At 42.6% G+C, this 129,385-nt stretch overlaps 5 protein-coding genes across 10 annotated transcripts; 3 read left to right on the top strand and 2 right to left on the bottom strand.

Annotated features, from left to right (window-relative positions):
* The first annotated feature begins 8,934 nt into the window (after nt 1-8,934).
* LOC135552267 (solute carrier family 2, facilitated glucose transporter member 1-like) lies at nt 8,935-30,461 on the top strand. 3 transcript variants are annotated; one of them, XM_064983788.1, is made up of 11 exons: nt 8,935-9,325; nt 9,806-9,993; nt 19,042-19,143; nt 19,425-19,585; nt 20,320-20,560; nt 21,204-21,366; nt 24,976-25,163; nt 26,517-26,621; nt 26,711-26,809; nt 27,033-27,236; nt 27,380-30,461. In XM_064983788.1, the coding sequence occupies exons 2-11, from the start codon at nt 9,979-9,981 to the stop codon at nt 27,656-27,658; spliced, it is 1,557 nt and encodes a 518-aa protein (XP_064839860.1). In that variant the 5' UTR covers nt 8,935-9,325; nt 9,806-9,978; the 3' UTR covers nt 27,659-30,461. The 3 variants fall into 3 exon arrangements, with proteins under 3 accessions (XP_064839860.1, XP_064839859.1, XP_064839861.1); XM_064983787.1 differs by having other exon boundaries at nt 8,935-9,358; XM_064983789.1 differs by lacking the exon at nt 9,806-9,993 and having other exon boundaries at nt 8,935-9,358.
* A 90-nt stretch (nt 30,462-30,551) lies between these two features.
* Nucleotides 30,552-42,171, top strand: LOC135552265 (polyhomeotic-like protein 1). 4 transcript variants are annotated; one of them, XM_064983782.1, is made up of 15 exons: nt 30,552-30,621; nt 31,665-31,783; nt 32,026-32,136; nt 32,394-32,471; nt 32,713-32,850; nt 35,372-35,536; nt 35,831-35,912; nt 36,005-37,029; nt 37,125-37,248; nt 37,534-37,709; nt 37,954-38,044; nt 38,143-38,230; nt 38,853-39,006; nt 39,298-39,508; nt 39,880-42,171. In XM_064983782.1, coding segments are annotated over exons 1-15 (2,715 nt in total). In that variant the 5' UTR covers nt 30,552-30,620; the 3' UTR covers nt 40,032-42,171. The 4 variants fall into 4 exon arrangements, with proteins under 4 accessions (XP_064839854.1, XP_064839856.1, XP_064839855.1 ...); XM_064983783.1 differs by lacking the exon at nt 30,552-30,621 and adding an exon at nt 30,844-31,152; XM_064983784.1 differs by lacking the exon at nt 32,394-32,471.
* Nucleotides 42,172-42,175: 4 nt separating this feature from the next.
* LOC135552266 (tyrosine-protein kinase STYK1-like) lies at nt 42,176-58,943 on the bottom strand. Its single transcript, XM_064983786.1, has 10 exons — nt 58,702-58,943; nt 54,559-54,614; nt 51,666-51,881; nt 47,172-47,402; nt 46,571-46,752; nt 45,934-46,011; nt 45,374-45,588; nt 45,240-45,280; nt 45,005-45,101; nt 42,176-44,847 (listed from the first exon to the last, which is right to left on the bottom strand). The coding sequence occupies exons 2-10, from the start codon at nt 54,611-54,613 to the stop codon at nt 44,652-44,654; spliced, it is 1,311 nt and encodes a 436-aa protein (XP_064839858.1). The 5' UTR covers nt 54,614; nt 58,702-58,943; the 3' UTR covers nt 42,176-44,651.
* Nucleotides 58,944-61,686: 2,743 nt separating this feature from the next.
* On the top strand, nt 61,687-92,803 carry LOC135553324 (chloride channel protein 1-like). The gene is made up of 23 exons (XM_064985482.1): nt 61,687-61,761; nt 71,565-71,871; nt 72,547-72,678; nt 74,911-75,039; nt 75,891-76,024; nt 76,136-76,213; nt 76,411-76,489; nt 76,777-76,902; nt 77,178-77,262; nt 78,097-78,198; nt 83,861-83,945; nt 85,142-85,297; nt 85,796-85,865; nt 86,277-86,387; nt 87,036-87,249; nt 87,448-87,581; nt 87,679-87,863; nt 88,249-88,330; nt 88,526-88,608; nt 91,380-91,427; nt 91,708-91,812; nt 91,997-92,083; nt 92,306-92,803. Exons 1-23 carry the CDS (start codon nt 61,711-61,713, stop codon nt 92,801-92,803), a joined length of 3,081 nt encoding a protein of 1,026 aa, XP_064841554.1. The 5' UTR covers nt 61,687-61,710.
* Nucleotides 92,804-97,842: 5,039 nt separating this feature from the next.
* Nucleotides 97,843-126,958, bottom strand: LOC135551423 (protein FAM131B-like). The gene is made up of 8 exons (XM_064982638.1): nt 126,745-126,958; nt 115,714-115,751; nt 112,718-112,820; nt 111,341-111,565; nt 111,086-111,226; nt 108,108-108,430; nt 102,050-102,298; nt 97,843-99,760 (listed from the first exon to the last, which is right to left on the bottom strand). Exons 1-8 carry the CDS (start codon nt 126,770-126,772, stop codon nt 99,545-99,547), a joined length of 1,323 nt encoding a protein of 440 aa, XP_064838710.1. The 5' UTR covers nt 126,773-126,958; the 3' UTR covers nt 97,843-99,544.
* Nucleotides 126,959-129,385: the final 2,427 nt, after the last annotated feature.

The raw sequence follows: 129,385 nt of genomic DNA, 5'->3' as shown, positions 1-129,385 counted from the left end.
AGAGGCACCAACGTGTCTAGCTTAAGAGAACTCTGAAGATCGTTCCATACATGGGGTGCATAGAAACTAAAGGCTGTTTTTCCATGAGCTGTAGCAACACACCAAATTTCCAGAATCAGTATCCCTATGATTCCAGTGGGTCAGAACTTTACATACACGAAGTTGACTGTGCCCTTAAACAGCTTGGAAAATTCCAAGCTTCTGATAGGCTAATTAACATCATTTGAGTCAATTGGAGGTGTAGCTGTGGATGTATTTCAAGGTCTACCTTCAAACTCTGTGGTTCTTTGCTTGACATCAGGGGAAAATCAAAAGAAATCAGCCAAGACCTCAGAATTTTTTTTTTGACCTCCGCAAGTCTGGTTCGTCCTTGGGAGGAATTCCCAAACACCTGAAGGTACCATGTTCATCTTTACAATCAATAACACACAAGTATAAACACCATGGGACCACGCAGCCGTCATACCGCTCAGGAAGGAGACGCACTCTGTCTCCTAGAGATGAACGTACTTTGGTGCGAAAAGTGCAACTCAATACCAGAACAACAGCAAAGTGACCTTCTGAAGATGTTGGAGGAAACAGGTACAAAATTATCTATATCCACAGTTAAACGAGTACGATATCGACATAACCTGAAAGTCCACTCAGCAAGGAAGAAGCCACTGCTCCAAAACCACTATAAAAAAAGCCAGACTGTGGTTTGCAACTGCACATGGGGACAAAGATCGTACTTTTTGGAGAAATGTCCTCTGGTCTGATGAAACAAAAATAGAACTGTTTGGCCATAATAACCATCGTTATGTTTGGAGGAAAAAGGGTGAGGCTTGCAAGGCGCCATCCCAACCGTGAAGCACGGGCATGGCAGCATCATGTTGTAGGGGTGCATTGCTGCAGGAGGGACTGGTACACTTCACAAAATAGATGGCATCATGGGGAGTAAAATTATGTGGATATATTGAAGCAACATCTCACTACATCAGTCAGGAGGTTAAAGCTTGGTCGCAAATGGGTCTTCAAAATGGACAATGACCCCAAGCATACTTCCAAAGTTGTGGCAAAATGGCTTAAGGACAACAAAGTCAAAGTATTGTAGTGGCCATCACAAAGCCCTGACCTCAATCCTATAGACAATGTGTGGACAGAACTGAAAAAGCATGTGCGAGTAAGGAGGCCTACAAACCTGACTCAGTTACACCAGCTCTGTCAAGAGGAATGGGACAAAATTCACCCAACTTATTGTGGGAAGCTTTTGAAGGGTACCCAAAACCTTTGACCCAAGTTAAACAATGTAAAGGCAATGCTACCAAATACTAATTGAGTGTATGTAAATTTCTGACCCACTGGGAATGTGACGAAAGAAACAAAACCTGAAATAAATCATTCTCTCCACTATTACTCTGACATTTCACATTCTCAAAATAAAGTGGGTATCCCAACTGTCACGAATATTACCGAAGGTGACTCCCCTTGGTTGGTTGTCATGGCACTTGCTGAATTCAACTTGAGCTTTAACCAAAGCATGTAAAGCTAGAGGTAGGTTCATGTCAATAGGTGACAGCTCAGTTGTTTCGGTTGTTTCACTTGCTCCTATGGTTTTGCTGGGTTGCTACGGGTAACTGTAGGAATGCTTTGTTCGGATTAGCCTAACTCTAGGCCTAACCCAAATGCATAATGGGCTCCTGCTTTTCAGTATTTTTTTAATTCTTTGTGATTCGCATTTTGGATTTATTTGGGTCATTAGTAATACACAACATAATTTCCAGTGTGCACGGTTTAAGGCCTCACCTTCCCTCTGTATTATGTAGCCAAGGACAATGTGAACACCTTAATTGTCAACTGACATTTAATTGTCAACAGACATTTTCAACTGTCACTGACCATAATGAACACTCATCTACTCAAAATGCTATTGACTACTACTGTTCCCCTACTAACTTGAATACTTGAAGTATCCTTGCGTATTAACTGCAAAATACTGGCACTGTAAAGGCTAAACTAATGAAAATATCCCCTTTGTCCGTTCATATGTTAGTCAGCACTATGTCCCTTCCTCCGTCCAGACTTCCACAGATCTAACGAGGCTCTGTCAGACAAAAGGCCGGGATGTTGCACCCTGTGAGTGGTAACAGAGAGTCTACAAGAGCCTGTGCCCGTTGAGCTGGGTCCGTGTCCCTCGTTCAGTCGTTCTCTCTGCACCATACTGCCTTACAGTTAGCTTTGAACACTCTAGTGTATATTCGCTTTCAATCATGTACCCGCTGAAGAGACTTCTATTCAAATCAGTGGTGCCAGTCATCAGTGAAAAACAAAAACTTGCTTGTTAATGCAGGGTTAAAGGTGATGTTGCTGGTCACTAATGTCAAGATTAACTCCCCCCTCTTCCTTTCTCAATTGTCATATTTTATCTGTCATTGTGTTGTCTACCACGGGACATTTACTGAGTTTCTCTCTCTCCATTTGGCAAAATGGGACGATCAGATTGAAGCTGGAAGATTCCCCGGAAAAATCTAAATGGACACATTCCATGACCTCTTCCACTGATCTTGCGCCCGTTCCCCCGACTTCCCTTATGCACATCTTATTGTCTCTATCAAGCATTTTGATGTTTCTGTAAAAATGACTACTAAATATTTAATGTTATGATGATGTTTGGTCATGTTGACTTTGGTGGTTTAGTGTTGGACAGTCCCATTAAATCAATCCACAAGACAGGATAGGTCGGTATATTTAAAAGGTACAAGGGAATAAAAGAATTGCTGACATTCACAAAAGAGCTAAGACTGGTAACAGAAGATAGTTCTCATTGAAAAATGTCAAGAATATAGATATACAGTGCCTTGCGAAAGTATTCGGCCCCCTTGAACTTTGCGACCTTTTGCCACATTTCAGGCTTCAAACATAAAGATATAAAACTGTATTTTTTTGTGAAGAATAAACAACAAGTGGGACACAATAATGAAGTAGAACGACATTTATTGGATATTTCAAACTTTTTTAACAAATCAAAAACTGAAAAATTGGGCGTGCAAAATTATTCAGCCCCTTTACTTTCAGTGCAGCAAACTCTCTCCAGAAGTTCAGTGAGGATCTCTGAATGATACAATGTTGACCTAAATGACTAATGATGATAAATACAATCCACCTGTGTGTAATCAAGTCTCCGTATAAATGCACCTGCACTGTGATAGTCTCAGAGGTCCGTTAAAAGCGCAGAGAGCATCATGAAGAACAAGGAACACACCAGGCAGGTCCAAGATACTGTGAAGAAGTTTAAAGCCGGATTTGGATACAAAACGATTTCCCAAGCTTTAAACATCCCAAGGAGCACTGTGCAAGCGATAATATTGAAATGGAAGGAGTATCAGACCACTGCAAATCTACCAAGACCTGGCCGTCCCTCTAAACTTTCAGCTCATACAAGGAGAAGACTGATCAGAGATGCAGCCAAGAGGCCCATGATCACTCTGGATGAACTGCAGAGATCTACAGCTGAGGTGGGAGACTCTGTCCATAGGACAACAACAGTCGTATATTGCACAAATCTGGCCTTTATGGAAGAGTGGCAAGAAGAAAGCCATTTCTTAAAGATATCCATAAAAAGTGTTGTTTAAAGTTTGCCACAAGCCACCTGGGAGACACACCAAACATGTGGAAGAAGGTGCTCTGGTCAGATGAAACCAAAATTGAACTTTTTGGCAACAATGCAAAACGTTATGTTTGGCGTAAAAGCAACACAGCTCATAACCCTGAACACACCATCCCCACTGTCAAACATGGTGGTGGCAGCATCATGGTTTGGGCCTGCTTTTCTTCAGCAGGGACAGGAAGATGGTTAAAATTGATGGGAAGATGAATGGAGCCAAATACAGGACCATTCTGGAAGAAAACCTGATGGAGTCTGCAAAAGACCTGAGACTGGGACGGAGATTTGTCTTCCAACAAGACAATGATCCAAAACATAAAGCAAAATCTACAATGGAATGGTTCAAAAATAAACATATCCAGGTGTTAGAATGGCCAAGTCAAAGTCCAGACCTGAATTCAATCGAGAATTTGTGGAAAGAACTGAAAACTGCTGTTCACAAATGCTCTCCATGCAACCTCACTGAGCTCGAGCTGTTTTGCAAGGAGGAATGGGAAAAAATTACAGTCTCTCGATGTGCAAAACTGATAGAGACATACCACAAGCGACTTACAGCTGTAATCGCAGCAAAAGGTGGCGCTACAAAGTATTAACTTAAGGGGGCTGAATAATTTTGCACGCCCAATTATTCGGTTTTTGATTTGTTAAAAAGGTTTGAAATATCCAATAAATGTCGTTCCACTTCATGATTGTGTCCCACTTGTTGTTGATTCTTCACAAAAAAATACAGTTTTATATCTTTATGTTTGAAGCCTGAAATGTGGCAAAAGGTCGCAAAGTTCAAGGGGGCCGAATACTTTCGCAAGGCACTGTACATACTCTACTTCTGGGACCAACATCTATGGCAGCCTTTTTGCCATTTGATTTGATTGCTAGACTACGTACTCTCACATGGTTGGTCACCAGGTGTCATTGTACTATGTGGGTTGTTCACATTCTCTCTTCATCCCTGAGTAGTCCTGGATGTAGTATATTACGTAAGAAGAATGATTAAGCCTCAGCCACTCCCTCCCAGCTTCTGTCTCCTCAAAAGTGTGTGGTTCGTTTACATTTTATGTCAAAAATATTAGCAGCAACAGTTATGGTGTTTTGATAATAATGACTGAAAAGAACTATACTCTTGGCAACTTTTTTATTTATTGCTCTATCCATCAGTGACGGTCAGTTCCATGTTTTATTCATGAGCATGGCCTTATTTCTATTACAGCATATTGGATCATTTTCCATTCACCCAGTTCATTGTAACAGCGATAGGTTTAGGCTACTACATGATAATCTAATTTTCCCTATACCCATCATGAGGTTGCTACAACTTAGCCTACGAATGAAATTGTTGTTGAAATTCTTACACAGGGACACTCGAAGTCAATCTTAAATGAATCATTGTTTATTTGTCAACGCTCTGGGGAGATTCCAACCAACTCAATGCACCACGTACACATGTCGATCAGGAGCTCAACCGAGGCAGTCCTGTTAGATCCCTTATATACTGGTTACAGACACGCTACATAGACATAGTTCATAAGGTTGGTTCCTACATATGTCTGGCACCGTCTCCTATCTTAACTTAAAGAAGATTTTCTGGGCATTCTGCCAGATGGTCCTTAGGAGGAGGTCATGACGCCCCCCCCCCCCCCCTCATATCTTCACCAGGCAAAGGCAGGAACCAAGGACTGTTTATGGAATCAAAGACAAGATGAACATTTACATTACATTTAAGTCATTTAGCAGACGCTCTTATCCAGAGCGACTTACAAATTGGTGAATTCACCTTCTGACATCCAGTGGAACAGCCACTTTACAATAGTCCTATCCTAGGTATTCCTTGAAGAGGTGGGGTTTCAGGTGTCTCCGGAAGGAGACATTGGTGATTGACTCCGCTGTCCTGGCGTCGTGAGGGAGTTTGTTCCACCATTGGGGGGCCAGAGCAGCGAACAGTTTTGACTGGGCTGAGCGGGAACTGTACTTCCTCAGTGGTAGGGAGGCGAGCAGGCCAGAGGTGGATGAACGCAGTGCCCTTGCTTGGGTGTAGGGCCTGATCAGAGCCTGGAGGTACTGCGGTGCCGTTCCCCTCACAGCTCCGTAGGCAAGCACCATGGTCTTGTAGCGGATGCGAGCTTCAACTGGAAGCCAGTGGAGAGAGCGGAGGAGCGGGGTGACGTGAGAGAACTTGGGAAGGTTGAACACCAGACGGGCTGCGGCGTTCTGGATGAGTTGTAGGGGTTTAATGGCACAGGCAGGGAGCCCAGCCAACAGCGAGTTGCAGTAATCCAGACGGGAGATGACAAGTGCCTGGATTAGGACCTGCGCCGCTTCCTGTGTGAGGCAGGGTCGTACTCTGCGGATGTTGTAGAGCATGAACCTACAGGAACGGGCCACCGCCATGATGTTGGTTGAGAACGACAGGGTGTTGTCCAGGATCACGCCAAGGTTCTTAGCGCTCTGGGAGGAGGACACAATGGAGTTGTCAACCGTGATGGCGAGATCATGGAACGGGCAGTCCTTCCCCGGGAGGAAGAGCAGCTCCGTCTTGCCGAGGTTCAGCTTGAGGTGGTGATCCGTCATCCACACTGATATGTCTGCCAGACATGCAGAGATGCGATTCGCCACCTGGTCATCAGAAGGGGGAAAGGAGAAGATTAATTGTGTGTCGTCTGCATAGCAATGATAGGAGAGACCATGTGAGGTTATGACAGAGCCAAGTGACTTGGTGTATAGCGAGAATAGGAGAGGGCCTAGAACAGAGCCCTGGGGGACACCAGTGGTGAGAGCGCGTGGAGAGGAGACAGATTCTCGCCACGCCACCTGGTAGGAGCGACCTGTCAGGTAGGACGCAATCCAAGCGTGGGCCGCGCCGGAGATGCCCAACTCGGAGAGGGTGGAGAGGAGGATCTGATGGTTCACAGTATCGAAGGCAGCCGATAGGTCTAGAAGGATGAGAGCAGAGGAGAGAGAGTTAGCTTTAGCAGTGCGGAGCGCCTCCGTGATACAGAGAAGAGCAGTCTCAGTTGAATGACTAGTCTTGAAACCTTTTCAAGACTGTTTCTTCACACTGCCAAATAGTATGTTTTAATCAGTTATTTGGTGATGTGATTATATTTAGTATACTTTTATCTAGAATTGATAACTTTAATGTTTTACAATTTTCATATTTCTGAAAATCACTGAGGAGGATGGTCCTCCCCTTCCTCCTCCGAGGAGCCTCCACTGCTATCCACAACCCGGTGGCCATTGGTGGGAGGAGCTGTAGGAGGATGGGCTCATTGTAACGGTTAGAATGGAATAAATGGAACAGCATTGAACACATCAAACATATGGAAACCACACTTTTGACTATTTTCCATTCATTCCATTCTAGACAGTATAATCAGCCCGTAATCCTATAGCTCCTCCCACCAGCATCTGTCCCAACCTCTTGAAGACATTCGAAAGGATACCACTATTTTCTTCCACTAACCCATCATAGCATGGGTTGAAAACAGTGTATACAGGCCTATGTGTGCTTATGGTTGAACATTGATTGGCATGTGCATTGCTAAAAAAATATGAGTTATTATTTAAACAGAAACTACAAAATTAAGTTGTTAGAACAATAAAATTAAATAAAATCCCCAAATGATGGAACTGACCATGAGGGTTGTAGGAAAGGAATTGCAATGAGGAAAGGGTCAATTACAAAAGAAAAATGCCCAGAGACTAAATACAGGCACAACCAGCGGTGGTTTTAGGTATAGGCGACATGGGCAGCCGCCCAGGGCGACATCTTGCCGGGGGCTGCACGGGGCGCCCGCACAAAAAATAATTGGAATTGACATTTGCGCGATCTATAGTCTATTGCTCATTTGCACGTCACGTCAATGATATCATGTCACCGTGTAGGACTGTGGGTCAATTAACCTTATCGGAGTGGGCGCCCTGATTCTAGTTTGTGAGTTAGGCAGGCTACTTACTGCCTGGGAAGGTCTCCCACCCATAAATACGAGATGGGGAGGGGGGCGGGGGTAGGTTGACTTCAGGACTCCCCACTGGAAGCCCAAGGTAGGGGGAGCGGGGGAATCTATCAAATAGCGCACCTCTACATTTGTACAATACTAATGCAATCAGTAAAATCCATCACACTGTCAAATGCTACCAAATAAACCACAATTCATTCATAATACTGTGAATATATAGTTTCACAGACATATTGTTGCATTTTTTTTTTGGTTTGTGCTAAATCATTACGAATAATGTTAAACCAGTCTGCACACCACCAAGGTGAATTGGTTTAGTCTTGACTCTTGGTTGACAGTGTTGGGGGACGGGTAATGTATTGATGCTCGAGTGCCAAATCAACACAAATGTGTTTCTATTTGTCTTTGTTACTTCTATTTGATATCAATGAGTCTTATTTTTAAAATATATTTTAATATTTATATAGTTCTAATTGTTCTAATTATTTACGTGTGTTGTTCAAAATGTTTGAATAAAAATGACAGTTAGTGCAGAATGGTGCTTTTCTTTTGTTTGCTGAGGGGCGCTGAAGGAGGGGGGGTTCACCCAGGGAGCCATAGAATGTAGAACCGCCACTGGGCTCAACCTTTAACATATGATCAGGATGATGAAAGGACACAACCTGCGCCAATACCATCAAATTCAACGGACATTGATGCTGCAACATCAACTGTTTGTGCCATGTTGCTCCAACACACATGTCAAAAGTATTTTTGGCCTGTATTGGCCAAAATATTGTAGGCCTTCTTTTATATTGAGAATAATGGGGCACTGTGTAAGGGAGCATTTACTTTGATCTCAAAGAATGGACAACGAATGCTTTACTAGGCCTATGTTCTGAATAATTACTAAGAGCTTTGCTCTTTATTTGGGAACAATGCCTACAAGTAAACAACGTAAATATTTCTGAACACTATTTGTTTCATTCAGCTTGTACATGTTGACTGAATAACCCTGAGGCATGGGCTACTCTTGTTATTATTCTCACACTGGGTCACGAGATTTCTGACAGCCATGTGATGTGATACCCAACACAGTTATTTCGTTTCAATCCCACTGGCTCTTACAAATTCTGCTTGAGAACAAGATACGGGAGTCAATTTATTCAGCATATCTCTATAAACCTTATTGTCGAACTGGCCTATGTTACAACTTCATCCATTTAAACAAATATTAGATTGGAGAAATAGGTCGCACGAAAGCGCATCCAAATGGAAGGATCCGTATCGCGTTCGGTGACTGGCGCCTGATGCGTTGCTTTGGTACACGGGTAGCCGCAGCAGCATACATCAGCTGATCACTCTCAAGGTCGACTTCGCAGAGCATCATGGGGAGGGCACTGAATCCACTGGTTCTACCCGGGGACCGCTACATCCCCAACAACTAAAACAACGCTGGTTCACCATCACCACCATAATAGCAGAATCACGCCTTTGCCCATGACGGCATAGCTGTCACGAGATGCGGATGCAAAATAGCGAGTCACGGATAAATCAGAAAGGAGGTTGGTTACGCAGAGAGCATCTCGTTTTTCATAGGTTGATGGAAGCTGGGCTATTGTCGAAAGGGGGACGTGCGGATTGTCGCGCATCCACTCCACGAACCTGAGCTATCGGAAACGAAAAACGTAGACATTTTTCAAGAGGCTGTTTTTACAGTACCGCATTGGTGCCAGTGGAATCGTTAAGGGTGAGAGAGGAATAGCACGTCTGGTCACGACAGGTGGATTGCGCAAATTGCTTGATTTGTGCTATTATATAACATATGTAGGGAATTGCTGACAAATTGTCCGTATGAAGGATTGATAGTTGGTCTAGTGTAGTGCTTGTTTGCCTGTTAAGAAGGCACCCGGCTTCGTGTGGTAATGGTTCCATTTGACGTCTCTTTTTTTTGCATTTCATTAGAGTAGTGATTTTTTAAGCGAAGTATATTGTTTTCTGCTATCGGATTCATTATTGTATTTTATGCATTGTAACAATGTAGCCTAACAACTGGACCTAAAATAAACTAATTGAATGGAATCGTAAACGATTGAATACATTGCTATCTATGAATATGTTATAAAGTAAGCTAGTCTGATATGAAAGGATAAAACAATGTTATTTTAGGGCTACTTGAGATGAATTTGTAAAGGCAGCAAGGCAACGTTGTTTTTCTACTTGTGATCAGTTTCAGCACCAAGGACAGCGACGAATCAGTTCATTATTTTTTGAGGCTGCAGCTTTGAAGACTGGGCGGTTCCGCAAGCCTTTTCCACCTGAATATATTTTCTCTTGTCCTCCTGTCCTGTTTGTCAACTTCTTATCAATTGCTGCTTTTTGTTATTGAATATCGCACTGAAGATGGTGGAGGAGGAGGTAGGTGCTGCTCCCTAATATAATACTGTGGACATAGTAGTATCCTATGCTGCTGTTATTATAGGCTGACCATGCACTACTCAGCTATACTATACTTTGACCATACAATGTGTGACCCCTCAAAAGGTCCCTTAAACTTTTTATGAGTACAATCCACCAAATTATTTCCAATTCTGTTGCATGCAGTCGGAATGTCATGTGACTGTTCAAAACCCACTTCATAGTGGTGGGTGTTGTACTGTCTGATGCTGTATATCAGTGAGTCATCCTCATGTTCTATGCTGAGTTTCCATGAGCAACCAGTGATATAATTGGACAGTTTACTGTTCTATGAATTATAGGGTCCAGAAATAGCCTTTTTTTGTTTTGTTATGCCTTTCCTAAAATGCAAATATGATGTGATTTAATTTAGAGAGAGGGAGAGAGAGAGAGAGAGAGAGAGAGTGGTATTTCCGCTCCAACAATGCATTGGTGCAAGGAGCAGCAATGCCATGTTTTATCGCTCTGTGTTTTTGGTCTATTTTAGCAAGTGCCAATTCAACACCTCCAGGCAGTTGTTATGACAATGAGGAAGAGACAGATTCTCTTGGATGAAGGGGGCTATGGAGGAAGCCATGTGTGCATCCTTAGAAACAGGGAGGGTGAAAGAGATGCAGTCTGGGAGGGGCTGTGGAAGAAGTAGTGTATTATATCATTAGACAAAAAGGGAGGGGAATAAAAAGAGGCACAGAGAGATGAAGCCCTGAGACAGAATCAGAGTGTTCAGCTCACTCAGATCAGATGGACAAGTTCCACTTCTGTGACTCTGAAAAGGACTACAACCCTGTAGCATGCTTATTTTTATCTGAGCGTTTGCTCACTTTGCAAACAACCCTATTTCTAGGCTACGAGCACAGAGTTGCATTGTAAACATAACTGAGGTATGACGGTGTGTAATCGTGGAATGAACACCCAGCATTCGAAGAGCTCTTTTACCACAGTCTTATTTTAAAAGTCTCTCAACTCTAATCTTATTTCATGACTTGGGTGTTCTTTTCAAATGACGCATTCAATATTGATCAAATTATTATACTAACCAAGAGAATTTTACAGATTAGTTCACTGTTTTGAATGCATCTCATGGCTGCTTGTTTCTACTGTGTGATTGTGACTTGACAGGCAGCGAGGGGGGTTTAGGGTAAGAGAAGAAGAGAGATGGGGAGTGGTGGAAGGTGCACTTCAGTATATAAACAGAGTGATGGGGGAGGGAAGAGAGGGAGGGCGGGTGGGTATGGTGGGGGCTATGGTGTATTGCTCCTGTTTGTTTAGAGTGTGTTAAAATACCACAGACTGTCCTAGTGTACGTTTTGTGGACACACGCTTTGTCTTGTGATACATCTCAGCCTACTTCAGTTCCTGTTTTTCATTGGGATGTTCGTTATAGATTTGTATGGCTTTTGTGAAAACAGTTCTACTATTTAATGGAGCCACCGTCACCTTGGGAGACCTTCCCATCAAAACAGAGAGATACAAACACAGCAAATATATACCATTCAAATATGTTTGGAAATCTGACAAATGGTGATTAGGAGAAGAGATGGAAAGGCAGTGTTTAGTGGACCAGAATCGTATCATTCAACTATAGTTAGATCAGGCAAGGGTGATGGGTGTGTATTCCACCCACACAAGCGTCTGGCTCCAGGTGTTGGGGTTGGCAGAGATCAGGCAGCGTAGAAGTTGTCTCAAGGTTCTAGTTGGCTCGCTCCGACTGCTCATTGAACCCAGAGGACAGCCTGGCCGACGACCCAATGAGGGTGCAGAACGCCTTCCAGAACCGGGACGAGAACTGAGGGCCATGTCCATGTGCAGTCCATTGAACCGGAATACGTGCTGCACCATGAGAAGGGCCGTCCCCTTTGGCCTACGGTAGTTTGGGGAGAGAAATGAAGTGGGCGGCCTTGGAAAACCGGTCGCCCACTGTCAGGATGGCAGTGTTGCCCTCAGACGGGGGGAGACCCGTGACGAAATCCAGGGATTTGTGGGACCAGGGACGGTGAGGGACAGGCAGAGGTTGGAGTAGGCCAGTCATAGCTTGCCAAGGAGTCTTGTTTTGAGCACACACAGTGTAAGTGGCGACGAATGCGCAGACGTCAGGAACAATGGTGGGCCACCAAAAGCGTCATCGCACAAACACCAGGGTTCACCGGGAGCCTGGGTGGCAGGCAAGCCTGGAGGAATGGGCCCACTCCAGGACCGCGAAGCGGACAATCTCAGGCACAGACAATCTGTGGCAATCCTGACAGTGGGCGACCGGTTTTCCAAGGCCGCCCACTTCATTTCTCTCCCCAAACTACCGTAGGCCAAAGGGGTCGGCCCTTCTCATGGTGCAGCACGTATTCCGGTTCAATGGACTGCACATGGACATGGCCCTCAGGAGTCTTGTTTTGAGCACACACAGTGTAAGTGGCGACGAATGCGCAGACGTTAGGAACAATGGTGGGCCACCAAAAGCGTCATCGCACAAACACCAGGGTTCCCCGGGAGCCTGGGTGGCAGGCAAGCCTGGAGGAATGGGCCCACTCCAGGACCGCGAAGCGGACAATCTCAGGCACAAACATCCGGTTATCTGCCCCCCCCCCCCCCCTAGGGTTCGGCTGGGACCGCTGCGCCTCCAAGCTGAGTGCCGTCGCCAGACACTAGGTGGGAAGAATGGTCTCGGGCTCCAGGGTGGTAGCCGTAGGGTTATAGCGGCAAGACAGGGCATCTGGCCTGACGTTCTTGGACCCCGGCCGGTAGGGGAGGGGAAGGTTGAACCGGGTAAACAGCGGGGCCCATCTCACCTGCCTGGAGTCGAGGCGCTTGGAGGTACGGAGATACTCCAGGTTTTTGTGGTCGATCCACACAATGAACGGATGCTCCACCCCTTGAAGCCAGTGCCTCCATTCCACCAATGCCATCTTCACCGCGAGATGCTTCTGATTCCCCACATTGTAATTCCTCTCCGTGGCAGTGAGACGGTGGGGGAAGAAGGTGCAGAAATACATCTTAAGGTCCATGGCACAACGTTGGGACAGAACCGCCCCCACTCCAAAATCCGAAGCATCTGCCTCCACCACAAACTGACAGGAAGGGTCCGGATGAACCAGGATCGGAGCCTTGGTGACGTGATGTTTATGGTCCCGGAACGCCAGGTCAGAGGCCGTGGTCCACGTGAACGGAACCTCGGTAGAGGTGTGGTTAGACAGGGGGAGGCCAGGCTGCTGTAACCTCGGATAAAGTGGAGATAGAAGATGGCAAATCCCAGGAAGCATTGCAGCTGCACGCTGGACGTAGGCTGGGGCCAATCCACCACTGCTTTCATCTTCTCGGGATCCATCTTGACGCTCCCTGTAGCTCCCAGCAGAGATGATGTAGCCCAGAAAGGGAATGGTGGAGCGATATAACTCGCACTTTTCCGCCTTAACGAACAACTAGTGCTCCAGAAAGCGCTGGAGAACATGCCAGACATGGAGCACGTGTTCTTGGGGGGAGCGGGAGAAGACGAGGATGTCATCAATTTAGATGAAGACGAACCGGTTCAGCATGTGGTGGAGAACGTCATTCACCAGAGCCTGGAACATGGCAGGGTCGTTGGTGAGGCCAAAGGCCATGACCAGATATTTGTAGTGGCCGCTGGCCGTGTTGAGTGGTAGGTGTGTGGTGGTAGGCATTACGTAGATCCAGCTTGGAGAACACAGTGGCCCCCTGGAGCGGCTCAAATGCTGAGGAAATGAGTGGTAGCAGATAACGGTTCTTAACAGTGATGTTATTGAGTCCCCGGTAGTCATTGCAAGGGCGCAGGGTCTTGTCCTTCTTCACCGCGAAGAACAACCCTGCGCCAGCGGGGAAGAGATGGGATGAATAAATCCAGTAGCTATTGAGTCCCCAATGTGGGTCCCGACAGTGAGTACCGGTGCCCCCAGGGCGTTGTGGTGCTAGGGAGAAGGTCAATCCCGCAGTCATCGGGGTGGTGCGGTGGATTGGGACTTGCTGAACACCTCCCTGAGATCCTGGTACTCCGCGGGAATGGTGGAGAGATCCGGAACCACCTCCAAGGACCCAGGAAGACGTCCCTGGGCAAGTTGTGCCAACTTCAGAAAATTGGCGTGACAGAACAGACTGCAGCCCATGATGGCACCTATAGACCAGTTGATGAGTGGGTTGTGTCGCTGGAGCCAGGAGGCTCCCAGGAAGGAGGAGTGGCCGGTGGGGCGGCCCTGCTAACCGCCGAGTTACTGAGGGGCGGTGGAGTTAACACCGTGGCAGGCTGCCCCCCAGCCAACCTGCGGAATTGCTCCCACAGTATGTCCAACGCCTGGTCATGGCACTCAGCCAATGTTTGGACCCCCTCCATCAGCCCTCGAAGCAACTCCTCGTGCCTACCAATGGAGGCTCCTTGGGAGTAGATGGCGTTGCACAGCCGGCCCGGGTCTGCTGGTTCAGTCATGGCCAGTTCGTACTATCAGGTATGACACGAAGACCTAGATGCAGACCATGTCGAATAAACAATAATTGAATGTTCCAACAGGGGCAGGCAGTAGACAGGTCAAGACAGGCAGGGGTCAGAAAACCAGAGGTCGGGCAACGGTACCGGACGGCAGGCAGGCTCGGTGTAAGGCAGAGGTCGATAATCCAGAGGGGGGCAGCGGTACAGGTCGGCAGGCAGGCTCAGGGTCAGGGATAGGCTGAGTGGTCAGGCAGGCGGGCTCAGAGTCAGGACAGGCAAGTGTCGAAACCGGAAGGGCAATGAAAGAGAGACTAGAAAAAGCAGGAGGTGAGACACAAAACGCTGGTTGACTCGAACAAACAAGACGAACTGGCAACAGTCCAACAGAGAACACAAGTATAAATAAACAGGGGATAATGGGGAAGATGGGTGACACCTGGAGATGGTGGAGTGGAGACAATCACAAAGACAGGCGAATCAGATCAGGGTGTGACACATTTGCTATCTTATTATTTCATTGTATTCACAAGGCAATTTACAACCAACATTTGGGGCCTTAACATTTCCTACACTGGTCCCTCACATTTCTTCTCTCAACACCTCTTCAACAACAAGCTCTATAGGTGGACCAAAGGGCACCTAATCCGTGAGGCATGGCCAGTCCAGTATCACATAATCTCTAACAACATGTCTTCTCAGCAGTGTCTCTGCATAGTGTTCTATGTTACTGGATTCAGGAGAAAAGACCCAGTGACCTGATTTATGTATGTGGCCTTCAAGGAGTTTCATTCGAGAACTGGCTACAGGGTCATTTAAGAACACAGTCAAATGTAAATGGCCTGCATTTTGGTATCCAGCATGTACCCTTATGTACAGTGCCTTGCGAAAGTATTCGGCCCCCTTGAACTTTGCGACCTTTTGCCACATTTCCGGCTTCAAACATAAAGATATAAAACTGTATTTTTTTGTGAAGAATCAACAACAAGTGGGACACAATCATGAAGTGGAACGACATTTATTGGATATTTCAAACTTTTTTAACAAATCAAAAACTGAAAAATTGGGCGTGCAAAATTATTCAGCCCCCTTAAGTTAATACTTTGTAGCGCCACCTTTTGCTGCGATTACAGCTGTAAGTCGCTTGGGGTATGTCTCTATCAGTTTTGCACATCGAGAGACTGAAATTTTTTCCCATTCCTCCTTGCAAAACAGCTCGAGCTCAGTGAGGTTGGATGGAGAGCATTTGTGAACAGCAGTTTTCAGTTGTTTCCACAGATTCTCGATTGGATTCAGGTCTGGACTTTGACTTGGCCATTCTAACACCTGGATATGTTTATTTTTGAACCATTCCATTGTAGATTTTGCTTTATGTTTTGGATCAATGTCTTGTTGGAAGACAAATCTCCGTCCCAGTCTCAGGTCTTTTGCAGACTCCATCAGGTTTTCTTCCAGAATGGTCCTGTATTTGGCTCCATCCATCTTCCCATCAATTTTAACCATCTTCCCTGTCCCTGCTGAAGAAAAGCAGGCCCAAACCATGATGCTGCCACCACCATGTTTGACAGTGGGTATGGTGTGTTCAGGGTGATGAGCTGTGTTGCTTTTACGCCAAACATAACGTTTTGCATTGTTGCCAAAAAGTTCAATTTTGGTTTCATCTGACCAGAGCACCTTCTTCCACATGTTTGGTGTGTCTCCCAGGTGGTTTGTGGCAAACTTTAAACAACACTTTTTATGGATATCTTTAGGAAATGGCTTTCTTCTTGCCACTCTTCCATAAAGGTCAGATTTGTGCAATATACGACTGTTGTTGTCCTATGGACAGAGTCTCCCACCTCAGCTGTAGATCTCTGCAGTTCATCCAGAGTGATCATGGGCCTCTTGGCTGCATCTCTGATCAGTCTTCTCCTTGTATGAGCTGAAAGTTTAGAGGGACGGCCAGGTCTTGGTAGATTTGCAGTGGTCTGATACTCCTTCCATTTCAATTTTATCGCTTGCACAGTGCTCCTTGGGATGTTTAAAGCTTGGGAAATCTTTTTGTATCCAAATCCGGCTTTAAACTTCTTCACAACAGTATCTCGGACCTGCCTGGTGTGTTCCTTGTTCTTCATGATGCTCTCTGCGCTTTTAACGGACCTCTGAGACTATCACAGTGCAGGTGCATTTATACGGAGACTTGATTACACACAGGTGGATTGTATTTATCATCATTAGTCATTTAGGTCAACATTGGATCATTCAGAGATCCTCACTGAACTTCTGGAGAGAGTTTGCTGCACTGAAAGTAAAGGGGCTGAATAATTTTGCACGTCCAATTTTTCAGTTTTTGCTTTGTTAAAAAAGTTTGAAATATCCAATAAATGTCGTTCCACTTCATGATTGTGTCCCACTTGTTGTTGATTCTTCACAAAAAAATACAGTTTTATATCTTTATGTTTGAAGCCTGAAATGTGGCAAAAGGTCGCAAAGTTCAAGGGGGCCGAATACTTTCGCAAGGCACTGTATATGCATAAGGCTATAAAGTAGTCTGCTAATGTTATAATGTATACTCTAACAGGGGTGGGCAACTCCAGTCCTCCAGGGCCTGGTTGGTGTCACAGTTTTGACCCAGCCCCAGTGAACACACCTGACTCCAATAATCACCTAATCAAGATCTTCAGTTTAGAATGCAATTTGATTAATCAGCTGTGTTTGCTAGGGATGGAGAAAAAGTATGGTGAAAGACTGGTGAAATACCTTTGGTATAGAAATGTCCCCGGTTGAGCCCTCTTCATAAAGGTGGAAACTCCTTTGACCCAAATAACTATAGACCAATATTAGCAATATCTGTTCAATAGCAAAAATCTTTGAGACTTTAATATATTCCCAATTTCACCCTTCCAATCTGGCTTTAGACCCAACCATTCTACTATGACAGAAGTAGTGAAACTTTACAATGATATTAATTCTTCATCTGACCAAGGCAAACGAACTGTTGCCATCCTTATTGATTTTACAAAAGCATTTGATTTAGGCAATCATTCTATTTCACCAGGAAAACTTTTAAACATTGGTTACACTAACAGATCGCTAAACTGGTTCCATGTGTATCTTAGCAATATAAAATATAGCAACATAAAATAATGTGTTTTCATAGGACACAAATCACAACTTCTTGTACTCAGTATAGGTGTACCTCAAGGCTCAGTATTGACCCCCCCCCACACACACACTTATTTTCTCTATATTCAAACAAGCAACTCTCCAAAATGATTTTACCACTTTACAAAAATGGTTTCTTGCAAATAATGTGGTTTTAAATCAAACAAAGTCCTATATCACGCTGTTTGGTACACAGCAAAGAATAAACTCCACAGCTGACAATTTCAAAAACCACGGAACAATGCTTGAAAGTGTTGAAATATATGAATTATCTTTTTGAAAGCATATTGATTACATTGGAAAAACAATGAACTATAAGCGTGATTTACTGTATCCATTAGAAAGACCTTAGTTAACCCAACTGCTGCTTCCTATCCTAGACTCTGGTGACATTATCTATCAAAACACAACCAAGACCTTACTTTGTGAATTAGATGTCATTTATAACCGTCTTTGCAGATTCATTCTTGGATGCCATTTTAAGACATCATTGCAATAAATGGTCTGCCACTCGCAAACAGAAGACAACTGCACTGTTGTCATTTTTTTTGTTACATGTATCAACTTAAATGTCCCTGTATGGGAACACCTAACTTTACAAGACTCGCACTACTCCTTTCGACAACAGCAGCAATTACAAATTCCAAGGGTACATCCTGAGGTTGGAGTAAGATCTTTCAGATACAAAGGGGCCCAACTGACTGAAATAATTTACCTATAGATATCAGGGCATTAAAATCCCACAGGGAATTTAAGAAAGTTATTTTTCAAACGTTAAGATCCAATCTGTTTGCGTTTTTAACTAATAAAAACATCACCATGTGAAGATATTTGTAAATATTGTATATACCTGTCTGTATGTATGTATTATGTACTTAGTTGTATTCGTAGTTTTTGCAGTAGTTTGTATTAGTTGTAAGCCTATTAGTAGTTGTGCAACAACTTTTTGATGTTGTCAATATACATTTGTATTGCTGTTATTTCATGGTTATTATTATTAGACAATAGTTGACATATTAGTCTTGCTACTAAGTATAATTTTCTTTCTCATTTTTTTTCATTTGGACACAAGAGATTTCATCCTGCAAAATATTGAATAAATAATTAAATATTCCGTGATGGTACAGGTCGAGAGTAGAATAAAGGTGGTTCAGGAAACATGTGTAAACTTGTCTGAGACTTCGGGAGGTTTAGGCTTTACCTCAGTGAGCTAATGCTGTATGAGGTCATGTAGGCTGCAGATGACTTGGGTTTGACACCCGGCCAGAGACATTATAATAGCTTAACCTTTAACTGTACGATGTCATTTCCAGATAGTGCATTTACAGCAGTATTAATGCCTCTGACAGAGTTTTAGTTTTACACTGTAGGGGCTCCTTGATCCGAATGTAATGTGCATAAACCCCTGATAACATACACTATCCCCATTCTGTCTCTAACAGAAAAAGCAGGTGACAGGATATCTCCTTTTCTCCCTGGCCACTGCAGTCATTGGCTCGCTGCAGTTTGGCTACAACACAGGGGTCATTAATGCACCGGAACAGGTTTGTAGGTTTATTTTGTGTTTTCTTATAGCTTTTAGCAGTGAAAGCATGTGTGGGCTTTGGTTTTGTTAAACTGTACGTTATGTTTATGTTATGTTTAATCACTTTCCATCGTGCCTGTGGATATTGTTCTATTACACTGCGCTTCATCAAGTGTTAAATCAAGAGATAGTGTCTTGATAACGCTTTATCTCTAATCATTCTCTCTCTCTCTCTCTCTCTCCCTCCCTCTGCTTTTCGCTCCCTCTCTCCCTCTCTCTTCCTCCCCCTCGCCTGTTTAGAAACTGCGGGCTTTCTTCAACAACACGTGGATGGAGAGGTATGGCGAGCCCATCCAACCAGGAACGTGTACCATTGTGTGGAGCTTTTCGGTGGCCGTCTTTAGCGTGGGCGGCATGGTGGGCTCCTTCAGCGTCGGAGTGATGGCAGACAGATTTGGGAGGTGAGGGATCACCCAGTATTCACCTATTTCACCCGGTGCCATTTTTCACTGACTATCGTTTGTTTTCTAATGTTAACATTTCCGAACAGGGTAGCAAGTGCAGTTCTCAAACCAAAAAGCAAAAACGTTGACATGTAGATTAAAGACCACTGCACCTTCACACAATGTAATGTTATTTGAGTCGGGATACTTAGAATAACATTGCTAGTGGATTGTCAGTCATCTGCACTGGTTTTAAAAGACACAATTATGTATCAGCTACCCACACAATGTCGATGGTACAACAATCAGCTGTGAATAAGGTTTATTAAAAGTATTGGGAATGTTGTCCTTAGGAGTGAATTTCGTCACTCTCCAGTTCTGGTCTTTCCTTGGTCTATTTCTGTTTCTACCTCTGCTAAGCTGTCAGAGCACATGGGTCTCCAAGGAGTCACTGGAGTGTGATTGGAATCGCTGCAAAAAAAATGTCCTTAAACTATTCCTCTGTTTCCTTCTCCCACTACTATCCTCTACATCTCACTCTCCCTCCCTCTTAACCTCTCTCTCTGTCTATCTCTTACTCTACATGCTGTCTCTTAACCCTCCAATCTGTGTGTGTGTGTGTGTGTGTGTGTGTGTGTGTGTGTGTGTGTGTGTGTGTGTGTGTGTGTGTGTGTGTGTGCGTGTGCGTGTGCGTGTGCGTGTGCGTGCGTGCGTGCATGCGTGTGTGTGTTTCTCGGGGTATTGGGATTAAGGAAATTGTCCATGTTCCTGGTCAACATCCTGGCTGTGATTGGAGGCCTCCTCATGGGTTTCTCCACCCTCTGCTCCTCGTACGAGATGGTCATCGCCGGACGCCTCGTCATCGGCCTCTTCTGCGGCCTCTTCACCGGCCTTACGCCAATGTACGTGGGGGAGCTGTCCCCCACCCCTCTACGGGGCGCTTTCGGCACCTTGCACCAGCTGGGGGTGGTGGTTGGCATCCTCGTGGCTCAGGTCAGTCCTTGATGGCAGCCATCTTGATTTCTGACCATTAACTTAGGAATAGTCTTAACATGTACATTACCATACCATCTGTTTACTTGTGATGCTGGGAATAAAGTCCCCATATATAGAATATTATGTTTTATGTGCGTATTGGGAGTATTCTTATATGCAGTGATGTAGTGGTAAAACATGTAGTGGTAAAACTACACCATTGCTTATATGATTAAGTTGTAACCGGCAGACATTCCGATTTCTGATCACGCCCTTGCCTCTTAACATTGGAGTAATGTCTTTGTCGAATTATATGCAAATTATTGTCATTATTTAATGAGTGCTAAATTATTTTTTAATAGGTGACTACTTCTTGCTCTAAGAATACAATTAGTAATATTCCTCCCCTTCATTTTCTCCAGCACACTGTCATGAAACCTTTTCCATTTGAATCCCTTTATAGAACTGCCTCATCCATTCCATACCACCAATGGATTATTGTATTGTTTAATACTGTCAACTGTGGTGTATAACCCATCAGTGCTTCCCATCCCATCAACGTACAGTATATCCCATTGATGTTTGCATGTAAGCTGTGGTGCTGTGAATTACACATTCCTGGTAGTAAAGTTAATCCTATCTAAACCTCTCTGTGTTGTAGATCTTTGGCTTGGAGTCTCTGCTGGGGTCGGACAAGTTGTGGCCTCTGCTGCTGGCTCTGACGGTTGTCCCGGCCATGCTGCAGTGTATCCTGCTGCCCTTCTGTCCCGAGAGCCCTCGCTTCCTCCTCATCAACCAGAACAAGGAGGAGCAGGCCCGCAAAGGTGGGTGCTCCAAACCATAGAAACCATTAAATTGTTGAGGTTTGAGGGGCTTTGCACATTCTAGTAATTCTATAGCTACGCTCCAAATGCAATCATTTACTCTGGATGGTCAGGAAGATAAATGGAAGCGCTTCATTTAACACTCCTATTTTAGCTGGATACCTGGTATTGTGTCTATTTGAGGTGAAATAATGTAGTAAAATGTAGTAATTTGGCAAGTGGTACAAAGACACTAATACCAACATGTCACAATAAAACATACACTCAATGGTCAGTCTATTAGATACACCACCCTGTTCATGAACATTGTTTGCTCCTACAGACAGTGAGTCACGTGTCAGTGGCTTGCTATATAAAGCAGGCAAACAGGCATGGAGGCATTCAGTTACTGTTCCACTGAACGTTAGAATGGGAAAAACGAGTGACCTAAGGAGCTATGAGTGTGCAAAAACGCGCATGACAGTGTCCAGGGTTTACCAAGAATTGATGCGACAAACAAAAAACATCCAGCCTGTGGGCAAAAACAGCTTGTTGTTGAAAGGTCTAAGGAGAATGGCAAGAATCGTGCAAGCTAACAGACAGGCAAATAACGGCACAGTACAACTGTGTTCAGAACAGCATCTCAGAATGCACAACTCGCCGGTCCTTGTCACGGATGGGGTATTGCAGCAGACATCCACACCGGGTTCCACTCCTATCAGCTAAAAACAGTGGGTGCGCGATCACCAATTTAGGACAATTGAGGAATGGAAAAACATTTTCTGGTCTGACGAATCCCAGTTCCTGTTGAGTCAGGATTTTGAGTAAGCAGCATGAGTCCATGGCCACATCCTGCCTGGTGTGAAAGGTACAGGCTAGTGGAGGTGGTATAATGATGTGGGGAATGTTTTCCTGGCACACTTTATTTTCCTTGATAACAATTGATCAATGATTCAATGTCCTGAAGAATTCAGGCTGTTTTGGAAATAAAGGGGGGTCAAGCACACAGCCATGCAATCTCCATAGACAGACATTTGACAGTAGAATTGCCTTACTGAAGAGCTCAGTGACTTTCAACATGGCACCATCATACGATGCCACCTTTCCAACAAGCTAGTTTGTCAATTTTCTTCTCTGCTAGAGCTGCCCTGTTCAACTGTAAGTGGTGTTATTGTGAAGTAGAAATGTCTAGGAGCAACAACGGCTCAGATGTGAAGTGGTAGGCCAAACAAGCTCACAGATTGGAACTGCCAATGGCTGAAGCGCGTAGTGCATAGAAATCGTCTGTACTCCATTGCAACATTCACTACCGAGTACCAAACTTACTCTGGAAGCAACATCAACAGAGCTTCGTCGGGAGCTTCATGATATGGGTTTCCATGGCCGAGGATCCACACACAAGCCTAAGATCACCATGCGCAATGCCAAGCGTCGGCTGGAGTAGTGTAAAGCTCGCTGCCATTGGAAACACATTCTCTAGAGTGATGAATCACACTTCACCATCTGGTAGTCCGACGGACAAATCCGGGTTTGGCGGATGCCAGAAGAATGCTACCTGCCCGACTGCATAGTGCCAACTGTAAAGTTTGGGGGAGGAATAATGGTAAGTGGTTCTTTTTCATGGTTCGGGATAGGCCCCTTAGTTCCAGTGAAGGGAAATCTTAATGCAACAGCATATAATGACATTCTAGACGATTCTGCGCGGCAACAGTTTGGGGATGGCCCTTTCCTGTTTCAGCATGACAATGCCCCTGTGCACAAAGCGAGGTCCATATAGAAATGGTTTGTCGGGATCGGTGTGGAAGAACGTGGCTGGCCTGTACAGAGACATGACGTCAACCATATCGAACACCTTTGGGGTGAATTAGAACGTCACCTGCGAGCCAGGCCTTATCTCCCAACATGAGTGCCCGTTCTCACTAATGCTCTTGAGGCTGAATGGAAGCAAGTCCCCACAGCAATGGTCCAAAATCTAGTGAAAAGCCTTCCCAGAAGAAAGGAGGCTGTAATAGCTGCAAAGTGGGCACCAACTCCCTATTAATGCCCATGATTTTGGAATAAGATGTTTGACAAGCAGGTGTCCACATACTTTTGGTCATACAGTGTCTGTTAAATACGATTGAATGTGAATTGTGCATGCCAAACATAGGCCTGTGGCATTAATGCCCTTCCTCTGACTGGGCATGAATTTAACGCATACAGTGACAGGCTTAGACAGGCCAGGAGAGACGGAAGCTTGTTGAGCCAAGAAAAGAGTCCTTGACTGACGCACAGCATAGGCCAACAGCAGGGGGTCACCTGAGTGCATCTCCAAAGCTCCTTTACATTGTTTTGTTTCAAACACACTGCTTTGGTGAATAAGATAATAAAAATGGGAACATATGTTTTGGTCAGTCTTTTATGTGATGGGTACCGTAATGAAAGAACTGGCAGGACCATGGACAGCTACTGAACAAACAACTACAACGCAGGCCAGTTTTAGTGTTGGTGCTACTGGCTAGTCTGCTAGAAAATGTACTCAACTAGTGTTTTTAAAGGTCCAATGCAGTTCTTATCTCGTTATCAAATAATTTTTGTCTGACAATTAAGTGTCTTACTGTGATTGTTTTAAATTAAACTGGTCAAAAAGAAACTAATTAGCCTCTTGGCAAAGAGCAATTCTTTCAAGCAATAATTTTGCAAGGACTGTCTTGGAGTGGACTGAGTATGGAAGAAAAAACTGAAAACGAGCTGTTATTGTCATCGAGGTTTGAAACTCTCTTATTGGTCTATTAACTAATTTACCGCCTGGTGATGTCACCAGGCAGGCCAAAACTCTATCCCACCAATACAGGCTGAAATTTCAGGAGTTCTTTTCAAACAGCTCTTATGCTAAAAGGGCATTATCATAATTTCACAATTTAGGGGCCTCCTGAGTGGTGCTGTAGCCTAAGGCACCGCGTTGCAGTCCTGAGGCGACACTACAGCCTCGGGTTCGATTCCTGGCTGTGTCACAGCCTTCCGTGAATGAGAGCCCCATAGAGCGGGGCAAAATTAGAGGGTTTGACGGGGGGATATCCTTGGCTCATTACGCTCTAGTGACTCCTTGTGGTGGACTGAGTGCCTGCAGGCTGACCTCAGTCGTCAGTTGAACATTGTTTCCTCCAACACATTGGTGCGACTTGTTTCCGGGTTAAGCGTGCAGTGTGTTAAGAACACATGACTCGACTTGACCTTCACCTCTCCCAAGCCCGTTGGCGAGTTGCAGTGATAAGACAAGAACTTAACTACCAATTGGGAGGAACAAGGGGGTTAGAAACATAAATATGAATAATTTGCATAATGTCACAGTATTATTCCAGCCTCATAGTGTGGAAATATAAATAAAACACAGGAAAAACACAGGATAATCACGCCGGGCCTTTAAAGATGCTTTGTGCTACATTTCTTACTTCATTCCTCAGAGAAAAGGATATCTGTAGGATATCTTGTACAAAACAAAGAAAGTTTTATGCACCTAAAGTATTTCAATATTTTCCTTAACATATTGTCATTACCTAACGATTTTACAAGTACATCCTCTCCTTTTATGTCCTTCACATTAAAGTATAACTTATCTGCCTCTCTCACTCCGCCATTTTCTCCACCCAGCACTGGTGCGTCTGCGTGGCTCCGACGACGTGAGTAAAGACATGCAGGAGATGAAGGAGGAGAGTTCCAAGATGGCCATGGAGAAGAAGGTGACCATCCCTGAGCTGTTCCGCACCGCAGCCTATCGGCAGCCGCTCCTCATCGCCGTCATGCTCCACCTCTCCCAGCAGCTCTCCGGAATCAATGCTGTGAGTGAACTATGACTCCCAGGAGGCCACAGTGCAAACACATTCTAAATAGTTGAAAAGTCTCCAAGGATATCTCAGAGGACAACTTAACAATACAGGGTCGCATTCACTAGGCATGAAACTGAAGAAAAAAGGCAGCGACTAGAAGGTACTATCTGAATTTATCCAATAATAAAAGATATGCTACGGTCTGCCCTTATGAAGGCGACCCAGGCCTATGCAAAGTTGAATAGTTGAATAATAGCTGCATTCAACATGCCTTATACTCTCAATCATTGCATGTTTGGGAGATTTGTTTGGATTATTCGATGGATTAAACATGATTTAGTGGACGTACGTTTTTACAGTATGATAAAATACCACTTTGATGTGGCTTCCTATTCATAGATTGTAGCCTTGTTGCAGATCTAGAGTCAGCTTTCTATTCCGCAACAAAGCCTCCTTCACTCACGCCGCCAAACTTACCCTAGTAAAACTGACTATCCTACCGATCCTCGACTTTGGCGATGTCATCTACAAAATAGCTTCCAATACTCTACTCAGCAAACTGGATGCAGTTTATCACAGTGCCATCTGTTTTGTTACTAAAGCACCGTATACCACCCACCACTGCGACCTGTATGCTCTAGTCGGCTGGCCCTCGCTACATATTCGCCGCCAGACCCACTGGCTCCAGGTCATCTACAAGTCCATGCTAGGTAAAGCTCCGCCTTATCTCAGTTCATTGATCACGATGGCAACACCCACCCGTAGCACGCGCTCCAGCAAGTGTATCTCACTGATCATCCCTAAAGCCAACACCTCATTTGGCCGCCTTTCCTTCCAGTTCTCTGCTGCCTGTGACTGGAACGAATTGCAAAAATCGCTGAAATTGGAGACTTTTATCTCCCTCACCAACTTCAAACATCTGCTATCTGAGCAGCTAACCGATCGCTGCAGCTGTACATAGTTTATCGGTAAATAGCCCACCCAATTTACCTACCTCATCCCCATACTGTTTTTATTTATTTACTTTTCTGCTCTTTTGCACACCAGTATCTCTACCTGCACATGACCATCTGATCATTTATCACTCCAGTGTTAATATGCAAAATTTTAATTATTTGCCTACCTCCTCATGCCTTTTGCACACAATGTATATAGACTCTTTTTTTATTTTTTTATACTGTGTTATTGACATGTTTATTGTTTACTCCATGTGTAACTCTGTGTTGTTGTCTGTTCACACTGCTATGTTTTATCTTGGCCAGGTTGCAGTTGTAAATGAGAACTTGTTCTCAACTAGCCTACCTGGTTAAATAAAGATGAAAAAAATAATTAAGAACCTAATCTTATTCCACCAACCCTGTTCAGGTGTTCTACTATTCAACTGGTATCTTTGAGTCAGCCGGTGTCACCCAACCCATTTACGCCACTATTGGAGCAGGAGCTGTTAACACTGTCTTCACTGTGGTATCTGTAAGTATAACATGCTGCATTTATTCGGGTTTTTGTGTTTCTGTGATGTATGTTTACGGTACGGTAATTCCATTCTCTGTCTTTGTCAGCTCTTCCTGGTCGAGAGGGCGGGACGAAGGACTTTGCATCTCGTCGGATTGGCCGGAATGGCCGTCAGTGCCCTGCTCATGACTATTGCCCTCCTGTTGGTGGGTGTCAGATTCTATTGGTTGTCACTCAACATAACAGATATGTCATTAATTACATTAATTCATTTTCATTGCTATTATTGATGAATATCTCCATCTCCCTCCCTCCTTCCTTCCCTCCCTCTCTCCTTCCCTCCTTCCCTCTCTTCCCTCCATCTTTCTTTCTTTATTCCTTCCCTCTCTCTCTCTCTCTCTCTCTCTGTGTCTCTCTCTGTCTGAGTAGAAGGGCTACTCGTCTCTGAGCTACCTGAGCATTGGGGCAGTGTTTCTGTTCGTGGCCATGTTTGAGATGGGGCCTGGTCCTATCCCATGGTTCATAGTGGCGGAGCTCTTCTCCCAGGGTCCGCGGCCTGCCGCCATAGCAGTGGCCGGCTGCTGCAACTGGACCGCCAACTTCCTGGTGGGAATCAGCTTCCCCAAACTGGAGGTGCGAGAGGTTTCTCTTGGTTTCCCATTAGGGACGAATCCTAACTTCCACTTAGGTCAAAATTTTAATTAATCATACGCTGACTAATTAGGTTAATTACTGACTTCCACTGTTTTTCTATCTCTTTGTTTGTAATTCTGTAGGAGCTGTGTGGGCCTTACGTCTTTATCATCTTCATGATCTTACTGATCTTCTTCTTCATCTTCACCTTCATCAAAGTCCCAGAGACCAAGGGCAAGACCTTTGACGAGATCGCCCGTGAGTTTGGCGGGGCCACCCTGCCCCCTGCCACCTCTGTGGGAGCTCCTCCCACTAGTATCAGCGTAACACTTCCTGCCTCGCCCATCAAGGAGAAGGTTCCATTGGTGGAGGCGGCAGCAGCAGAGGATAGGTCCAACTCAACTGTACAGGAGAGCTTGTAGAATCCTGTGTTGGGTCAATGGTTAAAGGTCAAGGGTTGGGGGTCAGCTGGTTCAAAAACAGATCAAAGCTTAATTCTTTTGCAGTTCAGGTTCATGGGGACGAGTGTTTGACGTGAAGGGAAATATACCGTTCGTGTACATGGAAAGCCACAACACACATTTTTGGGTGGATACAGTAGCTAGAATGAATTAGTGTTATTTTTTCACATTTCTTTCTGTCATGTGTAATATATTTCTCAACCTATAGGTCAAAATGTGTATTTTAATTGTGTTGCCTTCTTTTCCTGAGTGCATCATCATTTAAACAGCTTTTAGAAAAGCCAAAGTGGGTCTAGTCAAAGCAAACAACCTCAATAGTGTTTCTGGTAAACAGTAGTTTTAACAGTGAAACAGTAGATTAGGGTCAATTGCATTGGTTGGCTTTCATGGTTTTAGAAATAGCTTTTTTAAATAACCCAATAATCCCAGAATGATCGTACTTGACATTTAATTTCAACAGTTGTTGTATTTGAGAACCAAATAATATGCTTATACTCTACTCAACATAAGAATCCATTGTTAAAAATCACATTCAGATGGTTGCATAATAAAGAGAGAGAGAGAAAGAAAGAGACAGAGAGAGAGAGAGAGATAGAGAGAGAGAGAGGGAGAGAGGGAGGGAGAGAGAGAGAGAGAGAGAGAGAGAGAGGGAGAGAGGGAGAGATAGAGAGATATGGTACTTGTTTCACTTTAACTTGCTTTAGGTGCACCTTATTAACCAAATAGAAATCAATTAAAATTCCAAGATTGCTAATATACTCTTCAAAAAGTGATTTATAGCAAATTAATCAACAAAAATAATAATTAGAGAAATATTTACCTGAGGGAGTAGAATTGCATTAACTATATTGTCTAAGGGGACAGATAGTTATTTTGGATATTAGATTATAATAGATTGTGATATGAGTCGCGATGTTATGAACTTGGATTCGATAAGAATCAACCATAGAGAGCAAAGGACTCCATCGGTTTTCTCTGTGGAATTGAGTGTAATTTTGAATTGTTCTGCTGTGAGCGCATTCAGTCAAAAATGTTGAATATGATTATGACGGTGATCTATTCAGTCTGTATTTGGAATAACACAATGGGACTTTAGTTGTGACCAAATGTGAGGATTTGTGCACAATGCTTTTTAATGACTCCCCTTTAAGTCTATACTCTACTTTGTGACACTTTGTCTGAAGATTAACCTTGTGGAACATTGTTAAAAATCGAAATTTATTTAAAGATTTTATTGTATAGATACAGTATAATGTAGTATATATATATGTGTGTGTGTGTGTTACAAAAAAATATATTTATTTTTTATTTGTGGTTGTGTAAATTAGACATAGTTATTTTTCTCCAAGCACTTTCACAATTTATTTTGCCTAGAAAGATGACAGGGTCATGGCTTTGTTCTTTATTTATATAATATATTGTGGATATGTGTATGTGTTGCACTGGGAAAATACATTCCTTTGATGGTAGTATTCAGTATTTGACCTCTCCTCCAAGGAAAAAACGTTCTTCAATGGCAGCCCTCCCTCACTACTGTTAACAAGACTGTGGTACTTTACTAACTGAACCATACTCAGTTACCTTATGCACATTCACTTATTGTAAAAAGTTAGGAGAGAATTTATTTGTAAATATGTATTTTCAAAATGATATTTATATGTTGACTGCAGTGGTTGAATGTGGGCTTGTTCTGGCTTATGGGATGCCCATCGTCCAATGAGTGAAAAAGAGAAGGAAAGAGAGAACAAGTATTGGATTGGTTTCCTATTAATACACTGAAGCATTGACATACATTACTCTATTAACTTTGTGTTAAAGTATTATTTATGTCAAAATGGACACTGGATAATAACAAAAAAACAGTTCCCTTACCACTGCTCCACAACACTGCTTCCCTCACTCTCCCTCTCTCTTCCACTTCCCACATGCCTTCCACTTGTTCAGTATCCACCTTATGCTGTCCCCAGTGTGTGCCTAAAAAAAAGTGTATTTATTTTCAGTTGATGATCATTGTATCCTATATTGTCACAGAGATCTATTCCATTTTACATCAGAAAACTATGTTGTTTTGAAATTGATTTTTACCAATGCGGTTGGTATTGCTTTGATGTTTATTTTTGGTCCTGGCCTGTGTTTCATGGCCTTCCGTTTACTTTGGGGGATTGTGTTTGTGAGTTCCTTGTTTCTGCTGCTTATTTGTGCCTCTTCTTCAGCTAATGTGTACTGTATGTGTGTGTGTGTGTGAACACGTTCTTCCTGCTTCCAAAGTGTTGTACTCTTATTCTCCACGAGGCACCAAACAAAGGGGAATTTAAGCAAGGTCTATAGCCCAGCCATAAACAATTAAAATTATTAAATAATCAACATTGATATTGAATTGAAAAATATGGTCTAATTCATAAATATCGAGATCACGTGAAGTGCAGAAAAGCACACTATTGTCATTTTCCTGTATTGAATTTTTTTATCACACAAACAGTATAAATCTGGCTTTGAAATGCCCTATGAGACATAATGAAAAATTACAACAAACTAACAACAACCATACAGCCCTATATGTCACGCGTGTTTGTTTCACTTGTGTTTGTATATATGAATATACTGTCGTTAAATAAAACATCACACATCTAACAAACACACAACCTTTGATATATTCTGTACAGAAACTATCCTTGGCAAATACAAAGTCAGCATCTTGCTTGGTTTAATCAATCAATGTACTGTGTCTGTGTGTGAAAGTGTAATAAATGTTTTGTTAACCTCCTTTTTGACATCCACCAGCAGGCATTACACCAAAATACCTGTTTGTTTGTGTGTTTCATTTTGAAATAGTACTTCAACATGACTTGGGCTCGGTTGATGCTGGGAGAGACCATTTTGAGTGACAGGTTTAGAGCTTGAAGCTTGGGAGGAAAGCGGCCAAAGTAAGTACATTTTTAAACATTGTTTTGAAATAAAAACGCAACGGTAGCTTTACTTACAAACGCATCTTAGTACATGGGAAGGTAAAACGGTTTCTTTCATTTTTACACACATGAAACAATGATTTCTGGGAAATGTGTTTATGATAGCAAAACTGAGGTAATCAAGTTCATAGTAGCGGATGCACACGGCTGCAGGAGTATTTTCAAGATGCAGCTACAGTGTAACAGGGAGCATCACATACACTGTTGCAATTACTGGCATAATAACCGTGTTGCTATAGCAGCTAGAGATGACATTGTAACTATGTTGTTGTGAAAACGTTTTGGCACGCGACCTATGTGTGCCGTCATTCCTTTGCGCCGGAAAGGGACATACATCAAAAGGAGGCGTAGTCCTCCGCACAATTTTATGCAAAATATCAACAACCTAATTGAATGTACTGCAATATCGTCGTGCAAAAGGAATTGTTGCATACTGCGACGCATTGAAGTCGAGAGAGAAACAAAAGTGGCAATACACCGACGTCCACGGTGAGCAATGGATTTGCAGCAAACGATGGGCACGGGTAGCTAACTAGTCACAGTAGCTAGCTTGTGTGCTAGCACTGGCTGCAACTAGGTACTGTAGCTAGCTAGCAAACTACTGTAATGGCAAGCAGCACTCAACTTGCTTCTAATTATAGTGCAACAAGTGAGCTGTATAGCATGTTCATAGCTAGCCAGCTAATAATGATTTACCTTGCAAGCGACTAATAATGCATTTATTACTAGCCATTGAATTTATGTTGCATGACAATCAAATGTTTGCAAGCACAGCCAGGAGAAGGAGTGAAAGGAGGCATGACATTCTTGATTGATGGCTACAATATCGTGTCAACATGTAAATCTAGATGTTAGTTATCCAGGCATGACAGATATATTCCACCTCTCCACAGAGCTGCAGTGTGAATAATCCTTTACCTTCCACCAGTGACGGATAGCCATGTCTTTTCACATGGTTTTCTAGTCAGCATTTGATTGAACGCTCCTCTTCTCTTCCTCAGTGATGGAGACAGATGGGGATCAAAACCAGGGCTCAACCAATGGAACCACTCCATCAGGGGTGAATTCCCGCCCCTCTCAAATGAACTCCATGTCCCTGTACGAGAGACAGGCTGTGCAGGTCAGTAATTGTGGGTGGGTGTGCATGCATATGAATGGGGATATTATGTTTAGCCTGATGCCTTTTTCTGACATGACAATCCCAAATTGTACTCTGTGTCACTCAGTGTCATCTGTAATCCTGCCTGTAGTGTAGTTATCGCATTATCACTCTGTAAGCGCTCGTATATATCAACCTGCAGGCTATTGACAGTGCAATGTCAATGACTCCCTCTCCCTGTTTTCTATCTTGTGCAACTGAAGGCCCTTCAGGCGCTGCAGAGGCAGCCCAACGCAGCGCAGTACTTCCAGCAGCTGATGCTGCAGCAACAGATCAACAGTGCCCAGCTACAAAACCTGGCTGCAGTACAACAGGTACAGAAGCATCCTTATGAACCACCCCTACTAATAATGCATGCTCAGAATAGAACGGCATGGGTGCTTTTTTTGTTGTCCTGGTCAGGTTGCGAATGTTTAGGCTATAGGATGACAGTACACTATGTTGAAACATCATCACGAGGTTTGCTACATGGTCCGTTTTTTTACCGCTCTAAACTCGACTAGGATAGAGCTTCTGTCGATTGCGGTATGGCAATGGCTTTTGACATTAGTCCCTTTCGTCCCTGTTCTAGGCCACCCTTGCTGCCAGTCGACAGTCCAGCCCTCCCGCCAACAGCACCTCTCAGAACACAAGCACCACAGTCACATCTGTACGTTTACACATCTATGACAACTAGTAGGCGTGCTACCCAAAATCACTGATAAGAATCCAGCTTCAAAGAGGCCACTCCAGTAATATTTACTTAAAACCACAATTTGCTTTTTGAGAATGATAATGACATTCTATATATTTGAAATCACGGGCACCTGTATTGTTTGATCGTCTCCAAAATAGTCAATACAGTTAGCTTTGATTGTTCTCAAATCCACTTTTTTCCCTTTCCCCTTCAGGTGAATGTAACCACTTCTGGGGGTGGTGCCATAACCAGCACCCGCGCTATAGGCCCAGGCTCCTCCGCGACATCCACTATAAGCCAATCAGTGCTGCTGGGCGGAAACGCGGCAGGACAGGGACAGATGTATCTGAGAGTGAGAACCCATGCACTATTGCCTGATTCACACTATAAGGCCGACCCGAACAAAACTTTGCTGGCTTAGTTCCAATTCCATTATGGTGGATGCATAACCAGGTCAGCACAGTACTACTTAGGGCTGTGACGGTCCCGAAATCTAGTCAGCCGATGATTGTCAAGCAGATAACTGTCGATCTCACGGTAATTAAAGCCAGCATCTCCTGACTTCCACACATAACCTACAAGCCACTGAGGCAGACCTTTGGAACATCTACATTTTAAAAAGTCTAATAAATCAATGTAATATAGCCTACACCTTCACAATAAATCCAGTATTTATTTTAGACAGATCTAAAGAAGCATGATATGAAGAAAACGTAGTCTATTTCAGAAGAACAGAATAGCAAACTCTAGGGCCCCCCCTAGTGGCGCAGCGGTCAAAGGTACTGCAGAGCTTGAGGTGTCACTACAGATCCGGGTTGAATCACGCGACGCATTGCTCTCGACTTTCGCCCCTCCCGAGTCCGTACGGGAGAGCAGGGATGGAACAAGACTGTAAATACCAATTGGATATCACGAAATTGGGGATATTATTTTTTGAGAATAGCATACTCTGAGTTGTCCTTATGTTAGGCCCTGATCTGGCTATGTCATATGGCTGTGGGCTACACTAGTTAATTTAGCAGACAAGATTTGCATAGAATTCCATGGCATTATTTTATAGTATGAAGTATACAATTGAACAAAGCTGAATAAAATAGAAAGCATATTTTTGCCGAAGGATTTGAGGGAGTGGGCACATGCGACTATTCTTTGTTGAGCGGTTAACATAGAAATAGGTACTCCTATATGCTTAATTTAGAGTTATTAATGTATCTCTAATTGGTCTACCAACTAAATGTTTTGATGCGACAAATAATGATTTGAAAAAAGTCACTTGAAAGGCATGAGCTCTGCTTTGTTTTTTTGCGCAGACTGTACACACTTCGTCAGTCTCTCGTTCACAATTTTAGAAACACTTGATAATGCCCCGAATTTCCGGCAGAATCCCCGTTGTGTGGCCATAATTCACCCTAAACAATCCATGCCTTTTGCACCCCTTCTCCCTGAGTACTGCCTGTTCCAAAGCACTTCTCACTCACACCACTCTCCATCATGTGATCTGGTCTTTCTCACAGGCTACAAGTGAAGACAGACACATCGGGGTGCGTATTGAAGATATTGGAAAAACTGTCCACATTTACTTTTCGTCAGCCAACAAGATGAGTAGGCCTAACGAACAGAAAAAGCACTAGTTTATATCAATCTACTATCCCTATAGTACAAAAGTTGACCTATTCTGTGTGAGAAATAAATATTCCAAACATAGTCTGGGACAGTTGTGGGATGTGATAGATGCCAAATGAATTAACCTCTAGCATCAAAACAAGTTTTATGCAATGTGGCTGAAGCAACAGATCAGAACATTTAACTTAAAATGTTGATAAACTATTTGGCTATTTCTTTACATTATAAGCGCACACAGCAGTAAGCTATAAGTGTGAATGTTCCATTAGTGGGAAAACACGATTATTAAAAGTGCTTTTATTATAAAGGTGCATTTTTATGGTTATCTTCCCCAAACTCGAAACTCACGCGCTGCTTATGTATGCCAGTTAAGCTCTATTTGACCACGTTAGTTGTGATACAAACCTTATCAAAACATATAGGCCTTTGGGCTATATGAGGTGTGGACTATGATTCGAAGAGAAAAAAGGACATTGTTTCTTGCCTTAAGATGGGCATCAAGTGATAATATATAATTCACAAGTGATAAGCTAATATTGTCACCCATCAGACTATTCTTTAATCTTGTCTTTACATATACTAAATAATATATGTGTGAAATCCGTTTTGATTTAGAATGGACCATTATCATGCACATGTCTCGAAACAGGGGCAGGGGAAAAAATACATGTCATCTCTGCACTTAAATAGCGAATGGAGGACACTCATCCCAGCCAGGTAGGCTATACTCCTGTTGTAAAGATAAGCAATGTGCTTAATATTTGCTTAATATTAGGAAAGTTGAGAAATAAATATAGTAGGCCTAGCCTATGGAAAGCTGATGGGGTCCTCCTCTTTTTAATAGAGGCCATCACTCTGTTTTCTCGCGCAATTGCATAGCCTATAGAAATGTTGCGCAACATGAGCTCATGGGCTCTCATTAAGTGTTTCATTAGATTTTTGATGACATTTGCATTGTCAGAGTGATTAGAGGGACAATAGAGTGCTGAGTACCAGGCAGTTAGCAAGTTTGGTGGGCTACTAATGACCAGCAGCAGTGTCAGAGAAGCCAAATTACTGTGACTAAACGGTCACGTGGAATTTGACTGCCTTCATGACTGGTAACCGCCGGTGTGGCGGTAATACGGTCACCACAACAGCCCTAGTACAGCTTAGCTTGGTTTGGTTTGGGCTTGGCTCAAGAGTATCAGCTTTTGTCATTTGCCTCCATGAAAGGACTATTTGATTGACACTCTTTTGTTATACTGTAGGTGAACCGGTCTCTGAGGTCTCCCCTCTCCTCCCAGCTCATCTTTATGCCTGGTAGCACGGCAACCACTGCCATGGCAACAGTCACCCAGCAGCCGCAGACTCAGCAGCAGCAACAACGGGAAGATACACCTACTTCCTCCAGCAACCAATCAGACAATGACCAGGTATGGATCAACTTCGTATTCGTGACTGAGAACATTGGAGTGAGTCCTGCTTTTGTGATGTAATCTAGAATAGCTCGTTCCCAGTCCTGTTGGTGCTGTCTTGCCTGTTCCTGTGGCCATTACAGCACAAACAGATCTGGGACCAGGCAAAATCTTGAATATTTGTGCAGTCGAACTACAGTATTGGGCTCTGAAATTGGTGAAACTAGATTTTTCTTCTCTTGCATCCTTCTCTCTGGCCTCTTCTTTCCATCAATCGTCATACACTCATCTCCCCCTTTCTTTCTGGGCCAGGTACAGAACCTGGCTCTGCGATGTGTCAGCAGTCCCAAGGGGGTCGGGGTCAAGACTGAAACCCCAGAGAGGGGTGAACCAGGTGGGGAGTGAAATCGCAGCTTACCTAGCCTTACATACTTATCATACTTTCTTACCTGTTAGTTATTCATTTCCTTCCTCATTCTTTCCCAGCGACCTACTCCCTTGTCCAGTCATCTCACCAGCAGTTCAACCAGTCCACTCCACAGTCTACCACTAAACCAACCCAACAGCAACAGTCCCACATTAAGATCCCCACCTACATCCAGAGCTCCAACGCCAACCTGTCCTCTCTCAACCTCAAGACGGGCAACCACCACTCCAACACCCCCTCCTCACCCTCCACCTCTGTCCCACTCTCACAGCTCCTCCTCTCTGGACCCAACTTTGGCCGGGGCGGGGCTATCACCACAGTTACCTCCGCCGCCACGGCGACGCACATTCTGGTGCCCACCTCCAATGCACCCGCCCAGTCCCACAGTTACCAGGTGGCTGCTGCCACCATCAAGCCCAATGTTAGTACTCAAACACTGGTGGTTCAGCCTCTGCAGAAAAGCACTGTTAACGACAAGGGAGGCCACGGGAACGGTCCCGTTCCAATCCAGCCCAAAACTCAACAGGGTCTCCGTATGCCCCTGCAACTGCCATCCCGCAACCCGCCTCCCATCCTCCCCGCACCCCCCGCCAACAATCAGACTAGTGCTGCCCAGCCTCCGCCGCACATCCCAGTCCAGATAGTAGGAGCCAGGCAGAGCTCCATAGGAAGCCCCCAGGCTTTGGCCTTGGTCCAGGCCCGGAACACCTGTTCCCAGGATGGAGCTACTCTTCTGAGTAGTTCCAGCAGAGCCAGCATTCTCACCATGGTGGCCTCCATCACTTCCAGAGAGGGAGGGGTGATAAACCGACGGACGGATTTAAAGAGCCTTCAATCAGCCCAGGAAACCCTCCCATTGGCCCACATCTCTCACGTGCATGCGCAAGCCAATCAGAATCAGAGACCTGGGCTGAAGCCAAGTCCAAATTGCACCTTGGCCAGCAGCAACTCCTCTCAGTCCCATGCAGCCATCTCTCCTCCCACCCTCTCCCATTCCTCCCATACTTTACCCCTGCCTTTGGTTGAGGCGAGCAGCACCGTAGTGGCAGCCAATGGAGAGTCTGTGTGTTCTCAGCCTACCCAGGTGAGTTGTTCATTACTAACACAACAATTTACTGACGTTTCTAAACAACGTAGTGGTTGTCGATTCCATTTGTGAATGAATGACATTCCTCTCAGGGTAAGTCGATGAAGAGGAAATCCGAGTCAGTCGCAGCCAATGACGATGATGGTGCCCCTCCTCCCCACCTTGTTCCAACGAGTGAACACTCCCCTGCCCTCTCCTCCTCCGCCACGGAAGCAGGTAAGGAATCCACTAATAAATGGGCCCACTTGTCTTCAATACTTTGCCTTTCTCATTCCTCTCATTTACGACCACTGAAAGGAGGATAGGATAAGAGTGCAAGGAGACAATTTTCCACCTTGGCCCAGCCACCAAGTTGACAAATCCCCTTGGATCAATACCTATGCATGATTCCAAAAACCTCACGTTTGCACAGATTTAGCCACTGTGGCCAGGCAGACTTGGTTAAAATTGTTCAAAAATAAATTATAAAATCCTTTCTCCCCCCACCCTTCTTTTCTTAAGGCTCTGGTCCACTTTCTCCCTCCCCCTCTCCCTCTCGTTCCCCTGCTCTCTCGATGTCCCGTATGGGGGGTGGCCAGGTGGAGAGAGCCCCCCCTCAACAGGCTGTGGTCAAACCCCACGTCCTCACCCACCTCATAGAGGGCTTCGTCATCCAGGAGGGAGCTGAACCTTTCCCTGTACATGCAGTATTCACCTTGGGATTTGTAGTTTTTGGAGAAGTTGTAGCTCTCATATACAATACAACATTCATTCGTACCCTTTTCGGATATAAACCACCTGATATAAATAATGACATGTACTGTAGATGTAGTGACATGTACTGTATAATAACGACATGCACTGTAGACACTATTCTCAATAATTCCCTGTAATCAGTAATGTTGAACACCACACATTTTGTTCCTGTATTTTGATTGACAGGTGAGTGGCACAGTGAAGGAGCCAGCTGGAGAAGATTTGGCCATGGACAATATAGACTCTAGTCAGCCTGAGACTGTGACTACAGCTACAGGTTCGGCTCAGACCACAGTCCCGGGTCACGTTTCCATCGAAGCCTCTGCAAACTGCAATTGGTATCGTTCTTTAAACCTTTTCCTGTTCTCTTCCCAGTGCTGAAGTGTGAGTACTGCAAAAGCTTCGCCCCAGCCAGACAGTTTAGAGGGACGAAGCGCTTCTGCTCCTTGACCTGTTCCAAGAGGTACAAATTCCCTGCTGTATGTCTACTATATGTCATTATAAGTATACTATATGTCAGTATACACTGAGTGTGCAAAACATTAGGAACACCTTCCTAGTATTGAGTTGCTCCCCCTTTTGCCCTCCGAACAGTCTCAATTCGCTGGGGCATGGACTCCACAAGGTGTCGAAGGTTTTCCACTGGGATGCTGACCCATGTTGACTCTAATGCGTCCCACAGTTGTGTCAAGTTGGCTGGATATCCTTTGGGTGGAGGACCATTCTTGAGACACACCGGAAACTGTTGAGCGTGAAAAACCCGGCAGCGTTGCAGTTCAAACCGGTGCGCCTGGCACCTACTACCATACTCTGTTCAAAGGCACTTAAATATTTTGTCTTGCCCATTCACCCTCTGAATGGCACACGTACACAATCCATGTCTCAATTGTCTAAAGGGTTGAAAATCCTTGACCTTGTCTCCTCCCCTTTATCTGCACTGTTTGGAGAGAATTTACGTGACATCAATCAGGGATCATAGCTTTCATCTGCATTCACCTCGTCAGTCTATGTCATGGAAAGAGCAGGTGTCTTTAATGTTTTGTACACTCAGTGTATGCCTACTATATTCCTCCGTGTTGCTCCAGGTATAATGTGAGCTGCAGCCAGCATTTCCGCCTGCGACAGGGGGGTCACCTCTCCCACTCTGACGAGGACGGGGTCCTGAGGAGGAGGGTCCCCCACAGGACCAGCTCTGAGATCGCCAGTGCCAAAATAGCCGGGAGACCCTTACCAGTTAAGGTAATGGTCAGTTGATCATTGATAGTTGTACACTTGTTTATGAGCTGGCATGGATGACTGAAGAGACCTGTATTGCTGTCTGTCCAAACTAGAAAAGGTGGAAAGTAGGGTGGTTTCTAGATGGGTTTAAATCACTAACCCTAATTTAAACGTTTACCTTTCTGTCCTCAAATAGCTTCAAAATCTGCTTGTCAAACGGTAATGCCATATTTGTCGTGTTCAAGCGTGGCCATGTTGTGACTACCCTGTTGCACACGCACCTCTCACAAAATCCTGGTTCACTGTCTACAGTGCCGCTCCGAGTCCAGCCGATCGGAGGACGTCTCCAGCTGCGGGGAGGACGAGGACGATCCCATGTCCCTCTCCCCGGCCTCCTCTTCTTCCTGCCACCAGCCTCCGCCCACACTCCGATTGGAGGGCTCGGAGGCGCCCCACTTCTTGCCCGGCAGCCCCGCCCAGTGGAGTGTGGAGGAAGTGTCTCAGTTCATATCATCTCTGCAAGGTTGGTACCATAGAGATGAGCTCTATGTTGTACTTCACTTACTATAGACATCATTGGTTGATACCGTCAGCTTAGAAGGACATGCGTTGTCATGCAACAACACCCAAATGCTACTCTGTGTTTCTGTTGCTTTTGAAATCTCGAATTACAGTTATCTTGCATGTTTTTTTGTGTGCTTTTTTAAATCCCTCTATTATTCTATGATGTTGAGGTAGCAGGCCATTGCTATTAGATTTTCACCATTGTAAATGCTGTTCATGTTATTGTCTTGCTTACCGTCTCCCCTTCCCTCTCTCTCTTTCCCGCCCTCTCTTACTCCCAACCTCCCTCTTTCTATCCCTCTCTCCTCTCCTCCTTTTCTCCTCACCCAGGCTGTGAGGAGCTGGCGGACCATTTCCTGTCGCAGGAGATTGACGGACAGGCCCTGCTGCTACTCCGAGAGGAGCATCTCATGTCCACCATGAACATCAAGCTCGGTCCCGCCCTCAAGATCTGTGCCCATATCAACAACCTGAGAGACTGAGAGGAAGAATGAACGGAGGAAAGGAGAGGTACTCCCAAGAGAAAAATGAGAGAAAGAAGAGAAAGGAGGTGACAATATGGCTGTTGAAATACTTTTGAACCGTATTAAGTGGGGTCCCTGTTGGTTTTACTATGTTTTGTCAAAACAAACAGAATGAAAAGCGGAGAAAATGAGCCTTCTATCCACAAAATGTGGACCTTAAATGTGGAGTATTATGTTATATTATGTGAGTGAGTGAGCAAACCCTTTATGTGTGTAATATTTGCCTATATATTTAAATATACCTTTGTTGGCTGGACTGCCTTTGTTTACGCTGTAGAAAATCATTGTGGAAATTGTGGCCTTTAAGTAGTTTCGATGATCAAAAAAATAGTACTAGAACGGAGTCGTCCGTTAAAAAAAAAACGTGTTTCATATCATTCCTTATTTTTACGAGTAGTTATGAATGGTAAGGTCATGTAAAGCAATGGACACATTGCCTTTGCCAACCATTACTGGGAAGTAGCAAATATATTGGCCTAAGAAACTTGACAAATAGAGGGAGACATGTTCTGTCTGCTGAAATGAGCAAGCAACTTACAATTGGTGCATAGGATTTATATTAACAAAACGTCCTCTTTAAAGTGGCAACAATAATCTATGCGGATCTGAAGTACAGGGATACCCGATCCAAGTGATACCATCCCATAGGCTACTTCAGTTTTCTCAACATGTTTTAGATTATATGCCCTCCTGCTTATTTTAAATGTTAGTTTTTTTTAACCTAAATGGGATCGGTGTCCCTTAACCGGGATGGTTGTTGCTCAATATGCGATAATGTGACTAGAAAACATTGTATACAACAGCAAACTTTCAGGGACATAGACATGTCTTATATGGGCAAAAAGCATAAATTCTTGTTAATCTAACTGCAGTGTCCAATTTACCGTAGCTATTAAAGGAAAAAAATACCATGCTATTGTTTGAGGATAATGCACAACAACAAAACACTTTTATCACGGCAACTGGTTTGATACATTCACCTCTGAAGGTAAATAATGTACTTATATTCAGTAATCTTGCTCTGATTTGTCATCCTGAGGGTCCCAGAGATAAAATGTAGTGTAGTTTTGTTTGAAGAAATCCATTTTATATTCAAATGTAGTAACTGGTTTCTACAGTTTGACCCCACTGCTGTCTCTAGCACCATACCCACCCCAACCCCGGCCATCTAGATGTGTGAAGGTTAGGGTGATCCGTGATCCATCGTGTATGGCATTCCTGGGAGTGTGTAAACTTAAATGTTTCATTACCATAGCATTTTTGTATGTCCTCTATAGTTATGTACTTGAACACATATAAATTGACAAATTCGGCACATTTGGGAAAACTCCTGGCAGACTTGATGCAAAATATTGTGTAGCCAGGTAATTCTTGACTGGACCAGTCTGAAACTTTGCATACACACTGTTGTCATTTTGTGGACAAAATTTAAATTATACCTACAATCCAATCTTAATGAATGGCCTCTTGCATTTCAGAGATGAGGGGGGGGGGCACAATGAAAACGCATGTTTTTTGGTTTGTATTATCTTTTACCAGATGTGATGTGTTATATTCTCCTACATTAATTACACATTTCCACAAACTTCAGTGTTTCCTTTCAAATGGTTTCAAGAATATGCACATCCTTACTTCCGGTCCTGAGCTACAGGCAGTTAGATTTGGGTATGTCAGTTTAGGTGAAAAAAAAAAAATGTCCAATCCTTAATCTTAAGTAAGGTCTTTGCACTTTTACACACAGGAAGAGCTATTTACAGTAGGGATAGAAAATGTCACCAAGGTCGTGCTCATTAGGCATCAAACGGAAGGAAACTGACTGAAACAGAGAGGGACTACCTGGACTTTTCCAATAAGAATCAGTCATTTTCATGCTGCGTGCCCTAATGAACATGACCCTGGGTTGTGGTCTTCCTCATAGCTTTCCTTATAACTTGCACCTATCCAAGGCTCTTGTGACAGTAGCAATGACTGTGGCTATTATGAATAATCAGTAATCTTATGATTAGGTGCTCTGCTAATTGTGTTTTAAATTTAAAGCTTGGCGAAGGCTAGGTCAATATCATGCAAAACAAATAATAAACCAACTACTAGGACAACACGCAGAAGTGGAAGTGCTTTTATTTTACAACTGAAGTGATGAGTGTTGTGTAGACTGAACTTATATGTAATAGCTAGTAGTGCTCTATACGTGACAGTCCTGGTTAAGACTTCTGAATTTGTTAAGGCACGTTTGTTAGGCAGGGATCCCGGCTCAACTAAGAACATAAAGAAAGGATCACTTTGCTTTGTGGTATGACAGATACCTCAAAGGGTCAATCAAGTGATATGATATACATGTACGATGCATCATTATGATGATGTGGCTGGTGACACTTCTTGAATATCTTCAAAACTGCTGACATGCAAAACATCTTGGGACTGTATTAAAAGTGGACTAGGGGGGGTGGGGGGGGGGGAATACCAAAAGATTGTTTGAGTGGATTTTCCCTTAAACTTACCTTCCCTGCTGGGCTAGATTTTATGATGATGAGAAACTCAGCCATTTCTATTTGACTAAATTGCAGACTGATGGTTGTTTAAAGGGTTAAAGTGTGAGTGGCCACAGTTTACATGTAGAATTATATATCTGCTAGTGTGGGAGAGAGACCCAAGTAGGGCCTTGGAGGACACTGGCATTGTAGGCTGCAGGGAAGGTTCATTTGGTTTTCCGTTGGAGCCACATAGATATTCAGTATATTCAGTATATAGACAGTGGATAAATATATAAATATATATACATACATACACTGATTATACCAAACATTAGGAACACCTTCGTAATATTGAGTTGCACCCACACCTTTTTCCCTCAGCACAGCCTCAATTCGTAGGGTCATGAACTCTACAAAGTGCCGAAAGCGTTCCACAAGGATGTTGACCCCAATGCTTCCCACAGTTGTCAAGTTGACTGGATGTCCTTTGGGTGGTTGACCATTCTTGATACACATGGTGGAAACTGTTGAGCAAGGAAAACCCAGCAGCATTGTCGTTCTTTTATTTTTTTGTAATCTTAAATTATTTATTTTTTACCCTTTTTCGTGGTATCCAGTCTTATCTCATCACGGCAACTCGGTAGAGGCGAAGGTCGAGAGCCGTGCGTCCCCCAAAACACAACCCAACCAAGCTGCACTGCTTCTTGACACAATGCCCACTTAACCCGGAAGCCAACCGCACCAATGTGTCAGAGGAAACACCATGCACCTGGCATCTGTGTCAGCATGCACTGCACCACAGGAGTCGCTAGGGACAAGGACATCCCTGCTGGCCAAACCCTCCCAAACCCGGATGGCTCTGGGCCAATTGTGCCCTGCCCCTCCCGGTCGCGGCCGGCTACGACAGAGCCTGGACTTGAACCAGGATCTCAAGTGGCAGAGGTAGCACTGCAGTGCCTTAGACCACTGCGCCACTCGGGAGGCCCAGCATTGCCAGTCTTGACACAAACCAGTGCACCTACTACGATACCCCATTCAAAGGCATTTACATTTTGCGTCTTGCCTATTCACCCTCTGAATGACACTCATACACAATCTATATCTAAATTTTCTCAAGGCTTAAAAATCCTTCTTTAACCTGTCTCCCCTTCATCTACACTGATTGAAGTGGATTTAACAATTGACATCAAAGAGGATCATAGCGTTCACCTAGGTCAGTCTGTCATGGAAAAAGCAGATTGCTTTGTGTATACATACATACTGAACAAAAATATACATTTGTTTACATCCCTGTTAGTGAGCATTTCTCCTTTTCCAAGATAATCCATCCACCTGACAGATGTGGCTGATTAAACATTATGATCATTACACAGGTGCAGCTTGTGCTGGGGACAATAAAATGCCACTCTAAAATGTGCATTTTTGTCACAACACAGATGTCTCAAGTTCTAAGGGCAGGTGCAATTGGCCTGCTGACTGCAGGAATGTCCACCAGTGCTGTTGTCAGATCATTTAATGTTCATTTCTCTACCATAAACCACCTCCAATATAGTTTTAGAGAATTTGGCAGTAAGTCCAAACGGGCTCACAATTGCAGGCCACGTGTACCCACGCCAACCCAGGACCTCCACAGTCGGCTTCTTCACCTGTGGGATCATCTGAGACCAGCCACCCAGACAGCTGATGAAACTGAGGATTATTTCTGTCTGTAATAAAGCCCTTCTATGGGGAAAAACTCCTTATGATTGACTGGGCCTGGCTCTCTAGTGGGTGGTCCTATGCCCATCCATGGCTGTGCCCCTTGCCAAGTGATGTGAAATCCATAGATTAGGGCCTAATTCATTCATTTCAATAGACTGATTTCCTTATATGAACTGTAACTCAGTAAAATCGTTAATTGTAGCATGTTGCATTTATATTTTTGTTCAGTATAGTTATGTCCTGATACCTGAGTGTTTCTTCAATCTCTCACATTGTATTGGCACCTAAAGAAAAACAAGATTTGGTGTTTTGACATTTGAAACGCTCTTCCAGCAGTCTTCACGGTAATGTGAAAAAGCGACACTGAATTTATGACCTAGATTTAAACAAGAAGCCCAGGAGCCAATCAGAGAACAGTGTAATTGTAGGCCTCTCCATATCCCGCCTCGTGCAGGTACTTCTCAATGTCCAGTGGCCCAGGCACTCGAAGAACTGGCCTATCGTTGGCACTCTTCTCGCCTGATTGAAGCTTCCGGACCACTTCAGCCAATGCAGGGCGCTCGTGTGGAGCGAACTGGCCACAGGACTTGATTATGGAATACCTGAAAAAGGTACAGTAGATTTTGGAACCAATTTTAACTGGTTTTGTGGGGATCATTGTGGCCACTTCTATCACTGTCTAAGAACTAGTACTGTTATAGGTTTTCTGTGGTATACTAGGTCATTATTAACGGATTATTACTTAATGTGGTCGCTTACAGTGAGTTTGAACAATTAGCGGGTCTCTTCTGAGTCTTTCCTCTCTGGAGGTATTGGAGAAGATCATTGGCCATGACTTTAGGGAATGGTGGGTCACCTACAAAGTGGAGGATTAAATGAGATTATTAGGGTGCGTGTACATGATAAACATTATATCCGTGGGATAACATTTGTGATGGTTGTAACAGTTTAACAGACCGGTAATGATAGATTATTTATTTAGAAAAGCATTTACCTAGTGTCACCATTTCATGGAGCAGGATACCAAAAGACCAGCTGTAAAAAAAAGGATGGTTGGAGAGATCACTGTCAACGTTAAAAGTCTCATGACTTTTTCATATTATATGTCCAATCAGATTGGCGACCTACACGTCACTGCTTTGACTGACAGGTCTCCTTGCCAATACTTCTGGAGCCTGCCACTTCCTTGTCTCGGTGTTCTCCAGCTCTCCTGGAGTTCCTGCTTGGGTTTTCCTGCGGTATGCTGGACCCAATCCCCACAGTTTAGCTGTCAGGTCTCTGCCAACCAACACGCTCCGAGCTCCAACGTTGCCATGGATACAGCTCTGACCATGCAGGTATTCCTGAATGCACAAATAATGAGGATGCTGTTTTACAATGGCTATGGGACATTCAAGCATGTAAAAGCCATTCATACAGACAAATCAAGTAGGTCAAGGCCAGGAGTTTTTCCTAAACACGACTTGATGAGGTAAAACTATTGGCTCTACTTATAAATTAAAATGATATGCATGCATTAACCCTTTTACATCAGCAGTTGTCCCAAAGTGCTTACACAGTTCTGAATAAGAATGATGCAATCGTTAGATCGACATTTTCATAGCATATGCACTCAACTTGAACTATCATTTTCAATTGTAGACATATGGACAGAGATGGATGGAAAGGAGAGAGAGAGAAAGACCAACCAGAGCAGAAGCCACTTGTCCACCCATGGTGAAGATGCGCTTCTCTGTTATGTCGCATGGGGACTCCCCGCCTGTGCCCTGCCAAGAAACAGCACTGTGAGTCTCCATTCTCACTATCACTAATGGTCATGTCCATATTCACTGTAGTCTAAATGATTACAGAGTGTTTGCGCAGCCTCTTGAGATCCACGTACAACTCGAATGTTCAGGCAAACCAGGCAACAATTCACGATTTAAGTAAAGGTCGTGCAAGGCAGATCTCTGGCTAAGACCCGTCCCTAACACATCAGCATCATGGTCAGTCTGGAGCAAAACGTTTTGGTGAAACAATCTTTCTTCGGGACAAGTTCAAGTAGGCTACCTCTTCGTTTCACTCTGTTTAAAACAGTGTTCTCCCTATTGAACATCCCCAGCTATTTGGCAATGTAGGAATACCCATAGAGTTATATAGAGGACTCATCATGGATATAAGCCATTTTAGCATGGGCATTGCCATTGTGGGCTTCCACTGTGCTTCACCCATTTTAAAGTAGTCAACTGGGTGGGGATTTCTATGGGCGGTAGCCTCAATGGCGCTGCCCATGGGGTCATAGATATAAAGTTGAGTCCTCTATCCATCTCTATGGGAGTACCATACCTGTCGACACCTCCATAGGAACCCCAGCAGGTCCCTGTGCTCCAGTTCCTCCATCACGGTGATGAGGGGGGTACGTAGGGAGAGCACGCCTATCAGACCAGGCAGAAAGGGGTGGGGCCCCAGCTCAGACAGAAAGGAGGCAAAGCCCAGGAAGGACTGGCGCTCGCTGGCATCAGCTGTCTCTGGGGGAGAACAGGTGCATGTTGAGATTTACTACATTGCAGTTGGACTGCGTAGAATCACTGATCTACAAATGACCTAACATCCCTCATAACTACTCAATATGTTATCAAGACTAGTGATTCTGTGTCTCGCTTTGCTCAAACGGATCCCCTCAAACACACTGAATGTGTTGTATTTTTTCCCCTTCTATGTCTGCCAGTAGGCTACTGAAGGGAAATGTAGTCATTTTTGTTCTGGGTTGACCTAGGTCTGTTGATTTGAATATCGATCAGATGTCATAGTGACACCAAGACCAGATAACATCCCCAACATTTCAGGTTTTATACTCATAAGCCTGAAGGTCTGACAATACACTGACTGTCAGTCTCTGGATGGGAGCGTCTATTTTATAACTCCAATGTATATCAAAGAATGTTACCTTTAAGTGTCCGTAGAATCACATCTCTGTTGTCCATCCTTGCCCGGCAGAGGGTGACAGAGTCGTTCAGTTTGACAAAGGACAGGGGCAGCGGAGTGACGAGGTTGAAAGAGCCATGCTGCCTCTCTCTGGGCGTCTCCGGTACTGCAGAAAAGGTGTCTGGGGCGTCACGCCAGGTCGGAGTGCCCATAGGTAACTCCTCATGCTCCAGTGGGTTCAGCTCAGGAGGAGCTGCAGGTGAACAGATGGGTATTACACATATCAAATTATATATATGAAATTCCTCAGACGTAGAGATGCAACTCATGCATTATAAAACAAAAATCAGTCTCTGCCTATGTAAACTTTTTAAAGTAGATAAATACACCATAATTCAGTAGATAAATATATGCCAGGAGTTAGTCTAGTTTTGGCAAACATTTACATTAAAACAGTGGTGGAAAAAGTACCTAATGGTCATACTTGAGTAAAAGTATAGATACCCTAATAGAAAGCTACTCAAGTAAAAGTGAAAGTCACCCAGTAAAATACTACTTGAGTAAAAGTCTAAAAGTATTTGGTTTTAAATATACTTAAGTATCAAAAGTAAATGTAGTTACTAAAATATAAGTACTAATAATAAAAATTCCTTATATTAAGCAAATGTCACATTCGTTTGTAGAGACGGACCAAGGCGCAGCAGCGTATGTTGAGTTCCACATAATATTTTAATAGTGAAACTTTGCTACAACAAAACAATAAACTAACAACGAACTGTGACTAAAGAGGTGCACTAACTCAAAACACAGTAACAACACCCTGTCGTTCTCAACTAACATCAAGGCGGTGGCCCGTTCCTGTAGGTTCATGCTCTACAACATCCGCAGAGTACGCCCCTGCCTCACACAGGAAGCGGCGCAGGTCCTAATCCAGGCACTTGTCATCTCCCATCTGGATTACTGCAACTCGCTGTTGGCTGGGCTCCCTGCCTGTGCCATTAAACCCCTACAACTCATCCAGAACGCCGCAGCCCGTCTGGTGTTCAACCTTCCCAAGTTCTCTCACGTCACCCCGCTCCTCCGCTCTCTCCACTGGCTTCCAGTTGAAGCTCGCATCCGCTACAAGACCATGGTGCTTGCCTACGGAGCTGTGAGGGGAACGGCACCGCAGTACCTCCAGGCTCTGATCAGGCCCTACACCCAAACAAGGGCACTGCGTTCATCCACCTCTGGCCTGCTCGCCTCCCTACCACTGAGGAAGTACAGTTCCCGCTCAGCCCAGTCAAAACTGTTCGCTGCTCTGGCCCCCCAATGGTGGAACAAACTCCCTCACGACGCCAGGACAGCGGAGTCAATCACCACCTTCCGGAGACACCTGAAACCCCACCTCTTCAAGGAATACCTAGGATAGGATAAAGCAATCCTTCTCACCCCCCCTTAAATGATTTAGATGCACTATTGTAAAGTGGCTGTTCCACTGATGTCAGAAGGTGAATTCACCAATTTGTAAGTCGCTCTGGATAAGAGCGTCTGCTAAATGACTTAAATGTAATGTAAATGTAAACACAAACAATATCCCATAACCCACAGGTGGAAAAATGCAACTTAAATATGATCCCCAATTAGAGACAACGATTACCAGCTGCCTCCAATTGAGAATCATACACAAACCCCAACATAGAAAATTAAACCTAGAGCCCCACATTGAAATAATTAACTAGACTAATACCCCTAGTCACGCCCTGACCTTCTCTACCATAGAAAATACAGGCTTTCTATGGTCAGGACGAGACAGCAAACCAGATGGCACATAATTATTTTTATTTTTATGGATAGACAGGGTCACACTCCAACACAATTTACAAACAAACATGTGTTTAGTAAGTCCACCAGATCAGCGGCAGTAGGGATGACCAGGGATGTTCTCTTGATAAGTGTGCAAATTGGACTATCTTCTGTCCTGCTAAGCATTCAAAATGTAACGAGCACTTTTTGGTGTCAGGGAAAAATGTATGGAGTAAATAGTGCATATACTTTTCTGTAGGAATATAGTAAAGTAAAAGTTGTCAAAAATATAAATAGTAAAGTACCGATACCCCAAAAAACTTAAGTAGTACTTTAAAGTATTTTTCCTTAAGTACTTTACACCACGGCATTAAGTCTAAAATAAACAATATGGCAATCATTGTGCTTTAGCAATTTACTAAGTATGTGCTTTACAAAGTTTGTAAATGCTTACTACTGTATTTCTAGTACAGAGTTAGTCTCAGATATCCCAGACCTAAGAGCATCACAACCCACTGGGCACAAACTGGTTGAATCAATTGTGACGTGGAATCTACTTGGACAATACATAGAATTTGAAAAAGTAATCAACGTGAACTGTTGTTTTGAGGGTGAAATTTCAACCAGAGGATTATGTCATCATTGTGGCCAATTTTCAACACAGACAAACCTAAAATATATTGAATTTGTACCTTTGAAACAACGTCAGCTGTTCAACTATATTCATTATCATTTTAAAAAATCAATAGGCTGGGCAGCACCTCCTACTGGAGAGTTGATCTCCTGTTCATTTGGTCTCCCGTCCAGGGTTTGATCCAAGCCCAGCTTTTATTTTTTGTCAATGACTACTTCCAATGTGCTATAGTGAGAATGATTATTGAGAGATGCCTTAATAACTAAATGTATTCACTGTTGCTATTTGTCATTCCAAAGAGTAGGTTTAACAGAGCAAATGAAATGTAGCCATACTTCATAAGTTAAATAGAGTGTCATCAATTACACCATATAGGCTTACATAGCATTTGCAAAATCATCAACAGCTATTGTTTCAATTCAACCCAGTGTTCAACGACAAATAGACAACACATATAGGTCTAGGGTTTCAAGCTTTGAATTCAAATGTAATCTTCAAGTTAATCATGAATACGTTGGATTCACTTCTTCCATCTCAACCCAAAATCAAAGTTGAAGAATAGTGCATTTAAAGTTGAATTAGAGTTTAGTCCTGTTCTTTAACTTGGTTTGGTTGAGATGGAGATGTGGATCCAACGTATCAATGATTAATTTGTAGACAAACTGGATAGTTCCATCTGTTCCACTGACTTAGTCTGCCTTTTTAATTCCCGGTTTGTCTACAAATGAACAATCGATACTTTGGATTCACGTCTCCATCTCAACCAAAGTTACAAGTTAATAGACTGACTAAATTGAATTGAACTTTAAATGCATTTTAAATCAAGTCTGATTTGATTTAGTCCTATTCTTTAACTTTGATTCTTGGTTGAGACGGAGAGGTGAAGCCAACACATATCCATTTTTAATTAGAGCCAGACTAAATCGGTAGTACAAAAGACACAGTACATATCCTTCAAATGTTGATATTTGATACACAATTCAATGACATTTTTGCGCAATACAGTAAATAGCCTATTAAATAGTCGACAAGTTAACAAATAATATGTTACGACCTCTTAATGCTCGGCTATGAAAAGCCAAATGACATTTACTCCTGAGGTGCTGACCTTTTGCACCCTCTACGACCCCTGTGATTATTTGACCCATCTGGTCATCTATGAACGTTTGAACATCTTGAAGAACAATCTGGCCTTAATGGCCATGTCCTCTTATAATCTCCACCCGGCACAGCCAGAAGAGGACTGGCCACCCCTCAGAGCCTGCTTCCTCTCTAGGTTTCTTTCTAGGTTCCGGCCTTTCTAGGGAGTTTTTCCTAGCCACCGTGATTCTACATCTGCATTGATTGCTGTTCGTGGTTTTAGGCTGGGTTTCTGTACAGCACTTTGTGACATCTGCTGATGTAAAAAGGGCTTTATAAATACATTTGATTGATATGTTGGATTCACATCTCTAACTAAAGCAACAATTTAAAAAAGTTAAGGAATAGGGATTAAACCTGTGGATCAGATGAAACTATGCAAGCTTTAGAAATCCTTCAAAATGTTGATATTTGGCTGCGTTGTCAACTGAAACACAACTCAATATTACTTTTGCAATACACTAAATAGCCTATCTTACAAAGTAATGTAGCAGTATTTATTCAACCTTTTAAATTGAGTAACACATCCATGGCCCCATTTTGAAGTTAGCCTGCTGTAACTATAAATGTCTTCTTATGAAATGATAGAAAGTGTGCATGTTCAAGATAGCAGAAGTTCTTGGGAGGAAAGTGTTCAGGGGAGGGTCCACTTCAGACAAAAAAAAAACTCCCAACAAATCATGAGTTTGGTTGGGAGGGGCTTAAAATGCAGGCGGGAATTGTGCTCATGTTTAAAATAGGGCAGTAACGTGACCGGTGACACACATCCTGTTTCTGACTCATCCTCTCTGTCCCAACTGACAACACAACGTGTAAAGACGCATTGAGCTGGAGAGTCAATACATTGCCGGAAACAACCCATCTGTCTAGAAAGACTTGTACAGAGTGGGAAGATACAAGTATGCTGACTCATCAGTCAAGCTCATTGGCATGACATCAATGTGCACACCAACTTACCCTCAATGCCCTGTACGTTCTGTCTGGCACTTTGCCTCAGTGTGTGTGCGCTCAACCTTCTGTTGCTGCGTGGTCGGGCTAGGATTACACTGGGTCGTCCGCGGATTCCCTTTCCAGGGCAGCACCTCATCAGGAGAACGATTAGCAGAGTGACCAGGAAGCTTGCAAGGAGCAGGATGGGCACGATGATGACTTCCTGTTTGTACACTGTGATCTCTGCGAGACGGAGAGCGAGAGAGACCAATGTCAGAGTTGGAGTATTACTACCATTGGGCACTTTAACAAGGCACTTAACGTCTAACCTGCTACAGCTGACCCTGTGCTGGGAAAGGACAGCATTTCTGAATCACATTGGGCAACAATAGAATGAAAAAGAACCAAAGAAGTATAGAATGGAAATGGTTGAGGATGACTTTTCAATGCTATTCTTTATGTCTGTCTCCCTGAAATTGTGATCTTTGTGTTCTGTAATGCCTATGTCAACACCATAGTACAAAGCAAGCAGGTGTGGTCTGGCATTTTGTTTTGATAGTCAGAAACCTGAGTATGATACACTTGAAGTAGCAGCAACAGTACATGCCAATAGGAATGCACAGTATTAGTCAAAAGTTTGGACACACCTACTCATTCAAGCGTTTCGAAGAGTCTCAAATATAAAATAGATTTGGATTTCTTTAACACTTTTTTGGTTACTACATGATTCCATATGTGTTGTTTCATAGTGTTGATGTCTTCACTATTATTCTACAGTGTAGAAAATAGTAAAAAATAAAGAAAACCCCCTGGAATGAGTAAGTTTGTCCTACCTTTTGACTGGTACTGTATTTCAGACACATAATTACTGTTTGTCATGGGTGATTTTGTGCTCCTCATTCATATCATCTTATTTCGTAAGCGACTTACAATGTCTACACTGCCTTCATTTAAAGGTCCAATGCAGTGGGTTTTTTTTATCAAATCATTTCTGGGTAACAATTAAGTAACTTATTATGATTGTTTTCAATTTAAAAAATTGTCAAAAAGCAACAAAAATAGCTTCTTAGTAAAGAGCAATTTCTCAAGCAAGAATTTTGCTTGGACTGTCTAGGAATGGTCTGAGTGGCGAGGGGAGAGAGGTTTGGCAGAGAGATTTGGAACTCTCTTATTGGTCAATTTAATTATTTACCAACCTGGCGAAGTGACCAGGCAGGCCAAAACTCCATCCCACCAAAACAGGCTGAAATTTCAGTCAGTCTTTTCAAACACTGAAAGGGCATTATCATCATTTTGACACTATCATTCTAACCTCGTAGTGTGCAGATATATTGTTAAAGCACAGGAAAATCTAGTTTGACTGCACTGGGCCTTTTAAGTGCAACAGGAAATAGCATGCTGAAAAAGGTATAGATTGTGGTACAACGTGTTTGCTCCACACCGTGATTGATTGGCTAAGTTTACCTACAGTGTGCCGTCCCAAAGCAACTGGAATGCTTAAAGCCAACTGTTAAGAAATGAACAGTCTGTCTTTTTTATTCATTCTTCTTGTTCCTTAAAATCTTCCGGAGAGCCTGAACTATCTTTCCCCTAAGCTGTGCTGCTCTGTAGACTGACAATGTAGCGGCTAATGCGGCAGACCCTGTGCTGTTCCCAGCCGTTCTTGTGTGCATGTTGGATACGAGTACTGTGACAGCAAATGCAACACATTTCTGTTATCGCTGTATAACGGATCAACTGGAAAAATATGGCACAGTGTTTTAATAGGGCACTCAAGTGGAAAATTAGTGTTTCTTTTATTGGACAAATCTAGGTTGTGTCCTTTATTTGTTTGGTACCTAAAAACCAGTGCCTCTAATCTATATTTCACAGGTCTGATGCCATCTATATAGGGTTTTATGTATCTAAAAAAGCTTTCTAGACTGTTGAAGTGGCTCCACCATGTTGGTTGCAGCTCCTTTGATTACAGCTCTGTTTTGGTTAAAACACAAAGATCTTGTGTAAAAATTGACTGTGATGTTGATCATATGTCGGCACCAATAGAATCTCAGTAAATGGACAACCAGTTTGTGACAGAATGTTAAAGCCCACTTTTTACACTGGTGGGAAGATTAGCAAAACGCCCCAGAAATGTATCAGTGGACAGCTAAATGTAACCTGGTTAAACATTTCCTTATTATTTCCAGAACATTGTCTATTGCAGTGTTTCCCGACCCTGGTCCTCGAGTATCCCCATCATTACTGGAGGGCCAGTAGGAGGGACTCTTTCCTCTGGTCTAAAAAATATCCCAATGCCCCAGGGCAGGGATTGGGGACACTGCCCTGTGTAGGGTGCCGTCTTTCGGATGGGACGTTAAACGGGTGTCCTGACTCTCTGAGGTAATTAAAGATCCCATGGCACTTATCGTAAGAGTAGGGGTGTTAACCCCTGTGTCCTGGCTAAATTCCCAATCTGGCCCTCAAACCATCACGGTCACCTAATAATCCCCAGTTTACAATTGGCTCATTAATCCCCCTCCTCTCCCCTGTAACGATTCCCCAGGTCGTTGCTGTAAATGAGAACGTGTTCTCAGTCAACTTACCTGGTAAAATAACGGATAAATAAATTAATAAAAATTACACATTTTTGTTGTAACCCTGGACAAACACCTTATTGAGGGCTTGATGATTAGTTGACAAGTTGAAACAGGTGTGCTTGTCCAGGGTTACAATACAAATGTGTGCTGTTGAGGATACTGGAGGACCAGGGTGGGGGTAACACTGGTCTATCGGATCTAAAGAGTCCAAGTTCATGGAGTGTTTTTATGTCAATACCTTTGGCTTGGAGACCCAACAGCTAGTGGGTATACGTTGTAGAAGGTGCAAGACAAGGCGACACAGGAGAAGTAGAGAAAAAGGATCATGAGAGAGGAGCACTTACCACAGATGGTGTCCCCCGGTTGACACTGATTATCAGCATCAGAGTAGGACGACATCCTGATTAGTGGGAGCGAGCAAACGCACAGATATCATCATTAGATCATCATTAGATTACCACCGGTCAGCAGCCTCATAAAGCCCTCGGCTGTAACGACACAGCAAGGAGTAGTCAACACCTTCTACTGTCACACATAAAGACATCTGGAGTCCATTTTCTCCATCTCAAAGTTGATTCCACTGCCTTTTCTTCATTGTCTCACTCTGATCAGAGACTGATTTAGACCTGGGACACCAGGGGTGTGCAATTAATGATCAGGTAGAACAGAAAACCAGCAGGCTCCTGACCTCGTAGGGTAAGAGTTTAGTACCCCTGATCAATCAATGCCTACTTTAGGAAAAGGAAAAAGACTGTACAGTTGTACACTTGTCATACAATTTCCATGTCTTGCACTTTTCCCCCCATCGATAGCGATGACAATGTGAGCATTTTGAACGCTGGTACATGTTTTTGTTATTCTGTGTACATGTGTTTTGACTGCACTAGTGTTATTGATGTAATCTCAGCGAGATTGCTTTCTGAGTGAATAACCTAGATTAACTCTAGATATTGGAATCCCAAGTAACTATGGTATCTGGGTAGATCTGATGCTGAGGCAATTTAAGATACAGTTATGTGACTATGGCTACAGTATAATCACACTGACTGCAGGAGGCGTACAATATGGCAAGGTTAGTGTTATACCACGCTTGGCATTTGGGATATGTCCTAATCACGTAAAACCCTGGATGGGTTGGGCATGCCGGATGATGTAAAAAAAATCTTCCCAGAGTGAAATAGTTCTGATTGTGATGTCAAGTTGTAAAACATTTCACAACCTCAAAATGTTCCCGGTCAATAATTGCACTTGCGTCTGTGTGGGTGGCTGAGCTTGTGCAGATGTTTCTCACACGCCCTCGCCCTTGATTTAGCTAGCTAGCATAATTAGATGAAAACTGGTCGAGATGGGTTGTTCTAAGAAGTGTGCAGTTAACTTTTTTTGTTTCGCTACCAAACAGATATATATGCACTGTCAAACGAAAACATAGCGCCCAAGTCTTTACAATCGCAAAAAAATATATATTTGACGCACGAGTCCGGGACCTCACGCCTCAACAAGCTTCTGATTGGTCAGAGTCAATAATCCTGGTCACCGTTGATTGGCAGATGTGTGAAGAAAATGTGTGAAGGTCACAGAAGTTTGTTTTTTTTAGGTCTAGGGAGGGTGTGAGAGAACATCCGCACGAGCTCAGTCACATAAAGAGATGCGCGTGCAAATATTGAAGCGGGAACATTTTCACGCCGGGAGAAATTTTACAGCATCATGTCACAATCAGAACACGATCCGATCGTTCTGATGGTGAATCTATTTCACGCTGGGAAGATTTTTTTTACATGACACTGGGGCATTGGTGCCGCATCATTGGTGGTATTTAGGCCTGGGTACAGTATGTTACATTCAAATACACACTTTATAAGTGTCATCACACAGTCTGACTTTAATTGGTCACTATTCATTCTCTGATGACACCGCTGTTTGATCTCCATACGATTTGGGCATGACATTTGAAAAAGGCTAAGACAGACTGGCTGGCTGACTGACTCGTATTCTCCAATGGAATCGTTGATAACCTTTTCCTGCCAACAGTGGAAGTGGACAGAATATTGTTGTTCAAATTTAGTAGGCGGGTTCAGTGCAGGTCAATGGGACAAGTCATTATTAGGGGCTATAGTAGGAAGAGACTGTGTGTATCTGAAATGGCACCCTATGCCCTATATAGTGCACTACTTTTAACCAGAGCCCTATGGGCAAAACTACATAGTGAATAGGGTGACATTTCAGACGCATCCCCTGTTTTTCGTTTGTCACCACAGAGATAAAACAACAACCGGTTGTATGGAACAGGTAGAGGTCCCGTTGACAGTTCCCTGGACATTTGCTTCTTAGATGGAACTACAGTTGGAGTCAACTTGAGACGACAGAGATTGGGACAATTCTCTTTCGTCTTACTTGAGGATAGATTGGCTGCTGTGCAATTGTAAAATGTAAATGTTAAAAGTGGCAAAATTGGTCACACCGTCACCATAAAGAACCAGTTGCGTTGTCTATGCAGTCATATTTAGTATTATAATACTATAATAACATCCTTTACTTACAACATGGCCGCCTAGCTTGGGGGACCTGTATTTACTCAACAATGTTATGTCATTGTCTTGCCAACTTTCTCATACAAGGCAACAAGTTGACTGTGGTAGAAACAAATTGGTTAGCCATGCTATGACCTTCTCACCTTACTTTATTTCAGGTCACAACCTGTCTTGATGAAGGATAAATCAAAGGAAAAGTGATCAACTCAACACTTGAAAGTCACCCGACTCTACTACTGTCTACCTGGATGTGGTTCAACCAGATTATATATAGGCTTAGGGTGTGTTTTTGTTTTGTCACCTATTTCTGTCACTGTCCTCGGGTAACAATAATGAGTCGCGGTCAGAGTACACTCCTCCACATAGTGTTGTTAGGAAGCACATTCTGACAGCATTTCTGCGTTTTCCCTCCCTCACCCCTTTACAAGTATGTGTGTCACTCAACCGGCTTGACTGCATTTCTCTTTGACATGCATTTCTCACACACAACCCATAAACAGCACATAATACAAAACATTACACTTTTACGTTTCTATATATTGGACCTTGTATTTTAGCCGACAATGTATTTGACCCTTTATTTGAACCGCAACTGCACATTTCTTCACCAATTGTATCGTGTCAACCTACGTGGCATGCTCCCTGTGTAAGGCTGAATCTCATTTATTGTGTAATGGTATTATGTCCTCAGCATCCAAAGCTCCTCATAAGAAGCAGTAGAATACTCACGTTTTATATTAACTCCTCATAAGATTCAGTAGTATAATCACGTTTGATATTAACTCCTCATAAGAAGCAGTAGTATACTCACGTTTGATATTAACTCCTCATAAGATTCAGTAGTATAATCACATTTGATATTAACTCCTCATAAGAAGCAGTAGAATACTCACGTTTGATATTAACTCCTCATAAGATTCAGTAGTATAATCACGTTTGATATTAACTCCTCATAAGATTCAGTAGTATAAACACGTTTGATATTAGCTCCTCATAAGAAGCAGTAGTATACTCACATTTGATATTAACTCCTCATAAGATTCAGTAGTATAAACACGTTTGATATTAGCTCCTCATAAGAAGCAGTAGTATAATCACGTTTGATATTAACTCCTCATAAGATTCAGTAGTATAATCACGTTTGATATTAACTCCTCATAAGAAGCAGTAGTATAATCACGTTTGATATTAACTCCTCATAAGAAGCAGTAGTATAATCACGTTTGATGTTAGCTCCTCATAAGATTCAGTAGTATAATCACGTTTGATATTAACTCCTCATAAGAAGCAGTAGTATAATCACGTTTGATATTAACTCCTCATAAGAAGCAGTAGTATAATCACGTTTTATATTAACTCCTCATAAGATTCAGTAGTATAATCACGTTTGATATTAACTCCTCATAAGAAGCAGTAGTATACTCACGTTTGATATTAACTCCTCATAAGATTCAGTAGTATAATCACGTTTGATATTAACTCCTCATAAGAAGCAGTAGAATACTCACGTTTGATATTAACTCCTCATAAGATTCAGTAGTATAATCACGTTTGATATTAACTCCTCATAAGATTCAGTAGTATAAACACGTTTGATATTAGCTCCTCATAAGAAGCAGTAGTATACTCATGTTTGATATTAACTCCTCATAAGATTCAGTAGTATAATCACGTTTGATATTAACTCCTCATAAGAAGCAGTAGTATAATCACGTTTGATATTAACTCCTCATAAGAAGCAGTAGTATAATCACGTTTAATGTTAGCTCCTCATAAGAAGCAGTAGTATAATCACGTTTGATATTAACTCCTCATAAGAAGCAGTAGTATAATCACGTTTAATGTTAGCTCCTCATAAGATTCAGTAGTATACTCACGTTTGATATTAACTCCTCATAAGAAGCAGTAGTATAATCACGTTTGATATTAACTCCTCATAAGAAGCAGTAGTATACTCACGTTTGATGTTAACAATGGTCTATTATTATCCCCATGTGATAAATCCAGTTTGTGATATTTGCCATCTCCCACTTTCCCAGCCTCTCTGTCACTCTCGCTCTTCTGTTGTTGTGTGTTTCTTTCCTCAAGTCTCTTTGTTTTGTAATTCTCACAGGTTAGCCCTGCCCTTTGCTGCACCTTTTCCTCCTCAACCTCATCACCTCTTCACAGTGAGTTCTGTTTTTAGACTTTTGGTGTGTGTGTGTGTGTGTGTCCTTTAATTGTGTAAAGTGCTACGGTGTGTGGGTTTGCAATGCCCTCGCAACTATTTTAGTCTCCTCCTAATCACCAGTGTCCGTCAAAGGTGTTGTCGATTCACGGTGCCTCCCAAGTGGCCACTCAACACCTGCAATTTCCATTACTTTTCTACAAAGTGAAACTGCTCAATCCACCCCTATCAACAATCACAGGCACTGAGAGCGTTGGGGAAGCAACTTAGGTAGTATTAGGCTTTTGGTGCACTGTCACTGTAGCTCATGAATGGGGCAATAGAAGTTTGCCCTGCCTTACAGTGGTATGGTACTGTATACTGGGTCCTGTGTGGCTCAGTTGGTAGAGCATGGCGCTTGCAACGCCAAGCGTCGTGGGTTCGATTCCCGCTGGGGCCACCCATATGTAAAAGTAGTGGCCCCAGCCGACTTGTAAGTCGCTTTGGACAAAAGCGTCTGCTAAATGGGATATATTATTATTATTATTATACAGGGTGAGTGGCTTTGCAATGGCATGTTGGGGTTTCTTTTGTGTTTTGTAATCACTCATCAGTTTTCCAACACCATCAGAAAAACACACATGGGGACTGCTTGCTGTCCATCTGTTAACTGTTAAAGTAACTGTCCAGTGTTTGCAGATTTCTATGTAATATGACTACTAATTGTTTAAAATATCAGTGAAATAGTTTTCTTTCCAAAACATGTTAATTACGGATGTTAAAAAAAGCAGCTTTTCTGTGTTAATTGTGTCGGCGTATTCGTCATAAAAAAATATAGTAATGCAATGTTGACCGCTGGTTAGCCAACTGAGGCATATGACATCATACTCTGAGGAAATAGCAAGCATTTTTTAAATGATCTATTTGATGTTTGAGGTGCATTTAAAAAATATATATAAAAATCTCAAATTTATGCTCTGGCTACGAATACGAGTGTAGAATGAGTTGACAACATTATTTGGGTGTGAGTTATTAACAGAATATGAACTTTTAAAAGTGAGATTTTCACTTAACAATTACTTTAAACACCCAAAACCTCAGCACTAAAGGGGCTGTTTTAAAATGCTCTGATAACATCTTGTGATGTGAAAACCCCTGTGCTTTCCCTGTTTCTACCATAGTAGGTAATTGTCCCCTTTCTGGGCATTTTAATTGCATTTCAAATGCCAAGATAATCAAGTTGTTAATGAAGTTCAGTATTATTATTTATTATGGTATTTTTATTTATTTTTACCCCTTTTTCTTTCCAATTTTGTGGTATCCAATTGTCTCATCGCTACAACTCCCGTACGGGCTCAGGAGAGACGAAGGTTGAAAGTCATGCGTCCTCCGATACACAACCCAACCAAGCTGCACTGCTTCTTAACACAGGGCGCATCCAACCCGGAAGCCAGCTGCACCAATGTGTTGGAGGAAACACCGTGCACCTGGCAACCTTGGTTAGCGCTCACTGCACCCGGCCCGCCACAGCAGTCGCTGGTGCACGATGAGACAAGGATTTCCCTGCCGGCCAAACCCTCCCTAACCCGGACGACGCTAGGCCAATTGTGCGTCGCCCCACGGACCTCACGGTCGCGGCCGTTTACAACAGAGCCTGGGCGCAAACCCAGAGTCTCTGATGGCACAGCTGGCGCTGCAGTACAGCGCCCTTAACCACTGCGCCACCTGGGAGGCCCGAAGTTCAGTATTGCCTTAAAGTGGCACTATTCAAAAATCTCTCTGCCATTTCCTGGTTGCTAAAACTCTAATTTCAGTTTGACAAAACAAGATGGTACAATGATTCTCTACTGTACACTATCTAAACCGTTCGGAAATATATTTGAATCTGGTGTACAATCTGGTGTATATTTGAATCTGGTGTACAAAACTGCCAGTAAAAGACTAAAAAACAGAACTTAAGAACGGGATGCATAGAAATAGCGCACATAGAACATATCTACTGCTTCTTAGACTTGCTTTCAAGTAGAATGATAGATCTATAACTCACATTTCTCTGTGAATTTGGATCGGGTCGCCCAAAAAGTGACACATTTCCACTTTAAACTCCTTGGAGATATATTTTTCAGAGTTACGGATGTTTTTCTATTTGACAGGCACCGCATATCAACATCTGTTTTCTCAATTCTCATCTGCTCTCTATATAGTGTACTGTTCAATACTGTACAGTAGACTTGCTGGCCCAGACAGTAGCAGATGCTAGACCCTGAACCTTGCTGGACCCTGAACCCTCCAAACCAAAGAAGCCAAAAGTACAGTCTGTGCCATAACTATGCCCTCATCATATTGCAGTGCCAACTCCAATGAGGAACATCCCTCACAGCAGGACAACGCCAATGAACCTCTCTCCCCTTCTGTCTTTCCCATTTTACCTGCTGTACCTCTATTCTAATTAACAGGTGCTCAAAGTCTTAGGGGGTTGCAACAGGGTGGGTACGCCATTAGCCCATCTAATGATAGAGGGAGAGAGCGGGATAGAGAGAGGGGAGGTTAGGGATGTGTGAGGTATCTGTTAGTTCACACGCACTGCTTACCGGGACAGAGGTGGGCAATCTGAGTGGTGGGGAGATCAGCTGCAAGGGCTCGCTTACACTGTGTGAGAATGTGTGTGTGTGTGTGTGTGTGTGTGTGTGTGAGAGCATGAGAGTTTTTCTCTCTGTGTGTGTCTCTGTGTGTGTGCATGCGCACACTCTCCGGCGCGGGCGCAGAGCTGGAAATGCTGAGACAGACAGCTGGTTTATTTTTGGGTCAGTGACAGTGTGTCAATGGCCGCAGATGCGTCGGAAAGGAAGGCTCTGAGATACCAACAGACCCTGGTCAGTTCTTTCTCCCACGCTCTCTCTCTCTCTCTCTCTCTCTCTCTCTCTCTCTCTCTCTCTCTCTCTCTCTCTCTCTCTCTCTCTCTCTCTCTCTCTCTCTCTCTCTCTCTCTCTCTCTCTCTCTCTCTCACTACCTATCTCCTCTTATCTTTTTCCATTTGCTCTCATATTGCGTTTCGCAGCAGCAGACTATCTCTCTGACTTTATCTCTATCTCTATGACTTTAATCTCTATCTCTGACTTTAATCTTGCACAATCTCTTGCATGACATATCGGGTCGTCTCTGCTCTTTATGGTCTGTGCATAGGGAGCATGGACACACACACACATGCTGTCTGGTAACGGTGGTCACGGGGACATCTTAGCAGGTCCGTGACTGTGGCAACAGGTGTCTGTGTGTCCGAGGACCCCACACCTTCAGTCTCCGTCAGGGTCTTGACTCTCTCTCTCTCTCTCTCTCTCTCTCTCGCTCTCTCTCTCTCTCTCTCTCTCGCTCTCTTTCTGTCTTGCTCTCTCTCTCTCTCTCTTTCTCGCTTTCTCAGCCACCTGTTCATTATCCTCTCCACCTTTAATTCCTTTCATTTATTACCAACAAGCATAATGCATTATTACGTAGAAATAGATTGCTGTTCAACGACCTCCTTGGTATTGTACGGTGGGGGGTAAGTGCCTCTCCATGCTCTCCGATAGACCTGGGAGGAATGTGTTTGTGGGATTTCATCAATGGAGATAAATCTAGGTTTACAGCAGTGTGGTGTGGGAAGGGGGTAACCCGATCGTGCATGTGGAATATATTTGTTAATCTCCGCTCGTCACGTAGTCTAAGATGACCCCGGGGTCCAGAGTGTTCCAAAACATCTGGAGGGACTTAAACCATTAGACTTTCAGTATGTTTTTTTTGGGGGGGGGGTTTGTAAGAAACACCCGCTGGAAATTGGTGTGGCGTATTGTATTTAACAGGGTCGTACTATACCGTGGGCCTTTGGCTAAGGTCATAGGCTGTTAGTCTGTCTGTCGACATGCTGATGGTTGTGTGTGTGTGTGTGTGTGTGTGTGTGTGTGTGTGTGTGTGTGTGTGTGTGTGTGCCCACCAGTGTACACATGTACTGTATGACCTGTGTGTGTTAGTACAGGCCATGTGGACTGTGATAACCGTGTGTTTACACTGTCGCCCAGGGAGCCGGGCTATATTGAGAAGTGTCACTTTTTTTGAGCGGGAGTTTGTTTCTGTTCTCTTTGTCATTGTGCTGTGGAGGATCAAGAAATGAGATCACAAGGGGGCCTCCCGTTCCAATTGAACTAGATGCCATTGCCAGGCACAATAGCGAGTTATGTGGAGAGTTGTTGACAGACATGCAGAGAATGTGCGTGGTTAATACTCCGTAAGACTGGAGGATATTTTCAAAGACCTTCGTGTGTATTACATTTGACTTTATATGACATAAGAGTGGGGACACACGACACTGTCCAACCTTCCCCGTCATGTGACCTATTGCTGTAGATGTCATGTGTCTTTAGGACAAACGGACTAGCAGATGGACGGACCTGCATATAGGCAGAGGAAAGCAGACTGGTAGGGAAGGCAGACAGCGCAGGTTAGGAAAGTAGATGGGTAGATTCGTATTTGTTACTAATACTATTGCTATTACAGTGGCTTCTTATGTTTGTCTCTTCTGGTGCCATGAGGCTGTCACTTGAGGACATGCAATACAGAACACTCCCTCTGGGGCGTCTTCATCTATTCTCATGTTGTTATCTCTGATTTTCATCCACTCTACCATCCACCTCACAGGTGTGTCCAGGGACTGGTCTTCCTTGTGAGAGGTACAAAAAAGAGCCGGTATGAGGATTACGAGCAGATGCCTTCCTTGAGGCAAAATCTGTTTTGCAGTGAGTTGATCAAATCTGACACTGGCGTTGTGTCGATTTCTCTCTGTATATTTTGTAATAAACGCGCTCGCTTTCCACTTGACGAACATGCTCAGGTGTCGCGGTCCACCCACACCAACCAAACTCCCCTTGCAGAAGTCCTTACGGGCCAGCGGGACGGACAGACAGGCGGATAGTGTGAGGTCGAGAGGGAGTAAGAGGTGTGCAGCGGTGAACGTTGCGTCCCACCGGTGCTAAATATAACTCCCAGGGTAGAGTTACACCCGGTGAGAAAGGGGGGAGAGAGGGAACGTGTGTACGAGGTGCATGATGTGTAGAGGCAGTAGAGCGCGAGAGGGGAGGAGAAATCTGGAGAAAGAGGGGGATTACACGGACTGGCAGAGGTAGGGAAAGGCAGAGGATGACTGAAATAGACTGATGGAGGGCAGCAACGTGATGGTATGTGATAAAACGGGTAGATCAGGCTCACGGGTATCATTTCAAATTTGAATGGGTTGACTGCTCAAAAATGCTGAACGTTTAAATCAACCCGCTTGTTGATAAGGTGTTGATACATGCACTTTACAAGACTAATCTGACACAATGTATAGGCAAGCAAATTGATGGTAAGGTTAACAATTTTGTAATAATATTACAATGATTACAAAACCTTTAGCATATGACCTGTTGTGTAGTATATTAGCAGTAAAATAAGTAAGTACTATAGTATAGTGTGTAGAATAGCCATATGATAGGCATGCATTACATCCATTGACCAGTTAGTTGATACCATGACTGTCCGGAGTGAGATCCGGTTAGATGCTAGTTAAGGAAATGCCTGGTAAATGTTTGAATATTTCTGTGTGTTTACTAGACATATATTTGGTGAAGTCTTTAAGATTCCAATCGACATCAGAGAGATTTGCCTTCCTGTCCCCGTGGTTTGCCAAGATGTTGTGTTACCAGAGGTATATCCTGAATGTGAGAGACAGCCTCTTGTTTGTGCAGAAACCACGAGGCAAAAGAGAAAGGAGTGGGTCTTTCAGTACGCCTCTCCTCATCACGAATCTGTAGGGGGAGAATTTCCTCAAGTTCCCCCAGATTAAAAAATAAATAAAAAATAAAAACATACTGTATGGAATTCCTTAGAATAAAAACAAATGTTTATATAAAACAACTATCTCCAGTATTTACATGATTATGTTTTGAGTATGGTGTGTAGAGAATTTCCACTCATTTGCAGGCTGGTGTTTCAGCTATTTGCCAGGGGTGAGTTGGTGGGGAGAGGTTTCCTCTTCCTTGGTATAGTAGAACTAGTGCCATAACAAGCCTTTACTGCTGCACTACAGGGGACTGACAGTATTTCAGACTCCTTTTCCGGAGGCTAGTATTTCCCAACAGATCCGTGACTACAGCTGTGTGGATTTTGTGGACACGTCTCTTTGAAGCCTGCTACTGATTTGATAACTGTGTTGAATTCAGCCATTCAAATCCAACAGCACACTGTTATAAAACATTCACGGGCAGTAAATCCTGTCCACAGAATTGGCAGACAATAGCTGGCAAAGTGCCCACATGAAAATAAATACTACAGTTTACTCTAGAATACTACAGGACGTACTGTAGTAAACTGTAGAATACTATATTACACACTGTTGGATCCCTCAATCGTGATGTGCTTACTATATAATTGTGTAGTATACTGTAGAATACTACATTACACACTGTTATATCCCTTGATCGTGTAGTGTTTACTATAGAATTTTGTAGTATACTATAGTAAATGCTACAATATTATCCACAAGAACAAAAAACACTGTAGTAAATACTACAGTAATGTCTGCAAAAACACTACACTTGTTTAACTATAGGAAGTTCTACAGTATTTAACTCTGCCCATTCCCCTTCCCCATATCGCAATTTGTGCCACCCAGAAGTGAGAAACTTACATGCCAATTATAGACCATATATTGTGTTCCCTACAGGTTATAGAAAAGAGCAGAAGCTCTGAACTATCCGTTCAGACCCCAGCCCTACATACCTACCTACATGTTATGGAAAATTTGCTCTTTTGGTATTTCCCCAGTAGATTTCCTGAAGGAGACTCTACTTCTATGTCAAAGATAATAAAAAAATAAACATTATAGTAATGTCTGCAAAATCACTAGAGTAAATACTACAGTAACACAAACACTGCAATAAATACTGCAGTATAGTATTGCCAGCAAAAATACTACAGTAAATACTACCGTTCTTTTACAACAGTATTAATACTAAAGTTAACTGTAAATATGACAGTAAAGTCAGCAAAAACACTACAGTAAATATTAGTGTTTTTACCATATTATAAACTGGGTGATTCGAGCCCTGAATGCTGATTGGCTGAAAGCTGGGATATATCAGACTGTATACCACAGTAATGAAAAAACATGACTTTTTACTGTTTTAATTACATTGGTAACCTGTTAACATCAATAAGGCACCTCGGGGTTTGTGGTATGTTGGCCATATACCACACCACTTTGTGCCTTATTGCTTCAGTATACTATAGTATTTTTTTATGTGGGTGTTGATTAAAGAAAATCGCCACATATTCTGTCTGGCTCAATGTACACTGAATAAAAATATAAACGTCTTGGTTTCATAAGCTGAAATACAAGATTCCCCAAATATTACATTGACACAAAAAGCTTATTGCGCTTCAATTTGGTGCACAAATTGAATTACATCTCTCTTAGTGAGCATTTCTGCTTTACCCCTTTGCCAAGATAATCCATCCACCTGACAGGTGTGGCATATCAAGAAGCTGATTAAACAGCATGATCATTACACAGGTGCGGCTTGTATTGGGGACAATAAATGCCACTCTAAAATGTGCAGTTTTGTCAGACAACACAATGCCACATATGTCTCAAGTTCTGAGCGAGCATGCAATTGGCATGCTGACTGCAGGATTGTCCACCAGAGCTGTTGCCAGAAAATGTCATGTTAATTTCTGTGCCATAAGCAGCCTGGTTTGCTGACGTCAACCATGTGAACAGAGTGCCTCATGGTGGCAGTGGGGTTATGGTATGGGCAGGCATAAGCTACGGACAACAAATACATTTGCACAGAGATATCGTGACAAGATCCTGAGTCCCATTTTCGTGCCATTCATCCTCTACCATCACCTCACTTTTTAAAATAAAAAAGTATTTGTGACAAACAGATGCATATCTGTTTTCTTAGTCATGTGAAATCCATAGATTAGGGCCTAATAAATGTATTTCAGTTGACTGATTTCCTTATATGAACTGTAACTCAGTTAAAATCTTTAAAATGGTTGATTGTTGCATTTATATTTTTGTTCAGTGTGTATAATAGTGCCTATTTTCCTCAACATGTTGGTAACCAGTAAGAGGTTTGTTGGACACTGAGAGTTGATACAGGTATGATACTTATTGTCAATGCATCCCATGGTAAGCCGAGCTGTGACATGTCTGGTCCAATGGAAGTCATGGCGTGTGTGCAGCTCATGTACATGTTGGTGATTTTATTTGGTATACATATCCATGTGTATGACTGATGTACAGTACTCTTTCTAGGACCCACAGAGGCAGACTTGTACATGCACACTAAATTACGAGGTGTTGAAAGGTTATTGAAAGGCAGCCCAAAGCGTAAATGGGGTGCCAGGTAGCCTAGTGGTTAGGTTGCTGGATCGAATCCCCGAGCTGACAAGGTAAAAATCTGTCTTTCTGCCCCTGAGTTAACCCACTTTTCCCTGGGAGCCGAAGACGTAGATGTCGATTAAGGCAGCTCCCCCGCACCTCTCTGATTCAGAGGGGTTGGGTTAAATGTGGAAGACACATTTCAGTTGAAATATTCAGTTGTACAACTGACGAGGTATCCCCCTTTCCCTAAATGCTTGCCCTGACTGATTCCTAGTGTGGGGTTGTTGACTAGAGGTCAACTGCACTGTGCAGATGTCGTTTGTATCTGAGCACTTATAGTATACAGTATACTTTCGATTTCAACTGTATATCAGAAGGTTTACAGACATCCCTCAACAGGTTGTTGGTTTCCCACAAAAGCTATTGTTTCACAAATTAAATTATGTCTGGTGTATGACGTCAGTATCTACATTATGTGATAAAGATCCGTTTACCACTTGATCAAAATGTTCATTAAACAATAAAGGTACAGTTCAAGATGGAAGTTTACATACACCTTCGCCAAATACATTTAAACTCAGTTTTTCACAATTCCTGACATTTAATCTGAGTAAAAATTCCCTGTCTTAGGTCAGTTAGGATCACCACTTTCTTTTAAGAATGTGAAATGTCAGAATAATAGTAGAGAGAATGATTTATTTCAGCATTTATTTCTTTCATCACATTCCCAGTGGGTCAGAAGTTAACATACACTCAATTAGTATTTGGTAGCATTGCCTTTAAATTGTTTAACTTGGGTCAAAGGTTTCGGGTAGCCTTCCACAAGCTTCCCACAAGTTGGGTGAATTTTGGAGCATTTCTCCTGACAGAGCGAGTGTAACTGATTCAGGCTTGTAGGCCTCCTTGCTCGCACATGCTTTTTCAGTTCTGCCCACAAATTTTCTATGGGTTTGAGGTCAGGGCTTTGTGATGGCCACTCCAATACCTTGACTTTTTTGTCCTTAAGCCATTTTGCCACAACTTTGGAAGTATGCTTGGGGTCATTGTCCATTTGGAAGACCCATTTGCGACCAAGCTTTAACTTCCTGACTGATGTCTTGAGATGTTGCTTCAATATATCCACATCATTTTACTTCCTCATTATGCTATTTATTTTGTGAAGTGCACCTCCTGCAGCAAAGCACCCCCACAACATGATACTGCCACCCCCGTGCTTCACGGTTGGGATGGTGTTCTTTGGCTTGCAAGCCTCACACGTCATTTTATCTCTAAAATGTCTTGCACAACTAACTGAATTTGTTTTTATCACTTTAAACATGTATTTTGAGGTCCACCCCTGTAAACAAAATTTGCCTGACGCTTGGCAGCGCGAGCGAGAGTCTCATTTCATACAAGCACATTTTCGTCCACGTTCCCTCTCCTCGATTAGTTTTTGACCTTTTATCAAATAGAGGAGAGAAAGGATGGAGGAGAGAGGACGCAGAGGTTGAGCAAATCCAATTGAGAAAAGGCCATAGCATGGATTTGCAATGTAGGCCTTCACTTTGCGTGCAGCAGGTATAAGAATAGCTTTAACACTTAGTGTCACGGTAATAAGCAAACATGAATCCTAAAAGAATTAGTGTTTTACATGGAAGCCCACATTAACTATACAGTATTATGACATTATTCAGGTCTCTAACTTCATTATGTTATTCCATCATTATGTACATAGACAAAGGTTTGTCTGTTTAAATGGGTTTGAAGACCACTGAACTGTTCATGTGGAAAAGATTGGAGTGGAGAACATAATTCCTTACAAGACGGTCTGCCATTTTGATTGTGTTTTTATCATAGTAATTAGTAGACTTAATTGACCGTTTTATGCAAGTAATTCGAATATGTCGTCTTCCATTTACAATTGTAATGGAATGTTTGCCACCTCTCCAGTTTGATTAGTGAAATGTGTCGATCATGATTTACAAAGCGTGTGAAATACTTACCCACAACCAACTGCTAGTTTTGTCTGATAGAGGATCACATACCTTGGCTCTTGGCTTTATCTTTGGTTGGTATAGTAGCTAACTAACTGATAGCTATGTCTTGTAATTACAAAATGATAAAAGCCAAGTAATGTCGTATTAGATTTTCTAGATAATAGGACATTATTTTAGTGTGCGTTTCTGAACGTATGTCCGTGTCTCTATGCGTGCGTCTGCATGTCTGTGTGGGAGAGCTTTTAGATTTTTGGTTCTGTACCCCAGCACTTTGGATTAATGTGGATGCTACCATTGTGTGGTGCTCATTAGAAAATGAATGGTAATTAATGCATAGTGTCATTTTTGAGTCACTTTTATTGTAAATAAGAGTAAAATATGTTTCTAAACACTTCTACATTAATGTGGTTGCACGATTACGGATAATCCTGAATGAATAGCATTATTTAACATTCATTTCTACTGGGCAAAAATTATCTGAAACACAACCAAAACAAACAGCAAATGCATCCAAGTTTGTAGAGTCACAAGCTTGATGTAATCATTGTGTGCTAGGAATATGGGACCAAATACTACACTTTTGACCACTGTAATATACACTGAGCATACCAAACATTAGGAACACCTTCCTAATAGTGAGATGCAACCCTCCCGCCCGAGCACTTTGACCAAAGTTCTGGAGTACAGAGCTAAAACAATAAAACATTTGTCACTGTACCAATACTTTTGGAGCTCACTGAAAATTCTCCCACAATCTCGAACAATCAATAAACATTACCGTTCAAAAGTTTGGGATCACTTTGAAATGTTTTTGAAAGAAAAACACTTTTTTTGTCCAATAACATCAAATTGATCAGAAATAGTGTCGATATTGCTCATGTTGTAAATGACTATTGTAGCTGGAAATGGCTGATTATTTGTGGATTATATACATAGGCGTACTGAGGCCCATTATCAGCAAACATCACTCCTGTGTTCCAATGGCACGTTGTGTTAGCTAATCCAAGTTTATCATTTTAAAAGGCTAACTGATCATTAGAAAACCCTTTTGCAATTATGTTAGCACAGCTGAAAACTGTTAAATTAGCAATAGAACTGGCCTTCTTTAGACTAGTTGATTATCTGGAGCATCAGCATTTGTGGGTTCGATTACAGGCTCAAAATAGCCAGAAACAAAGACCTTTCTTCTGAAACTCGTTAGTCTATTCTTGTTCTGAGAAGTGACGGCTATTCCATGCGAGAAATTGCCAAGAAACTGAAGATCTCGTACAAAGCTGTGTACGACTCCCATTACAGAACAGCGCAAACTGGCTCTAACCAGAATAGAAAGAGGAGTGGGTGGCCCCTGTGCACAACTGAGCAAGAGGACAAGAACATTAGAGAGTCTAGTTTGCGAAACAGACGCCCCACAAGGCCTCAACTGGCAGCTTCATTAAATAGTACCCGCAAAACACCAGTCTCAACGTCAACTGTGAAGAGGCGACTCCGGGATGCTGGCCTTCTAGGAAGAGTTGCAAAGATAAAGCCATATCTCAGACTGGCCAATAACAAGAAATTAATAAGATGGGCAAAAGAACAGACACTGGACAGAGGAACTCTGCCTGTAAGGCCAACATCCTGGAGTCGCCTCTTCACTGTTGACGTTGAGACTGGTGTTTTGCGGGTACTATTTAATGAAGCTGTCAGTTGAGGACTTGTTTCTCAAGCTAGACACACTAATGTACTTGTCCTCTTCACTAAACCTGGATTAGTTAGCACAACGTGCCATTGGAACGCAGGAGTGATGGTTGCTGATAATGGGCCTCTGGATGCCTATGTAAATATACCATTACAAATCTGCCGTTTCCAGCTACCTTAGTCATTTACAACATTAACAATGTCTACACTGTATTTCTGATCAATTTGATATTTTAATGGAAAAAAAACAGCTTTTCTTTCAAAAACAAGGACATTTCTAAGTGACCCCAAACTTTTGAACGGTAGTGTATGTATATTGCTTTTACATTCTTCTATGATAGATGAATGTTCCCTTAATTAAGTTTCTTATTTTCATATGTAAACAAATATGAACTGTTACATGTAGATATACTGTATGTATAATAATAGAATATACTGCATGATGTATTTTCTTTAAAATATACACATTCGGTGTGAAATTAAAATATCTTAAACTATTCTTATTTTCCTAAAATAATATTTTTGCACTCTAACCTTACCTGAACTACATTTTCAGCGGGTCGTCATTGTCTTTTGCTCATGAACATATGGGTAATGTAGTCTCTCTTCCTCCTGTCACTTTCAGCTGTATGGGGAATACAGCGAGCACCCGGGTGGGTCTGGCCGCCGGAGAGAGGCCACCCGACTGCTAACAGAGAGACAATGGAAGAAACACGACCACCATCACCATGGTCACCATCCGCAGCATCGCCATGGCCACCATCACCACAGCCACCACCATGGCCACCCCCACAGTCACACACATGGACACGGGCACCACAGCAGGCATAGGGGTCGGCATCACTCGGATGAGGCAGGACATGCACATATGGCTACAGAGCAAGGCAACCCTTTGTCTATAAAGAAACGCCGCTCCTACTCAAAGTGCAGAGGTGAGGAGTCCATGCTCCATATAGTCTGTGGTGGTTAATTTCTTTACTATCAAATGAGGAGAGACAAACTTATCACACAAGTCAGTCATACTTGAACTAAATATTTATTCACTTATTAATATGGGAGCAGGTCAATACAACACACACACATAAAGTGAATCGATTGAGTGCTGTACGATATTGATGTCTGGTGAAAGAATCACCCTCAGATGATTCGTTGAGAGCCCCGAGACAAAGGTACAAATGTATTTTATAGCCAAGATACACCCCTTTGAGTCTACAACACAAACAACAGATGTATGGAATGGGTCACAACGTTAAGATTTGTATGAAAGATACTTATAATTCACAGCAGACGTTATCTGCTGTAAAAACAGCTATCAAGGTCTGGCCCTGGGGTCATCTCTCCCTGGTATCCATTAAAACAAAAACATTAACTCATGCTCTGGAATGCGCTAACACCCAAAGGCATCGTAAATCTTCCAGAGGCCCATCCTCAGTAGAACACACACAGATGAGCGTTCTAACAACCTCTTATTCATTTGCATAAAACAACCATTTGATGCAATAAACGTATTATAACATAATCTTGCAATTTTGCTTTCACAAGTCGCTGGTGTTAAATGAATTCGAACAGTGTTAAAGTGAATCATGTCTGTCATGTTGTTTGCTCAGACTGTGTAGCGCGGGTACAGAGGTTCCTGGTCACCAAGCTGGGAGAGGACTGGATCTTCCTGGTGCTGCTGGGCGTCTCAATGGCGCTGGTCAGCTGGACCATGGACTACACCAGCGCCAAGAGTCTACAATGTACAATACCCACAATGCAACACATACTAAACAATCTTGTTTTATGATGACTCAATATGTTTTTATAATGCTTGCGTTTGAGCCACTGAACCATACAGTTGCATGAATGTTTTTACACCATAAATAATGATCTAGACTAGACACCTGGTTGCTCATTGTCTAAGGGTTAGGGTGAGTGGTTATCGAAAAGTGTTTCAAAATGGTTCCGTGGTAACCTGATATGCAAAATTCATCTTGCAAAACAAACATTACAAAACAGTATACTTGAAATTATGGTTACAGTCATTACCCATATTAGGGAGTTTAGTGAAGTTTGTATGATGGAGTCCCTCCAGGCTCTGTTCTTGCACCACTACTGTTCTAATTTTATATGCTACCTCTCAGTGATGTTATTCATAAACAGAGTCCATTTTCACTGATATGTGGACGACACATCTGTACATTGTAAAAAAATATTTGTCAATTCAACATACAAATGTTTGTTACCATGCTTCTTTAAAATTCCATGTCAAGTCCAGTCCAGATTTTGTGTGGAGTTGAAGTTCTTCTTCAACCTAGTAAAGTTAGTAGAACTGACAAATGTGAATTTAATAACTTGTTGAATGAACTTCATACATTTAGTCAAATTATCTGATTTAAAAAAAAGTTGTGCTAACGAAGCTACTAAAGTTGTTTTGACAAATTCCCTAAGTCTAGAGGACAAGTATTTGCTCGTCAGAAAAGCGAAACTAAGTTTTTTTTAACTTACCAAAGTTTGTTACCCGGCTGCCTTAAAATCTTAAGTTGTGTCAACTTCCAGTTGAAACAACTACTTTGAAAATGACCCATTTCAGAACTGACTAAGTCTTTGAAATTATATAATATATTTCAGTGGGGAACATTATGCTCCCATCTGTCTCTTGCTTTTTCGGCAGTGTCAAAACTGACAGTACACTCAACCAACAGATCACTTTACCTACAATTTTTATTTTACCTTTATTTTACTAGGCAGTTAAGAACAAATTCTTATTTTCAATGATGGCCTAGGAACAGTGGGAACAGCAAGAGACAGCTGTTCAGGGGCAGAATGACAGATTTGTACCTTGTCAGCTCGGAGATTCGAACTTGCAACCTTTCGGTTACTAGTCCAACGCTCTAACCACTAGGCTACCCTGCCGCCCAACATGGCATTCTCAGTAACAGTTGGCAGGTTTCCATTGACCCAGGTTTATTCAACAAAAGCAATGTGGCAAAAAAAAGATTGTTGCAACATATGTAATGGAAACAGCAGAAATAGGAGAAGCTTTACTTTTTCAAACTGTCTTTATTGCGACAAATGATGATGGAAGCTGTGTTTTCTAATTTAATGATGATAAACTAATAATTTTGATGGTACATGGGGCACCTGATGTCACCACATAACTCTAAAGCTCCACATCACAGTTCATTCTAAATACCTACTGCTTGCAAAATCTATTTTTTTCAACTATAAAAATAATGTTTCTTTGCAGAACAAGGATTGTTCTGACTTTCAAGAGTGCCTGAATTGCTTCAACTTGCTTTTCTGGTTGGCTGGCGAGTTTCACCATCCAATTGTTTTAGATCTACAGGAGTGCAGTTTTCACCATGGGACAGACCGTGGCAATACGTTGGCACATGAGAATTATTTGAATTCATGGTTGTGAATTTGATTTAATACATTTTGAAATTTAAGACATTTTTTTTTGTCAACCCAACACATTAATGTAGTTTTCTTGGCTAGACAAAACGAGTCATTTTGACTGAATCTCAAGAACTTTTTTTCACGGTGTCCATTTCAATGAAACATAGTGACGCTCAACAAGTCAGTGCCCCTCTTATAGAATACCACTAATGCCAAAAGAAACGTCTACAAGTGGAAACAGACATCTGTCAGTCCAGATGGATTGACAGTTGACCCTAGAAAACCCCATCTTACAGTGTTTTTCTTTGTAACTGTCTGTGTCAGTGTCTGCCCTGTCACAACCAACTTCCCTTTCTCCTCTCTTCTCACCTCCATTACCTTATCCTCCACCCTCTTCCCTGATCTTCACCCCGTGTTCTGTCTCCCCCTCATTTCCTTCCTCCCTCTTGCTCTCCCCCCCCCCTCCGTGTTTTTCTCATCTTCTCCAATACCTTCCTGCTTTTTCTCACATTCCTTCTCATGCCTCACTTTCACCCCCTCCTCAATCCTCCTCTCCCATCCCTCTGTCCTTCCCTCTGTCCCCATGTCAGTGTACAAGTGGATTCACTGGGAGCTGAGGGGTAATGTCCTGCTCCAGTACGTGGCCTGGGTCAGCTATCCTATGGTGCTCATCATGTTCGCCTCCTCCTTCTGCCACCTGGTTGCCCCACAAGCCATCGGTGTGTACACGCTCAATGCTTACTGCTTATTTTCCCCACCACCCGCCACCCCTAATGACCTGTTACCCGCAATCTGTTATCCATTGATTTTTCTCCCCTCTCTGCTTGTGTACCTACCTAGCCCTGGCCTGACACATGGATGTCCTCACTATATATCTAGAGTTATGACCCTTTTATTGTTGTTGAGTCAAATGTATATATTTTTTTTCCTGTAAAACAGCGATTTTTGTCATTCTTTTTCTTCCCGACCTCTTTTCACCTCACCACCCTGTTTGTCTTTGTTTCTCTCTGTGTCACTCTCTGTCTGTGTCTCTCTCTCTCTCTCTCTCTTTTCAACTCACCACCCTGTTTGTCTTTGTTTCTCTCTGTGTCACTCTCTCTCTGTCTGTCTCTCTCTCTCTCTCTCTCTTTTCACCTCACCACCCTGTTTGTCTTTGTTTCTCTCTGTGTTTCTCTCTGTGTTTCTCTCTGTGTCTCTCTCTCTCTCTCTCTCTCTCTCTCTCTCTTTTTCTCTCTTTTCAACTCACCACCCTGTTTGTCTTTGTTTCTCTCTGTGTCACTCTCTGTCTGTGTCTCTCTCTCTCTCTCTCTCTCTCTCTCTCTCTTTTCAACTCACCACCCTGTTTGTCTTTGTTTCTCTCTGTGTCACTCTCTGTCTGTCTCTCTCTCTCTCTCTCTTTTCAACTCACCGCCCTGTTTGTCTTTGTTTCTCTCTGTGTCACTCTCTGTCTGTGTCTCTCTCTCTCTCTCTCTCTCTGTTTTCAACTCACCGCCCTGTTTGTCTTTCTGTGTCTCTCGCTCTCTCTGTCTGTGTCTCTCTGTGTCTCTCTCTGTGTGTCTTTCTCTTTCAGGCTCTGGTATTCCTGAGCTGAAGACCATTCTCAGAGGCGTAGTGCTGAAGGAGTATCTGACTCTCAAGGCTTTTATTGCCAAGGTCATTGGTCTGACTGCAGGTCTGGGCAGTGGGATGCCAGTGGGGAAAGAGGTGGGTTACACACACTCACATCTGATTCCCTGATTACAGCTGTCTAAAAAGCCACACAAAGTTTCCTTGTTTCTGACCCCTTTCTATTTGTCCTTCATATTGCTTCCCAAGGGCCCATTTGTTCACATAGCCAGCATCTGTGCTGCTGTGCTGAGCAAGTGCATGATGTTCTTCTCAGGAGTCCATCAGGTAAGCAGTTACTTGACCAGCATTGAGAATAAGGAGGACTTTACAGCTTTGTCGGATCACTTCGTATTATACTTTTAGGCGTTTTTCATTGACTCTCTCTTTTCCTCCCTCTGTTCCTTACTGGTATGGGATCCTCTTATCCCCTTTGTCTCTCTCTCTCGCTCGCTCCCTCTCTCTCTCTCTGTGTGTGTCAGTAGAGCCCATACTGCTACACAGACATCCTCACAGTTGGCTGTGCAGTTGGGGTGGGCTGTTGTTTCGGTACCCCTCTTGGAGGTACAACACTATATTCCTTTTCTTTCTTTCTCTCAATTCACCTTCCGTTCATCGAGTATAAAGCAAGCTACGAAATCAGCTGAAACAATTGTCATGTGTCTGACAATCAATATGGGCATGGTGCTGAAATATCCTTTAAAAAACTAATGGATTTGTGACGGGTCTCATAGCAAGCCTTCAGTGTATAGTAAATATGCAATCTAGCCTTTTGACCGCATGCCACATTTTGTAACATCACATCTGAATGATATTTTACCAGTCTTGCTTTGATCCCGCCGCTCCACCAGGGGTGCTGTTCAGCATCGAGGTGACGTCCACTTACTTTGCTGTGAGGAACTACTGGAGAGGATATTTCGCCGCCACCTTCAGTGCCTTTATATTCCGAGTGCTCTCTGTGTTCAACAAAGACGCAGGTGAGTCAGTGTACTATGACATCAGTATGGGGCTGCACGCTTTTTGGTCAACACATAAACACTTTGTGATGGCTGTCGCCAAAACACGTTTGGCTCCAGGGAACCCTTTCCCATAGAACCGTATCTGTGGAATGATATAGGCCAATTCCCGGGCTGATAATGAAAGCAGAAATTCTGCTAGGTGTTGCCTTCTGGTTTCCTCTATGTTGTATAGCATGCATGTATACATTCTAACACTCGATCTGCCTCTTCTCCTGTCTTTTTGTCCACCACAGTCACCATCACTGCTCTCTTCCGCACCAAGTTCCGCATGGATTTCCCCTTTGACCTCCAGGAGCTGCCAGCGTTTGCCATCATCGGGTGAGAGAAAGGGTCGAGAGGGGGCCCCAGGAGCGTGGTGAGGGCACGGTGACCGCACTGTGTGTAGTTCTTTGTCACAACCCAACATGAATGCGTAATCTCAGTCTATGTGCCACGAATCTCTTTATATTGGTAGTTATCACAAGAACGAAGATGCTGTGAATTGTTTTTGCATGCTGGTGCGCTTGCTTCAGCTTCCTAGACTACAGAGCTGGAAATAAATATATTATAGGCTAGATCAACACCAACTAAATGAACAGCTGAAGCAAGCGCATATACACTGAGTGTACAAAACATTAAGAGCACCTGCTCTTTCCATGACACAGACTGACCAGGTGAATTCAGGTGAAAGCTATGATCCCCTGTTGAGGTCACCTGTTAAGTTCACTTCAATCAGTGTTGATAAAGGGGAGGAGACAGGTTAAAGAAGGATTTTTTTAAAGCCTTGAGACAATTGTGTATGAGTGTCATTCAGAGGGTAAATGGAACCGCAACTCTGCTGAGGTTTTTCACGCTCAACAGTTTCCCGTGTGTATCAAGAATGGTCCACCACCGAAAGGACATCCGGCCAACTTGACACAACTGTGGGAAGCTTTGGAGTCAACATGGGCCAGCATCCCTGTGGAACGCTTTTGACAACATGTAGAGTCCATTCCCCAATGAATTTAGGCTGTTCTGAGGGCAAAAAGGGTGAGGGGTGTGCAATTAAATATCCAAAAGGTGTTCTTAATGTTTTGTGCGCTCTGTGTATATTCTTCAGAAAATGTACATTTTTTGTTCTTATTTGGACCTTGAGAGTGAGTGAGGTAAAGGTCCTGGTGGTTGTCTCTTCAGGATCTCCTGCGGGTTCCTGGGGGCCTTCTTTGTCTGGCTGAACCGCCAGGTGGTGCTGTTCATGAGGAAACCCAATGCCATGACACGCTTCCTCACCAGACAGTGAGTTACAGGAATTGGGGAGGTATTTTGATGAGACACTTGAGAAAAATGCACAGCTGAATTGGAGAGGATCAGGCTAGGGACATGGATGGGAATATAAATCGAATAGAATCATCCATTGTCCTCCTCCAAATAAATGATTGTTGCTGACTGGTAGATTTTACAAAAACAGACAGAGAATCAAACCCTCACCCCGACATTGAACGATCCGTCTATAAGCAATCTGTGGTCCCTGAAAAATCAATCAGTTACACACACTCGCTCTAATACAAATGAATTATTTAACAGCAACCAGTGCAGCTGCTTTTGTCAGAGCTGCACATATTTACACTGTAGATTATGGACGGGAATACTGAAATTAGACCAACAGAGAGCAGGACGGGGTAATTATATTGTCAGCTTTGAAAGTGTTAAATTGGTGCTTGTTCTTAGGCCTGTCCTACAGGGAGACAGATGGGGGTTATCTTCTAGGAGGAGAAGCAGGACATTTTTGAAGAGGGTATTGTGGCATAGGGTGCAGTTATTTTGAAAAGGTTATACGGAAAAGTATTAAAAAATATTAAAAGTATCATAAAGTATTCGCACTCTTTTGTTGTGTTACAAAGTGTGATTAAAATGGATTTGTCATTTTTTGTCAATGATCTACACAAAATACTCTGTCAAATTGGAAGAACATATATATATAAACTTTATATATATATATATAAACTTTAAATATATATATATATATATATATATATATTTAAAGTTTTTGGGAAGAATAAAACACTAATATATTTTGATTAGATAAGTATACATCCCCCTGAGTCAATACACGTGAGAATCACCTTTGGCAGCGATTACAGCTGAGACTCTTTCTGGGTAAATCTGTAAGAACTTTGCACACCTGGATTGTACAATATTTGCCCATTATTCCTCAAGCTCTGTCAAGTTGTTTGTTAATTATTGCTAGACAGCCATTTTCAAGTCTTGCCATAGATTTAAGGCGATTTAAGTCTAAACTGTAAATAGGCCACTTAGGAACATTCAATGGCGTCTTGGTAAGTATTTGTCCTGCTCTGTGTTCAGGCTGGAAAGCAGTCTGAACCAGGTTTTCCTCTAGGACTTTGCCTGTGTGTAACGGCGTTCTTTTGTTGTTGAAGGAGAGTCGGACCGAAATGCAGCGTGTGTGTTACTCATGTTTATTAGAGAAGACAAAACGAACGGACTAACACGAATAACTTGAATAAATACAAAAAAAAAACAAACAGAACGAAACCTAATACAGCCTGACTGGTGCTACCTACACAGAGACAGGAACAATCACCCACGAAATGCAAAGCGAAATCAGGCTACCTAAATACTGTTCCCAATCAGCGACAACGAGAAGCACCTGACTCTGATTGAGAACCGCCTCAGGCAGCCAACCTAATTAACACACACACACACACCCCTAATCAACTACAATCCCAAACACTACAAACCCCAATACGGAAATACAATACATAATAACCCCATGTCACACCCTGGTCTGACTAACTAATAAACTAAAACACAAAATACTAAGACCAAGGCGTGACAGAACCCCCCCCCCCCCCCGAACGCACCTCAAAACCATAGGGAGGGTCCGGGTGGGCGTCTGTCCATGGTGGCGGTTCCGGCTCCGGACGTGGACCCCACTTCATAATTGTCATTGTTCCTCCCCTTCGCGTCCATGGATAATCCACCCTAACCGCCGACCATAGCCGAATAGTCCTCACCCAGAACCCTACATAATAGAGGAGCAGCTCGTGACTGAGGGGCAGCTCGGGACTGAGGCAGCTCGGGACTGAGGGACAGCTCGGGACTGAGGGGCAGCTCGGGACTGAGGAGCAGCTCAGCACTGAGAGGCAGCCCAGCACTGAGAGGCAGCCCAGTACTGAGAAAAAGCCCAGTACTGAGATGAAGCCCAGCCAGGAAGTTGAATCCGGCAGATCCTGGCTGACTGGCAGATCCTGGCCGACTGGCAGATACTGGCTGACTGGCGTATCCTGGCCAACTGGCGGATCCTGGCTGACTAGCAGATCTGGCAGATCCTGGCTGACTGGCGGATCCTGGCTGACAGGCAGATCTGGCAGATCCTGGCTGACTGGAGGATCCTGGCTGACTAGCAGATCTGGCAGATCCTGGCTGACTGGCGGATCCTGGCTGACTGGCAGATCCTGGCTGACTAGCAGATCTGGAAGAGTCTGGTTGACTGGCAGATCAGGAAGGGTCTGGTTGACTGGCAGATCTGGAAGAGTCTGGTTGACTGGCAGATCTGGAAGAGTCTGGCTGACTGGCAGATCTGGAAGAGTCTGGTTGACTGGCAGATCTGGAAGAGTCTGGCTGACTGGCAGATCTGGAAGAGTCTGGCTGACTGGCAGATCTGGAAGAGTCTGGCTGACTGGCAGATCTGGAAGGGTCTGGTTGACTGGCAGATCTGGAAGAGTCTGGTTGACTGGCAGATCTAGCAGATCTTGAAGAATCTGGTTGACTGGCAGATCTGGAAGAGTCTGGCTGACTGGCAGATCTGGAAGAGTCTGGCTGACTGGCAGATCTGGAAGAGTCTGGCTGACTGGCAGATCTGGAAGAGTCTGGTTGACTGGCAGATCTGGAAGAGTCTGGCTGACTGGCAGATCTGGAAGAGTCTGGCTGACTGGCAGATCTGGCTGCTTCATGCTGACTGACGGCTCTGGCTGCTCCATGCTGACTGGCGGCTCTGGCTGCTCCATACTGACTGACAGCTCTGGCGGCTTCATGGAGACTGGCAGCTCTATGCAGACTGGCAACTCCATGCAGACTGGCAGCTCTTTGCAGACTGGCAGCTCTGGCTGCTCCATGCAGACTAGCTGCTCCATGCAGACTAGCAGCTCAGGCTGATCTATGCAAACTGACAGCTCTGGCTGCTCAATGTAGACTGACAGCTCAGGCTGCTCTATACAAACTGACAGCTCTGGCTGCTCAATGTAGACTGGCAGCTCAGGCTGCTCTATACAAACTGACAGCTCTGGCTGCTCAATGTAGACTGACAGCTCAGGCTGCTCTATTCAAACTGACAGCTCTGGCTGCTCAATGTAGACTGGCAGCTCAGGCTGCTCTATACAAACAGGAGGCTCCGGCAGCGCTGTAGAGGAGGAAGGCTCTAAAACCGCTGAACAGACGGGAGACTCCGACAGCGCAGGAGAGGGAGAAAGCGCTGGCTGCGCTGAACAGGCGAGGCGCACTGTAGGCCTGATGCGTGGTGCTGGCACTGGTGGTATTGGGCCGAGGACATGCACAGGAAGCCTAGTGCGGGGAGCTGCTACTGGAGGGCTGGGGTGTGGAGGTGGTTCTAGATAAAGGACAGGCACAGGAAGCCTGGTGTGAGAGCTACTACCGGAGGACTGGTGTGTGAAGGTGGCACAGGATGGACTGGACCGTGAAGGTGTACTGGAGAGCCTGAATGCAGGACTGGCACAGGACGTGCAAGGCTAGGCAGGTACTCAGGAGGCTTAGTGCGTGAGGCTGGCACACTTTCCACCAGCCGACTAACACGCACCTCAGGACTAGTATGGAGTGCTGACCCAGGTGCCATCAAATCCCCGACACGCTCCGTCGGCCGAATATTATATCTAAAGCACCAAACTAGCAACTCCCTCATTAAACTCTCCTCCAATTTTCCCATTAACTCCTTCACGGTCTCTGCTTCGCTCACCTCCAACACTGGTTCTGACCTCCTCCTTGGCTCTTCACAATAAACAGGGAGAGTTGACTCAGGTCTGTCTCCTGACTCAGCCACTCCCCCTGATAGCCCCCCCCCAAAAAGTTTTGGGGCTGCTTTTCGGGCTTCCATCCACATCGCCGTGCTGCCTCCTCATATTTGCGCCTCTCCGCTTTAGCCGCTTCTAATTCCTCCTTGGGGAGGCGATATTCACCAGGCTGAGCCCAGGGTCCTTCTCCGTCCAGTTCCTCCTCCCATGTCCAATTCTCCAAATGGTGTAGCCTCTCCCACTGAAGCTGCTTCTGTTGTTTCTCGTGTAGCTCCTGTTTGCGCTGCTCCTGCCTTTAGACACGCTGCTCCTGTTTACTCTTCGCCTGCTGCGCTTTAGGGCGGCTACACTCTTCTGGTTTAGCCCAGGGTCCTCTTCCGTCCAGGATTTCCTCCCATGTCCAAAAATCCTTAAAACGAGCCTCCTCTTTGCGCGGCTCCTCTTTGCGCTGCACCTGCCTGTTGACACGCTGCTCGGTCCGTGTTTGGTGGGTGATTCTGTAACGGCGTTCTTTTGTTGTTGAAGGAGAGTCGGACCGAAATGCAGCGTGTGTGTTACTCATGTTTATTAGAGAAGACAAAACGAACGGACTAACACGAATAACTTGAATAAATACAAAAAAAACAACAAACAGAACGAAACCTAATACAGCCTGACTGGTGCTACCTACACAGAGACAGGAACAATCACCCACGAAATGCAAAGCGAAATCAGGCTACCTAAATACTGTTCCCAATCAGCGACAACGAGAAGCACCTGACTCTGATTGAGAACCGCCTCAGGCAGCCAACCTAATTAACACACACACACACCCCTAATCAACTACAATCCCAAACACTACAAACCCCAATACGGAAATACAATACATAATAACCCCATGTCACACCCTGGTCTGACTAACTAATAAACTAAAACACAAAATACTAAGACCAAGGCGTGACACTGTGCTTAGCTCTAGTCCTTTTCTTTTTATCCTAAAAAATGATGTTGCCGATGACAAGCATACCCATAACATGATGCAGCCAACACCATGCTTGAAAATATGAAGTGGTACTCAGTGATGTGTTGTGTTGGATTTGCCCCAAACATAATGCTTTGTATTCAGAACAAAAAGTTCATTTCTTTACCACATGTTTTGCAGTATTACTTTAGTGCCTTATTGCAAACAGGATGTACTGTATGTTCTGGAATATGTTTTATTCTGGACAGGCTTCTTTCTTTTCACTTTGTCATTTAGGTTAGTATTGTGGAGTAACTAAAATGTTGTTGATCCATCCTCAGTTTTCTCCTATCACAACCATCTAACTCTGTAACTGGTTTAAAATCACCATTGGCCTCATGGGGAAATCTCTGAGCGGTTTCCTTCATACCCGTCAACTGAGTTAGGAAGGACGGCTGTATCTTTGTAGTGATTCCAAAGTGAGATTGATAACTTCAACATGCTCAAAGGGATATTCAATATCTGACTTGTTAAAAACATTTTTACTCCTGAAGTTCTCTAGCCTTGCCATAACAAAGGGGTTGAATACTTATTGACTCAAGACATTTCAGCTTTTTATTTTTTATTCATTTGTAAACATTTCTCAAAACATCATTTGTAGATCAGTGACAATCGAAATGTAATCCATTTTAAATTCAGGCTGTAACACAATGAAATGTGTAAAAAGTCAAGGGGTGTGAATCCTTTCTGAAGGCCCTGTAGATCCTATTTAGCAGATCATTTTATCCAAAACGATTTACAGTCACATGCATACATTTTACATACGGGTTGTCCCGGAAATCAAATCCACTATCCTGGCGTTGCAGGCGCCCTCTACCAACTGAGCTACAAAGAACCACAGGGATATAGGGTTGTAACGCAGAGTTGAAAGTAGAAAGAGAATGGCTGTTTTTAATCCTTATTCTCTCACCAGCCGACTGATTTTCCCCGGTGTTGTGACCTTAGTGATAGCCACCTTGACCTTTCCCCCTGGATTTGGACAGTTCATGGCTGGAGAGGTCAGATTTCAAATCCAATTTTGTTTGCATTTACTGTTGTTGTCTGTCACTATGTTAAAATGACTATACTCTGTGGAAGACCCTGTTTATCGGGACTTGAAAACACTTCGGTAACACTTTATAACACTTTCATGAATAAGCATAAATTATTATAAAGTGTTACAAATATTGTTATGCTGGGCTAAAATGTGACTTATCTACTATTCTCAATCATGAAAATTTTAACTGCAGAGACACATTAATAGGATCATTTAAAGAGTACAACTATTTAACAAAATGTGTGAATTGTTAGCTTTCCGCGTAGTTTCAACCCAAAATATCTAAGTGGTGACTTTGAATCTACATTAAACTCATTGGATTTGAATACAGTCATCAACGTAAGTGTGTTTTTATTTATTTTTTATTTAACCAAAATCCAATCACATGGTGTCATTTTCTCACATTGAATTCAAGTTAGTTGACAACTCAACCAGGTGTAAATCGAAGCTAGACGTTGCCCTGACATCTGTGCCTAGTGGGCTGGCTGCCACTACCAGTACGTTTCTGCTCTCATGAGAATTCCACAAGGAGTTGGCACCCAGGCTAACACTGGACTGGATAGAATCTAGATGTTCAATATTAGCTAGATTTTAATTGAAGAGGCCTCTTTGCCCAGCTATGTAGAAATAGCCCAGGTTAATCATGTGTTTTGAGCCCCCTTTAAAATAGCCTCCTTAGTTAGTGACGAATGAGGTGTGTTTTTAAATCAGCCAGAAACACCTGTGTGTGGGTGACATCTTCACCCTCAAGCTACAATGTTTAACACCTTTTTAAGATCTGACTTGTGCCCCGTTTCTATGGTGCTAAAATGCAGAGGTATTTCTGAAACCGACCATTCTGCTCACAGTACAGTATTGGCATTTCTTTCAAAACCTCTGTTTTGGAAATATATTGAATAGGCCTACGGGTTGACATATGTGATGCACACAAAACGATCTTCATCTGCAGTATTTTGAACAAGTTCTGACTACAGTACAGTTGGGTTTTGTAAAAATATCACTCTATATATTTTAAACTATTCATTACACGGTTTAAAACAATTTATCCCAAACTCTTTTTACACCAACACTGTTGAACAAAATGATTCATTACAACGTTTTAACAGTTCTTGCCATTACTTTTCCCTCATCCTTTCCCTTCTTTCATGCCACATACAGCTGATGCCCAGAGAATGCATCAACTCACTGTTCGACAACTTCACCTGGACTAAAATCTGGGGCTCCCCCCTTCCCCCCGGCCTGGGGCGCTCCTCTGCCTGGCTGCACCCCGACGTCAGCGTCTTCGTCATCCTCCTCCTCTTCTTCGTCATGAAGGTACCCTTCCTCATTCCCCTGCTCCGTTTTTTTCCCCCTTCTCCTCCACCCCGTAGTGTTTCTCCGTAAAGTCACACATTGCACATAGCGTCACTCAATGACAATGACAGACTCCTGGTTGAGTCACTCATCTCAGTAGAATAAGAATCTCCTACAGAGAAAAACCCTGCAGTGGAGATGTAATCCTCAACACACCATCAGTATCACACTTGACATAGTTGCCTAGAGATTTCCACTGTGTGTACTGGAGGATAAGAGTGCAATACTGTGAGTGTTAGCGCCAGTATGTTTAGTGTTTCCCATTGAGAATAAATAGATTTGTATCTGGTTGCAATGGTATTGTTGGATTGGAGAACGGTCATGGAATAGAGTGGTCGGGAATGTAGTCTGTAATGTGAAAAATACCTTTCAAGTCAAATCATTCATCTACACTATGGTGGAAGTACTAGTATGCTTTAATTCTGCTCAGTTAGTAATTTGATTCCACCCATGTCTCAGTTTTGGATGTCTGCTGTTTCGACGACGATGCCCATCCCTTCTGGAGCCTTCATGCCTGTCTTCATACTCGGTAAACAGAAGCGCAACGTTATGTCATTAGTCTAAACATGAACACAAATTCCATATCAGTTTTAAATATTTTGTCTCGTGGAAATTGACGTTATCGCTCGGTGGTGAAATAATCTGAGCGAGCGATCCAATGTAGGCCTACAGTACATGACTATGGTATAAAGCATCATGGACAATCATGAAGTAGAGCATTCTGGGTAGTTTTTAAATCAGTGTACCTTCAAGGATGAGATGTCATATATAAAGAGTGGAAAATCATTAGTGAGCCACAGAGATAGATGAGTGCTTAGAAGAAGGTCAAATTAACATTGAGTGGTCGCAGGAGGGGGGATAAATGTCTGATAGCCAACATAATAGCAACGTAAACATGACATTCAACCTCCCATATCCACCATCATCTCTTTCTCCCCAGGAGCCTCTTTCGGCCGACTAGTAGGGGAGATCATGGCTACCCTCTTCCCCCACGGGATTCTGTTTGATGGAATCTTGTACCGCATCATCCCAGGAGGGTACGCTGTCATTGGTCAGTCTCCCTTTCCACCTCCTCCTCCTCCTCTCCCTCTCTCTGTCAGTGCCTGCCCGTCATCCGCCTTTGGTGTGATAGTGAAATGTCACTGTCTGTTCTCTCTCTCCTGTCCTCCGCTGTCTCGGTGGCCCATAAACCTATACGCTACCATTAATCTCCTTCATCTTTCCTCTCTCGCCCTACACATCCCCCCCCCCTCCCCTCTTTACCGCTGCTCCTTTAATTCCACCCCCCTTTGCCCTTTCTTCCTTCGCTATTCCCACGTGCCGTTCTGTACATCCATCATCCCCCTGCTTTTCAGCCCTGAGTCCCTGGTGTTTCTCCTCCGCATCCCTTGTTCTTTACCCCATGCCTCGTCTTTTCTTTCCCTCCTGCCATCCCTCCTATACTTGTCCCTCGACTGTGAGTGCCGCGTTGCCTCTTCCCATTCATCACTCCCATTGTTTTCCCATCCACTCATCACCCCCCCCCCTTTTCATATCTCCCTCTCCTGTGGATCATCCAGCTACACATCCCTTCCACCTGAAAATGATTTATTTCTCCCCTTTTTTCTTTCTCTCCCTCCCCATCCCGCTCTCCCTTCCTCTGTCTTCCATTTCTCCCTGCCTCCCCCTTTTCCTTGCTCTTCTCCCTCCTCTCTCCCAGGAGCTGCTGCACTGACCGGGGCGGTGACCCACACGGTGTCCACGGCGGTGATCTGCTTCGAGCTGACGGGCCAGATCTCCCACATCTTGCCCATGATGGTGGCGGTGATCCTGGCCAACATGGTGGCCCAGGGCTTGCAGCCCTCGCTCTACGACTCAATCATCCAGATCAAGAAACTGCCTTACCTCCCCGAGCTGGGCTTTGGACACATCAGGTGTGCAGAGCGAAGCTGCAACCGAGGTGACATGTTGGCTCTGAGGGACCCTGTTGCATTGAGGGTCCCATGCGAAAACAATGAGTTGTTTGTGTCAATATGGCCTCCTCCGCATGCTTGATTCTTCAACATAGACACACCAGAAGTACACAAGTGTTGAGCATGAATGAATGATTGGCATTTCCTTCTGACTTACAGCCAGTATAACATCTTTGTGGAGGACATCATGGTTAGGAAGGTGAAGTTTCTCTCGTTACAGTCCACCTACAGGGAGTTGATATTTCTCCTGGACTCCATTTCTCTCAAAACAATACCACTAGTGGATTCAACAGGTAAAATGAATGCGTTTTTCGTGAACGTGAGGATACATTTCAATGTCTTCGAATCATTTCTTGAGTGGTTCATCATGTGACTCTCTCTCCCCCGTAGATTCTATGATCTTATTGGGCTCCATCGACCGCTCAGAGCTCCACGCTCTCTGTGATTGGTGGCTCTCTGCAGAGAGGCGGATCTTCAGGCAGGAACAGTGTTTACAGGAACAGAACCAGTATGCCAAAGACAGCTGGGAATCCTTTGCCTTTGTGGATGAAGACGACGAGGAGAGTGGAGATAAGGTTTGTCAGACAGAGAGGGTAAATGTTCATAAGGAATCAAAAACACTCTTAGAAAGTCTATCAAATCAAAGTTAATTGGTTGTGCACACATATTTGCAGATGTTATCGCAGGTGCGGCAAAATAGGTTTCTGAAAGGGTTCTCCTACAGGGACTAGGTTCTACATGGGTCTACATGCAACTTTTTTTCATCCAAGAAGGTTCTTCGGAGGGTTCTAAAATGATTCTTTGTTTGGTGACAAAGTTCTACCTAGAACCAGAAAGTGTTCTTCTATAGGGGCAAGCTGGAATACACTTACTGAAGCGTCATGTGGCAAGGAACTTATTGTATTATGTCATTATTTAAGCTGTGAATGTGATGAATTACTGTTTTGTTCAATTTCCCAGAGCACCCCAGTTCAGGAAGAACGAAATGGCCCCCTGCCGTCCCCTAAACCGCAGGAGCCCTCGTCCAATCACACAGCTCCTGGTGAGTTGAACCATCTCTCTGGAACGATAATTCTATGGGTGCCTGGCAACAGTCCCCTATTATTATTCAGCTTATTGCATATTCATATTATTATACAGCTTTGAATGATTTAGTTATCAATCTCAACATCAAGATACCTTTGTAGAAGACTTTTGACCCTCGTCCATCAAATCTTTTATCATTTGTCCTTTTCAGACATGGGTACTCTTCAGTCCGTTAGGAGGGCTCTATGGAATATATTCTCCTCCCAAGACAAACCGGCAGAGGGACAGTCACAGGTAGTTTATAACTGTGTGTGTACAGAGTTTCTGTTTCTGTGCCTGTGCGTGACTGTACGCTGGTGCTAAGTGAATAACCAAAATGTTGGTTGTTTTTCGGTAATTGACCAACTTCAGTTAAACTATAATCATTTCATTTCATTCAGTTTTTTTTCTGTGAGTTCAATGCACATTTTCTCTAGAGATAAATCAGATCAAGCCCGAACTGTGCGATGTAGTGGGGAGTTTTAGTTTCCCACAGGCCAATATTCTACTTAGTTAAGCGCAAGAAAACATGGTAATTAACTACAATTACCATAATCCATTGCGCGCCTACTTGTCCGGTCCATGTGGTAGAGATGAGATGACTTGGAATTATATAATAAAGTCAAAAACAAAAAAACTAATGTAATACACACTGAATATACAAAACATTAGGAACACCTGTTCTTTCCATGACATGACCAGGTGAATCTAGGTGAAAGCTATGATCCTTTATTGATGTCATTGATGTTAAATCCACTTCAATCAGTGTAGATGAAGGGGAGGAGACAGGTAAAGAATGATTTTTAAGCCTTGAGACAATTGAGACATGGATTGTGTGTATGTGTGCCATTGAGAGTGAATTGGCCAGACAAAATATGTAAATGCCTTTAAACGGGGTATGGTAGTAGGTGCCAGGTGCACAAGTTTGAGTGTGTTAAAACCTCTGCAGGATTGGTGTCCCCCCCCCCCCCACGGGACGGTTAATCTAGGCTAATGTGATTAGCATGAGGTTGTAAGTAACATGAACATTTCCCAGGACATAGATATATCTGATATTGGCAGAAAGCTTAAATTCTTGTCAATCTAACTGCACTGTCCAATTTATAGTAGCTATTACAGTGAAACAATACCATTATATTGTTTGAGGAGAGTGCACAGTTATGAACTTGAAAATGAAACCAATTTGGCACATTTGGGCAGTCTTGATACAACATTTTGAACAGATATGGAATGGTTCATTGGATCAGTCTGAAATGTTGTAAATACGCTGCTGCCATCTAGTGGCCAAAATCTAAATTGCGACTGGGCTGGAATAATACATTATGGCCTTTTTTCTTGCATTTCAAAGATGATGGTACAAAAAATATATCATTATAGGTTTTATCTTTTACCAGATCTAATGTGTTCTATTCTCCTCCATTAATTTCACATTTCCACAAACTTCAAAGTGTTTCCTTTCAAATGGTATCAATAATATGCATATCCTTGATTCAGGTCCTGAGCTGCAGGCAGTTAGATTTGTGTATGTCATTTTAGGCGAAAACTGAAAAGATGGGGCAGATCCTTGTTAAGAGCTTTTATGAACTACAATGCTGCTAGGTCTTTCACACTCAAGTCTCCCATGTGTATCAAGAATGGTCCACCACCCAAAGAACCTCCAGCCAACATGGGCCAGCATCCCTGTGGAACGCTTTCGACACCTTGTAGAGTCCATGCGCCCAACGAATTGAGGCTGTTCTGAGGGAAAAGGGGGGCCAACTCAATATTAGGAAGATGTTCCTAATGTTTTGTACACTCAGTGAAATGGGCATCACTGCCGTCATGGGACTTTTATTAATTGTTTTATTCTGTGTTGTTACAGCATTCAACTCACATAATGCATAATGCATTTAATGTGAAAAATTATAATAATCGAAAACCTCAATAAATTTTTTCATAATCGAATCAAAACCAAACCAACCTCAAAAAGCACTAATCGCTCAGCACTACTGTATGCACACCAAGGTCTTCCTAATGATCACTAAAGTATTTATGGAGTCGAGAATTTGAACAGCAAATGAATTACTGAGGTAATGAGCCGTTGAGATGTAGATGGCGTCTCTCCTTGGCGGTTCCATTGAAAACCATATTTCAAGGAAATATGAATATTTATCCATTATATTTGCATGGGATGAATCTTATTACTGGGCTCTGTTCTTTATGTAATCACACTTCTTTATCTAATTGAGTGTGACAAATGAATTCACAGGACTTGCAAATGGAGATTGTTCAGAGAGGTTCCCTAGTCAAAGATATTTCCTCTTAAGTTCTCTCATATGGAAATCAGCATATGAAATATGGTTATTATTTGCCTGGTATGGCTGGTTGGCTTTTCACATTTACCAATTTATACTGCAAATATGAAAAACAATGTATGTTAATGATACTATTCAATCTCTCTATTCAATGGTGATCATAATATTTTGCCGCTGATTTGTAGTTTTACAGTTTTCTACTGGATAGGCCAGCCTTTGGTTGGAATTGTACACCCCAAATTTGTGACTATTTTATACTCAAGGATGCGCTTATAAGTATTGGGAATTGAATTGGATTTCTTCTGTTTCCTGCTGCAACAAATGACTGTCCCATCAATTTTCCCACACAAACCCTTTGTTGTTGTAGTCTTCGACTGGCTAGCACAGCCACTGCTGGGGTTGGGGTTAATGTTGGGGTTGAATTGTGCACCCTAAACTCATCTGAAAAGTTATGTTTCACACACACAACCAGGCTTTCAAAAAAGTATATAGTATATCCACGAACATGCAGCCCACACAAAACATGTTATTCTTGACACTGTACTCAACCAAATACGGTACATAACTCAATATGTTTTGAAGAGACAAATATGAGTGATTGGAACAGTGATTGGAACAGCGACAAATGGAACAGCGACAATCAGCTAGGTTATGGGACGAGGGAAAATGTGTGCATGACGTGAGTCAGAAAGTGTCTTATCTTACACCCCCCCCGCTATTTTCTCTCATCAGGAGCCTTGCGCCAACCCTCTCCTGTCCGATACGATGACACCAGAAGAGGTAACTGATCTCATTTAGGTCGACTTGTGAGGTCCCAAGAACTTTTAAGTCCCCTGATGCAATACCAAATGATTAGAGTAGGCTGCCTTGTACATTTTCAAACACTTTTGTCCTTGTCAAAAGAGTCTGGCCTAGAATGTTGAAACCCATAAGAACGTTAAAAGGTGTCAACAACCCTAAATCTCTTATGGAGGCAGTTGACGTTGAAGGTTGCGCTTTAGAGTAAATTTAGCCAATTAAAGCGCTGTGTTTCTTCAACTTGTCTTATTGGTTGGTGCAGATCAAAGAATGGGAGGAGGCTGAGATGGACAAGCCAATGGAAATTGATCAGATCCGAATAGATCCTTCCCCTTTTCAGCTGGTGGAGAGGACCTCGCTACACAAGGTTGGTTTGAAGGGCTGCCAACTCATACAAATTTGGAGATACAGTATATGACATCATGTCTAGACACAACTGAAATATAACCGATAGTAGATTTGCTCAGAACAGACGCCATAGCAGAATTCTGAACCTAAAGCAGTTAGAAGTGGGGTCTAATTTGACGTCTGACCTTTTATGCCTGTCCCAGACCCACACACTCTTCTCATTACTGGGCCTGAGTCATGCCTATGTCACCAGTATCGGAAAACTGGTGGGTGTTGTGGCACTTAAAGAGGTAAGAAAATGTCATCTTCTAATTTTCACTTTCTTTTATCGCTCTCTCTTTCTATTTTACAGTTTTTCCATTCTCTTTTGCTTGAACCTTGAACAATTTAGTAAGGGTTGAGTCGTTATTGCCTTATGAGTCTGACTTATCATGCTATTTTCATGTCATTCAATGTTGTGTTCTTCTATGTCCCCTCTCTTTCCATATCCCCACTACCCTATTCTCCCACAGCTCCAGAAGGCCGTTGAGGCCTCTACGCATAGCGGGGTCCGGCTACGCCCCCCCCTGGCCAGCTTCCGCAACATCAGACGGAAGTCATCCAAGCCCCAGACAACCTCAGCCCCCGCCTCCCCCACCGCCCCCTCCTCTCCTCTCTCCCCCGCTCCCGTCGTCCCCCACGCCCCTGCACCGCTACCGCCCCCGACACAGGAGGAGGAAGAGATGGCGGTGTGGATCGAGGGCACAAGGCGGGAGGTAGCGGAGGTGAACAGCAGTAGTAGTAGTGGTAGCAGCAGCAGCGGAACAGGGAGCAGCAGTAGCAACAGTAGCCCTTCGCTACCCCACTCGTTGCCCCTCTCCCTCCCGCTCACCTCACCCCTCTCCATTCCCCTCACTGTCGCCCTCTCCGTCCCCCTTGCTGCCTTCTCCACCCCTCTCCCCGCCCTCCGGGCTGCCTCAGAGCAGCAAGTGGAGGAGGAGGAGGAGAGTAATGATGAGGAGCCCATCTAGCCTTATGAGTGCTGTTTTTTTTATAACATGTTTTTTTTTATATGGTGTGAATTTCTAGTCTTAGTCTTTCTCTATCCCTTTATTTTCTCTCTCTCACTATTGAGCTTTCCTTCTCTTTCCTCTCTCGGTGAATGATGTCTGTGAATCCACGAGGAGAAATAATCTGGGCTCCATAGTAGTACGTGACTTTTTAAGATCATTGGTTTTATTTTTATTTTTTAACTTAACCTTTAATTTAACCCACCTTTATTTAAACAGGGGACAATGGCTACCGGTGGTGTATCAATAGATAAAGGCCCACCTTGTGAGGGAGTTCTATGGTTACCATGCTGGGTTGATAGATGACAGTGTTAAATCAGACTGACAACAGCCAACTCAGGTGTAACGATGCTAGAGATTTTTTACTTAATAATGCTATGGCTACAAACGGAAAAGCCACCATCCATCCCCCTTTGTAATTTAGATTAATCGCTCACTTGATGATAACACAAAACAAACACATGCTGAATGATTTTATGATGGTGAATTTCCCCCCCCCCCCTACCCTTCTTTAGGCATTAGATGGAGGAAAATGGACTGAAACACAAGGGACTGCCTCAGGAAATAAGAAATGCTCATATTTGTTTTACGTTGCGAAACATCGTAAAATGTTACTCTTTGCATGCCCTAATGAACAAAACCCGATGTTCTTCTGACACCACTGAGCACAGAAGAAAAAAGAAACGGTATGACACAGGGTTTTATGTGAAAAGTAGTTGAATTATGAATGAACCTCTTTCTCTCTGGCTCTTTCTCTCTGGCTCTTTCTCTCTGGCTCTTTCTCTCTGGCTCTTTCTCTCTGGCTCTTTCTTCGCTCTCGCTCTACTTCAAACAGTTTCTCAGGCTGCTCCCTATGTCTTTAAACCTGCAGATTTCGGACAGAGGAATCGTTGCTGTCTGTTAAATGAAAAGGATTTCTATTATATTTGGTCAGTCAGTTTTTTTATGTCTGAATGTACAGTATGTATGTTTATCTGTCTGTCTTTAGTTGTGTATTTATTTATCTTTTGTAGAGACGATTTTTCTCTGAATGTATAAAACGATGACTAATGTAGCTAATAAAAGGTTAGTAACTTATCTGTCAAATGATTTATTGTTGTGATTATTCAATGCATATGGATATAGAACAAAAAAAACTGAATACAACTATTATACAACTATTACTACAAAGGTTAATGCTACTTACATTAAATGAACATAGGCTTTTTTGAGTAAACATTTTACTTAGCGACATGCCTGTTAATTTAAAGCAGCAGAGGCATCTTTGTCATATTGATGAATTGGGGAACAAATTGGAGGTTCCCAGCTCCACTCCCACACTCCAGTCTTTTTCTGTCTCTCACTTCCATAATAATCAACGTTACAGGCAGTTAAACAATGTCCTCCAACAGAACAATTAGTCAGTTATAAAGAAACAGACAGAGGGTAGTGAAGCCTACAGTAAGGCGCCAGTAACGAAACCAGAAAAGTTATAGTGTTTACAGAACTGTAAACGCTCCAGATTTCATAGCATTGTGGGCGAAACTGATGGATTCCAAAATTCAATGAATAAATGTTGTTCCCTTTTAATACTTTTCAGCTCTGTCAGAATTAATGGGATATTTGAGTTGTCCTTTATCCATGGTGGATGTGAGTGACCCAGTATACTCTAAATCTTAACCCAGCCTGGCAAGCATACAGAATTGAATTGAGAATGTCTAATAAATTCCAATGAAATTATTGAATTTGAATTGAAGTAGTAAACAGGATACAGAATTGCAATTTAAAAAGTAATTAAAGGAAATGTAATTGACTTCAGTGAAATTCAAATGTCTCTTCAATTCTATATTTGGTGTCGTCTATACAAAAATACATTGTGTACATAACATCAATCATGAAAATAGATTTGGCTATTCTAAGCACTAAGTTTAAAAGAGTATTTAAAAAAAATCATTTCTTTAAACTAGGCAAGTCAGATAAACAATGACCGCCAAACCCTAACAATGCTGGGCCAATTGTGCGCCGCCCTATGGGACTCCCAATCACGGCAGGTTGTGATACAGCCTGGAATCGAACCAGGGTCTGTAGTGACCCTCTAGCATTGAGATGCAGTGCCATAGACCACTGTTTCCAGAGAAAAGTGTGACCTGTCAGACTCAATGAAACTCGTGTTTTATGATTGAGTGAAATTTCTTTGAATTGCACTGAATTAAATTCTACTTCCTGTCACTCAAACTCAAGTTCAAATTCTAAATCCTGTGGGATGTGGCCAATTCAATTAGAATTTAAACTTATGAGTTGAATGGGAGTCAAAATTCTAAATTGAGCCCAACCCTGGCATACAGAAGCCAAAAAGCATCCCACCAGAGCTTTAAATGGTATATGTGACCAACCACATCGATTCGGTCTAATGTGGCAAAATTTGAAATTGTGTTTTTTACATTGGATAAAAGTAGAGACTCAGAACTACAAAATGGTATATCATACGCTGAAGTTGAGGAACAACGGGAAAATAATTCTGCTTTGAAAGTTGATAAACTTGTAACCTCACTTTTGAGAAAATGGACCTTGAATGTTCTGGTACACCTACTGGAGATCTATTCTTTATCTGCAACTATTCAGCATCGTTCACACCCTCTTAAGCCTTAGTACCACCCATCTCTTTAAGGATTCACATGTGAGGCATGTAGCTAACTTGATGGGTCATGTAAACATCTGGCGAATTGGAGACTTGTTTAGACATGTCGCTTGCTAGCAAACAATAACATCAGATTGTCATAGCTTGCTACCATGCATGAAATGCTGTAGTGTGAATCTGTAGGTAGCTAAATGTCACGACTTCTGCCGAAGTCAACTCCTCTCCTTGTTCGGGCGTCATTCGGTGGTCGACGTCACCGGCTTTCTAGCCATCGCCGCTCCATTTTTCATGTATCCATTTGTTTTGTCTTGTTCCCTGCACACCTGGTTTTCATTCCCCAATCAATTAATATGTATTTATTCCTCTGTTCCCCATCATGTCTTTGTATAGGATTGTTTTGTGTTATGTGGATATTGTTACGGGCATTATTTTTTGTCTATGTTTCGTGTTTTGGGCACATTTTTATGTTACTTTGTACTGTCATTTTGACCTGAATAAAAAGTGAGCCTGTTCACAAAACTCTGCTCTCCTGCACCTGACTTTGCCTCCAATACACAATCCTAACACTAAAGTTAACCAACTAAGTTCAATGTTAGAAAGCTAGCCAACATTAGGCTATAACTAGCAATGCAAATGACTTTCTGAGATACTAATAATATTACGAAACAGATCATACACGTAACGTTCGCTAGTGAGCCAGCAAGCTAATGTTCACTAGCTAGCTAAGCATACACTTAACTTGCAATGAAAACAACTTTGACTAAATTTGAAACTAAATAATATCCAAAAATGTAGCTTAATAATATCTGAAAATGTAACTAGACTCTTAGCCGTATACACGGATGAAAGCTACATGGCAGACCCCTTTAAGTAAGAAATCCTGTGTCATTTCCGTTTTGTTTGTACAGCTTGTTTGGCCCGTTGTGTGAAGTCACTCCGGTTCACACTGACCGTGTGCAGAAAGTAGTCCATCACAACTTTTTCCCACTGATCTTTGTCGATTGCGCCTGCTAAATTCAGGTCAGCAATGTTGTTGAGAGCAGTAGCAACAGTTTTGCAGTTCTCCGTGGCTAACATATCTTTAAAAAAAACGGTGGTATCAAGGATTATCTACAAATACTAAGCAGCTCATGTTATAGACAGAAGCATGCTACATGACAGACCAATCCGAGCTCATCTATCGGCATATCCAGCCTATCCATTATCTTAGCCAATCATGGCTAGTGGGAAGGTTCTTGCCTTTTTCCGTTAATTAACCAACTAGGCTTGTAATTTAACAATTATATTCATATTTACAGATGGTATAACAAGTTTGTTATTCAGGCACATGAAAGTTCACATGTTCCAGAAGGCATTTCTGCCCCAAAACGCATTTTGATCAACAACAAAAATACATGTTAAAATCCCTTTCTTGTGAAGTAGTGATGTGCGGACATACGCCCAGCTTCCTGAAACAGTCACAAATGATCCATCATTTTTGTGCGTGTGTGTAATCTCGGAAACCAATAACTAAAATCTTGTGTCAGATGCTCAGTGAAGTTCTGGGGGGGGGGGGGAGAAATACACTACAACAAGGAGAGGAAGCTCCACCCCCTCTCTCTGCAAGTTTCAGACAAGTCTATGGGCCAAATATCCCCTCTCCTTCAGAAATATATATCACATTTTGTTTTGGGGGGGGGGTCATTTAGCAGACACTGTTATCCAGAGTAGCTTACAGTAGTGACTGCATACATTTGAGTTGTTTTCCCATGTGCGTCCTCTGTGGGAATCAAACCCACAACCCTGGCGTTGCAAGAGCCATGCGTTACTAACTGAGCCACACAGGAGCTTTGTCCAAAATGATCAGTGACAGAAATCTGGACAAAGCTGCTTGTTGGTCGCGTCCCACAGTCTGTTGAAAGACGTCACGGTACCGTTTATGCTACGTGCGTCTGAGATTAGTTTGTATGTGAAACTATTGAACACCACACACAATACCACTGCCGACAAGAATTTGTTTTTCGAGAATATATATTTTTCCATACATACATAAATACATACAAACTGTACATACATACATTCGTACATTTGAACACTCTCACATACACATACATGCAAGCACACGCACACACACAGAAACACACACGGATAAATATTACTTTATTTCCTTTTTTGTTTTTTTAATAAAAAATCATAATTGCACTACCGGTCAAAAGTTCTATAACACCTAGTCATTCAAGGGTTTTTCTTTATTTGTACTATCTTCTACATTTTAGAATAATAATGAACACATCACAACTATGAAATAACACATGGAATCATGTAGGTACCACCAAAGTGTTAAACAAATCAAAATATATTTGAGATTCTTCAAAGTAGCCACCCTTTGCCTTGATGACAGCTTTGCTCACTCTTGGCATTCTCTCAACAAGCTTCACCTGGAATGCTTTTCCAACAACCTTGAAGGAGTTCCCACATTTAATGAGCACTTATTGGCTTCTTTTCCTTCACTCTGCGGTCCGACTCATCCCAAACCATCTCAAGTTGCTTGAGGTTGGGATTGTGGAGGCCAGGTAATCTGATGCAGCACTCCATCACTCTCCTTGGACAAATAGCCCTTACACAGCCTGGAGGTGTGTTCGGTCATAGTCCTGTTGAAAACCAAATGATAGTCCCACTAAGCCCAAACTAGATGGGATGCCGTATCACTGCAGAATGCTGTGGTAACCATGCTGGTTAAGTGTGCCTTGAATTCTAAATAAATCACAGACAGTGTCACAAGCAAAGCACCCCCACACCATAACACCTCCTCCTCCATGCTTTACGGTGGGAAATACACATGTAGAGATCATCTGTTCACCCACACCAAGTCTCACAAATACGCACCGGTTGGAACCAAAAATCGAAAAACCGGTCTAATGTCCTTTGCTTGTGTTTCTTGGCCCAAGTCTCTTCTTCTTATTGGTGTGCTTTAGTAGTGGTTTCTTTGCAGCAATTTGACCACAAAGGCCAGATTCACACAGTCTCCTCTGAACAGTTTATGTTGAGATGTGTCTGTTACTTGAACTCTGTGAAACATTTATTTGGGCTGCAATTTCTGAGGCTGGTAAATATAATGAACTTATCCTCTGCAGCAGAGGCAACTCTGGGTCTTCCATTCTTGTGGCGGTCCTCATGAGAGCCAGTTTCATCATAGCGCTTGATGTTTTTGCGACGGCACTTGAATAAACTTTCGAAGTTCTTGAAATGTTCCGTATTGCCTGACCTTCCTGCCTTAATGATGGACTGTCATTTCTCTTTACTTATTTGAGGTTTTCTTGCCATATTATGGACTTGGCCTTTTACCAAATAGGGCTATCTTCTGTACCTTGTCACAACACAACTGGTTGGCTCAAACACATTAAGAAGGAAAAAAAATCCACAAATGTACTTTTAAGAAGGCACACCTGTTAATTGAAATGCATTCCAGGTGACTACCTCATGAAGCTCGTTGAGAGAATGCCAAGAGTGTGCAAAGCTGTCATCAAGGCAAAGGGTGGCTACTTTGAAGAATCTCAAATATAAAATATATTTTGATTTGTTTAACACTTTATTGGTTACTACATGATTCCATATGTGTTTTGATGGCTTCACTATTATTCTACAATGTAGAAAATAGTTATAAAAAATAAAGAAAAACCCTTGAAGGAGTAGGTGTTCTAAAACTTTGGACCGGTATTGTATATATTATTACTTTGTATACGTTTTACTATTAATGTTAAATTACTTTCAAAAGCATGCACTTTCTTTTGGTTGTCTTGTGATTCTCTGTAATGCACTGATCTTTTCACAGCGTCCTTTTTCTTTCTCTATACTCCATTCTTTCAATTTTAATTCATTAGTTCAATATTACTGCAAAACAAGTCCTCACGTTTCTGCAAAACGACAGATTTGTCTTTAAAATTCCCTTTTATCATTGTCGTATCCAATACTTTCTCCTCCAGGAAAAGTCGTTCTGTTTTTTCTCAGTCCCAGAGTGGGTAAATAGCTGGATGTGGAGGAGAATAGCTTGATTGGTGGATTATGGATAAGTATATCCTGTTTGTCACTCTTTCTGACTATCCCCCTCAATTGGTCGCCACGGCAACAATAGACCCCTTGGCCACCTCTTCGTCCTTCTCCTCCAACGATTGGACAATGCAGGGTGTGACCACAAAGGGTATGCGTTCTGCCATTGGTTCTGGGCGTGCTAGTTGTGGACCGGTGCCTCCAATCGGGGTGGCGTCTTCTCTAAGCGGGGACGGGGTCAAAGTTGGTTCTAAGGTTAACGTAACCTCATCGTCCTATGAAAACAGTAAATGGATGGTTTACTGACTATACTGTACTTACCAAACTGTGAGGATCAGTCAAGAGGAACTACCTATGGGTACATCATAAATCCACAACCCATGTATTACCTTTGAACGACATCTTGTGGCTGGAGGACTTTGAAGTAAATCACTTGTAGTAGCCAGGACAAACATAAAATCAATAAACCATAGTACCTTTTTTTGTTTGGCTCATTCAATAGTTTTACCTGATAAAGTAGAATCCTGTTAAAATCTCATGTTAAATGTACCATTTATATTGCTAAAATATGTATTTTTAAATACTATTGCTGCTTCCTGTTGTCATGGCTTTTTGATATATGGCCGAGTGTCAAAATACTGAATTCACCAAACTGAGGTAAAAAAAAGGATGTGTATTTCCTGGAATTCTTGTGTGGTTAAAACGTTAGTCTGTGTAATGTAGCAACACGTTCTGTTCACCATAGGGAACTTAGCGTAATACAGTGGCTTGCAAAAGTATTCACCCCCTTGGCATTTTTCCTCTTTTGTTGCCTTCCAAACTGGAATTAAAATAGATTTTTGGGGGGTTTGTATCATTTGATTTACACAACATGCCTACCACTTTGAAGATGCAAAATATTTTTTCTTCTGAAACAGTATTACACACACAAACACACCTTTTGCAGCAATTACAACTGCAAGACTCTTGGGATATGTCTCTTGGCACATCTGGCCACTTGGATTGTTGCCCATTCTTCAAGGCAAAACTGCTCCAGCTCCTTCAAATTGGATGAGTTCCTGCTGGTGTACAGCAATCTTTAAGTCATACCACAGATTCTCAATTGGATTGAGGTCTGGGATTTGACTAGGCCATTCCAGCACATTTAAATGTTTCCCCTTAAACCACTCGAGTGTTGCTTTAGCAGTATGCGTAGGGTCATTGTCCTGCTGGAAGGTGAACCTCCGTCCCAGTCTCAAATGTCTGGAAGACTGAAACAGGTTTCCCTCAAGAATCTCACTGTATTTAGTGCCATCCATCATTCCTTCAATTCTGACCAGTTTCCCAGTCACTGCCGATGAAAAACATGCCCACTGCATGATGATGATGCAACCACCATGCTTCACTATGGGGATGGTGTTCTCTGGGTGATGCGAGGTGTTGGGTTTGCTCCAGACATAGCATGTTCCTTGATGGCCAAAAAGCTACATTTTTGTCTCATCTGACCAGAGTACCTTCTTCCATATGTTTGGGGAGTCTCACACATGCCTTTTGGCAAACATCAAACATGATTGCTTATTTTGTTCTTTATTAAGCAATGGCTTTTTTCTGGACACTCTTTCGTCAAGCCCAGCTCTGTGGAGTGTATGGCTTAAAGTGGTCCTATGGACAGATACTCCAATCTCCGCTGTGGAGCTTTGCAGCTACTTCAGGGTTATCTTTGGTCTCTTTGTTGCCTCTCTGATTAATACCCTCCTTGCCTGTTCTGTGAGTTTTTGTGGGCTGCCCTCTCTTTGCAGGTTTGCTGTGGTGCCATACTCTTTCAATTTTTTTATAATGGATTTAATGGTGCTCCGTGGGATGTTCAAAGTTTCAGATATTTTTTATAACCCAACCCTGATCTGTACTTCTCCACAACTTTGTCCCAGACCTGTTTGGAGAGCTCCTTCATCTTCATGGTGCCGCTTGCTTGGTGGTGCCCCTTGCTTAGTGGTGTTGCAGACTATGGGGCCTTTCAGAACAGGTGTATATATACACTGAGATCATGTGACACTTAGATTGCACACAACTGGACTTTATTTAACTTATTATGTCACTTCTGAAGGTAATTGGTTGCACCAGATCTTATTTAGGGACTTTTCAATTTTTTAATTTGTAGATTTTTTTTTTTACATGTTACGTTTTTCATTTCACTTCACCAATTTGGAATATTTTGTGTATGTCCATTACATAAAATCTAAATAAAAATCAATTTAAATTACAGGTTGTAATGCAACAAAATAGTAAAAACGCCAAGGGGGATGAATACTTTTGCGAGGCACTGTATAACATCATTACATATGTCAAAGTAATTCAATATTTGAATACATTATGAAAGTAAATGTACCACACTCACACTGACATCTATTTCTTCCTACTTTAACCATGCCTACTTGTAAGGCCTGCTGTTAATATTGATAATGCTTAGTACCATTAGGCATCAATGCGTATGATAATATTGATGATATCTAAAACATTACAAAAACCATTAGTCTTAAAATCAACACATTTTCTTCAACCACATTTTCTTCAACCACATGGCTCACCTTAGTCTCCTCCTCTTCCTGTTGCTCTGAAATGCATTCGCTCTCCTCCTCTGGCTCCTCCCCCAAGGTCTCGACCACACCAACAACCATGTCAGCCATTGGCCCGCTCATGTGTCCGACAATCTCCACCTGCGCAGAGCCCCACAGGTCAGCCAGGCGAGGATGAGTGGGCAGGCCTAGACTGTGAATGGTGCTGTTGGGTGTGGCTTGGAGGGAGTGGTTTGCACTGTGTAGTCTGTGTTCCATTGCCTGTAGATAGGGAACACAGTTCATTCACATGTTTTCATGAAACAAAAAACAATATAATCAAGAAATCTCCCCATGACCCGATAGCTCATGGCTAGTGGGAGGAATGAGTCATCTGTTGCTCTTGGCTACAATTATTTCTGTATTTAATTAGTAGGACTGGCATTGGTAGCATTACATTAGTAGTAAGAAGGTTAAAAACATTGCATACATTTTTTACTAATAACCAGTGGCGACCCGTCATTCAGGGCAGAGCCCCATCTGTTTTGAGACCCACCAGTTTTGAGCCCTACTTGTTTAGCTAATATATTTTTTCATGTCTTACATGTTATTTTGGTATTTATACGTGTCACATATCAGTTTGCAAACGATGTAAAAAAAAACATTGAGTTAATAAAGGCCAAGTGTCAAAACACTAATAATACTAACGTTACCAAACTGAGGTAAAAAGGATGTGTATTTCCTGGAATTATTGTATGGTGAAAATGTTAGTCTGTGTAATGTCGTAACACGTTCTGTCGTGGACTCTTTTTTTGCTTTGTTGAGTGTCAACGCCAAATCTACGGGGAGAGCTAGAATATGCAAGCCCCTTGGGCACTCCATATAGTTACATTAGAAGTGCCCATCCAAGAAGGCGGTCATTGGCCACAGATAAAATTACGTCAAATTATGTTATATTTACAGTAGCTTTGATTGGACTGACGTCATACTTTCAAAATCTTAGCTAGCAAGCTAGCAGTCATCATCATGAATCAAGTTGACAATCTACTGGCAAATCCTTTTCAATCCTTGTCATATCAAGAGAAATTATGAAGAGAGATTCTAGATAAAACGTAGCGGTGCTCATCGACCATTGGACATAAACAGTACACAACAAATTGGAAATCGCAAAATTGAGTGGTTTGGAAGCAATCCGTGGCTAACTGCAACCATTGCAAAGGAATCCCTAGCTTGCTATTCAGTGGAGTGGATGTGTGGTCCAAGTCTGGGTTTAAGGGTCTCTTTTCTAAGCTTCAAAGGATAATCATTCAACATTGGCCATGCAGTCAATCGAGCATGACTTCTGTTACATTCAAAACAACTGTAAACTTGGAACTGGGAAATCTCAGACTTCAGTGAGTTCAAGAAAACTGGGAAAACATGTTTAAAACAGTCATTCAACTCGGAATTCCAAGTCGGGATCTCGGGCCTCTTTCTAGAGCTCTAACCTGAAGATCAATTACGTCATGATTCAACCTTTAGATGGTGGCAGAGAAGAAGGGTGACGTTTTACGTGTTCCTATCTGTTAAAAGATTTTTTCTAAAGGTTTAAGATAAATGATTAAAGAATTATACCCGGAAACTTAACCATTAGGTATTAGAGGTTATGTAGCATGGACAAGGAGTAATTAAAAATAATAAACACAGGTCCAACTAGGTTGGGAAGAGAGGAATGTATGAGTGTGCCGAAAGTAAACAAAGAGGGGCCTTAACCTATGTTTGAACCGACCCGGCTATAACTCTGGGGAGATATGAATGGACAGGGAGAGCTCCTCCAGGGTTCCCTTATCTGGGGGGGACTGGAACTGTCAGCTGGGTAGTGATCAACTGTGGTGAGAATTGTAGCCTAATGTTAGTGTGTTTGTATGTGTGTAGGTTAAGAGAATGTTATAAAAGGAACGTATTTGTACAGTATATGCACAGGAGAGCTCTCGCTAATAAACTTGGGTTTGACCAATTGTGAGCTGGGAATTCTGTCTGTTTCATTTAAAACCAGAACTTTACAAACTCTGGTTTGCAGACCTAAACGGATAATTGAAATTTATGAACATTGATTACAAAATTCTATATCACTATCCAATTGTGTTTTTTGTTTGTTTCTTTGCGTTGTTTGTAACTTCTTTTTTAAAACTTATTTGGTACATAATGTTGCTGCTACCGTCTCTTATGACCGAAAATAACTCTTGGACATCAGAACTGCGATTAGTCACCACGAAAAATAATCATTATTTTCAACTATGACAGACAAAATGATACATTTTTTTCCAGAAAATCACATTGTAGTATTTTTTATGCATTTATTTGCAAATTATGGTGGAAAATAATTATTTGATCACCTACAAACAGATTTCTGGCTCTCCCAGACCTGTAACTTCTTTTTTAAGAGGCTCCTCTGTCCTCCACTCGTTACCTGTATTAATGGCAAATCCTGCAGTGCCAGACGTGTCCCCCTGCTTAAGCCAGTACATGTCCAGGCCAGTCTGAAGTTTGCTAGAGAGCATTTGGATGATCCAGAAGAAGATTGGGAGAATGTCATATGGTCAGATGAAACCAAAATATAACTTTTTGGTAAAAACTCATCTCGTCATGTTTGGAGGATAAAGAATGTTGAGTTGCTTCCAAAGAACACTATACCTACTGTGAAGCATGGGGATGGAAACATCATGCTTTGGGGCTGTTGTTCTGCAAAGGGACCAGGACAACTGATCCGTGGAAAGGAGAGAATGAATGGGGCCATGTATCGTGAGATTTTGAGTGAAAACCTCCTTCCATCAGCAAGGGCTTTGAAGATGAAACGTGGCTGGGTCTTTCAGCATGACAATGATCCCAAACACACCGCCCGGGCAACGAAGGAGTGGCTTCGTAAGAAGCATTTCAAGGTCCTGGAGTGGCCTAGCCAGTCTCCAGATCTTAACCCCATAGAAACTCTTTGGTGGGGGTTGAAAGTCCGTGATGCACTGCAACAGCCCCAAAACATCACTGCTCTAGAGCAGCTCTGCATGGAGGAATGGGCCAAAATACCAGCAACAGTGTGTGAAAACCTTGTGAAGACTTACAGAAAACGTTTGACCTCTGTCATTGCCAACAAAGGGTATATAACAAAGTATTTGTTACGGTTTTCATGCGGTGAAGGAGAGTCGGACCAAAATGCAGCGTGTAGATTGCGATCCATGTTTAATGAACAAACGTAAACACAAATCAATACAAATACTACAAAACAAAGAATGTAATGAACGTAACGAAAACCGAAACAGCCTATACTAGTGTAAACTAACACGGAGACAGGAACAAGGACACTAAGGACAATCACCCACAAAACACACAAAGAATATGGCTGCCTAAATATGGTTCCCAATCAGAGACAACGATAATCACCTGACTCTGATTGAGAACCGCCTCAGGCAGCCATAGACTAACGCTAGTCATCCCACAGAACCCCAAGACAAAAACACACCACAATAACCCATGTCACACCCTGGCCTGACCGAATAAATGAAGAATAAACATAAAATATTTCGACCAGGGCGTGACAGTATTGAGATAAACTTTTGTTATTGACCAAATACTTATTTTCCACCATAATTTGCAAATAAATTCATAAAAAAATCCTACAATGTGATTTTCTGGATTTTTTTTCTCATTTTGTCTGTCATAGTTGAAGTGTACCTATGATCCAAATTACAGGCCTCTCTCATATTTTTAAGTGTGAGAACTTTCACAATTGGTGGCTGACTAAATACTTTTTTGCCCCACTGTACATACCCCAAACAGAAGCCATGGATTACAGGCAACATCCACACTGAGCTAAAGGCTAGAGCTGCCGCTTTCAAGGAGCGGCACTCTAACCCAGAAGCTTACAAGAAATCCCGCTATGCCCTCCAACGAACCATCAAACAGGCAAAGCATCAACACAGGACTAAGATCGAATTGTACTACACCGGCTCTGACGCTCATCGGATGTGGTAGGGCTTGCAAACCATGACTGGCTACCTCCAGGTGGTAAGGGTAGGTAACCGCCATGCTGATCCTCAACACAGGGGCCCCTCAGGGGTGCATGCTCAGTCCCCCCCTCCTGTACTCCCTGTTCACTCATGACTGCATGGCCAGGCACAACTCCAACACCATCATTAAGTTTGCCGATGACACAACAGTGGTAGGCCTGATCACTGACAACGACGAGACAGCCTATAAGGAGGAGGTCAGAGACCTGGCCGTGTGGTGCCAGGACAACAACCCTCACCGTGATCAAGACAAAGGAGATGATTGTGGACTACAGGAAAAGAGGACCGAGCACGCCCCCATTCTCATCGACAGGGCTGTAGTGGAGCAGGTTGAGAGCTTCAAGATCCTTGGTGTCCACATCACCAACAAACTTACATGGTCCAAGCACACCAAGACAGTCGTTAGCAGGGCCTGACAAAACCTACTCCCCCTCAGGAGACTGAAAAGATTTGGCATGGGTCCTCAGATCCTCAAAAGCTTCTACAGCTGCACCATCAAGAGCATCCTGACTGGCTGTATCACAGCCTGGTATGGCAACTGCTTGGCCTCCGACCACAAGGCACTACAGAGGGTAGTGCGTATGGCCCAGTACATCACTGTGGCAAAGCTTCCTGCCATCCAGGACCTCTATACCAGACGGTGTTGGAGAAAGGCCCTAAAAATGGTCAAAGACTGATCTCTCTGCTACCGCACGGGCAAGTGGTACCGGAGCACCAAGTCTAGGTCCAATAGCCTTCTAAACAGCTTCTACCAACAAGCCACAGGACTCCTGAACATCTAATCAAATGGCTAACCAGACTATTTGCATTGCCCCCCCCCCTTTACACCACTGCTACTCTCTGTTGTTATCATCTATGCATAGTCACTTTAATAACTCTACCTAATGTACATATTACCTCAATTATCTCAACTAACCGATGCCCCTGCACATTGACTCTCTACCGGTACACCCCTGTATATAGTCTCGCTATTGTTATTTTACTGCCACTCTTTAATTACTTGTTACTTTTATCTTCTTTTTTTAACCTTGTTTTGTTCAGAGTATCCAGTTGTCTTGAAAGCACAATAAATCCAGAGAATGCCAGACATTGTAAACAAAGTTTGATGCCAACATTTGCACACAAAAGACCGCTGTTAGTAGCCCATGTGCCTCACCCTAATAATTTGATCCTTTTTCCCCTCATAACGTAGCCTATTGTTCTGACTTTTTTAGAGAAATGTTATCAAATGTTGTAAGAGCTTTCATTGTCTGCTTTTATATGCCCCCTTTATTTATCCTACGGTTCTGACTTGGTGTACAGGGAGAATACTGTAAGAACGGCCCGTGTTCTGAATTCTGTCGCTGTACATTTCAAAATGGCTAAACAAATAGTTATATTGACTATGTCTGTCCTAGCTCATTAATGTCTTAGTCAAAATTACGGATTGCCTCTTATCTGCTCATCATCCCCTTATGCCATCGTTTGAACGTATCAATTGTCAGTAAAAACCCCATTTGTTTAAGCTATGTTTTTTGAAAGGCTGTGAATGAGGCTGGATGAACTGTTTCGCTACAAGACAAGGCTCAGCTGATAGCCAGGTGTAGCAGTTGTAAGGTGTTGGGACTCTACTGTTGGGACAGCTGTGTGTAGGCCATAATAGTTTGTGGGCACCGTTTGTCACCATTATAATCCAATTAATGCATTGTTCAGTGTTGTTTTGTTTAGTGGCTTTGCTGGAATGCATCTAATTATATTTATTTTAGTTTTCCCCACCAAGATTTACATGTTAAAATCACAACTGCTAATAACACTAGTGTCTCAGCAAACTGCTAACATACAATGGTTGTCAGTTAGACAGTTCCATGTTGTACTGTATTTGTATTTCATTAGGATCTCCATTAGCTGTTGCAAAAGCAGCAGCTATTCCTGGGGTCCACACAAAACATGAAACATAATACAGAATGACATAATACAGAACATCAATAGACAAGAACAGCTCAAGGACACTGAAACACTCACTCCACCAGGTGACAGTGATCTATGAGGCCGTCCAGTCCAGTCTGTCTCACCTGTTGCTGTTGGTAGAGCATTAGCTGCTGGTGCTGGTACAGCTGGATCTGCTGCAACTGCTGGAGCTGCAGCTGGCTCTGCTGCTGCAGGGTGAGCTGTTGGGGCTGCTGCTGGATGTAGCCCCCCACATTGTCCACATCACCGTAGCCCTCACCGGGCGTCCCTCCTCCCCCACCTGCCATGACGTAGGCGGCCGGCGAGGCCACGCCCGAGGGGTCGTTGCTAATTGGCTCCCAGGCGTCAGAGGAGGAAAGGCAGTAGAGGCCCTGGGCTACGTAGGTGTTGGGCCATACGTCGGCTGAGGAGTGATGCATCGCCTGGTCTGTTGTGTTAGGAAGGGATGAAGGGAGAAGTATATGTTTACATTTTGGATTACATACAAGATATACACCGAGTGTACAAAACGTTAAGGACATCTGCTCTTTCCATGACATAGACTGACCATGTGAATCCAGGTGAAAACTAGGATCCTTTTTGATGTCAGTTGTTATATCCACTTCAATCAGTGTAGATCAAGGGGAGGAGACAGGTTAAAGAAGTATTTTTAAGCCTTAAAACAGTTGAGACATGGATTGTGTATGTGTTCCATTCAGAGGGTGAATGGGCAAGACAAAATATTGAATTGCTTTTGAACAAGGGCATTTTAGTAGGTGCCAGGTGCACCGGTTCGAGTATGTCAAGAACTGTAACGCTACTGGGTTTTCCCACTCAACAGTTTCCCGTGTGTATTAAGAATGGTCATCCAGTCATCCAGTCAACTTAACACAACTGTGGGATGCATTGGAGACAACACTGGCCAGAATTCATGTTGAAACCTTGTAGAGTCCATGCCCTGACAAATAGAGGCTGTTCTGAGGGCAAAAGGGGGTGCAACTCAATATTAGGAAGGTGTTCCGTTCTGTATACTCAGTGTGTACTGTAATCTCAGAGCACAAAGCAGAAGTTTTTGATGTATCACAGTTACATTTTATTTTAGCTTTACAGCAAAGGCCCTTGAAGCAGCAGTATCACCAGATATCAGAAGATATTTACAGCAGTATCACCAGATATCAGAAGATATTTACAGCAGTATCACCAGATATCAGAAGATATTTACAGCAGTATCACCAGATATCAGAAGATATTTACAGCAGTATCACCAGATATCAGAAGATATTTACAGCAGTATCACCAGATATCAGAAGATATTTACAGCAGTATCACCAGATATCAGAAGATATTTACAGCAGTATCACCAGATATCAGAAGATATTTACAGCAGTATCACCAGATATCAGAAGATATTTACAGCAGTATCACCAGATATCAGAAGATATTTACAGCAGTATCACCAGATATCAGAAGATATTTACAGCAGTATCACCAGATATCAGAAGATATTTACAGCGGTATCACCAGATATCAGAAGATATTTACAGCAGTATCACCAGATATCAGAAGATATTTACAGCGGTATCACCAGATATCAGAAGATATTTACAGCGGTATCACCAGATATCAGAAGATATTTACAGTGGTATCACCAGATATCAGAAGATATTTACAGCAGTATCACCAGATATCAGAAGATATTTACAGCAGTATCACCAGATATCAGAAGATATTTACAGCAGTATCACCAGATATCAGAAGATATTTACAGCAGTATCACCAGATATCAGAAGATATTTACAGCAGTATCACCAGATATCAGAAGATATTTACAGCAGTATCACCAGATATCAGAAGATATTTACAGCAGTATCACCAGATATCAGAAGATATTTACAGCAGTATCACCAGATATCAGAAGATATTTACAGCGGTATCACCAGATATCAGAAGATATTTACAGCAGTATCACCAGATATCAGAAGATATTTACAGCGGTATCACCAGATATCAGAAGATATTTACAGCAGTATCACCAGATATCAGAAGATATTTACAGCAGTATCACCATTTCAACCAGAAATACACTGACAACTTACTTAAAGCTCAACATATCGAAAGGTGAAAATTAAAGCTCGCTTGACGATGAGCAAACCGTGTCTTAGTTATTACAATGTCTATACTAAGCAGATTTGATTTGGTCTCAGACTTGATAATAGCAGAGAATAGGCCCGTATGGTGCTGTTAATGAGAGCAAGGCTAAGTCCCAGTGTTAACCGACAAGCTCCCCCAGGGTCTTCTGTTACAACACAACACTACCCAACCAAACACCCCAGGGCCACAGCTGCCATCTTGACTTTCTCCGCAACATTTCTTCATACAGCCCTGATGCACCTCTAGCTGGCCTGTCAAATGAAGTGGAAAGGACATCAATCAAACCGGAGTAAATAAGCTCAATCAAAGTGTCTGGAAGCCTTCTACAGTAAAATATGGAGCAGCACAGTCCAGTCCAGAGTGGATGTGGAGCTCACAAGTCAATTACGATCCCTCCTCACCACTAAATAAGAGCTAAGTTATGTGGTTTTTGCATTTGGAACTAAAATTGTTCTTTAAAAGTATATGCTTAATTTAGTATACATTTTTGTTTTTATTCATTCATTAAAAAGCTGGAATCCATAGCGGTGAAATTGCTATGACCATTTTGCAATATTACAACAACAAATATGTTACTTCAAACGATGAACACGGTCTCTTCCCCTCGGACATCATTGCACACCGTTGCACGCACCACAGAACAACAAAGTACGTACTTCGATTTATTTTTACCACGATGCTGGATGCTCATTTCCTCAACAACAACAAAAAACATTAACAAAATGCCCCTGGGGCGGCGAGTGTCGATGTTGCGAATCTCAGCTTGAAATGCTCTGCTATCAAACGTTGCCTGTACATCCTTCTCAATTTCACAATAAAGCACTATGGCGTTGGACGACCAGATTCAGTGAGTGTTGTTCATTGAGATTTAGTTTGCACTTTAAAAAATAAAGGTCTAATAAAATGGCTGCCCTATTTGTAGTTTGTTGTGGCCATGTTTGTAGTCCTGTACCTCTGCTGGTGATGCTCTCCTGGTTGGTCTCACTGAGGTGGGCCACGCTGCCTTGTTTGGAGCCAGCACAAAGGCCATCTTCCTCCATAGATCTCCAGCCCAGCAAAGTAGCCTCCGATAAGGCAAATTGTGCCATTAATCCTGGATGAAACAAGGGGACAGACATTGTAAACAACGTAAAATAAATGGTTCCAAATCTCATTTATTGACGTGTTGATTTGTTTAATTTGAATTGCTTCTTCTGTTCACTCTTACCTGCAGTGAAGCGGGCCTCCTTTTCTCCTTCACTGAGTTCACTGTACATTTCGCTCTCTATCCGCCTCTCCTTCTCACGTTGCGAGGTTGGGATTTTGGTGACCACAGCCCCTTCAGTCCCAGTGGATGGTGTGTTCCAGCTCTGCCATTCGATCATGTGAGCCACTTTGCCCGAGGCCATGGCAGTGGGCTTAGTTACTTTATCCTTCATGGAACGGGACACGCCTAAATAAAGAATAGAGGGGGGGGGGGGGGAACACTGTTTCACAACACATTCAATTTGGGAATATGGCACCTCCCACAATGGATTTGGGGTCAGGAAGTGAAATGTGCTGGGAACTGTGGGAAATGCTTAATGGCTTGTGTTTTCTTTCTGGGAGGCAACGGTACAGTAGCCGAATATGAATTCGGTACAAAGTGGCTTCTTCCTCTTTCATGCATGTCTCTCAGGAGCTATGGATGGTTGGAGATTGAAGGGAGTGTAGATGGGGCTTACAGCATTATTAGAAGCTGTCTATTTACTCGTCAAATTAATCAAGAAGATGAGATTCATTAGACTTTAAGCATTTGTTTGTAATTAAAATGTGAAAAAAGTTATCTTTGCTTTAAACATAATTCTCAAAAGGCCCCACTGCAAATCCTTAATTAAAGTGCAAATATCTGATGATAACAAAGGATGTATTCATTCAGAGTAAGTAACAATAAAAATCTAATTAAATCAATTGAGTGTGAACTGAATCCATTGGGCAATAGCAAATATGCTGGGATGAATGAAGCCTTGCTGATTTATTAGTTAAATCAGTTAAAAAATATTGTTGTTCTCATAAAATGCAAATGTCATTCATAAAATAATATTAATTTTAGATGTGTATTCAATGTTATACAAAGTTATTTTGAGAGTAAGGAAAGTGATTTTGGAGTCTTTATTATTCCAAGGTCGATATAATCTGACTGTTAAACACAAACACGATATCAATCAAATGTACTTCAACTTCACCAGACACAAACACAACACAGTTGTATGGCTCTGTGCACAAACAAGCACAGAGCCATAAAACTGCCTTGCCATCACAATAAACAATCACCACCACCACAAATACCACACTACAAAACACTACATTTCCCAGCATGCCTGTGGAGTTGCATTGTGGTTTCTGCACTTACTTTAAAACTTGTATATGTATATATATTTTTTTATCTGATTGGATTCCATCAATTGCCTATAACCGGCCATTGATGTGTGCATTAGGTATCAATGGGGAGGCAGGAAGTGAAACAGGAAGGGCACCCACAGGGGCGACCATGTTGGCTCCATCTCCACTTCCTGTCTGGAGCCAACATGGGGCTGGTTTACCATCTACCAGGACAGACACACACCTGACACACCTGTCAGTGAGGACTTAGCCAGAGCACCGATCCCGTAGGCGTTGGAGTTCCTCTTCAGACGAGGCAGGATGGAGGAAGTGTCCTCCATAGAGAGCTGTAGAAAGGGATGAGGGGAGGAAAGAAATAAATCAACAAATAATTGTGGAGGGGAAAAGGGAGAGGAATGACCAATTGTTGTGAGGGGGTAAAACAACATTGTTGGTTGAGGATTAGATATGCGATAAAATAAAATAGGGGAAAATCCTGCTTAACAAATGATCCATACAACTACCACCATATTAAGCAAAAGATACATTACATTATCCAACACATCACAAATCATATCAGCACTTTGGTTAAACCAGCGATTGTCAGCACAGTAGTGTAGTAGTTCACTGTGCAGTCAGTGTACTGTACCTGTAGGGCCTGTGATTCATATGATTGATACATAAAGGAGCATCATGCTAGCAGCTAGCGTTAGCTACTGTAGATGAGGTAAGGTTATTACAGCTTGTTATCTCCCAGCCTGAGATACTATGTAACACAGGCAGTACAGTAGATTAGCAGCAGCGCTAAGATAGAGAGATATGGAAAGAGGGAGGGAGGGATGTGGGATGAGGAGAGACTGAAGGAAGAAAACGTTGGCTTATCTACAGACAAGAGAGCCAAAATACGTGGCGGAGCGGAGGAAGAAGAGGACGAGATTAGCACAGGACTTACATTGATTCCTTCCCAGGAAAACTCGGCATGCCCATGCTGAGAGAGAGAAGGAGGGAGAGGAAGAAAACCAGGCGAGATATAGGTATGTTTGTAGAGGAGCCAGGAAACGGGAACGCAACAGAGAGGGGATAGGATTGAAAGAAGAACACATACAACAACAACAACAACAACAACAACAACAACAAAACTGACAAAGAAGGTAAAAGATACACAGGATGAAACCAGTAGTCATAAAGTAGTAAAGATTTGGGTGGCGGGAGGAAGAGAAAGCATCCGAGTAAAGAAGGTGGAATACAAAAAGTGCAAGAGAGATTTGGATGATGTGGATGATTGAAATACTGATCAATTGAGGATAGAATAGAGATGAGAATCCACTGTCTGTATGTGAATAGATTCTCTCATATCAGCTTGACCATAGGCTTTGGAAACCGAAATAGAAAAAGTACTGTTTATTGCCATTGATGTCAGTGTTTGTGTTTGTAATGCTTCCCTCGCAATAATAGGATACAACTCATTATTCATAATTGAATAATATCTTATAGTATCATAATACATCCTTATAAATAGGACAATCCATTACATAAATGGTGCCACTTGTGAGGGAAATCCCTGCATAAAATGGTGCCCCGTGTGAGGTCATTCTCCTACAATACTCTGATTCGATATTCACTTCATTAGAAGAAATCACCCTTGACCACACACTCAAATTGGGGGAAACCAATAATATTTTCCATTTACTCTCATTGTAAAATAGCTAACTTCCACGTTGATTTGTTGTTATACAGAAATAACAAAACATGCAGAAAGATAGCTTAATCAGGTCAGAAATCACGACCAACGGTTCAAAATGCTCCAACATAGGGAATTAGACCCTGCGAGAAGAGCCCTGTAGCTTCAGGCTATTCGGCGTGGGAGAGTGGGAAATTGTGGGAACCCGGTGTCTAAGTAGGCTACACGTAGCTATGTGTGTGGAAAACACTTTTGTCACAGATAAGACATTTATCTCGTTTAGTATAGTCTGCATGTTTGTGTCGTTGGTCTTGTCCGGGCCGGTAGCTACCTAGCACTCAAGTGGCTGCTGGCGCCGTCATAAAAAGTGGCATGAGGGAAGCCCCATGTTGTCACAGTGATTAAGCAAGCCCCATGAAGTCCAAGCTAGCCACCCAGAGGATTTCTGCTTTAGTTGGGATGGATAAAAAGAATCCCACAAAATGTTGAATTATTCACCGAAAAAAGTGACTGTGGTCAGTGCTTGCTCTTTATTTATGAGGGCTTGCGGTGTGGGGTTTGTCACTAGAAATGATTTATCATGGTTAAAATGTGCATTAACAGGAAGGGCGAGCAAGAGCAGCACGGCGTCAGTGTCCTTGGAACTTGTTCTGCCAAGCAACAGGCCCAGTGATTTCTGCGAACAGGTTTCCCCTGGTGAAACACTTTTGTCTCAATCGGCCAATCAGACATCAGTGGTCTTATTCTTGCCATCAAGCTCTGGTCAGTCCAGAGGAGTGCATACTGTCTCTCTAACCACATGTGTTATGAGGCTGCAGTCTGCATCTACCTCAGCTCAGCTGCCACTGCTGTGTTGACAGATTTCTGAAAAATAGGTGACCCCTGGCCAATCCATATCCATCCATCATATCCAGAACTATATGGGGTGAACATTTTTTGTTGTTGTTGCTTGTCAGACATCTAACAGAAATGGGGATGGGTTGTCCCACAAAACATATTCAAAGAGCATATTAAGTGTAGTAGAATTTGTAGCCTACACGCTCTATTCATGTTTAAACATCTGTGGCGGTCTTGTTGGTTGTCACTGTGTAGGGTCTTTGTGTTGTTTTAAAAGACCCCATTGTGTATTGCAATTCAGCCGTGTAGCCTCTTTAAAGAGAGAAAAACTAAACAGCAACAGTGGTAAAGAGGTAAGATGGATCGTATGCTATGTCCCTGGAGTGGGAGATTATATACAGTACATAATGGTTTGGGCTCTCGAGACCTGCTTCAGTGGCCTTTGTGAGAAATTCAATATAAACTATCTCTGAGCAACATTATATCATTGCACTCTCAGTATATGGAGCAGTGTGAGCGAGACACGCTCAGTTTCACTACTAGATATAATCAAATCAAAAAAAGCATGAAACTACACTTTTCCTCAATGGCCATCTTGGCTCAAGGACCCATTGGACATAAAGAAGAAATGCACTCGAGGGTAGAGCTGGAATGGTGTACAATCCAGACAAATGATATTTCACTTCAGGGGGATAAAACGTACATTGAAATGTCATCCATACCTGCTCCCCATCTTTCCGTACAGGAACAGCGTCCGCTGCTGGAAAAGACACAAAGGAAAAAAACTGAAAGAAGAACATGAAGCCAACCTCATGCAACCTTTACTGAGTAGAGCTGGCAGCACCCTCGAACATGTACGCTGGCGTTCAGACAAAGCACTAGCATTGTACGATTATTTGCACCAGCTGTTAGCGTATTTGGGGAAAAAGAGCACGTCATCATTGGCCACGATCTTTAGGTTCCTCTGCTGATTGTGTTCAAGAAGGTCTCGAATGACACCTTTGTGTGGTATATAACTGCCTTGTCATTAGGATGCATTTGATAGTAAGCCTACGAAATCATGCATTACGTTTTAACTTAGTATTAAACTAGTAGTAAGACATATTATATTATTATACCTAAAGTACAGAAAATACAGTAAAGTAATATTATATTGGCACATACTGTAAATTGACACTGCATCGCGTGCCCTCTTCTCCACACAGAAATAAGCTGAAAAAAGTCCTTAATTGAATTCAAAATCCTTAAAACACTTGTCTGTAATATCTATATCTATAATATATATATCTATATCCTAACATCTCACTTTAATATTTGTAACAGCTAGTGTCATTTAAAAGGGCAACACACATAAAGGAACAGAATCCATCACAAAAGGGGAGTTCTGAATTGAAACACGTTCTCGTGACTATCTAAGGGCCCCGTCTGAATGTGGACCCTTTAAGCACTTGAAAGTGTCCTTTAAACAAGCAAGATCCAACATAAAAGAAAGTCAAATTGAGTACAAAGATTTGAATTGAAACACTTCTCCTCTCTTTAACTACAGCTGAGTTGACACCCGGGGGAACCTGGAGGCCATTTTCCTCCATCAGACACACCGGAGACCTCTACAGCTGATGGAACTCCAAGATAACCAAGGGAAAATGAGGGTGAGGAACAGGTGGTAGGTCTCGAAGAAAAACCAGAAAGGATGACATGGAGGGGGAAACAACAGAGGGTTTACTGAGATGGGGTAGAGAACAAAAAGGACACAACTTCGAGGAGGATGGGGCGTTCCAGTAGACCAATATTTTAATGGTAATCAGTGAGTTTTATAGTATGTTATCCTGCACCTTATCCAATGGAATGAGAAGGTGGTGAATGTTTTATTGTTGGTGTTAAAAGAATCTTCGCCTAGATTATTTCAACACTGAATTGTGAGTCGTGTCCACAGTTGATAAGACATCATTTTTTGTTGTCGTTGCCACATCTCACCACCTCACGTGTAAGATCTATCCATCTGTAAAACATGCAAATAAAAAAACAGGCCCAAACACACTCATCTTAACCCCACACTTGTCTCCCTGGCCTGTCAAGAGGTCTTCAACAGCTTGGAGTAAACAGCTGCCATCTAACAGCTTGGAGTAAACTAGACAGATATACCTCTTGACCTTATAGAGAACTAAGCCTCCTCCACTTTGCTGTGGAATTTGTCTCGTTGTAGAGAATTTTCTTTCCCGCATTCGTCGTTGAACAAAAACATCAGAGTCAGATATTGAACCTTTTGAGAGGAGAGTTAAGATCTCAACCGTCACAGGAGTCTTATGATACAACTGTACAATTACAAAGGTGGGGGGGCTTTGTTCCCGACCAATTGTATGGGCTGGGGGAAGGGTAGGACTATGTTCACAAAGTGGGCGAAACAGCAGGGGCATGCCGCTCTCGCTGCACTGTGCAGGTTCCGTTGCGGAGCATTTATCCTACTGTGACCAACCGAGCGGAAGCCAGAAGCCGGCGAGGGCCGTCAAAGCAATAGGCGGGGGAAGGGAGCATCGTCAGACACTGCCGTGATCACCTCCTGACAGATCTCGTGGTTCGAAATGTTTGGGACCATCATCATCTGTCTTTTGCGATCGCTTGGGGCTGAGTGGGGCGTCTTGGTGGTGACACACAGTGGCTGACGTGCGCCTTGACACTGATTCAGGGTGAAGGGCAAAGTCTGACTCACCTCAGCTCTAGTACCAGTGCCGAAGGGTGTTCTAGCGGGACACCGCTACATTGTTTTAATCAAAAAAACTGTTGAGATACCACAAATACTGTCAACCTAATTTTGGGACCCAAAATACATACCCACTGGGCACAGAAATCAACACAGCATCTATTCCATGTTGTTTCAATGTAATTTCATAAAAATTATTCATTTGATAGTAGATAGTTGATTCAAACAGCGTGTTCCCAGTGGATAACTACGAGGTAAAAAAAACAATTCCGAGCTATTAATGGCAGACAAATCACTGGATATAAAATGACCAAAACAACATGCTACTAATTCAAATGGTATGTCTCAGAGATTAACTGAACACTTAGCCACCCAAAGCCATTGATGCCCAACTACAGCACAGCCCATGCTTCTCTCTGTCTTCTTTTCTCCATTCCATCTTTTACTCTTCTCTCTCTTCCAAATTCCTTCCTCCCATCCTCTTCCCTCTCTCTCTGAGCCCCTCTCTCTCCCCTCTTCACCTATGCCCTCTAGAAGTCTTCCACACGAAAGGTCAGTACAGTAGCAGCTCAACCGTGACCACCTGTCAAGCAAACTAGACCGACCAGTCACCTTGGGCCCATGTCCGTCAACCTTGCGAGTCGTCAGTCAACTCCCGTCATCAGCCATGCGGTGTGTGTGAGACACAGCGAGTGTACTCCACTCAATATAGAGCATCCGTCAGTCAGTCTATCAGCACTTTTAAAGAAATCAATATTGGGGGGGGGGGGGGCAATTCCTGTGTAATGCAATATCTCATAGACACTCAATATAACTGAATAACAAACAAGATGAGTGATGTTAAATAGTGCACAAAAAGCTACAGCATGCTTCAACAGACTGTTGAGTAGTGTGTTTGTTTCTGGGTAATTGAAGGAGACCTATGTAAGAAAGTGACAGTTTCACCAATCACATGAACAATGTGGTAGCAGAATCAGAATTAGTTAGGTAATATTCATAAGTAAGATGTTTTATTTACATAATAATGCTTATGTGAGATATGTCATGAGAATGTCTTCTTTTGGATAATACTATTGGCAGTTTGCAGTTATCCCTTCTCTGCTAGGGCTTAGTCACTTGGGGCCCAGAGAGGGGAGAGGTCAGGCTTGTCTGCATATGTCAATATATCTGTTAAACGATGTGATGCTATGAATAATATCAGAAGGGGAGGAGGACAGAATGGAGGCTTGTCTTCTTATGGGAATGTGTCTGTAACTATTGTATGTCCCCTCTGAGGTTGCCCTTATCTTGATTTAGTATATGACTTAAGAGGCTCATTGTCTTTTCTGATCTTGTCCAGGAGGGATTGTATTTGAGATGGGAGTATCTAGAATTGACAATTGATATATGCCATTGGATGAGGTAATGTTTTGGTCCTAAGTGGTAATAAGAACGAGATTAGAATCTCGTCTAAAGATACCACACTGAACGATAATTTATAGCTAATGCTGTCTGGCTACGGGATACTCCTCTCTCAATTAAAGTCTTCCTTTGTAATGTTCCTAAGATCTGTGTTTCGTCATGTGAGTTGAGATGGGTATGTCTATAAATGATGCTAAGAACTGTTTTGTATGGACTCTCAGAGAATTCATTTATAGACACTGAATTGATCTGAGAGTCAAAAAGGGCTATGGTGAAGCTCATATAATTAAAGATGGACTTTATAATATAACTCTGACTTGTGTGTGGTTTGCTCTCATTATTTGGTAATACAGGAAATTACCACGACAACACACACTTTCAGTACAGATTAGAAACATAAACACCTTCAGTATACAGAAACATAAATACTTTAGCATAACCACCTTCAGTATACAGAAACATAAATACTTTAACATAAACACCTTCAGTATACAGAAACATAAATACTTTAACATAAACAACTTCAGTATACAATAAACATAAATACTTTAACATAAACACCTTCAGTATACAGAAACATAAATACTTTAACATAAACACCTTCGGTATACATAAACATACACACTTTCAGTATACAGAAACATAAACACTTTCAGTAAACATAAACATACACACTTTCAGTACAGATTAGAAACATAAACACCTTCAGTATACATACACATAGATACTTTAACATAAACACCTTCAGTATACAGAAACATAAATACTTCAACATAAACACCTTCAGTATACAATAAACATAAATACTTTAACATAAACACCTTCAGTATACAGAAACATAAATACTTTAACATAAACACCTTCAGTATACATAAACATACACACTTTCAGTATACAGAAACATAAACACTTTCAGTACACATAAACATACACACTTTCAGTATACAGAATCATAAACACCTTCAGTATACAGAAACATAAACACTTTCAGTATACAGAAACATAAACACTTTCAGTATACAGAAACATAAACACCTTCAGTATACAGAAACATAAACATCAGTATACAGAAACAGAAACACCTTCAGTATACAGAAACATAAACACTTTCAGTATACAGAAACATAAACACTTTCAGTATACAGAAACATAAACACTTTCAGTATACAGAAACATAAACACCTTCAGTATACAGAAACATAAACACTTTCAGTATACAGAAACATAAACACCTTCAGTATACAGAAACATAAACACCTTCAGTATACAGAAACATAAACACCTTCAGTATACAGAAACATAAACACTTTCAGTATATAGAAACATAAACACTTTCAGTATACAGAAACATAAACACCTTCAGTATACAGAAACATAAATACTCTCAGTATACAGAAACATAAACACTTTAACATAAACACCTTCAGTATACAGAAACATAAATTATTTAACATAGACACTTTCAGTATACAGAATCATAAACACTTTCAGTATACAGAAACATAAACACTTTCATTATACAGAAACTTAAACACTTTCAGTATACAGAAACAGAAACACCTTCAGTATACAGAAACATAAACATCAGTATACAGAAACATAAACATACACACTTTCAGTATACAGAAACATAAACACCTTCAGTATACAGAAACATAAACACCTTCAGTATACAGAAACATAAACATACACACTTTCAGTATACAGAAACATAAACACTTTCAGTATACAGAAACATAAACACTTTCAGTATACAGAAACATAAACACTTTCAGTATACAGAAACAGAAACACCTTCAGTATACAGAAACATAAACATCAGTATACAGAAACATAAACATACACACTTTCAGTATACAGAAACATAAACACCTTCAGTATACAGAAACATAAACACCTTCAGTATACAGAAACATAAACATACACACTTTCAGTATACAGAAACATAAACACTTTCAGTATACAGAAACATAAACACTTTCAGTATACAGAAACATAAACACTTTCAGTATACAGAAACATAAAAACCTTCAGTATACAGAATCATAAACACCTTCAGTATACAGAAACATAAACACCTTCAGTATACAGAAACATAAACACTTTCAGTATATAGAAACATAAACACTTTCAGTATACAGAAACATAAACACCTTCAGTATACAGAAACATAAACACCTTCAGTATACAGAAACATAAACACTTTCAGTATATAGAAACATAAACACTTTCAGTATACAGAAACATAAACACCTTCAGTATACAGAAACATAAATACTCTCAGTATACAGAAACATAAACACTTTAACATAAACACCTTCAGTATACAGAAACATAAATTATTTAACATAGACACTTTCAGTATACAGAATCATAAACACTTTCAGTATATAGAAACATAAACACTTTCAGTATACAGAAACATAAACACTTTCAGTATACAGAAACATAAACACCTTCAGTATACAGAAACATAAACACTTTCAGTATACAGAAACATAAACACCTTCAGTATACAGAAACATAAACACTTTCAGTATACAGAAACATAAACACCTTCAGTATACAGAAACATAAACACTTTCAGTATACAGAAACATAAACACTTTCAGTATACAGAAACATAAACACCTTCAGTATACAGAAACATAAACACTTTCAGTATACATAAACATAAATACTCTCAGTATACAGAAACATAAACACTTTCAGTATACAGAAACATAAACACTTTCAGTATACAGAAACATAAACACCTTCAGTATACAGAAACATAAATACTCTCAGTATACAGAAACATAAACATCAGTATACAGAAACATAAACATCAGTTTTCAGAAACATAAATACTTTACGTACAGTTTAGAAACATAAAAACTTTCAGTATACAGAAACATAAATACTTCCAGTATACAGAAACATAAATACTTTCAGTACAGTTTAGAAACATAAATACTTCCAGTATACAGAAACATAGACACATTAGGTACAAATTAGAAACATTAACAGCTTCAGTTTAAAAGAAAATCCAGGCAGCAGGTAGCCTAGTGGTTAGAGCATTGGGCCAGTAACCAAAAGGTTGCTAGATCATGTCCCCAAGGTAAAAGTCTGTTGTTTTGCCCCCAAACAAGGCAGTTAACCCACTGTTCCTAGGCTGTCATTGTAAATAAGAATTTGTACTTACAGTTTTTCTCAATTGCCAAAACACTAAAACCCATTTGGATGAACAAAGTTCTCAGTTGCCTGGACTCATTTAGCTAATTATGCAGTCTGTTGTCAATACCTTCAACCATTTCACATGGTAAAACACAATTTGCAGATCTCACTTAGACTTTTCAGCAAAACTCTAAACACATTCTCAAAACACATTCTGCACTCTAATGCACATGTCATCCATACTGGTAAACACAACTGGCAACAATCAAATACAAATAGAGAACATATGTCATTGATTGAACACAACCACTCAAAATTGATTTAACCTGTTTCAAATGATGCGACACAACCAATATAAGCCAGTTCAGAGAGCAAACAGGTTGTTGAAGGTGGGAAGGAGAAAGTCTGAGAATGGATACTGTAGTACAGTGCATTGTAGGCTGTATACTGTACAATGGATGAATTGTATGGCCCTGAACATTGTGCTTTCCATTTATTAACAGTACTGACTGCTCAATAGATTTTGACTGGTTGCAGGTTCATATCAACAAAGAACAAGAATTACAGTATCACAGAGACAAAGGACAAGTTTGTGAGATGCAGGGTACAGTACTGTAAAAATAAGGGTACAAGGAGGAGGAAGAACAAAAACCAAAATTGCAAAGAGCAAAGCAAAGTAGTAATTTATGATCAAATCAATTTTGAGCTACTATGATAGAACATGTTTTCATTCATCAAAGGACAATGATGGAAAAAATATGAATATTTTTTTGATTAAAAATGTACTTCTCCCTGAGAGTTGTATGTTTTGAACAATGTGTTTTCTATTTTTCGGTGTATTGTTTACTGACTGCTTGATTGTGTATATCATTTTGATCACTTTGTTTATGATTTGAGAACCGTGTTTGATTTTGAACACAGGTAAAAACTGTTTTGAGGGCGAATGTTTCATTTTGCAAGAGGAGTCAGAGGTTATGTAAATAGTGCTTGAAGATGAGGTTTTGTGTTTAATGTTTTCAGGAAATGGAGCAAGGTTTCAGTAATTGTGTTTTAGCAATTGAGAAAAACTGCAACTGACTTGCCTCGTTGAAAAATCAACACCTTCAGTATACATAAACAGACCTTGGCTTCTCTCCTGATATATTCACTCTCATGTCATTTCCATGATCCAGTTGGTCTATTTACTAGTAGTTTAGTTTCACACTGTATAATTTACATTCTAGTAATATAAATACACAACACCTCTTCATTGTACTCGATGGTACTATGAGTAGGCTTAGCTACTTCTCATTTCCGCCTTACATTAGGCCTACTTTCATCATCTTATTTTTGTTGTTGTTGAAAAACCTACAGACCTGATCTGGTACTTCAAAATATACAGTATCTCATTGTAATACATAGTGTATCTTGTATGTTGAACTATGCAGTACATCACAGAGTTTCAGCTAATTCATCAATATTTCCAATACATGATTTCCCCCTTAAAAGGCAGGCTTCAACTCATTATTTTATTTACCGTAATGAACCATTACGGCGTTAAAAAAGGGTTACAACAAACTATTTTAAAAAATGCAAATGGCCTACATCCATTGGCTTTCAGTAATTGGACTCTGTTTGAGGAGTGAAGAGAAAATATGACATCAGCGTCCGATACTGCCATTGCCACTGAGGCTTGCTAAGTGTCTCGCCACCCATGAAAGACAAATTAAGTCAATTACAGATATGTAATGGATGAAGGCCTAGGGATATTTGGAAAAGGTCACAGGAGACATGTCATGGCTACACACAGGAAAACACTACATGGAATGAACTGTGTTCCTCAATTTCTCGGCTGTGTTTCTCATTGCTTTTCACTTCCCCTGTTTTCTCCTCCCGGAAAATAAGGGAGTCTAGGACTAAATGCAGTCCGGTAACTGTTCATCATGAACAACATCCGTTGTGAACACAATGGAATATAATAACTAAGGTCGGCACTCTACGCAATACACTGGAATAATACCGCTGGCAAAACAGTAGAATACAGTAGAATCAGATCATGGTGTCTTGTTGGCATGGCATGGTTCCTCTGGGGAACATGGTTCCTCTGAATGTTTCCCAGAGGAGCTAAAGACTGTATTGGGATGTGCTGTTGACCCATGTGTACTTTAAGCATCTCTTCTCCACTCGCATCCATCAACCTCACTCCCATACCAGAAGCTATATATAGCAATATATGCTTATTATAACAACGGAGCTCTCAGCAATGGGCTGTTGTTGTTGGATGCGAGTCAACCTAAGTTCACACATGATAACAACCGGCAAATTGAATGTGATAAGATGCACTTAAATGCCCATGTCTTGTTATTGGTATCACTATAGTATTCTATAATACACATTTTACAGCATTTCGCTGGCGAGAGACAGAGAGAGAGAGACAGAGAGAGAGAGAGACAGAGAGAGAGACAGACAGACAGACAGACAGACAGACAGAGAGAGAGACAGACAGACAGAGAGAGACAGACAGAGAGAGAGACAGAGAGAGAGAGAGACAGACAGAGAGAGAGAGACAGACAGAGAGACAGAGAGAGAGACAGAGAGAGACAGACAGACAGAGAGGCAGAGAGAGACAGACATACAGACAGACCTGACGAGAAACAACTTCTTTATCAATCTTGAGTGATTTCATCTCTGTTTGAAGGGACTTTACATGGACTTTTGTATTAAAAAAATGTTGTAGAGAGACATTGTCAGAGGGAAAACTCCAACTCTAGTGTTGTTTACTGCTCCAAAACGCTACATCCAGACTAACACCTTCCCTAGCTTGATTTCACACACTCATTTGTCTCTAAAACGCCAGGCTGGCTTTCATCGCCAAAGTCAAAACACGTGCAACACATCCTCTACCGACTCAATGACAATCAAAGGTCAAATTTTCATCCATCCATTTATTTATTTAATTCACCTCCGACTGCGAGCCTCCACATTTGTTTGCATGAAGGAACTGACCAGGCTTGATGAAGCGTTTAATACAAAAGGGCAATCCATTACGTATGAATCCAAAACAAACAACGCACCACGCTTGAGCTAATCCCCCGTTAACACTGTCTACAGTATAACACACCAAATAATATCCAATCCCATCGGAGCCCGGTCGACTTCAGTGGAATCATCCACTGCCTATGTCACAGCCAGATGGACCGTACCAGTTCCACAGACCATGAACTTCCATTCAGTCTCCATGGTACTATCAGCACTGAGGCTCTTTTGAGCCGTACACCTCCTCGTAGCTCCGCCGGCTGTATTAACCACTGGCAGCGTTGACTTTGTTCAATTGACCTACATGTGTAGCGCATCCAGGCTCACACCTGGGTTTGCCGCGATCGGTTCTGACTCATCCAATGCGGGTCATAGTCCAGCCGGGTTTGTGTGTGTGTGTGTGTGTGTGTGTGTGTGTGTGTGTGTGTGTGTGTGTGTGTGTGTGTGTGTGTGTGTGTGTGTGTGTGTGTGTGTGTGTGTGTGTGTGTGTGTGTGTGTGTGTGTGTGTGTCTCCGTTTCATACCTCCTAACTTGAAATGCACTGCTGCACACATGCTTCGATTGATTACCCGCCGGTCATGACGCACTCCGTCGGAGGAGAGGGGAACATTTGTAATTTGCTCATACACAGCCAGCGGTTACCTTAGCTCTAAGTCATGGCAGGAGGGCGGTTTAACAAGAGGGAGCGCGCACACGCACACACACACACACACACGCATAGTCAAACTAAGTCCATTTCCTCATGACTTTCCCTTCATCCATCCCTTCATCCATCCATCCCTCCCTCCCCCGATCCGATCCCTTCGTCCGTCATGAAATCCTGCTCTCTGCTCTCTTTTTTCTTAGCTTCCCTCTTTCCCGTTTTTTTCCTCTCTCTTCATCACTATTTATATGTGCAACGGTACACCATGCAGACACTGCTAACAGGATTTCACGTCATTCCTTTCTCTGTCTCTCCTCCTCTCTCTCTATTTCTCTCCTTTATTATGTCTCCCCTGACATCATTGTAAACAACCTCTACTGTCATATTTCATTCTCTCTGTCTCCTCAGAGCCCTCTGTATATCTCTCTCTCTCACACACACACACACACACACACACACACACACACACACACACACACCTATCTCCATGCGCACATGGTCGTACAGTCCATTAGGCATATACATTTGAAATGTCAACCGAGTCGGCCCGTATTCCAGTCCACTAGAAATTGCCTTCACTTCCATTGTCACGCCACCGCCTTGCCATTTCTCCCTATTCCCCACATTCAGCATGCAAAACAAAAACCTCTCCTCTCTGTCTAGCCTCAGACGTACGATGCCGAGCCCCGTTAACCAACACGTCTCCATAGAAACGTACTTACGGCTTCAGAGGAGAAATTCAGAGTCCCCCCAGAGTCCCCCTTCCCCCACTCCCACCCTCCTCCATCTCCCTCGTCACTGGGGGAAAAGCAGATGGGGAAAAGATGGGGGTCTGCTTACTGATGGTCCGGGAGCCGATGCAGCCCATGGTGTCTGTCTCTCACAGAGGCCCTGGAAGCAGCAAGCGAGGAAGCGCCACCCTTTCGCCAGGCATTCTCTCCACTCCTCTTCTCTCCTCCCGTCTCGTTCCGTATGTGTGTGTGTGTGCACGTCTCTCCCTCTCTCTCACTCTCTTGCTCCCTTTCGCTCTCTCCTCTTGCTCTGCCTTTGTCTCGCCCGCTCCCTCTCTCTCCTTACCTACCGTCAAACCCACTGGCACACACACAGAGAGACACAGATAGAGTGCAGCGTCGCGATGCTGGAGCATCCCCGTGTTCGACAGTCAGTCAGTAAATCAACGTGTCTGAGAGGGAGATGTGGAAGGAAAGACTTGACATCGTTGAAATAATGACAAGCAAGTACTAGTTACTTCAATGCCATTAATATCCCAACTCTCCAAGTGATTGAAGTATAACTCATTTAGCAGAAATGTTGACCTATTCTGTCAACTGGAAACATCCTCTCTGTCTTCTGACGGTGTGATAAATGTGTCTAGTATGTCTCTATTCTCCCTCTCTCGCTCTCTCTTTCTCTCTCTGGCAATGCAGTACAGCTCTTTTCCTCTCCTTCTGCCCCTCCCTCCTTCCGTCTCTCTTCGTCTTACTCCCACAATATACATATAAACACAGACAGTGATTCAATTGTGTGGAGGCGAGGCAGGAGGACAATGGATGAGTCCTTGAGCTCTCTGACTCTCTCCTACTCCCTCAGTGACTGCTTTTATGCGCCGAGTCAAATCTCACACATTGAATACTGGCTTTTTTCCCTATGGAGCTCAATGCTTTGACAGCATTGGCCGTCGAATTTGGTCATGTGGATAGTCATAAAACTATTGGTTAATATAGAATAGACTAGAATAACTAGAATATGAACGTGTGGGCATTGGCTGAATAAGGGGAGAAAGAGTGACATCTCTTCTTGAACATATTCATCTTACACCAAGAGAGAGAGACAGATGGAGAGACAGAGAGGGGGAGCTGAGGAGGTAGGAGTGAAGGGGGGAACGCGTTGAGTCATGTTAAGGAGGGGTGATGCTGAGATGCAAAAATTCATATCCTAGGGGGGGAGAGGAGGAAGGGTGACAGAGAACAGAAAGAAACATACAGCCATCTTTATATGTATGTCTCTCTCTCTTTGTGTGTGTGTGTGTTTGTGTGTGTGTGTGTGTGTGTGTGTGTGTGTGTGTGTGTGTGTGTGTGTGTGTGTGTGTGTGTGTGTGTGTGTGTGTGTGTGTGTGTGTGTGTGTGTGTGTGTGTGTGGGGGTGTGTGTGTGGTGTGTGTGTGTGTGTGTGTGTGTGTGTGTGTGTGTGTGTGTGTGTGTGTGTGTGTGTGTGTGTGTGTGTGTGTGTATGGCTGCCTGGTAGGCTCGCTGGTTGGCTAGCTATTGGTCTTTCCATGTATTTGGTGTTTACTTTACTCCATATTTGTCCATGCACATCATGTCTGCAAATGTATCTCTCCACATGCATGCATCACACATGTGCATATTTATTACTTCATCAATGAAAGGGGGTTAGGGGTCATAGAGAGGTGATCACAAAGAGACATGCCAAGAGAAGGGACTGATGGGTAATCCTATTCTTGGCAATGAGTTGGTCTATCACAAGCTGAGTCTCATGGTAGGACAGTACTTAGATATTCACTTTGACCTCACTGGTGCCTGAACTATATTTGAGAGAGAGCGTTCTAGCTCGGTGGCTAACGTTTGCTAGACTAGGGGTTAAGGTTAGGGTTAGGGTTATGGTTAGGGTTAGGGTTAGGGTTAGGGGAAGGGTTAGCTAAAAGGGTTAAGGTTAGGGGAAGGGTTAGCCAACATGCTAAGTAGTTGCTAAAAAGTAGTTAAAAAGTAGGAAGTAGTTGAAAAGTTGCTAATTAGCTAAAATGCTAAAGTTGTCTGTGATGAGATTCAAACTCGAAACCCCCAACCACCCAACCTTCTTTTTTTCCTTAAGTAACTATCTGTCTCATGTAACCATACCAAACAGAACATGTTATACTAATGTGAGTGTCCCGGATTTACGTTTACTGTATTACGTCGAGACTATGAGACCAAGCTGCCCACACACATACTGATATAAATCCCACAAAAGGCTAGGTTCAAAAGGCTAGGTTCAAAAGCTTACAGCAAAGACAAATAACGAACCGTCCCACACTCGCACCTACAGCTTAATCAATATGCTCAATAGGCTCAATGGGCCTCCAGACACCCGAAGGTAAAGCATCTGATCACTGCTGCTCTCTCCCAGGGAAGAGGACTCAGAGACTCCGAGCCTGCCTCTCAAATGGCAATCCAATAGGGTGCCATTTGGGACGTAGGCTGAGAGAAGTCGCTCTCAGGAACACTTTCTTAATCCTCCCACTACGCTTCCTCCTTAAAAAACACATGATGTCTCTCCGATGTATTGTAAATTGGAGCTTTGTTATAAGGGCGGCTCTTCCTCGATAGCAGAAATGAATGTGATTGGTTAAGTTTAGGCGAGTAGTGTGATTGGTTACGTTTCGGCAAGGAAATGCAATTGGTTGAGTTTAGGGTTAGTGGTGGTTTAAATGTGTGTAGGTTTGTCATGCATTGCCTTCCAGGCCTGTCTGAGGTCCAAAACAA

This window comes from Oncorhynchus masou, chromosome 13, assembly GCF_036934945.1.
Source record: "Oncorhynchus masou masou isolate Uvic2021 chromosome 13, UVic_Omas_1.1, whole genome shotgun sequence".
Classification (NCBI taxonomy): Eukaryota; Metazoa; Chordata; class Actinopteri; order Salmoniformes; family Salmonidae; genus Oncorhynchus; species Oncorhynchus masou.
Note: the sequence above shows the minus strand (reverse complement) of the source record. Positions and strands in the feature narration are given on the sequence as shown.

Excerpts from the sequence above, each read along its gene's own strand:
- LOC135552267 (XM_064983788.1), top strand. Across the intron at positions 19,144-19,424 it reads TCATTAATGCACCGGAACAG|AAACTGCGGGCTTTCTTCAA; the intron begins GTTTGTAGGTTT and ends TCGCCTGTTTAG. Across the intron at positions 26,622-26,710 it reads CTGTCTTCACTGTGGTATCT|CTCTTCCTGGTCGAGAGGGC; the intron begins GTAAGTATAACA and ends TGTCTTTGTCAG.
- LOC135552265 (XM_064983782.1), top strand. Across the intron at positions 38,045-38,142 it reads GACTGTGACTACAGCTACAG|TGCTGAAGTGTGAGTACTGC; the intron begins GTTCGGCTCAGA and ends TTCTCTTCCCAG. Across the intron at positions 39,007-39,297 it reads GGAGACCCTTACCAGTTAAG|TGCCGCTCCGAGTCCAGCCG; the intron begins GTAATGGTCAGT and ends CACTGTCTACAG.
- LOC135552266 (XM_064983786.1), bottom strand. The coding sequence starts at position 54,613 with ATGTCGTCCTACTCTGATGCTGATAATCAGTGTCAACCGGGGGACACC. Across the intron at positions 45,281-45,373 it reads GTCAGTCAAAGCAGTGACGT|CTGGTCTTTTGGTATCCTGC; the intron begins GTAGGTCGCCAA and ends TTTTTTTTACAG. Across the intron at positions 44,848-45,004 it reads GCTAATTGTTCAAACTCACT|GTATTCCATAATCAAGTCCT; the intron begins GTAAGCGACCAC and ends TACCTTTTTCAG.
- LOC135553324 (XM_064985482.1), top strand. The coding sequence starts at position 61,711 with ATGGCCGCAGATGCGTCGGAAAGGAAGGCTCTGAGATACCAACAGACC. Across the intron at positions 85,866-86,276 it reads CATGCCTGTCTTCATACTCG|GAGCCTCTTTCGGCCGACTA; the intron begins GTAAACAGAAGC and ends CTTTCTCCCCAG. Across the intron at positions 88,331-88,525 it reads GTCCAATCACACAGCTCCTG|ACATGGGTACTCTTCAGTCC; the intron begins GTGAGTTGAACC and ends TGTCCTTTTCAG.
- LOC135551423 (XM_064982638.1), bottom strand. The coding sequence starts at position 126,772 with ATGGGCTGCATCGGCTCCCGGACCATCA. Across the intron at positions 111,566-112,717 it reads CTCACTGACAGGTGTGTCAG|GCGTGTCCCGTTCCATGAAG; the intron begins GTGTGTGTCTGT and ends TTCTTTATTTAG. Across the intron at positions 108,431-111,085 it reads GGAGAGCATCACCAGCAGAG|ACCAGGCGATGCATCACTCC; the intron begins GTACAGGACTAC and ends CTAACACAACAG.